The sequence below is a fragment of the Herpailurus yagouaroundi genome, unplaced genomic scaffold (genome assembly GCF_014898765.1).
Source record: "Herpailurus yagouaroundi ecotype Mexico unplaced genomic scaffold, PumYag 545, whole genome shotgun sequence".
In the NCBI taxonomy this organism is placed as follows: Eukaryota; Metazoa; Chordata; class Mammalia; order Carnivora; family Felidae; genus Herpailurus; species Herpailurus yagouaroundi.
In genome coordinates, this window is record NW_024412762.1 from 385,765 (window position 1) to 525,118 (window position 139,354).

Sequence of the window (139,354 nt, forward strand, 5' to 3'; positions counted from 1 at the left end):
TTTCCTATCACTGTTGTAACAATTTTTCACAAGCTTGGTGCTTTAAAATAGTACAAATACATTATCTTACGTTTCTGTAGGTTAGAAGTGTACACAGGCCCCACTGGGCCAGGGGTCAGCTGCATTCCTTTCTGAAAGAAAATCCATTCCCTTGCCTTTTCCAGCTTTTAGAGGCTGCGTTGGCCCCTGTCTCATTCCCTCATCTTCCAAGCAGGGGATAGTGGTTCACTTCCTTCTGACAATTGCATCACTCTGACTTCCTCTGCCCCCTCTTCCACTTTTAAGGGTCCTTGTAATTACACTGGATTCTCCCGAATACTCCAGGATACTCTCCTTACCTCAAGGTCCTAAACTTAATCACATTTGCAAAGTCTTTCTTTGCCATGTGAAAAAACTACATTCACAGTTTCTGGGGATTAGGTTGTAGACATCTTTGAGGGGACCATTATTCTTCCTACCCCAGGGAGGAGAAAAATATTTGAAGAAATAATGGTTTTGCTTTTTAAAAACTTAATGGAAGACATACATTTACAGATTCACCAAGGTCAGCATCCCCCAAACAAGGTAAAAACAAAGAAAGCACGGTTAGGAGCATCATGGTCAAACTGAAAGCTGAAAATGAAGAAAAAACATTAAAAATAGCCGGAGAAACATGGCACATTATATACAGGTGAAGGACATGAACGTTAGCTGACTTTTCATCAGAAATGATCGAAAGACAAAAGACAAAAATGGAATAGCCTCTTTAATGTGCTGAGTATGGAGAATAGACTCATACATCCAGAATTCTATTTCCAGCAAAAAACATCCTTCAAGAGTGGAGTGAAATAAAGATATTTTTAAACAAAAACTAAGGTTATTTGTTACTTGCACACCTGCACAGCAAGAAGTATAAAGGAAATTCTTCAGGCTGAAGGGAAATGATAGGAGATGGAAACTCAGATCTCCACGAAGAAAAGGAGAACATCAGAAATACTAAATATGTGGGTAAGTATAAAAGACTATCTTTTTTCTTCTTATCTTAAAATGATGACTGGGGCACCTGGGTGGCTCAGATGGGCATCTGATTTCAGTTCAGGTCATGATCTCATTTGTGGGTTTGAGCCCCACATTGGGCTCTGAGCTGACAGCACGGAGCCTGCCTCAGATCCTCTGTCCCCCTTTCTCTCTGCCCCTCCCTAGCTTGCACTCTTTCTCTGTCTCTAAAAATAAATAAACACTTAAAAAATAATGTTTATAAAACAAATATTGTAATTTTTACCTTTCAACTTTCATGTTTATAAATATAATGATATCTCAAAAAACAGAGGGTGTGGCAGCAAACAGAACCATGCAATCTCAATGACATTTTACATGACATAGTACAATATTAACTGCAATTAGACTGTGAAAAGTTAAGATGACATATTGGAAGTCCTATAGGTACCAGTAAAGAGGGCAAAGTGGTATAGCTGAAAAGCTAATAAAAAATGGACTTCGAAAATGTGCAAACATGAGTTAAGAAGAGAGAAGGCAGGAAAGGAGGAATACAGTACTAAAAAACAAGGTGGGGGGGGGGGACAGAAAACAGCAAATAGCAAAACAGCAAACAGACTTAGATTCAGCTACAGTAACAATTACATTAAATTTAAACAAAACAAACATTCCAACGAAAAGGAAGACATTGTCAGACTCTGAATTCTTAAAAAAAAAAAAAAATTAAGATTTAAGTGCATGCTGCCTACAAGAGATGCACTTCAAGTGTAGACACTGATGGACTAAAAGTAAAATCATGGGAAAAAAGACATACCACAAAAACACTAATCTTAAGAAAACTGGAGCAACCAGGGGCGCCTGGATGGCTCAGTCGGTTGAGCATCAGACTTTGGTTCAGGTCATGAGCTCACAGTTTGTGAGTTCAAACCCCACGTGGTGTTTGCTGTTAGCGCAGAGCCTGCTTCAGATCCTCTGTCCCTCTCTCTATGCCCCTCCCCTGCTTGCACTGTCTCAAAAATAAATAAAAAAACATTAAAAAAAAAAAAGCTGGAGCAACTATATTTCCATCAGAAAAAGTACACTTCAAAGGGTGCCTGGGTGGCTCAGTCATTTAAGCTTCCGACTTCGGCTCAGGTCATGATTTCACAGTTGGTGATTTGAGCCCTGCGTTGGGCTCTGTGCTGACAGCTCGGAGCCTGGAGCCTGCTTCAAGTTCTTCTCTGCCCCTCCCTTGCTCACACTCTGTCTCTGTCTTTCTCTCTCAAAAATAAACATTAAAAAAAGAAAAAGAAAAAGTATACTTCAAGACAAAGACTATTTATTATGAGACATAAAAGGATATATTTCATGATGATAAAAGGGTTATTAATCAGGAAAATCTACAATCCTAAATGTGTGTCTAATAACTGATTTTTAGAAAACATTAAGCCAGAAGTGATGGAATTAGTGATATAAATAGACAAATTAATAAGCATTCTTGGAGTTCCAACTAGAATAAATCAGTAAGGTCATTAGTAATCTGAGCACCACCACCAAACTCCTGACCTAATTGACATTGATGGAACATTCTACCTAACAATGGAAGAACATATTCTTTCCAAGTACATGTGGTACAGTCATAAAGACAGATCATATGCTGGGCCATAAAACAAGTCTCAATAAATCTAAAAAGATTGAAATTAAAAAAAATTTTTTTTCAACGTTTATTTATTTTTGGGACAGAGAGAGACAGAGCATGAATGGGGGAGGGGCAGAGAGAGAGGGAGACACAGAATCGGAAACAGGCTCCAGGCTCTGAGCCATCAGCCCAGAGCCTGACGCGGGGCTCGAACTCCCGGACCGCGAGATCCTGACCTGGCTGAAGTCGGACGCTCAACCGACTGCGCCACCCAGGCACCCCAAGATTGAAATTTTATAGAATGTTGTCTACCCAACAATGGAATTAAGTTAGAAATAGATAAAACCAAAAAATATGCAGAAAACCTCTAGATATTTGGATGCTAAACAACATACTTTTAAATAATTTATGTGTCAAAAAAGAAATCAAAAGAAAAAGGAGCTATTTCAAATTTAGTGATAAAAATACAATGTATCAAAATTTGTAGTATGCAACTGAAGTAATGTTAAAGTGGAAATTTATGGCTTTAAAAGAAGCTATAGGGACTCAGTTGGGCTCAGTGAGGGCTCAGTCGGTTGAACATCTGACTTTTTTTTTTAATTTTTTTTTTCAACGTTTATTTATTTTTGGGGCAGAGAGAGAGCATCAACGGGCGAGGGGCAGAGAGAGAGGGAGACACAGAATCGGAAACAGGCTCCAGGCTCTGAGCCATCAGCCCAGAGCCCGACACGGGGCTCGAACTCACGGACCGCGAGATCGTGACCTGGCTGAAGTCGGACGCTTAACCGACTGCGCCACCCAGGAGCCCCAACATCTGACTCTTGATCTCAGGGTCGTGAGTTCAAGCCCCACCTTGGGCTCCACACCTACTTAAAAATAAATAAAAATAAAAGAAGCTATAGAAATGCTTTAGAAAAGGAAACATAAACCAATGACATAAAGTTCTGGATTAAGTACAAGTAAAACAAGATTTAAAAAATAAAGTAGAAGGGCACCTGGGTGGCTCAATTGGTTGAGTGACTGACTCTTGATTTTGGCTCAGGTCATGGTACCAGGGTCATGGGATTGAGCCCCGTGTCGGGCTCCTTCCTGAGTGTGGAGCCTGCTTAAGACTCTCTCTCTCTCTCTCTCTCTCTCTCTCTCTCTCACTGTCTCTCCCCTTTCTTCTGCCCCTCTCCCCTATTTGCACGCACTCTCTTTCTCTAAAATAAAAAAATAATAAAGTAGAAAGAAGAAAATAACAAAGAGTAGTATCCAATAATATATAAAATAGGCAAACAAGAGAAAATTAAAGCCAATACATGTTTTTTTTAAAAAAAGATCAGCAAAACAAACTATACTCAACAAGCAAAAATGAACACAGATTACCCACATCAGAGATGAAAAGGGGGACATTACTGCAGACTCTGCAGACATTAAAAGGAAAATAAGGAGGGGTGCCTTGGTGGCACAGTTGGTTGAGTGTGAGATTCTTGATTTAGGCTCAGGTCATAATCTCACGGTTTGTGAGTCTGAGCCCTGTGCTGGGCTTTGCTCTGGAAGTGCAGAGCCTGCTTGGGATTCTCTCTCTCATTCCCTCTCTCTCTGCCCTTCTCCCAAGCTCTCTCTGTCTCTCTCTGTCGTGTGTGTGTGCACATTCTCTCTCTCTCAAAGTAATAAACTTAGAAAAAGGAACTATTATGAACTTTAATAATAACCTAGAATTAACTACAGTTAATATTCTATTTTATGATAAAATGTTGGACAATTTTTTTCCCTTAGATCAGGAATAAGAATAAGGATGTCCACACTCACTACTTCTATTCAACATTGTCTTAGAAGTCCTAGCCAGTGCAATCAAGGAAGAAAAAGACATAAAAGCTATGAAGATGAAAAAGGGAAAGGTAACACTGTCTCTATTTGCAGATGACATAATACTTATGGTAGGAATGTAAAAAAAGAACAACTACTATAGAAAATAGTACGGCAGTTTCTTATGGAGTTAAGGATGCACCCATTCCACTCCTAGCAATTTATCCAAAAGAAGCGAAAATGCAGACTTGTGTTTGAATGTTAATAGCAGCTTCAAGCAAGAAATAACCCAATGTCCCACAGATTGATAAATGAATAGAATTAAATACAATGAAATACTACTCAGAAAAGAAAACTATTGATATAAGCACAACATAGACAAATCTCATAATCATTCTGAGTGAAAGATACTGGTCCCCTTCCCCCCTAAAATAATACATACCATATGTATCTTAAAAGTCTATAAAATGAGAACTAGGAATTTTGGAAGTGATGGTTTCATGGCTGTATACATATGACAAAACTCACCAAACTATACATTTTAAATGTATGTGGTTTATAGTAGTTGGTGCCTTAGTAAAATTGTCTCAGTAAAATCATTAAAAAAAAAAAAAGCTGTTTGCTAATTCCAAAATCTAGATCATCTTGGGGCTGGGCTTCATTGATTGGCTTTCCTCTTACACATGGGTCATTATTTTCTGTATCTTTGTATGTCTGATAATTTTGGATTGTATCCTGGACATTGTGTATGATCTATTGTAAAGATTATAGTTTCTGTTATGTTCCTCTGAAGAACACTGATTTCTTGTTTTAGCAGACAGTTAATTTGGCTGAATGAAAACTGTAAAATTTGTCACCCTGGTAGTGTAAGGCAGCGGAACTCTTTGTCCCATTATTTTAGCCTCAGCTGGGGTACTCGAAATCTGCTCTGTACATGCATAGTTCAGGCATTACCCAGAGATTTGGGCAGAATTTATATACAGAGTTTGGGGCTCTCCCTCTTTGGCTCTCTCTTTGTGACATTACTTCCCTCACTTTTCAGCTGCTATGGTTCTGAAGTCAGCCTCAAATTGAATGCCTCTCAGAAACAGTATTATCTTCCAGGCTCTGGTCATATTCTAGTCACTCTTACTGGGGACTTTCTGCTAATGGAAAACTCATGTTTTCTTCCATGTGTTGACTCCCTATCCAACACTATGCCTGCTCACTATCCAATGTCTTCAGATTTTAAAAAATATATTGTCCAGAGTTTATCATTATTATCCATAGGAGGATTGGTCCAAACCTAGTAGCTCCATGTTTACCAGAAGTGGAACTCTTCTCACTCATTTTAAATATTTTTTGAAGCTTATCTAAGTTGCTAAATACTATTCTTTAAGCCATCACTATAGATCCTGTAGTCTAAGCCTCCTTGACTATTATTCTATCTGGCAATCAATAGAATAATTTCCACTTTGCTCCTAGCAGTTAATTCAGCACCTGGCACCTGCTACTCTAGGATCCTGTCATCTCCTTTCCTACTAGGAAGCCAGTTCTGTAATGGCATCTTCCACATCACCCATGGAGGACAGCATTGGCTTCTCACAAGTGCACTCCTTTGTGCACTTCAGGCCCTCCTGAAGATCTGGGGGAGCTCACAGGCAGCTTGTAACTTTTCTAATCATAAACCCAATTCAACATGCCCCTTTTCTGAGTCTTCTGACTTCTTCCTTTGCATTTTTTCATGGCTGTTCTAGCATCTCTCTTTTGTTTGTTGTAGACCATGACTTTTCCCAAGGGCCATCCAGGCAGCATATAGGAATAATTGTTTCTTGGGGTTCCTGCCAGAGTCTCCTATGTCACAGGAGAGTACCCATATGTTGACCAGCTCTTCCTTATCCATTTTTGTGTCCTACTCCCTTGATCCATTGCCTTCAGGATCCATATCAAGGCATCCTCTTCTGGTTCTTGCCAGCTCTGCTCAGACAAACCTATAGCTCCCTTGCATACCATCTGTGCCCTCTCAGTGGTCCCAACATTTCAGTTAGTCTATGCTGAGATATGATCCTAGTTTGGGGTGTGGTGGCCTACAGGGGAGGTGGGGGTAGACCCAGAGACAAATGTTATCTGATAAGGTGTCTGCCTCTTCTGAGGTGTGTGCGGAGTTCTCATGTAAGGTGGGGCCATTTTATTCACCAGAGGTTTCAGGGGAGTCTGGAGTTCAAAGTGCTCAAGTGCATCCACCCAGATATCCTCACTCCATGTTAGGGTTCCATTTCTTTACCATCAGGGCCCTAACTTCGATGCAAAGAGGCTTGTCTAGGTTGAGCTACCTACTCTGCAGTGCCTCATGTTCATCTTCCTCAGGCTGCAGTCTCTTGATATGTGCCAGGTGGCCTCTGACTCTTACTGTTGATTAATATCTTTGAACTTTCCATGCTCTTTCCTCAAGAAGTCAATAATACTTTGTGACAGCCACTTAGCCCCTTAGCTTTTGTAGTTACCATTTCCTCCTTACCTCTCTAGTGCCGGAGAACTGCACCAGCTACTGCCTCCCTTTCCACTTGTCTCCCATCCCAATTCTCCCAGATGACAGTTTTCACCATCACACTGCTATTCAAGCCAAGGGCTATTAATTCTACACATGCCATGAGTGATGGTCTCTCACTGCCACCCAGCTGGTTAGTGATGCAATTTCAGAGTGCCATTGTTAGAGTCAGTTTCCTGGGACCACCCACTTCTGGTACCAACTGTTTTAGGCCAAGTTCCCTAGGAGCAAAGCCTGACATAGAGATTCTTATCCAAATGACTTATTTTTGAGGGTGTGCTCTTAGAAGGAGTGAAGAAATCTGTATTAGTTTTCTAGATCTTCCTTAACCAAGTCCCACAATCTTTGTGGCTTAAAACAACAGACATTCTCCCACAGTTCTAGAGGCCAAATGTCCAAAATCAAGGTGTCAACAGGGCTGTGCTCTAGGTGAGACTCTGTTCCGTGGCTTTTTCTTAGCTTCTAGTGTTTCTGGCAATCCTTGGTGCCCCTTGGCCTGCAGATGCATTGCTCCAATCTATGTCTATCATTACACCATGTTCTCCCTGTGTGTCTGTATCTTCATGTGGCTTTCCCCTCTCTGTGTGTCTGCCTCTGTCTCTTCTCACTTCTTGTAAGCATGTCAGTCATACTGGATCAAGGGCCCACCATGACCTCATTTCATTTACATCTTAATTACATCTTCACAGACCCTACTTTCGGATAAGTTCACATTCCATGGATACCAGGGCTTAGAACTTCAACATCTCTTTTTTGGGGGACACAACAGAAGCCTAGGGTAACCATTCTGGTTTGTGCATTGAAATTTGCCTCCTGGCAAACTCTTTAGTGTCAGGAAACTGAGATGGTTGGTCACCCTGAAAGCAGGACAGGGCAGGGTAAGGAGTGGAGAGTGCTAAACAAGATAGTGGTCTTGGTTAGGGTCAGTTTCCTGTAATCCAGTAAGGAAGCACTGGGGGCTTCACAGATCTGAATTGCCTTGAGGCAAAGCAAGGGTCAGCCTTTTATACCCTATGCCAGTCAGTCTTTGGCTGAGCTCTGTCCCCAGCTACTGTGTGGGAGGCTCCATCACCAAGGGTAGTGTTCCAAGATGGAGGCAGCTGTGCTCCATTAGCTGCCAATACTCAAAATGGCCGGACAAGTGGGCTGACCACCAAAGGGATCTGGACAGAGCCCCAGCTGCCTCCAGGATGCCACCCACAGGCGCACACACATCCACTTGTACCCTTGGTAGATGGTCCACCTTTCTACTTACCCACCTGGATAAATGCACATCTAGACACCCGTTCACCTTGGTAAATGCACACCTGTCCATTCAGGTTAAGTGGCCCAACCATCCACTTGTGCACCTTGTTAAATGTTCACCTACCACAGAGCCATCCAATCCTCAAAGTGCGTGAGCCTGCGCAGAGGCAGCAGTGATCTCTACAAACACAAATCCAATCATAGTGCTCCCTGGCTTCAAATCTCAGGATAAGAGGATCCTGATGATTAGTCCCCTGGTCTCTGTGGTCTTTCAGCCCCTGGACTCTGCCACTTCTGTCCATCTGCCCCATTGGCCTCTCCCTGCTCTCCTGCTGCCCAGGCTCCAGGTCAGCTCCTCCAACAAGCCGAGCACACAGCCAGCTTGGCCTCTCTCAGCCCCACCCTGGGGCTCAGAGGGGTCCTTCCTGCTCACCCCACCTGCAACACTGGAGACCTCAGGTCCCCTTCCCCTGCACATGCTCCATCAACAATCCTAGACGACACTGGATGCTCTCACTTCTGTTTTCCACACTGAAGAGCAGACCCGGCTGCTTCCAGGACTGGTCAAAGCTGGTCAGTGCAAAAAGAGAAGGGCAGTTGGGGGAGCAGGGCCTTTGGGGGATCGGGAGGTGTTGAAGGAGTATCAGGGGCCATGGGAGGAATAGATCTGCAGATGAGCTGTGAGAGATCATTGGCCTTGGACAGTCAGAGACTGGAGTGCAAACAGGCCTAGCAAGGTCCAGGGTGGGCTTGGGAGTTAGGTTTCAGCAAGTGCAAAGATGGTGTGGTGTCAGAGGGGAGGGAGTATGCGGTGGCTCAGCATCCAGCAGAGATGGCAGTCAGGGTGGAAGCAGGGAGGGGGTCCTCAGCACAGCTCAGGGCTGGGGAAGGCAGACTCAGAATGGAGGTCAGGAGTCTGGCTCCTTGAGGCAGCACCCCTCTCTCTTTCTCCAGCCTTTCCTCCTACCACCCCTCCCCTTCCAGGACCCCCTTTCTTGCCTCCCTCTCAGGCCAGGCAGACAAGGCCATCAGGATTCCCCTGATTGCTTTCTTTCATCCCGGTGCCTTTCTCTGCAGCAAACGCCACTAATGCCTCCTTTATCACGGAATTAGGGGATTTAGGGCCGATCGCACAAAGAGGCCCTCGATAGCGGCCGTAATCAAACGCCAATCGGCCTGATCTTGAGCGGGATGGGGAAGAAAGCGAGCGCCGGGGATTAGCGCGGGACCGAGGCCGGGCCGGTTAAGATAGTATCGGCGCGGCCACGGGGCTGAAGCCGCCGGGAGGGCCTGGCCGTGGCCGAGGAGAAAGGCCGGCTTAGCTGCTCCGCGCCAGGGATTCTGAAGCCATTAGCGGGGATTAGCGCCTGGGTTAATCTGCTTTGGCAGCTCAATTGTCAGCAGGGAGCGCGAGAGTGGTGGAGGACACCTTTGGCTGGAGTGGCCACGGGACCTCTGCAGTCCAGGCCCAGAGGCTGGTCTTAGTTTCCCCAGCTGACTGAGCTAAGCTTGGTTCTGAGGACCAGAGGGAAAGATGCACACCCCATCAGGACAAAGGGCTGATGCATGGACCTGGCTCACTTGGTGTAAGTGGAGCCAGGCTTTTGGCTCCAGCCTTCGCCTTTTCCAGGCCTCTTGGGAAACCAGGGGACACAGTCCCTGACCATCCTTTCCTCCCTGGCCACCCTTCCCTTCTGTCCTTCCCATCTTGTTTGCTGCCTCCGCCATCCCTCAACCTCTGGCCTTGATCACCCCTTGGGAGCTCTGGGTGACAGCTTCCCCACTGAGTTTGGGTTCCTTAGAAAAGCACCCTCCCCATCATGCATGGCCAGGAAGCAGGTCAGACTGTGCTGATGGAGATAGGTGAGGAGCCACTGCTTGCAGACCTTCCATCTTTCCTTTAGGGGCCCCTTCTCAAGGTATGGATCCCTGAGGGGCTTATTTGCTGATTTAGTCATGACTGATGTGATGCCACCTGCTGCCTCCCCACAGCTTATCTCCAGCCCCTTCTCACTAGCTGAGGCAGGGTGGGACTGTGTAGGCGTGGGCCTCCATAGATCAGTCCTTTGTCTCTGCTGGGGTTTTCCCCTCTGAGAAACAGGGCTGACTGAGAAGAGGAAAGGTCTGGCTAGGAGGCATCACTGTACAGTTGTGCAGCCTGTACTCACAGGTTCCTTCTGTGAGGGGACCCCCCCCCCCCCCGTCCCCATGCCCCTTCCTGGGTTGCTAATGAACAGGCCCCTGGAGTGGGAGACTCAGAGGGGTGTCTCTGACCATAGGCCTCCTCCTCCTCCATGGGGATGCGGCAAGGACGCTGTCTTATAGGAGTCCATGGCTGGCAACAGATAGCTGGTCTGAAGCTGGCCAGGCAGGCAGGATGGGGAGGGAGGTAGCACTGGAGAGGCTGGTGGAGCCCTCTTGGTCCCATCCCCTGACCCTATCCCCTTTCTCATGGCTGAGAATGGGGCATTGAAGTAAAAAGATGCAGAGGGAGAAAAACACACAGTCGAAAGTCCTTTCTTCCTTCACTTGGCAGACATCTCACCAGCTCAGGCTGTGTGGAGTGGACACGGGTGAGCCACATGGGACTTCCTCACGCGCTACTATGTAGCAGCCCTCGGCAGCGTCCAGCGTGGGCAGTCGGTGGTGGCCGGGTCTGGCGCTTCAGTGACTCGGGAGTGGACGACGGTGGTTGGGCTATTCTTACGCCTAGTGTTGGGGGGCTGCAGGAGAGGTTAGGGCGATGGCAGTGAAATACAAGGGCCAGGGACTGGTGGCAGTGACCTCGATCCGCCTCCCGACACCCTGGCGGCTCAGACAGCACAGCCGACAGAAGCCGCTGGCACGTGCCGCGCCCCCCGGGGAACGCGTGCGCGAGCCTACGCCAGCCGGGAGCGCGCCCGTGACGCCATCAGTAAGAGCCGCACTGACTTCCGGACGCGGGTGTTCCCGGCCTCCCGCAGCCTCGGCTCCACTTTGGGCGCGTGCGGCGTACCCTGCTCTCACTGCCTATCCTCGGGAAACCTCCTGGGTACTTTTTGCGCCCAGAGGCCCCTGTTCCCGGACCTCCCAATGAGGAGTGCTGAGAGAGGCCCTGATGGGTCTGCGGCCTTTAGCAGCCTGCCCGGGACGCAAACGAGTGACCATGAGTGTGGACCTTCCTCTCGGTCCTGGCAAGCACAGCCACTTTCCCGTGACCTGGTCTGACCGGCCAGATAAGCCTCCGAGTCACAACTGCGGGCAGTTTATTTACCTTGACCCCATCACAGCCCTGGGGCGGGGCGGGGGGGGGGGGGAGGTCCTCGCCAGGTCATCGGCGGCGTGGGTGGGAAAGGCGCTGCGGGCTTCGGTCAGCCTGTGTAAGGGTGCCCAGGGGCGGACAGACAGACTGGCCAGAGAGCTTCGGCGACCCCAACCCGATCAGCGTGGGAAAACTGCCCAAAGCCCCAGTGTCTTCAGTGCTTTTCAGCCAGGGGTTGGGTGGCAGGCTACATTTGAGCACCGCTTAGGAGCAGAGGGGGTGGGATGGTTTATCCCTTGAAGTCATTTCAAGAAGACACCCCTGTGGCCAAGCCTCCCAGGTCAGGCCTACTTAGTGTAGGATTAAGTGGGAGGTGGGTGTGGCCTGCCGGGAGACAAAAGTGACAGCGGTTGGGGAGGGTCAGGGCCTGACCCAATCTGAGCCGGGAAGGCAGGGCGGGGAGTTTGCCCTCAGGGATATTTGCCAGATAGGAGGGGAGATACAAGACCACACCAGGGGCCACCAAGTTTTCCTTGGGTCACGCACATTGTTGGTCTAGGTCGAATTCATTTACAGTCCTGAGTGTCGTCTGTGGCCCTCCCATTGTTCTTTCAGGCATTTCTTCATTGTGCATGCATCCCTGTCCTTGTCCCTGGGGTGTTCAGTCCCTGTTCCCAGATTTTGATGTGGCAGGAGCTTCTTAGACCCCCTGATTCTGTGCCCCTTACCAAAGACCCTCGTCCAAGGAATCTGCAAATATGTAGGAAGTAAAAGGACAAGAAAATACTCTGGCATCCTCAACTGAGATTGTGTTTGCTATAAAGGCTAAGGGCACACCCCGAAAAAACAGAATTCTCTTTGTTGGGTAAAAGGAGACAGACCTATTTGTCAGTAGTGACTGGCTTTTTTGTGTACTAAACTCTGATTGCCATTCATCACCTACACAAGGACATGGAAAAATCCAGGGGATGCCTGTGCAGTAGTGGCAGGGGTGGCCGGTGGGTTCAAGGAAGCAGGGAGCAGGGAAGACAGCTGCTTGAGGGCCTCTGACTAAAGGGTGCAGAACACTCATCTTCAGTCTCACAGTGGTGAGGACAGTGCTGGAGGTTGGCCAAACCTTGCCCCAGGAGTAGCCACCACCTCAACCTCTGCTCCCTTGCCTGGTCTCTGAGGCCATTGTCCCTCCTGGACACATTACATTATGATCCCAGGCTTGAGGCCATTGTAGATGGTGAAGGCTGCCTGTGGCTTCCAGCCAGGCACAGAGGCTCTGGCTGTGGATGGGATATGGAGGAGTCTCCACACTCCTCAGCTTACCTCTCTGATATGCAGACCCAGCCACCTCCTGGGGTTCCCTCCCCCCCCTCCCCAGCCCCCTCCCCCACACCGCTGGTCTGTGCGTCTCTGTTTGTGGAGGGCCAGGCTGGAAGTTGAGTCTGTTCTACCTCCCAGTTACTTGGAAGATCTGTACACATCTCTGCCCCTTTACCCCCATTACCACAAGGGCAAGGGGCAGCTGCCATCAGCCTCCTCTCTGCAACTTATGAGGTCTTGGTTAAATGCAGCTGGGCTCCTTCCAGGTCCCTGCCTGCCTATTCAGCTGCTCTCTGCCTGCTCACTTCCCTCCAGCCTTGCTGGCCTTCTCTCAGCCTGGACACCACAAGCACTTTCCTGCACACAGGATACCCCTCCCCTCCTGTTCCCCTTCCCTCAGGTCTTTGCTCCAAGAACTGAGGCTGCCTACTAATTCAGGTGATAAATGAAGGGGGTGGGGTTGCCTCCACCAGGGTGGGTGGCTCTTTTGTAATCACAGCCCCTGGGGACTCAGATCCAGTTTAGTCTTTTCTGGCTGGGCTACCTGCTGTCCATGTAGTGCTGTGTGACACAGGAGAGGAGACCTGGACGATTGTTCATGGGTGGGAGTCCACATGCCCTACTGTCAGTGCAGCCTCAGCCCTATCCTCTCCGTGAAGGGTGAAGGGGACAGGCCTCTGGGATGCTGGTGTGCAGTCAGTGAATGGATACCATTCCTGGAGGTCACTATTGAGATCACTGAGTCCCCTCAGGGCTCAGCTGCTGGGCTTGGCCTGCTCTAGAAACTCCTGGAGCTTCTGCAAATAACTTCCTGTAACCCCAAGAAAAAAAAGCTACATGTTCAAGGGTTTACGGTGTTAGACATTGTTCTAAGCACCTTATGGGGATAGGGTGGGTTCTTCTGTCAACCCAGTTCATATTAGGAAACTGAGGTTAGGTGACTTGCCCAAAGTCGCATAGTGACGAAATGAGAAGCCAGGGGTCTTTCTGTTCCCTACCACTGCCCAAAGATGCTACCTGCTGTGTATCTTCCTAGCCTTGGTGGCCTGTGCCACAGGCCAGCACTACCCATCACAACAGCAAAGTTCCTGAGGCCCAGAGCCAGTGGCTTATGGCTGAGCTTGCATGCCCTGTGTGTGGGGGAGACAGCCTGTGGCCCCCGTGGGCAGGCAAGCTTTGCTGTGGGGCCCTTTCTCCTCAGTGGTGGCCAAGATTGGTTTCTCCTGAGAGCATTAAATGTGCACAGCCAGTCCTTCAAAACTGTTTCCCTTGTGCCCCCTAAGCCCACAACTGGCCCTCAATCTGTCCCAGATCTCCTGTATCCCTAGAGTCCAGGGATCTGGGTGTTGTGTAGATTGTGGGGGTGGGACACTCTCCCCTTAAAGGAGCAGCTCTAGAGACCAGACCTGCTTACTGACAGTCTCTGTTGGCAAGTTATTTCCCAGTCTGAGCCAAACCCTTGAATGACTCTTACCCATGGATCATTTGGACAGGAAAGTGCCTTCTGCCCCCACACAGCCAGGGGCCCTGGTTTATCCCATCCTACTGTAGGGTCAGCCAGGGTAAAGGAGTGAGGAAAGGCCCCCTGCTCAGAGACTCAGGGGACCAGAAATTGGATGCCCCAAGCACTTCCCCAGAAACAGACCACTTCACAGAGAAACCATGGCGGGGTGTGGGGGGGGGGGGGCGTGCCCCGGGCGTGGCGCGCCCAGCAGCACTCTCTCCCAGACTCAAACCCTGGTGTGGGGCAGTTCACTCTGCCCACTCAGTGCTGCCTTCCAGGTGACCCTGAGGGCATGCCCACCTGCTGACCCTGCAGGACCTAGCTCACAGGCCACAAACATGGCCTGGACAGAGTCTAAATGTTTCTTGGTTTGATGGTGCCAGGTCTCTTGGGGGCTAACACTGGCCATAGCTGGCTTACCCACTGGCCTGCCTGCTGCCCTGCTTCCTTGTCAGTGTCCTCAGGTGAGGGGGTATGCCTGCTCTTTGCAGAGGCAAGGCCGTCATTATTCACCTGTGCACAGATGGGCCCACACAGGGACAGGAAGCTACAACAGGATCCGGTTTATTCGGCCTTGGGAGGGTGGTCCTGAGAGTGGCGGGTGCCACCCTGTCCCGGGCAGAGGGAGGGCCCAAGGGCCAGTTAAGGCCAGTGGCGGGAGAAGCAGGGGGCACATAGCCCCTGGAATGCGGCGAGGCCAGGCTGAGGCCCGGAGGCAGCTGTGGTAGGCCGGGACAGGTGCCCCTGCTGCCCAGGGTGGAAGGCACCGGGCTGGGACCGGGCCATGGCTACAGGGCCGTGGACCCAAGCCACATGGGCACCCCGGGGAAGCGGGGCACAGGGTCACATGACACAGAACATGAAACACAGGCACACGGCTCATGAGTAAGCACATGGACAAGTGGGCACAGATTCACAGGCCAGAGGGTCACCCAGCCTTGGCCAGACACATGGACTCAATGGTGGTGTCATACACACCACAGGGGACACACGGCACTAAGGGACATGTGGACTCAATGGCTACAGGGTACAGACCCAGGCCACGGAGTGCAAGGAATAGGGAAAAGGGGCCTTTTGGCACGACTGCACTGGAATCGTGAGACGAGGGCAGTGGGGACTGGTCTGGAGGTGCCTGGGGGCAACCCCCATGCAGACCCCCTAAGGGACTCAGTCTGTCTTCCACACTTTGTTGAGAAGCTTCACCACTTCATCATAGATGACAAACACGATGGCCACATCCAGGCAGACCCGGCCCAGGCGGGGGATGGTGCCCTTGTAGAATCTGGGGTTGGGGGGAGGTAGGAGGTGAGGAGGCAGAGGAAGTACAGCGTGCCTGGGCAGTGAGGGTGGGTCCTGACATTGGAGGGACAAGGGCAGGTGCCTAAAGGTAAGGAGCCCTAGGGGATAGCCTGGGGCTGGCAGCAGGAATGGGGTGAGGCCTGCTTAGAAGGCCAGGGAGGGTCTGGGGTGGGGACCACAGCCCTGCCCCTCCCCCACTCACGCCTTGAGCCCCTCATTCCTCAGGATCTGCAAGCCACAGTCCCATGTGTTCCGGTATTTGTGTGCCTCCAGGCCCTGCAGGACAGCAGCACAGCACAGGGCTCAGTGGCTAGCCCAGCCCCTCGTAGCAAACCCTCCACCCCCTTCGTGGTCCCACCCCCACCTGCATCCGGGTCTTGATCACATCCAGAGGAGTGTTCCCGAAGACACTGGCTGCGCCAGCAACAGCTCCAAACACTCCGGTGATCAGTGGGTTCATGGGCTTGTTGGGGTTGTCCCCTGGATGTGGGTGGGGGTTGCAATCAGAAAATGATGGGAGGGCAAAAGGGAGGGTTCTTCAGGGCTAGGAGGAGCATGGACCAGAGCCAATGAACATGGGCGCCCCAGGAGGCAGGGTCCTGGCAGAGAGGACTGAAGAGGAAGAGCCTAATTCAGAGTGGTTGGAGGTGGAGTCTTGGGGCAGCGGACCCGACAGATACATACCTCTGTACCAGTTGCGCAGGGAGGTCATGACGAAGAAGCGGATGGCCTGGTTAGACCCCTGCTTCAGCACGGTGGCTGTGAGGCCCTGGTAGGTCCCCTTCAGCCCTAGGGGCAGGTAGGCATGGGAGTCACACTGGGGCCTTCGTGGGGGAGTGGCACACCAGAGCACCAAAGCAGGAAGGGGAAGTGCAGGCCGGCCTGGCCAAGGTACCTGACCCTACCTGAGGAGGAAGACATTACAGCTCACCTTGTTCCCGAATAATCTCCCTGACCCCATGGAAGAATCCTCTGTACTTAGGGTTTGGGGAGGTCTGGTCGTGGATGAACTTCACCTGTGAGAGGGAAGCAAAGGCAGTGGCTTCCAGGACGCCACTGAAGGGCATACCTGGCCCATTGGCTTGCGGGCCCAGGGCCCACAGAGATCAGACCAGGGCTGGCGATGCAGCTCTTCACCTGGAAAGAGCCACCCAAAGCCACCGAGGGACACAAGGCCCCAGGAAACAAGAGGGTTGGCCTTACTAAAGAGTCTCTGCAGTTATGTTTGCTGGTATTTGCCACAGCTTAGGCAGTAAACATGTGTTATCTTATGCTTTCTGTTTATAAAAGCTTTTTAAAAACCCTAACGTCAGTTGTCCCATTGCCTTCAGGACAGAGTCCAGTCTCCACAGGAGGCCCTTCCTGCACACTCTGCCCAGCTTCTGCAGGGCACTCTCTACCTCGATGGTCTTCATGGAGCACTAGGGCAGGATGGTGCCCGCCACCCCATCACCCCTCTGCACACCTTATCACCTGCTGAGACCCTCCCCACCTTGATGGTCTCCATAGGGCACACGACCACCACGGCTTCAGCCACACCGGCACCCAGGCCGCACAGCAGCCCCCGTGTGCTGTCCAGGCGTCCCTGGGGATCTCGCATGTGGTTGCTGAGGAACTCAAACATCCCGAACCTGGGAATGGGAGGCAGTGGGATGAGAAGGGCCGCAGTCGCCGGGATGCCCTCCCTCGGCCACCGGAGACCACCTCACCTGACGGCCGCTTTGGGGATGGAGCCGTAGAGCAGGGAGCTGAGGCCTCGGTACAGGCCCAGGACGCCATGGCTGCGGACCGTCTGCCGCACGCAGTCCCCTGGAGGAGGGGGCGTTCAGCGACCCTCTACCGCCCTAGAGACCACCTTTCGTACCTCCCCACAGCCCGCCTCGTTTGTCCCCCGAGCGCAGGGCCTGGCCGTGCCCTCCGGGTGCCAGCCCCCTCGGTGCCGTCCCCTGCCAGCAGCCCTCTACTCACCGATGCCCCGGTACCGCGGCGGGTGCGAGCGCTCGTCCAGCTGCAGCTGTGTCTTTACATATTCGGTGGGGAAGGTGATGCAAATCTCGATGCCGCCCGCCAGGCCGCCTGCGGAGACCAGAGACCCGGACCCTGAGACCACCGTCTGGCCGTCGGACTGCCCCGCCCACCGCCGCTGGCGCCTCGGCCCCTCCCCCGCCCCGGACTTTGTCCGGCTCCTCTGGTGTAGGGGAGGCCCGGCAGCCTCCCCCACCCCACCCACGTTGTCCTGGCTAGGCTCGGCGGGACGACCCGCAGGCTGAGTCCCCACGCTCTGGCTGAGGACCGGGGCCGCGCCCCCCGCCCGACCCGGAAGTGAGGCGGGGCCTCGGCGTCCCGGGCCCACCCGGAAGCGCGGCGGGGCCGATGGAGTGGGCAAGCCGGGGGTCCGCGTCCCGGAGGGGCCCACCTGCCAAGATCGCCTTCCCTGGGTGCGTCAGCTTGGCTTTCCCAGACGCGGGCGCGGCGGCCGCCAGAGCGCGGGGCGCGGCCATGGCAGGCGGGGAGGCGGGGCGCCCGGCGTCGGCTTCGGGTCCGAGCCTCCGGCTCTCGGCGTTCGGTCGGCGGCAGCGGCGGCGGCGGCGGCGGCGACAAACGGTTAGGGCCCGGGGGGCGGGGCGGTCGCGTCAGCTCCCGGGCTCCGCCTCGCGTGGTCCGAGCCGGGCCCCGCCTCCAGCCCGCCCCGTTTTGCCGGCCGGGAAACTGAGGCCGGGGCGGGGCAAGCGAGGCAGGCGCCTGGGCGGGGTCGACAGCCCAGCCAATAGCGGAGCCCAGGGTCCTTGGGAGGCGGTGCTGTGCCGGGCCTGGAGCTGTGGGTCAAGGTGCAGTTTCTAAAACCCGCCCCGGCATCAGGCAGAATCCGGCACGAGAAGGAGCAGGTCTCATTGCATCTGCCTGAACGACCGGATCCCCGGTTGGGGGTGGAGAGAAGGGCCGACCCACCCCCGGGGACACAAGGAGCTAGCCCCATCCCTGAAGTTTGGCATTCCCACACCCGACGGTCTGTGAGGCTACCACTCCCGCTACGGGATTTGGAGCTCCGTGCAGAGCTCGCAGGAAAAGACCCCCAATATACCCTGGCTATCTCCCCCTGGGCAGACGCAGGTTCTCATCCCCAAAGAGGCCCAGCCAATCTTTTGTCCCCTGCTACCCACACCAGCACCAAGCAGGGAAGCTTTGCCTTGATAAACCGACTTTAATATTCATGATCAGTAGGAGGCTCAGAGCTAGTTAGAAGGTTCGTTCAGTTGGGTCTGCAGAGTGGCCTGGAGGGGGCAATTCTGCCAGTGCTGAGTGAAGACCAGGTGTCCCTCCCACCAAGGGCAAGAAATCCTCGGGGAGAACGCCCCAGGAATGCCTGGCTCCAGCCAGAGGACCTGGAGGCAGAAGTCCACCCAAGTTGGTCTTCTTGGGCAGTGTCTCCCCTGGCCTCCTCAGGGTATTCCGGATGGCTCAGAGGCGGCCATCCCTGGGCCTCAGCAAAAATAAATAACTTCCAGGTGTCCCTGCCTCCCATCAGGGTCCTCTGTGCTTCTGCAGTGACATGCTCCTTGAGGTTAATAACCCCATAGAGGCATGTTGCCGCTGAGTGCCCACTACACGCTGAAGCCGTACACAGGAGGCTGGGCGAAGGCAGGTGCAGCAGCATATCCATAGGGGAAGCCAGCAGGGGCAGGGCCTGCAGCAGGGCCTGCTGTCAGCATCAGCTGCTGGCCTGCAGAGGGAGAAGCAGAGGGTGAGCAGAGCTCCTGCTGCCCTGGAGAGGACAGGGGCCCAAGGAGCAGCATGGCAGACCAGCCCTGACCACCCAAGGTTCAGGCACTGGAGAACAGGTGCCTGGGGGCAAGGACAGTGGGAGTTGCTGTTGTGGGGCCAGCCACAGAGGCTGGCCAGGCTAGAGGGTAAGCTAGTCCCAAAACGGGACACTTACTTAGCTCAACTGGCTGGGTCTCAATCATGCCCATCAAAATCTAAAAAAACCAGATTGACATTAATGGTGGTGGTGATAGGGGCACAATGACCCTGAAGAAGACACAGTTGGCAGGAGACTTGAGACCAGGCTCACATGCTGCGTGCTCACCACACCCTCAGGCCTTTGTTAGTCCTGCAATGCACTCCAGAACCCAAAGCGCCTTGGTGCAGTGGACACCAACCAATTTGTCTGCTCAACAGCCAGGCCATCCAGGCAGGCTCTCAAGTCAAAGCCACCAGCAGCCTTGCTGCCTGGGACCAGGCAGAGCAGCACACAGCAGCGGCTCAGAGTTGGGCAGTTGCTAGGCACAAGGAACAGGCAAGGGCACCCTCACAGAAGGCAGGTGCCCTCAGGAAATGGAGGACAATGGCCATGCTTCTTCAACATTCCTGGATACACTGACCTTCCCCACACCCAGCAGCCATGTGGTCTTTCTGTCCCCCACCCTGTCCATCCCCTCTCATCAGAGACTGAAGCCCAGTCAGGGAATCACTTTCCCTACTCTTCCCTCCCTAGGAACAGGGGACTAGGGGCAATGGGGTGCTACCTACCAAACAAGAGAGGGGTGGGCTCCACCACATGTTCCTCTTGCTTACGTAGGCTCTCCGAGGCATCCAGTCTGTCTACCTGCAAAGAGGCAAGAGCACTCGAGTGCCTGCCTGACAGGCTGCCTGCAGTCTGGGCTAGGAGGTGAATGTGGGGCCAGGAGGCAAATACACAGCCTCCAGGAAAGTCAGAGCTGAGGGTGGTTACAGGGCAGATGCTATATCTGCAGTGACCCCTGATCCACAAGGTGAGGCCTCTGTAACTGGGTAGACATGGAGTGCCCACTGGGGCCCTGGTGACCCCTAACTGCTATTCCAGCCCAGTGCTTTCCAAGTGGGCACCTGGCTGCTTGGTGCACGAGAGCAATGGCCAGTGACTGCAGGCTGCACATGCAGCACAGCTCACAGGGCTAGGTTCTCCTCTGGATACAGGGGCACTGCCAAGACAATGTAGCACTTCTTACATCCAGCTAGTCCAGGCTGCCCACCCCTTCAGAGGAGACCAGTCACCTGATATCTGGGACATCCCACCTGGCAGGGAGGATGTGTCACCTTAGAGGTGGGGGCAGGGACAGCCATCAGAGGTCAGGCTGCCTCCCTGCTCTTCCTCAAGGCTTCACAAGGGGCTGTCCTACGTGGTACCCACAGGCTGCAGTAGACACATGGATGGAGAGGGAACAGAGCAAAGTGGTGCCAGGGACCTGAGGAGCAAACAGCACTATGCGAGTGGGGGCAACAGCAACTGTGTGTCTGGGACCCCCCTAAACAAGCACTCAAGTCAGAAAGAAGAAAAAATTATGTGCCCTGTGTACACTCAGGCCTGGGAGAGATCAGGCTAGGCACCAGAACCCTAACAGAACAGCCCTGTCACTGGCCCTGTGCGCTCCCTTTCCCTCCCTTTCCCTCCTTGGGACCAGAGCTGAGGTGAGGAAGGAACAAGACAGTGCAATGGACTTGCAATCTATACTCTCTGCCTTCAGTTGGCTGACACTCAGGCTGAGGTCTAAGCTAGGCCTGTACCCTCCACTGGGAGAGCCAGGGGGTTTGGGCATGTGAGTTTTTCTCAGACGGATGGCCGTCAAGCTTCCCAAATGAATCAAGAGGCCCTGGATGAAATTCTCCAGTCAGGAAGGGGTGTGGTCTTCTTGTCTGGGCCCTTCCACCTCCGAGCAGTCTAGTCTGTCGGGCCCCAGCCCAGATCCCAGAGCTGCCTAAGAAACCCATATTGAGCCCATCCTATCCCCAACATGATAGGCACCAAGCCTGGTGCTAGTCGAGAGGCATGTGGGGCAGCAGTGAGACCAAGCGCCACAGTAGCTCTTGCCTTCTTCAAGGACTAGGGGATATGTCTGGGGACCCTGGGCCAGGGAGCAGGTCCTTCCAGCAGGAAGGCAGCTTTAGACCAAATACACTGTCCCATTCTGAATTAGCTATGCAGTCACAGTGTTGACCAAGGTGACACGGTTGCCAGGATGACCTCCATCACTACAGAGAGGGAGTGTGTTCCCCCCAAGTCCTTGGGGCTCCCTGGAGGTCCCAACCCCTGCAGCAATGAAGGTCTGAGTGGCACGAGTTCCTCTTATGTTAACTCATGGGCCTTGACTCTAGGAAGAGACTCAAGCCATATGCATCCTTCTTTATTCTGGAGCACAGCAGACAAACTGCTTCCAGGTTAAGACAACTTCTGGATGGGAAAAGCAGAAACCATGCAGCACTTTCTGAAAACAAGCTCCAACACAGCACAGACACTTCCTTTAAGGAGCTGCCATCCACTGTAGTTGAGGAACGAGGGACTCTTGTAAATCCAACCAGTCTGTGTCCCCTAGTAGCCTGAAGATGGTCAGCACATGGTCAGCACTATCTCTCCCCATCCCCTGAAGAGTCCTGGGAGACCTCCCACTCAGATGTGCTGTGTAAATGGGACTAGGACACACTCTGGCATTCCCTCCTCCAGCAGCAGGGAGATGGCCTTGCACCCCTTGACAGGGGCTGGGCAGCTCCCAGGAGGCTCTGCAGGTGGCAGACAGAGTAAGCCCTTATAGGCCAAAGCTGGCAGCCAGACCCCACCACCACCCCACACCTGTGCTTCTTGTTTCTTCCATAAACCCCACACTAACTCCTAGAGGCCACACCCCTCCCTCACACTACTGAAAGAGGCCCTAGCCTAGTGGCTTCTTGGCATCGTGGGGTGTCCTTGTGGCTAGAAGAAGGATAGGTGTATGGCTGGATGGGCCAGTAGGTGCTGCTGAGTGTCAGCTTTTCTGCAGCCTTAGAAACAAACCAGATTAGGTGACAAGGGTCTCTGGACAGTGCCTCAGCTAGGTCCCAGACAAGGACCTAGGGCTTCAACACACAGGGAGAGTTAAAATCAGATACTCTCATCTTGTTAAACAGCTCATCAACCTGCAAAGAAAGCCAGAGTGGGCCACCAAGGCCACCAACTGACATCTAGAGTGGCAGAAGCAACAAAGTAAGACATGAATATGGCCTCAGGACCAGGGAGACGTGGGTATGAGCCCATGTCTTCATCTATCAGCTTTGGATCCGAACCCACATCTGCAGTCATAGAGGGGATGACTACCTACCTGTCAAGGTGTTAACATTCTTACTAAGTGCTTGGCAAAAGGGGGGTTACCACGACAGGTCTGCCAATGAATGCACCCCAAACTCCACTGGAGGCGTGCTGAGAGGTAAAGAGACCACACAGAGCCCATGGACCGTGTGCTGGAGCTCTGCCAGCTGGTGCCTCACTGTTCTCACCCCACAGAGCCCTGGTCTGTGGGCGAACACACCCACTGTGTGCCCTGGCAGTGTGCGGGAGACCTGATGCAAGTCCCCTGTGGGGAGGGGCTCAGTTCTACCCAGAGCCCCCAAGGTGATTTTCTAGAAGAGGTTAATATTAGGCACAAAACACTCAACTGTGAAGGCACGAGGCATCTCTCAAAGGTGGACAGGGCTGGTTGGACAACCTGGACTGGTCCCCCAGAGGCCATGGGCCATCAGAGGACCTCTACAGACCTGAGCTAGAGTCATAGCTGTGCCACATGGTGGCAAGGGAGCCACAGCAGAGCCCACACTTACTTTGCTAAGGTACTCTCTCATCACCTGGATGAAGTAGGGCATGGCCAGGTCAACGAGGTTGTGTCTCCAGGCCAGCTCCAGCACCACATCCGGAGGAAGCAGGTCGTAGCAGGTGAAGAGAGAGGCCGCGAAGCACTCCCGCTTGCCCTCTTCCAGGAACCACTGCAGCAACTTCTCGGCCAGCTCGGCATCTCTAGACTCTGCAGCATGCTGCATGGCATCCTGCAACCAAGGCAGACGCACAGCTCAGGTCCACTCTGCCTTGTGCTACCTGAGGCACTTTCTGAGTTGGTAGGACACGGAATGGTGCCAGGCCCCACAAAGGACATCCTCGCCTGCAGAGGGGTCCCTGTGCCTCGGCTGCCCTCTGGTAGGCTGGAGTACCAGCTCCAGGAGAGCCATGGAGGACACCAAGTGTACTCCTGGCAGCAGACTCTCACAGACCTGCCGAAATACCAAGAGGGAGGTAGCACACACGGGTGCAGGTGCCCTGGGAGACAGGCTCTGGCCTTGCAGCCCTACTGGCATGCAGAGGGGGTGCATGGGGTTGCCCATTGAAAGGGGATGGTAACAGAGCTAGCAAGGCTTCCAGTAAAGGCCGGGGTTATTATGCTTGGGTCAACAACCAGCGCTACCCTTCTGGACTCAACATGCAGCAGCTACAAGGGATAAAGCCAGTGCTCAAGAAATAGCAATTTTCCCTTTCTTCCTGACATAAAAAAAGTACCTTCAAAAGTCCCTAATCGCTTTCACATTTGCAGATTTGTCTAAAACATAAAGAATCATACCGCCTAGTGATAGCCATCAGTAAATTAGTAATTTCTATTTTCTAGCCACAATGGTGAGAAATCAATGACCTAAACTGTGCCAGTGTACGCGTTAGCTCTCTACCTCATCCCCATCCCTCAACCTCCTTCCCAAACCACTGGCAGCACTTGCCAGGGCTCTGCTCCAGGTCCTTGCCCTGCCCTTCACTATCCCTAGCCTGTGACTATACCTCTGCAGAGTGTTCTTCACTCATGGGCATGAGGGCCCCCTAACCCTCACTTTCCCATGTCCTGACATGTTCCCTCATGCCCCTCTAGTCTTGTGGCTCCTCAACAGTCCCAGCCTCCCACATGCAGTTACTCTGCCAGCTCCTCAGGTAGAGTGCACACTCTCCAAGGTGGCTGCCCTGATGGCTGAGTGACCACTGGGCTTTTACACCCAACCTCTGCAATCTGGAAAGCATGCTTATTATCTTACAGCTGTCCTAGAAGCCAGCACCGGCCACTCACTAACCCCCCAGGTGGCACACTGTGAACCACCCATCCTCCCAGGACTTCCATGCAGGGTGGGCTCTGCTGCCAAGGCATGGCTGACACTTGTGTGTAGGGTCAGGGCCTGTGCATCATAGGCTCTGTAGCACCACCTTGGCCTCCACCTACTAGATGTAGTACCACACCCTCACATGTGACAACCAATCCCCTGGGGGTCAGAGTCACCCTTGCTGAGAACAAGGGTATTGGAATGTATGCCAACATTTTTCTGCCTGTGGCTTTGTCCTTGTGGATTCTCTTCGTGGCACACGTTGCTCCGAGTGGGACTGGTTTGGAAGAGGACAAATGCCCTTTTGGCAGTTCTCACACACTGCTCACTTGCTCATTGTCCAATTGATAGGGGTCATGCACTCAAGATGCTGGCGTGCACACTGGCAGGTTGGGGCAGCTGGGACCCCCTAGCTGGGGGCAGCTTCCCTCTGGTGTGTTGGAGCCCTGCTGCCACCTCCCAGAGTCAGCGTCTGAGTACCCTGATGAGCTGTCTGTGAGCTCCCTCTGCAGGGTCCTGTAAGCACCCCACGAAGGACCACGAGCACTGTCACGAAAAGTGAAGAGATGTTACCTAACAGTCCCAAACTGGAGGTAACAACTTGGGATGAAGCCTGACATGCCCCTGATGTCCAGAGTTCTCTGGCCTCAGCCCATGTGCTATGAGAGAGAGATGCATGCCCACATCCTAGGAAGGTACTCAGGGATGCCAAGGACAGTTCTGGGATTAACACCTTTAGGTGAAGCTCATGGCCTTGAGAAAAGGCTTCCCAGGGGAAACAGCACATGGAACCCTTGGAAATCAGCTTAGCCGCACAGCACATTACAACAATGGCCCTCTTGTGCAACTGCACTTTACCCCACTGGGGAGATGTTGAGGTCAGGTGGAACGAAGGTAATGCCTTCAAGGGCCTGGGATCTCTCCAAGCAGCCCACCCTGGCTTTCAGATGCCCAGATCCAGATCCAGACCTGAGGATGGTACTTAGCCACTGCTTAAGGGCAGACACAAGTATTTTGAATTTGATTTTCACTTTGGTGTTTTTATTCCCCACATATGGATTGATCAAAAACAAAATAGGTGCCAAGTGAATGCTGCCACACTGTTTGGGACAGAGAAACTCACAAACAACTGCCAGGAAAGATTCAACTCCATGGGAGCTATTCTTTTGATCCAAATACCATTTTAAAAAAATGTTATTTATTTTTAGAGACAGTGAGCAAGAGAGAGCACATGTGCATCCGTATACACAAGCAGTGGAGGGGTACAGAGAGAGGGATGAGAGAATTCCAAGCAGGCTCTGCGCTGACACGGGGCTTGAACTCAAGAACCATGAAATCATGACCTGAGCCAAAACCAAGAGATGGAAGCTTAACCAGTGGAGCCACCTGGGCGCTCCTTAATCCAAATAACTTTAAAGAAGCTCTATATTAATGACAGATAAGGATCCTTAGTCTGTGTTCTAAAAACACTTCCTCCTTAACATAATCCTCCCTGTCGCCCCACAAATGTCTCCTGGTAGGGGGCTGTGACCATATCACACCCCCCAAAACATCAGGAAGCACACAGGGTGGGGAGGTCATTGGGACACCAACCTTGTAGAGATGGTCCTTCTTGCAGAGCTCCACGCTCTGGGCCCACCGGTTGTTGCCCTTGTATAGATAAGCTGCAATGCGCCTGAACTCAATCAGCTGGTGCTTCTCCAACCTCTGTGCCAGGGCAATGTTGTCAAAGTTGTCGTAGGCATCGATAGATGCCCTCAAACCCTAGAAAGATGTGGCCTTTCCGTGGGTGAGGGACATAGTGGAACAGGCAACCAGGAATTACTCACTGGCCTCAGCAAGGCCCCTCCCCATCCATCCGTGGGGCCTATGGGGCCCACAACCCTTCCTCTGCAAGGTCAGCCCTCTGAGAAGAGGGCTGGTACAGAGAAGGGCTCTCTAGTCCCCGAGTGCCCAACACTAGCTGCATGGGTCCCTGAGGCACAGGAGGAGCTGCAACTTCCCTCTGATAGAACACACACCCCACACCCACCTGGTAATCCTCCTCTTCTGTCAGTAGGTGGTTGAGGGCCTCATTCACACTCTTGTTGTTGTGGCTCTGGACTGACCGCAGGTAAGGCTTCACTAGGGGCAACTGGCCTGCCTGACGAGTCAGGAGAATGGTTAGGGCACTTGGGTAAGTCATCAGGGCACTAAGCTTGGGGCCCCAAGGCACACTGATGGGCCAGTGTGTACAGCCCAGTTCCAGGTCTCCGGGACACCTACAACTGGCATGCTCTACACACACTAACACATGAAGAGCTGCCTGGGTTACTGAATAAATGTCAATTTCATTTATGAACATTTTGGCTGAAATACAAAGCTACATCTGAAACCTAAAAGCAGTTTGATACATTTAATATTTACATTTGCTGGGGACTGATTTAAAAAATTGATTATTAAGGTACTATCATTCACATGACCTTGGCCCAACACACCCTTCTCTGGCCCTGGAATGCTGGCTGACTCACCTTTGAAAAGAAGCCAACAGTCCGGGTATGGTCCAGCCGGGGTGCAAGCACAAGCAACAGGTCATTTATGAGCAGAGGTTTGTAATCCAAACAGAACTGCAGGGCTTTATAGTAGAGCTCCACATTAGCAACCTGCAGGTCAGGGAAGAGCTGAGGGTCAGCCCATGTCAATCCCCAGGTTGCCCCACTCACCTAAGATGCCGTACAATCCACCAGAACTTCTGGTTTTTGCCCAGGTGCACTTTATTAGTGAGGCTGGACTGCCCCTTTTAAGACCAAATGTGCCCCTTTTCCCATCTCTGTGACATTTTTCTCCTCAGCACTTGCATCTCAATGACCTAAGAGGCTGGCCTTTGTTTCCTGATTCATTGCAGTATCTGACGTGGGGTTGATGCTCAGCTAGTATCTGATGAGTGAATGCATGAGGGGTAACAAGCCAGGATAAACCCAAACACCAAAACATGGTTTTATCCAAGCAAGATTCCCCCAGTCCTCCCTGGGAAGCTCAGGCTGAGCAGCAGCAAATCCTGTTATGTTTCCACTGCTCTCAGACAAGACACCACGATGTTCAGACCAGGTACCCTGGTAGGCAGAGGAGGGCTGAGTCTCTCCAGGCTGACCCTGTGCCCCCAGGAAGGCTACCCTCCCAGGCTTGCTGACTGTAGGGCCTTGTGTTCAGAGGAGAGCAAGGTGACTCCTGCCTCCAGAAGGACTGTGCCAGGTTAGTGGTGATGAGCATGTCCAAAGGAAGATACAAAGGTGCAGGGGTACACACAGGGCATGGCAACACTAGAGCCATACTGGGTGGAGGGGGTGGGCGCATGGGAGCTCTCTAGCAATACCAGGTCCAGGTGAGCTAGCAGCAATGTGGGCCCGTGACATCTGCAGACCAAATGGTGGAGGAAGATGACTGTCCATAGCTCTGCCCATTACTGGTACTCTTGCTGGTTACTGACTTTACCCTCCTCTCCCCTCCCTAACTTAGATGTGCCCCTCGGAGCAGAGCAGTCACTGTCACCACAGATTCTGACCTAGAATGGCCTCAGGGTCCCTGGTGCTGCCCTTGTGGGTGCAAAGGAGAGCAGTGCCCCCCACCCCCTCCCCTGGGCATACTGCATCAGAGCTCTCGAACTGCTAATCTTCCGGCCAGGCTCTTTTACTCAGTGGTATCTGGACCCGATCAATGGTCGCCAGCCAGACTAAATGTCTAATAAGCAGAAAGGACCGTGGGGACATAAGGTGGGGTGGATGGGCAAGGGCACACTGGATAACTTTCCTTGACTTTTGATCAAGTCCTTGCAGCCTTCATTAAAGCATGACCAGAGTGTCCCATATCGTTCTGGTTGGATGGCTTAAGACAGAGCACAATTGGCCATGCTCTTCCCCCACTGCAGTGACTGTGAAGCTGGACAAGAGCCGGCCCCACCACTCTGGGTGTGGATCAATGGACATGTGTTGTGTTGGACCGAGCTGGTGATCTGGAGGCATCTGGCACCCTCTAAAGAATCCACTGCTCCCATCTAGGGCACTGGCATCTGCACGGCACCCTCCTGTGGAGCCATGTACCAGGATGAGAGCACCAACACAGCCATACCCACTTGTGCAGTTGGTAAGGATGGCTACTACTACCCAAGGCCTAGGGACAGGGCATTATTCCTATTTTGAAGAAAAGAAAACTGAGGCTCAAGGGTGACCAGCTAGGGTGCGCTGGTTCCTGACACTGCGCTACCTGTGAGAGGCACCTGCTGTTGGCTGGGCACTTGCCACTGAACACTTGGCAGGCAGGAAACATGTCCATTTTACGGATGGAGTCACTGAGGTTGATAGTGATGACACCAGCTCAAAGTGACAGAGATAGCAAATGGCTGAGCCAGGATGTAACCCTGGTCTATGTCACCCCTGCTTGGCCCTCCACCACTCAGTCCTGTGGCCAGGCTATTCTAAAGCTCTCCTGTTGTGTACCCACAGTACCAACAATGTCCTCTCTGGCAGCCCACCATGCCTGCTGGTGTCCTCCACCTCCTTTCTCTCCTCCACATGTTGAGCTCATAGGAGTCTCCCACATGGCAGACAGGCAGAGGCACTGGTGTTGTACTAAGAACAGAACTCAGCTGTCACCTGCATGAACACTGTTTTCCCACAAGACACAGTCTCGTCCATGAGCATGTGACCTGGGACCCAAGACGCCATGCTGACCTCCATCTCTCTTTAGGAATCTGCTGATCCTGACCACCATCAGGGTAGATTGCACTTGGGTCATGGGCCACATCAGCTGCCTGGACAACTCCAACGCTCCAGACACCACTAAGAAACAAAAAGCACTGCCACCTCAACCATGGCACATCATCAACTTTAAAATGCACCCTGATAGCATTCAAGTTAATGTGAGAAAAGCACACCTAGAACTGATCAGGTATGTGTTTTCCAGCATGTTATTCATGTGTGCTAGGACCTTCTCTTCTATTAGCCTGCCCTTCCATTAGCAACCTGCAGACCCTGTACAGGGTAGGATGTGTGTCAAATGGCCAGTGATCTCACTGATTATGCTGAATAGCACTGATGTGTGTGACCTCAGATGCTAAGACCTGGGTAGGTACCCCACCTGTCACCCACACCTCCACTCAGCAGTCATATGTGGAACAGAAGACAGATGGCCCTCTGATCCAGATGTAAGGAGCCGTGCCCCCACCTTGGGAGCAACACGACAGAGACATGGTCAGAATGCTATCTTTCACTGACAGCAAACGGGAGACCTGTGGGCAAGTTATTCATGAAAAGCCACTGGAACAAAATGAGAACACTCAAAGCAAAAGACCCAGAGACTGATGACAGAAAGCTTCACCTCCTAGGCTTCTAATATACACACAGAGCTCACAAAGAAGGAGAGGCTTGGAGGCAAGGCCCACTCTGATCCCAGAAACAAAACAGCAGAGGCCCGCTTGGTACATGTCCCCAGACCTGACCTCTTCCAACAGTATCTGGCAGCTAGTGAAATAGCTTGGCAAGCACCCTGGTTTAGCATGACTAGACTATGGGAGGATAGAGGCTCCTAGGAAGAGTGGGGACCCAGAGGCCAGTAGATCTGGGCTCATGACTCCACCTCTGTCAGGAGCCTGTGTTCTCTGGAGCTGGAAGTTTTGGAGGGGGAGATATAAAGAAAAAATATGCCATAAGGTAGAAAATATGAAACAATATGATAGGAAATGATATAGACCGGGTCTGGAGGTGGGAGTCCCTCCAGAGGGCAGAAGGAAGAGCAAACGCCAGGGTCTGGCTGTCCAGGACCCTGTGTGAGAGCAGGGTGGGGAGAATGGTCCTGGACCTCACCCCCTGCCTGTTGCCTAGCTGTGGGGCCCTAGGCCAGTCACTACCCACCCTAAGCATCTGTTCCCTGTTCCCTTTGTGCAGATGGAATCACCACCACCTGCACAGAGGGCAGTGAGACTCTGACAAGATGATGGCAACATGCCCTGAGGCACACACACTGGCATTTGGCCCACCTGCCCCCAGGACAGGCTGGGCAACAGCAGGCAGGAGATGATGCTTGGGCACTCTCTTACCTTGGCAATCACATCCTTGAATTGCCCTTCCCTCCAGGCATCAGTAGGGTGATTGATCATGGTAAGGACGGCATTATCATACTCTTCGTACTTGTCATAGAGGAACACCAGCTCTGCCCAGAGGTGCGCCTGCTCTGCAGCTCTCAGCACCTGCAGGGACAGCCATGGGTTGGGCTTGTGCCACACATGCACATGGCAGCTAGAACCCCGAGGATGGCTAGATTACCTTTGGGATGTTGACTCGGGACCAGAAGAGCTCCAGGTGCTCTGGCATCTTCTGAGGCTTGAATTTGGAGTAGAGGATGGCCAGTTCTGTGAACATGCCCATGTGGGCCCGCTCCAGGCCCAGGGCTGCCTCCAGCAGGGAGATCAGTTCCTCAAAGTAGCCCCGATCCTGACAGACCAACAGATATGCTTGGGGTAGGGGTAAATGCACCTGGGGTGGCCAGCCTTGCTCCCTCTCAGTTATACACTCTGGTTCCAGCCTGCCAACATGCCTGAGCTCAGTCTGACTGGTTCCCATCACATTAATGCCGGAAAACCTCAAGGGTCATCCCCAGAGGGCTATTTCACACCCTCCTCACTCCCTGTCTTCACTCTGTCTTCACTTCACTGAGAAATGGAAGCCATCAGAAGCAAAAGCCTATGTTGACCCTATTAGCATCTGCACCTGTTTGTGTTCCTGCTTAGGATCCAGCCAGCCTGGAACCCAGGCCCCAGCTCCTGCCACCTACTGGGGCTGCTGGGCCAGCAATGGTCTTCTTTTCTCTTGGCATCAGCTTCTCCCTCCACAGCTTGCCTTTAGCAAACATCCTGCTAATTCTCCCATCCAGAAATAATCTTTTTTAACCCCATGGTCCCTACCAGTGCCATCCCATTTTTCTACTCCCTTTTGTAGCAAGTTCCTCAGCAGGACCCTGTCTGGCTAACTGTCCCTCCCTCCTGTGCACAGCTACTCAGATGCCTTGTTCTCTGGAGCTTCTTCTTACTTTATCCCAACCCATGCTGGAGGGCCCTGGACTCGCTTTCTGCTCTTCTTTATCTGCTATCACCCCTCATGACCTCACTTAGTTGGGTGTCTTTATGTCCCATCTGTGTGTCCTATTTCATTTCTCTAGCTGGGTTTCTTCTCTAAATACCAGGCCCTGTTTCCATCTCCCACCTCTGGCACCTCTATATGAACATCCAATTGGCAGTTCAAACTTGGTATGTCCAAAACTTAATCCCTGTCCTTCCCTTCCACCAGCCTCTGCCTTTAGTCTTCCCCATGTCCACTGGTGAGAACTCTATCTCTAGTTGTTCAGGCCCGAAATAAATGGAGTCATCCTGGACTTTTCTCTCTCACCCACACACAATCCACTAACATATCAATTTGGCTGCACACTTAAAACACCCCCCAAACCTGATCGCCTGAGCACTTCTAACCCCACATCACCTGCCCCAGTGTTCTCCCGGCTGCCACCTGCCCCCTCCCCCTTTCTCCCTGCCCCAGGAAAAGTCTATTCTCAACATGCAAGCCAGAATGGCCCCTTACCTTCAGGTCCTATGTCCTGCTGTGAGTCCTTCATGATGATCTGTGTCCCCCAGGGCCCTTCCTCAAATACCTGGCACATTCCTGCCTCTGGACTCTGCCCTGGCTGCTGACCCTTCCACTCAAATATCCCCATGACCAGACCCCTCAATTTCTCCAGGTCTCTGTTCAGTTTTGGCCTCTCAGTTAGTATGACCTTGACGGCCCCTTCATGAAGCTCTACCCAGGCACTCCACTGTCGCTGTTACTCATCACTTCCAAACATGACGTTTGTTGCCTGTCAACCTCACTGAATGTAAATTCAACTGAATGTGGGTTTTTCTGTTATGTACACTGATACCATTATCTAGAATAATGCCCAGCACATGGCAGGTACTCCACCATTTGCTGAACAAATGAAGTATTCTGTAAGCCACCAAACTGCTTTATTACTTTCTCTGTTTATAGTTTTACTTCTCTAACTTCTGTGGAATAGGAAAGCATATGTCACTAAGAAGTCATCAAGCTTAGCTTGGCATTTTATTTTATTTTATTTCTTATTTTTTTTAAGTTTATTTATTTTTGAGACAGAGAGAGACAGAGCATGAATGGGGGAGGGGCAGAGAGAGTGGGGGACACAGAATCGGAAGCAGGCTCCAGGCTCCGAGCCATCAGCCCAGAGCCCGACGCGGGGCTCGAACTCACGGACTGCGAGATCGTGACCTGAGCTGAAGTCGGACGCTTAACCGACTGAGCCACCCAGGCGCCCCTAGCTTGGCATTTTAGACTCCAGTGGTACCCACGCTCATAAGCTCACAGGCCCCTTGAACCCTGTGACTCACTAAGTTCCCTCCAGTCCTTATTGTCCACTCAGTGAGAGAGGCTGGGGCTTGAGTTCCATGGGAACAGTACTGCTGAGCAAAATCAAACCTTTAGTCTGCTATGCTGACCCCACCAGGTATGACCACACAGTTCCAGGACTCCCATAAGCAGAGGCCCAGGCCCCAAACACACTGATGTGTGTCAACCACTTGACAGTGAAACTTAACTATGACACTGACACGGACAGCTTCCACCCTTCAAAGTTCTCCTGGGGTTCCCTCCCCTGGACTGTCACATGTCCTCTGTCACTATGGCACCTGATAATCATACCCTCTGTGGGCCACACACTCTGGGTGACTGGGGTATAGGTTGTGGCTCTGCCATGACTGGGTCACAGTGTTCCCAGCAAGTTACCCAATGGTTTTCCACATGTGCAAGCCACTGTCTAGGCTTCTGAAGGTCCAAGGACACAAGAGAAGGGGGCGTACTCCTTTTGTGTTAAAACTCCATTTGTGTTAAAAACACAAATACCAGCCAGCAGTGAGGTCCAAGAGATCTAACATACCAATGTGATTTATGGACAGCATATGGATTTATGTCTAGCACATGAAAAGGCTTTCCCATAGAGACAGTGCTTCGTATGCCTACCCATGGATGTGATAAGGGAATGAGTGTCTCTTTATTTGGAGCATTTAAGTCTCACTAATCATCTCCACTGCCAGTAGAGATCACTTCTGGCCAGAGACTAATTACCTGGTAATAGCGTATCAGCTCCTCCAGCTCATCTGCGTGAATGACAATGTGAAGACCACACAGTTGTGCAAGGCGGAACTCCTGCCCATCCACGCATGCAAAGCATACCTATAGGAAGGAAGGCCAGACAGCATGAGTGTTCCCAAGACAGGGCACAGTGCCACAACAGCTGGCTTCCAGGGATGCAACTACAATGAAGAAATAGCAGCAAACAGGGTTTTTAAAGTTAGATTCTGAGTAAGTAAATAACTGAAAGGTGAGCTGTGTGAGACTGGGAGGAACAATAATGACATTTCTAATCTGCAGGCCAAGGGGGTGTTTGAGACCAGAGAGAAGAGGGATCATGAATTACTTCTATACCCTGAGATGTGGAGGTCTCTCTGGGTGACAGGGAAGCAAAGCTGGAATTTCAGGTTTGGGACTTGAAAACAGTTTTACAAAGCTCAAGAATAACTGTCAATGGAGCACAGTAGATCTGAGTACTGTTTATACAGGAGGAGCTTTCATAAATATTTTTTAAACTGAACTTTTGTTTTAGGCATTCTGCAGTATGGGCACTTAATGACAACAAGCTCTGAGAAGTGGAAGAACCTCTTGGGCTTCTGCTCAAAAGGACTCAGAAAGGGCCGTTAAGCTGCTCTTCTTTCAAGGCCTAAAGAGAGACCTCATACCTATAGGCAGAGCTGGCAGAAACCCAGAAAAAAAAAAAACAAACACATAACCCAGCGAAAACTGGTCATTACCCTGAGACACAATTGTTACTCACTATTTTTCTTGTTATATAGCAACCACCAGATCTCTCTCTCACATACTCACAGAATGGAATTACACTTGACATTCTACTTATTACACATTTCTCACAGAATACTTGAAACCTCTTCTTCTGTAACCTCCTGTTCATTTTGGTAGCATTGCAATATGTACACTATTTAGCCATGCCCTTGATATTGGACATTTAGGTGGGTTTTAATCTTTTATTAAATAATACTTCAGAGATTAATTGAAGCTAAATCTTTTGCACTTCTCTTTACAAACATTTTTCTACTCTCAGAGGATTCTGATATCATCAGAGAGCTCGCTATAAGACAACATGCCCTACCAATTTACTACAAGAGACCAAAATGCCAACTTACATTGATTATACCACTAATAAGGTCATACGATTTTAAAAAATATTTTAAATTATGATATGACTTCTCATACTGATAATTCCATGCTATTAAGACAACTTCTGGGAGATGATTGGTCGAACACAGGGTTCTCTAGGGCCTTTGCCTCAACCACAAATGCTAGCTTATGAGGGTCTCTGAGCCTTCCTGAAGACTCAGAATCCTGCCTGGACAAGACAGGCATCCAGACACATCCCAGCTGGCACAAGGGTGTGGAGGAAGGAAGGATAAGGCAGGAAGGCCTGGGAGACTAGTGGTCTCCTGGAGACTTCCTATGCTTACCTCCTTCCACGTCCGGGTGCTGTTGGCTTTGCGGCTGCTGTCCACGGCTGCCTGATACTCTCCAAGGTGGACCAGGGTGGAAGCCAGGCGGGCAAAGTTAGAAACACTGCTGTAGAGCAGCTTGGCAGCCTCATACATTCCCTCCTCATAACAGCGGTCTCCAACCTATGAACAACCGAGTAGCTTTCTGAGCCCTTCTTAAATGGTAAGATTCTCTAGAGTTGGTTTAAAGTTTCTAAGTGACAGGGGTGTTCTCAAAGAACACGGGTGTTCTGTTTTCAAAGATGATGAGTATCTTTCTGATTACACAGCAGCCTGGGCCACCACAGAACTTCTGAAGAAGGAAGTGTGCCACTGAGCCTGTGGTCTCCACCTACCTGCTCCTGTGTATACTGGCTGTCATCTCCCACATCTGTACCCCAGTAGGCCTGGCCTCAGAGCTGTGCTCCTTGCTGCTTCAAGGCCAGTCCCCTCCTCCCCACTAACAGCTGCCCACCAGAGAATAGCCTGCCAGGGATCACACACCAGCCCTTGTTCTTGCTGTCATCCACAGATCTCCCTCATTTCGAGACAGCTTTAGCTTTCTTTGACTACCTCTGCTCTGAGGACCTGTGTTCCTCATGGCAACAGGGGGTTACTATCAGGTGCCACCCCTGGGAAGCCTAGCACAAGAACCCATTCTCTGCCTGCCACCTCCCTTCCTTTCCAGCTTACCGCCTCCAGCACCCCACCACTCCCATCTATACCCTGCCAACTCTCCTCCCAGCTTGCCAGCTGTTGGCAAGCCATGTGACTCTCCCCTCACTCCCTTGGTTATACTTGGCTTTGCTCACTCAGTCAAACCCCAGTCCTATTCAGAGTGGTTCTCTGTCAACTCCACACCTGGGACTGCAGAGCTAAATTCAAACAACTGAACCCCAAAGTGCTGCCCAGGCTCTCTTCAATTTATGACAGTGATCCCAGAGGAGCTCCCAACACTAGCAATTCTCAACCCAGGTACTTACTCCTTGTACACCATTTCCTATCTCCCCTCCCCAAATCCAGCAGCTCAAGCTGAGTGCCTGGCTTCCCAGCCCGTGAGGAGACAGACACAATCAGAAGAACCCTTCCATAAGCACTAGGACTGAGCCTTTCCCCTAGCTGCACCTGTGGCCCTCACCTGGCCACCAAATCCAACTCCATTGTGCACATGACCCCAGACCCTCTCCTCTGTAAGCCCTGGCAGAGATTTCTCCCTCTGTACTAAATCACTCCTACAAGCTTAAGGAATCACTGTTGTTTTCCCCAGCTCCAAACCAAACCAACCAATCTTCACTGAGATCTGAGTCCAGCTATCAGCTACCATTCTGCTTCTACTCTTTCCTTCTGAGCCACATTTCTTAGAAGAGATGTTTCTTAAGAGTTGTTCCCAGTTTCATTCTGTCCTCTTGGGCTTCTGCAATTAGGCTCTTGCCGACTCCCTAACAGGGTCACCGCTGCTGCATCTCCAGCTCAGGATGCACAGCATCTGGCTTACCCATCACTCTCCCTGACAGACCCCTACTTGCTTCCCTGTACAACCCCTTGCTTTTGTGTCCCCACTCCCAGCCACTTTCCAGCTCAATTTTTCCCTGTTGGGGTGCCTGGTCTCAGGCCTCAGCCTCTCCCCACTGCACAGTGTCAACTGCACACTTAAGGCTGCTACATTTATAGCTCTTGTCCCAAATTCTCCTTGGAAATTGTACTCCTGTACCCAGTTGGACAGATGCCCATGGAAGCCGAGATCGAACTTGTCTGCATGAGTCCTGACTGCCCCCAAGGCAGGCTCCTACATGGCCCCCACCTCAGTAGGCACAAGTCCATCTGTCCAGGACTGTCTTATGCCCCACATGGCATAGTTGCCTCACTCCCCCTTCTCACTCACACTCCACCAGCAACCCAAGCTTACCACCAGCTCTCTGTCACTCACCTTAATTCATTTCTCTGAGTGGCCATTGATTCTGGCCTGGGCTACTGAACAGCCTCTTATCTCTCTCACTGCTTTTGCCTCTGTGCTTCAGTCTGTTTTCAGGACAGCAACCAGAGGAGTTCTATTAACCCTTAAGACCAGATCATGGTCTCCTCTGCTCAGAGTCCTCTGGTCTCACCCAGAGTGGAATCCAGAATCCTGCTGGTGGCCCACAAGTCCCGACGCGCCGTGCCAAAAAAACCACCTCTCCCCTCTTTGGCTTGAACTGTGAGCCCGTGCTTGACTGTACTGCCTCAGTCACCTGGACTACTTCTGCTCCTGCAACACACGCAAACATGCCTCAAGGCACCCCTGCACAGGCCGTTCTCTCTGCACTCAGGCCTCCTCCCCCAGAGGGATGCAGACTCAAGAATTCACCTGCAGGACACCTTCCTAGCCACCTGTCTAGAAGGGCACCGCCCACCTTACCACATCACCTGTTCTACACTGCCCCACCTCCCTGCTGCACTTTTCTTCTAAACACATACCATTTAACACATCACAAATTTCTCAAATGGATCTTAAGATCCACAAAGGGAGAAATCTGACTACTATTGTCACACCTGCATCCACAGTCCCTACCCTGGCATATGGCAGATGCTCAAGAAAAGTTTGTTGAATGGATGGATTAATGAAGTATTGTGTCAAAGTTTACGATCCTTTAAGACTGTTGTTACTACCAATTTATAGACAATCCAGGGAAAATGAGTTAATTGACATCATGGGAATGTAGTCAGCAGAAGCCAGACTGTGGGAAACATAAAAACAGGTGGTGGGCTGGATCTGGCTGAAGTGTACTGAGCCCACCTTGGAGGACTGTGGAAGGCAGGGAACAGGGCCTTAGGGCCGCCATGTACAGAGGCGAAGAACAAAAAAAGCCATCTGGGCTTCCCAGTCTGGCCAGCTTCCAGTGGGAAATACCTTCTGTGTGACCCAGGGCAGCATCTCTGGCTATGATATATAATGGGCTCACTAGCCAGGAGAATTCTATTATGAATTCAGAGGGAGATTCTGGACAAGGTTTCATTTTTCCTTTTTTTTTATGAATATAATTTATTGTCAAATTGGCTTCCATACAACACCCAGTGCTCATCCCAACAAGTGCCCTCCTCAATGCCCATCAGCCATTTTCCCTCTCCCCAAATCCCTCATCCACCCATCCACACCACTCTCTGTATTTAATAGTCTCCTGTGGTTTGCCTCCCTCCCTTTCTGTTTGTATTTATTTTTTTCCCCTTCCATTCCCCCATGGTTTTCTGTTCAGTTTCTCAAGATCCACATATCAGTGAAAACATATGATATCTATCCTTCTCTGACTGACTTATTTCACTCAGCATAATACCTTCCAGTTCCATCCATGTTGCTGGGGACAAGGTATCATTTTCTAATACCTTTATTAATTTTCTGATCATAAAGGTAATTATAAAAGTTATGGTCACTGATTAAAACAAGACTTGGCAAACACAGGCAAGTGAAAGGAAATGGAATAGTACTGCCCAATCCGTAACCCTGAGTTCTTCACTATCACCACCTGGGACATTTTTCTAGGCAGGTAGATACGTTCATCATATTGTACATGCAGGATTTCACTCAGCTGGAACTTACTTTGAAAGGTTTTTCTATCACAAACAAGGCTCTAAATACTTGTAATGGCTGTATTACATTCCATTGGTGGATGTTGTTTACTTATTTTCTTTTTTCGGACACTGGCTTTTAATTGTTAATAGTATAAATCATGCTGCAATAATTAAGTATTTATATGTAAGGCTCTGTGGGCCTTTTCTTCTTTCTTCGGATTTATTTTTACATCTAGACCTATGAGGCCCATGATTAGGAATATACATATATTTAAAACTTTTATGCATTAGATGAACTGATACTTTCCTTTGTGCTTTCTTTCACTGCTTATATTCTTTTTTTTTTTAATTTTTTTTTTAACATTTATTTATTTTTGAGACAGCATGAACGGGGGAGGGGCAGAGAGAGAGGGAGACACAGAATCGGAAGCAGGCTCCAGGCTCTGGGCCATCAGCCCAGAGCCTGACGCGGGGCTCGAACTCACGGACCGCAAGATTGTGACCTGAGCTGAAGTCGGACGCTCAACCGACTGAGCCACCCAGGTGCCCCCCACTGCTTATATTCTTAAAAATTCCTTCCTTACACAAAGATTCAAATAAATATTTAAAATTTTTTTTAAGGAAGAACTTCTCAACTTTTTTTTTTTAACATTTTTATTTATTTTTGAGACAGAGAGACAGAGCGTGAGTCAGGGAGGGACAGAGAGAGAGAGAGGGAGAGGGAGACACAGAATCCAAAGCAGGCTCCAGGCTCTGAGCTGTCAGCACAGACCTTGATGTGGAGCTCGAACCCACAAACCGTGAGATCATGACCTGAGCTGAAGTTGGATGCCTAACCGACTGAGCCACCCAGGTGCCCCAAAACTTCTCAACTTTTACCTTTCATCTGGAATTTTAATTATAAAATTACATGATGAACTTTTAAGCCCTTTTAAAACCCCAACCTAGGGGCGCCTGGGTGGCTCAGTCGGTTAAGCGGCCGACTTCGGCTCAGGTCATGATCTCACGGTCCGTGAGTTCGAGCCTCGCGTCGGGCTCTGTGCTAATAGCTCAAAGCCTGAAGCCTGTTTCAGATTCTGTGTCTCCCTCTCTCTGACCCTCCCCCGTTCATGCTCTGTCTCTGTCTCAAAAATAAATAAACGTTAAAAAAAAATTTTTTTTAAAATAAAACCCCAACCTAATTTCCAGTTAATTGGTTCTTACTCTGAATTAAAGAATCAAAAGTCCACTTTTGTGTTATTTCAGTAAAGTGTGTGTTTTCTTTTAAGAGGGGTTAGAATACATTCCATTATCCCTTCATCTCTATCACTTTTTCTAGGGGTAACAGTTTACCTGAGGAAATAGCAGACTTTACAGTTCTTCAGATCTTTTTTTTTATTTAACATTTTTCCTTAAGTTTAGTTTAAACATTTTTGTGTTATTCATTTTTTTTTTAAAGTTTATTTATTTTGAAAGAGAGACAGAAAGGGAGAGAGAAAGGACGAGTAGGGAAGGGGCAGAGACAGAAGGAGAGAGAATCCCAAACAGGTTCTCTGCTGCTCTCACAAACCATGAAATCGTGACCTGAGCTGAAATCAAGAGTCAGATGCTTAACCGACTGAGCCACCCAGGCTCCCTGATGTTACTCCTACTTTAAAAAATATTTTTGGGGTGCCTGGGGGGTTGCTTAGTCAGTTAAGCATCGGACTTCAGCTCAGGTCATGATTTCAAGGTTTGTGGGTTTGAGCCCCGTCGGGCTCTGTGCTGACACCTCAGCAGTCTTGACACTGCTTTGGATCCTGCATCTCCCTCTCTCTCTGTCCCTCCCTTGCTCATGCTCTATCTCAAAAAAATAAACATTAAAAAAAATTTAAAAAAAAAATTTTTTTTTAAGTTTATTTAGTTTTGAGACAGAGAGAGACAGAGCATGAACAGGGGAGGGTCAGAGAGAGAGGGAGACACAGAATCGGAAGCAGGCTCCAGGCTCTGAGCCATCAGCCCAGAGCCCGACGCGGGGCTTGAACCCACGGACCGCGAGATCGTGACCTGAGCCGAAGTCGGACGCTTAACCGACTGAACCACCCAGGCGCCCCTAAAAAATTTTTTAAAAATATCTTTGGGGTGCCTGCGTGGCTCAGTTGGTTAAATGGCCAACTTTCGTTCAGGTCATGATCTCACGGTTTGTGAATTCGACCCCCACATCAGGCTCTGCACTGTCAGTGCCTGATTGGGATTCTCCCTCTCTGCCCCTCCCTGACTTGTGCTCTCTCTCTCTCTTAAAATAAATAGACTTTAAAAAATATTTTTCCCATTATGTTATTTGATAATTGCTGACATATGGAAAAGCTATTAATTTCCAACATATCTGTTTTACCTGGCCAATTGCTCAGTTCAATTTGCTCTCCAGCAATAATAGCTAGAACACTGGCACATAGTCCTGACACTTTCTTCTCTAGGAGAATCATTCTGATGTGCACAGCCAGTGGCCTTAACTCCCATACCAGTGACAGTAATAAAGGACTTAATTCACTGTGTGGCATATTTGAGCCACTCTAGGGAGAAATGCCTGAACCTATGTGCAGCAGTTCATGGTCCCCAGGGCATGACCTACCTGTTGGATGTGGGCATTGTTGGGTCCATTAATACAATCTTCTAACTCAGACAGGCGACCAGTTTTAGCCAGGGCAAAAATAAGTTCAGTCTCTATATAGGATTCACGGCCCTTTTTCCTGGCCATCTGTAGGAATTTCACCAGATCTTCCCAATTGTCTAAAGACAGAAAACAAAAATAGGTTAATTCAGAGCTGCTAAATTTAAACAGGAGGCTCAATTCATCCCATTCTGTCCTCAGCTAAGACGTGTAAACATCTTTGTTTGCCTGATAAGTAGAACTCCATCCCAGGTGGGAGAAACAGAAAGGGCAGAACCACATGGGGGCTGACCCTGAGGATGGGAACTTCCATTTCACCAAGTAAAGACCTCACCAGGAAACAGGATGCTTATTCCAGCCCCTGGAGAAGTGAGCACCACAGTCAACTGGAAAGGCCAGAAGAAGCTCTGGGTCTAAGTTTCTGACCTTAAGATTACCACGATAATGCTATCCATTGTGCTTAAACTGTCTAGTCAACCAAAGAGCTAGTATCTAGTTAACATTCAACTGAAGAGCCAGTGTCATTAACAGAATTTAACAGTTATTTCAGGTTCTTTCGAAAAATTTTCATTCAGCAGTGTCTCCAGTATCTCTAGATGTATAATATGTGCAGATTCCTGGGAGGGTGACATCCTTGTCTTGCCAGGCTTCACACCAGTGAGAAGCAGAGCCTTGGGGAGAGGTTAACTTACTGCTCCTACTGGCTGCCTGAACGACTTCCAAGTAAGAGGAAGGGTCGTCAGCTCTGATGTAGGAGTCGATGGCTTCCTTCACCAAGTCTTTCTGGAGCTGGGCGCAGGCCAGTTGACTCCACACAGCAGGTTCATTGCATCTCTCCGCAAACTCGTATGCTCGGTCTAGGTTTCCAATGTGCTCAATCAGGACCTAGGGGTTACACAAGAGGGTTCTCGTTCTCCACAACACACAGTCAGCTCCATGGAGTAGATGGATTTTTGTTCAGTTCTACATTTTGCCTAAAGCTGCATGACCATTTCAATTCAGTCCAAAGCAACTGGGCATTAAGTATTTCTTAGATGATGAATGGAGGGAAAGGACAAGATCTATTATATAGGAGGAATATGCCATGCAGAGAAGAGACACTCCAACGAAAAGGCATGAAGAAATGGACAGCCAAGCTAAGCTTTTTGGGCCAGGAAGAGGACATGGAAGTTGCCTCCTGATCCTGGTAAGATAGTACAATGGGGCATATAGGGTGGAAAAAGGCTCAAAGAGCTACTATAGGGAGTGAGATAGCTCATCAGGCAGAAAACAGGCTTCAAAAATGAACTATTGGGACCTCATTAAGATAAAAATCTTCAGCAGAGCAAAGGAAACAATCAACAAAACTAAAAGGCAACTGGCCCAATGGGAGAAGATATTTGCAAATGACATATCAGATAAAGGGGTAGTATCCAAAATCTATAAATAACTTATCAAACTCAACACCCAAAAAACAATTCAGTGAAGAAACGGGTAAAAGATATGAATAGATACCTTTCCAAAGAAGATATCCAGATGGCTAACAGACATGTGAAAAGATGCTCAACATCACTCATCAACAGAGAAATAGAAATCAAAACCACGATGAGAGACCACTTCACACCGTCAGAATGGCTAAAATTAACAACTCAGGCAATGACAGATGTTGGCAAGGATGCAGAGAAAGAGATAACCTTTTGTACTGCTGGTGGGAATGCAAACTGGTGCAGTCACCCTGGAGAAAAGTACGGAAGTCCTCAAAATATTAAAAATAGAACTACCCTACAACCCACCAACTGCACCACTAGGTATTTATCCAAGGGATACAGGTATGCTGTTTCAAAGGGGCACATGCACCCCAATGTTTATAGCAGCACTACTGACAATAGCCAAAGTAGGGAAAGAGACCAAATGTCCATTGACTGATGAATGGATAAAGAAGTTGTGGTATACACATACATACAATGGAATATTACTTGGTGATCAAAAAAAATGAAATCTTGCCATTTGCAACAGCGTGTGTAAAGCTAGAGTATATTATGCTAAGTGAAATAAGTCAGAGAAAGACAAATATCATATGATTTTACTCATATGGAATTTAAGATACAAAACAGATGAACAAAAGCGAAGGGAAGCAAAAATAATATAAAAACAGAGAGGGAGACAGACTGTAAGATTCTTAAATACAGAAAACAAACTGAGGGTTGCTGGTAGGGTGTTGGGTGGGCACAAGGCTAAAGGGGTGAGGGGCATTAAGAAGGACACTTGTTGGGATGAACATGGGTTGTTACATGTAAGTGATGAACCACTAAATTCTATTCCTGAAATTATTATTACACTATATGTTAACTAACTTGCACTTAAATGAAAAAACAAACAAACAAACAAGAGAACACAGGCTTGAAGGACAGTCTGGAGGGCTGGGGTACAGCAGTTGCCCCTCCCCACCCCATATAGTTTTGATCTCACAGCAAGGCCACAGACCATGTATGAACCAAAAAGGGGGGCTTATAGATCTGAGATTTCATAAGGAGATACAGAAAAATGGTAAGGGAAGAGGCAAGGACATAGAGAATTTTGGTAAGACAGCAACTAAAGTGATCTGTCCTGGTTTACAATCCATTTGGAAATAAAACCAGAAAAGGCCAACAGACTGGGAGGAAAGGGAGGAGGGTTAAGGGAAGGGCTCTTGGTGGGGTTGAAAACGGGCAGGAGGGCTGGCAGGACTGCTCTAGGGAGTTGAGGCAGCAGAGGGTGAAGGACTGCAGCAGTCACGTGTGAGGGCCCCTGACAATCAGAACACCTCAGTCACCAGGGCTGACCACACAACCTTGCATCAGGTACCCAAGTCTAGGGGAATGACCAGGAAGCGGGGATAACTGCCAGACAGCAGGAGCACCTAACAGAGAAGAAGCCAATAGGCTGGGAAGATGGGTTACTGTTGAGGAGCAGAAAAGAGCACAAGAATCTGAGAGACATATTGGACAACCAGAAGGCCCTAGGGTTTAACATGAAAGCACTCAGCAGCTCACCTGGATTGCTGATGCATTCACATCAAACTTGCGAAAGATGGTGAAGGCCTCCTCATACAGTGCGCTACTAACGGCGATGTTCGCAATGTCTGGGGCATCGTAGTTGTCCAGGCGGCTGATGTATTCCATGACCCGCGTGCGGTCTGCCTTGATGGCAGTCAGGATCAGCAAATTCTGGAGATTCCTGAGAAGGGGTGGTCAGCACAGTATCACAGGAATGAAAGCTGTACACAACACTCTTTCGAAGGTTGACCAGCCCAAGACCTCCAATTTAAAAATATTTAAGGGGTGTCTGTGTGGCTCAGTTGGTTAAGTGTCCGACTTCAGCTCAGGTCATGATCTTGCAATTTGTGAGTTTGAGCCTCGTGTCAGGCTCTGGACAGCTCAGAGCCTGGAGCCTCCTTCGAATTCTGTGTCTCCCTCTCTCTCTGCTCCTCCCCCATTCACACTCTGTCTCTGTTTCTCAAAAATGAATACATGTTAAAAATAAATTTAAAAAAATATTTAAAATACACACACATTATTGGTGAATAGATACAATAGAATATTTATGAAGTATATGTGGTCCAAAGTCTTGAGAAAGCACCAGCTAGGAGAAATCAGAGCACCCCAATCACTGGAGGGCGGCTGTGGGTTCTCTAGGAGCTGCCTCTGCTCCCACTTCACAGATGCCTATTTTCCTGAACTGTGCCTCTATTAGTTCTTTGTGGTTCTTTATAGTTCTACCATATAAATTGTGTATATAAACAATATAGGTGGTTTTTCATGTTTTTGAACTTTAATCATACTAAATACATTCTTATAAAACTTGTTTTCTTTTGCCTTATTAAAAAATGTGGGAAAAAATGAATGTAATGCATATTAAGAATCATAAAAATAAAAATAGCATGATAATCATTAATTGATTCAGAAAAAGCATGTGACAAAATCCAACACCCAGTAATGATAAAGACTCTCAGCAAACTAGAAATATAAGGAAACTTCTTCAATCTGATGAAGGCCATCTACAAAATATCCACAGCTCTCAATAGTGAGAGACCAAATGCTTCCCCCTAGGATCAGGAAGAAGACAAGGATATCCACTCTCCCCTCTTTTATTCAACATTCTACTGGAGGCTCTAGTCAAGGCAGTTTGGCAAGCAAAATAAATAAAAAGCATCTAGATTAGAAAGGAAGAAATACAACTGTCCCTATTTGCAGGCAACATGATTGATAGAAAATTCCAAGGAATCTATAAAGAAAAAGAATTCTAGGACAAATAAGTAAGCTTAGCAACATATCAGGATACAAGGTTAACCATTAAATTAATTGGGGTTCTATATACCAGCAATGTACAACTGTAAACAAAAAAAAAACCCTGTACCTATTTACAATAGCTCCCAAAGCATGAAATATTTAGGTATAAATCTAATAAAACATGTACATGATCTAGATACTAAAAAATATAAAATGCTGATGAGAAAAGTTAAAGATCTAATGGAGAGACATACTGTATTCACACTAAACAGTAAAAATAGCAACTGTCCATCCCCAAACTGTTCTACAGATCTCATGCAATTCCAATAAAAATTCCAGGTTTCCCTGTCAATAACAGACAAGGCTAATTCTGAATTTTGAACAAGAATAAAGTTGGGTCTTTGACAAAGCAGGAAAGAATATCCAACGGAAAAAAGACAGTCTTTTCAACAAACGGTGTTGGGAAAACTGGATGGCAACATGCAGAAGAATGAAACCGGACCACGTTCTTATGCTGTAGATAAAAACAAATTCAAAATGGATGAAAGACCTAAATGTGAGACAGGAAACCATCAAAATCTTAGAGGAGAATACAGGCAGCAACCTCTTTGACCTCGGCTAGAGCAACTTATTACTAGACACATCACTGAAGGCAAGGGAAACAAAAGCAAACATGAACTATTGGGACTTTATCAAGTTAAAAAGCTTCTGCACAGTGAAGGAAACAATCAACAAAACTAAAAGGCAGCCTACAAAATGGGAGGAGATATCAGGAAGTGACATATCTGATAAAAGGTTAGTATTCAAAATCTATAAAGAATTCATCAAACTCAACACCCAAAAAACAAATAACCCAGTTAAAAAAATGGGCAGAAGACATGAATAGACACCTTTCTAAAGAAGACATCCAGATGGCTAACAGACACATGAAAAGATGCTCAACATCACTCATCAACAGGGAAACACAAATTAAAACCACAATGAGACACTACTTTACACCTGTCAGAATGGCTAAAATTAACAACACAAGAAACAACGGGTGTTGGCAAGGATGTAGAAAAAGGGGAACCCTCTTGCACTGTTGGTGAGAATGCAAACTGGTGCAGGCACTCTGGAGAATAGCATAGAGGTTCTTCAAGAAACTAAAAATATAATTACATTATGATCTAGCAATTATACCAGTTGGTAAGTACCCAAAGGATACAAAAATACACATTCAAAAGGGGTACATGCACCCCAATGTTTATAGCAGTATTATCAACAATAGCCAAACTAGCAGATGTGGAGTGATGGGCATTGAGGAGGGGCACCTGTTGGGAGGAGCCCTGGGTGTTGTATGGAAACCAATTTGACAATAAAATTGATAAAAAAACAAAACAAAACAAAACAAGAGCCAAACTAGGAAGAGAGCCCAAATGTCCACTGACGAATGGATAAAGAAGATGTACTATGTGTGTGTGTGTGTGTGTGTGTGTGTGTGTGTGTGTGTGTATGCGTATATCTTTTATATACACATGCGTGTGTGCGTGTGTGCACACACACACACACACACACACAGGAATATTACTCAGACATCAAAAAGAATGAAATCTTGCTACTTGCAATGATATGGATGGAGCTAGAATGTATTATGCTAAGTGAAATAAGTGAATCAGAGAAAGACAAATACCATATGATTTCACTCATATGTGGAATCAAAGAAACAAAACAGATGAACGTATGGCAAGTGGGGGGAAAAGAGAAGAGAGGGAAACAAACCACAAGAGACTCTTAATGATAGAGAACAAACTATGGGTTGATGGAGGGAGGTTGGTGGGAGATAGGCTAGAAGGGTGATGGGTACTAAGGAGGGCACCTGTTGTGAGGAGCACTGGGTTTTATATGTAAGTGATGAATCACTGAATTATACTCCTGAAACCAATACTGCACTGTATGTTAACTAAAATTTAAATTAAAAAAAAGAATAAAGTTGGAGGAATCACACTACACGGCCAAGTGATTTTTGGCAAAGATGCAAAAGGAATTCAATGCAGAAAGGACCCAACAAACAATGCTGGAATGACTGGATATCCACATGTAAAAAAATGAACCTCAAGCTTAACTTCATACATTGTTGGATGCCGGACCATAGATTTAAAGGTAAAATGTAAAACTATAAAACTTTTAGAAGGAATCCAGAAAGAATCTTTGACCTATGATTAGGCACAGAGTTCTAAACACCAAAACACAATCCATAAGAGAAAAGTTTATGATGTGGACTTGATCAAAATGCAAACTTTTAATCTGCAAATGGTGCTATTAGGAGAATAAAAAGACAAGCTCCACACTGGGAAAATATACTTGCAAATCCCATATAAAACCAAGGGGTTGAATTCAGACTGTTTAAAGAACAAAACTTGGGCACCTGGGTGGCTCAGTCGGTTAAGCAGCCGACTTCAGCTCAGGTCACGATCTTGTGGTCCGTGAGTTCGAGCCCCAGGTCAGGCTCTGTGCTGACAGCTCAGAGCCTGAGCCTGCTTTGGATTCTGTTTCCCTCTCTCTCCCTGCCCCTTCCCTGCTTACACTCTGTCTCTCTCGAAAATAAATAAACATTAAAAAAAATAAAGAACAAAACTTAACACTGAAAAACCAAATAACCCAGATAAAAAAGAGGTGAAAGATTTAGAGACTCTTCACCAAAGAGGATAGCAGGATAGCATCCATAGGATGCATCCATAGGATGGCAGGTAAGCACAAGAAAAGTTGTTTAACATCATTACCCATCAGGGAAATGCAAATTAAAACCACAATGACATCCTGCTATACACTTATTAGAATGGCTAAAATTAAAAATACCATTAATACCAAGTGCTAGTGAAGATGTAGAGCAACTAGGATTCTCTCACACTGCTGGTAGGAATGCAAAATGGTACAGCCACTCTGGAAAACAAAGTTTAGCAGCTTCTTAAACAGTTAAACATACATATAACAAATGGTTCAGCAACTGCTAGGTATGTTCAAACAAAAATCTGGTCACAAACGTTTATAGCAGCTATATTCATAGGCACCCCAAACTGAAAGCAATCCAAATGTCCTTTGATCTGCATATCCAAGCAGATATGCAAACTGTTGTACACTCATACAACAGAGCACTATTCAGCAATAAAAGAGAACAAACTATTGATGCACACAACTTGGATAAATCTCAAAGGTGTGAAAGAAGCCAGGTCTTAAAAGATTACACAGTATGTGATACCTTTTACATGACATTCTTGGAAAGGCAAAACTAGAATGATAGTGATAAATGACAGATGGTGACTGTCAGGAGTACAGGAGCTACAAATGTAAAGGGCAGCTTGCACAAGTCAGTTTCACAGAGTCAGGGAACTGTTCTGTACCCCAACTATGGTGGTTACTTACATGAATCTAGGCATGTGTGAAATTCCTAGTACTGTACATCCTCACAAAAGGCCAATTTTACTGTATAATAATTAAAAAGAAGGGGGGAAGAAGGGAAAAAAAGTATTAAAAATTAGGTCCAAGATTCACCCATGCTGTTGGATAAGCATTAATTTCCACTGTGACAAGGTACTCCACTGTACGACAGTACCACAGCCCTTTTACTGATGGGTGTCTGGACTGCTCTGAGATCTTTGCTACTGGAAACTGCTGTTTTGTGCATTCTTGCATGTCTCCTGATACATGTGAGCTGAGTTTCTTCAGGGTTCAGAACCAGGAGTGGAAACACCTTCTAACACGTACTGCTTTCCAAGAGGAACAAAACATTCCCAACAGGGCATATAAGAGGCCCAGCTGCTCGACATTCTCATCAAGGCTGATTAGGAGAGCTAGATCCCCACTGCTCTGCAGGAGGAAAGGGGCAGTACACAGCGGCCAGACTGTGCTTCCTTGATGATTGATGAGGCTGCAGTCCTGCCTTAGACTCATGGGGCTATCTCTCCTCTTGCTGAAGGACCATTCAAGTGCTTTGCTGAGTTTTCTATCAGGTTATTATCAGGAGTTTTTCTTTTATTGTATGTTCTGTTTCTGTTTGTATGCTAGTTTCTGTTGGTTCTGTATGTTGCAAATGTCATCTCTGCTTGTAGCTTCCCTTTTTCTCATCTTAGTATGATAAAGTTCTTAAGTTTAACATAGTCCTATTTTGCAAGTTTTTCACAAATGGTCTATATATTTTTGCAACTGACTTAAGCATTCACAAATATATTCTTTTAAATGTAAACTCTAAAAACATTATAGTTTTAACTTTTATATTTAAATCTTTACAGAGTATAGGATAGGGGTCCAATTTTAACTTTCACCCACATGGGTAATCAATTGTCCCAACATTATTTACTGAAAGGTCTATTACTTCCATCTGCACAGCCAGATGTTACAAGTTAAGTTTTTTACATATGTGTGGGCATATTTTAGGGTTCTTTGCTCTACTGTTATGGTCCGTTTTTCTATTCCTTGCACAAACCACCATGTCTTAATTTAATTTTATAATTATTCTAGATCAGAGTAAGTACCTTGTCATCCCAAAACCTACTCTCACATCTTGGGTGATCTATTATTTGTGTTAGCAGCATCTTCACTATTCTTGGCCTTTTATCTTTTTGATTTAAAATTTATTCTTTTTGAAAAATTTTAAATGTTATTTATTTAATTTTGAGAGGGAGAGTGAGAGACACAGAGAGAGAGAGAGAGAGAGAGGAAGGGGCAGAGAGAGAAGGAGATAGAGAATTCCAAGCAGGCTCCGCACTGTCAACACAGAGCCTGATACAGGGCTCAAACTCAGGAAACGCGAGGTCATGAACTGAGCTGAAACCAAGAGTTGGATGCTTAACTGACTGAGCCATCCAGGCACCCCTGATTTAAAATTTAAAATCTTCCTGTCAAGTTTCATAAGTAAACAAATAGAGTGTTTTAGGGTATTGCAATGAATTTGAGTGATGTGGGTAAAACTAATGTCTTTCAAGATGATGTGATCATTCATGAATTTACATCAAGTTGTTTATAATGGTTGAGTGGACAGATTGTAGAAGTTTGCTCTTTCATTTATTTGTCTTCTGATTTTCTTTAGTAACCATGTCTACTTGTTGAATATATGTAAATTCATTCCAGTAAGCTTATAATTCATATTTTTATTTTATTTTTAATTTTTAATTTTTTGATTTTTTAAAAAATCTTTTTTTAATGTTTATTTATTTTTGAGAGACAGAGACAGAGCACAAGCAGGGGAGGGGCAGAGAGAGAGGGAGACACAGAGCTCAGGCTCCAGGCTCTGAGCTGTCAGCGCAGAGCCTGACATGGGGCTCGAACCCATGAACCATGAGATCATGACCTAAGCCAAAGTCAGACGCTTAACCCACTGAGCCACCCAGGCGCTCCAATAATTCACATTTAGAAAAAAAGTTTACTTATTTGAGAGAGAGAACGAGCAGGGGAGGGACAGAGAGAGAGGGGGACAGAGGATACAAAGCAGCTTCTATGCTAACAGCAGAAAGCCCAATGCATGGCTCAAACTCGAGCCATGTGAGATTATGACCTGGGCAAAAATTAGATGCTTTAACCAACTGAGTCACCCAGGTGCCCCAAGCTTATAATTCACATTAACTGTCACTAGTTATATTGTTTTTATTTACTTTAAGAAATATATTTAGTATTGTCTTTATACTTTTTAAAAAACAATTTTTTTAACGTTTATTTATTATTGAGAGACAGAGAAAGAGCACGAGTGGGGGAGGGGCAGAGAAAGAGGGAGACACAGAATCTGAAGCAGGCTCCAGGCTCTGAGCTGTCGGCACAGAGCCTGACACGGGGCTCGGACTCACAAACTGCGAGATCATGACCTGAGCTGAAGTTGGACGCTTAACCGACTGAGCCACCCGGGTGCCCCTATACTTTTTAATACACTCATTTTTTATATATACTTAAAAAAACCTTTTTTCAAGTTCATTTATTTTGAAAGAGAGACCAAGCAGGGTAGAGATAGAGAGAAAGATGGGAGAGAGAATCCCAAGCAGGCTCCACACTGCCAGAGCAGAGCCCTGACCTGAGCCGAAATCAAGAGTTGGATGATTAACCAACTGAGCCACCCAGGAACCCCTTATGTATACTTCTTAATATACTCATTTTTTAAAAAAGCTTGGCCCCTCAACACAGGGCCCAAACTCACAATCCTGAGATCAAGACCTGAGCTGAGATCAAGAGTCAGATGCTTAACGACTGAGCTATCCAGGCACCCCTCGTATATTCATTTTTTAAGCTAATTGTTCTATTAATTACCTGGAGAGGTATGTTAAGATCTCCCCATATGGTGAATTTGCCTGGGTCTTCTTGCAGATTTGTCACTTTTTGCCTGACATATTTTGAAGCTCTATTATTAGGTATATACAAGTTCAGAATTATCTTTCTGGTGAACTGAGTATTTCATCATTCTATACAGTAGTCCCCCACATCTGTGGGTACTACATTCTAAGATCCCCCCGTAGGGGTTTGAAACCACAAACAGTACCAAATCCTATTTTTTGTTATTTTTTCCTGCACATACATACCTATGATAAACTTTATTTTTTTTTCATTAAAAAAAATTTTTTTAATGTTTATTTATTATTGAGAAACACAGAGATGAGCAGGGGAGGGGGCAGAGAAAGGGGGAGACACAGAATCCGAAGCAGGCTCCAGGCTCTGAGCTGTCAGCACAGAGCACAACGCAGGGCTCGAACCCACAAACTGTGAGATCATGACCTGAACCGAAGTCGGTCACCTAATCAACTGAGCTACCCAGGTGCCCCTGATAAACTTTATTTTATAAACCCCAGGCACACTAAGAGATTAACAACAATAACTAATAATAACATAGAACAATTATATCATAAATGAAAGTTAGTGAATGCGGTTTCTCGCTCTCAAAATATCTTATTGTACTGGACTCAGCCTTCATCTTGTGATGAAGTAAGATGATAAAATGCCTAGGTGATGAGATGAAGTGAGGTGAATGATGTAGGCATTGTGACACAGTGTTAAGCTACTACTCTATTTCTGACACACTGTCTGCTTTCAGACGGACCATGGTTAACCATGATCACTGAAACCATAGGACGTGACATCACAGGTAAGTGGGGGACTACTGTACTGGCTCTTTTTACTTCAACAATGGTTTTTACCTTAAAGTCTATTTTGTATGATACAAATAAAGACCTTATAGTATATACATATAAACATAAAATGTCATAGTATATTAACATACAATGTCAGTATAATACCAGAATTTTTAGGTTTGCATTTGCCTACCTTTATTTTTTTATCTCCAACTTCTCATTAACCTTATGTTATACACCCTGAGCCATATCATCCCATATCCTTTGGCTTCTACTGAAGCTGCTCAGAAGTCTGCTAATTCATATTTCTTTATAGGTAATCTATCTTCTCTCTGGGTGCTTAAAAAAGTTTTTGTTCTTGTTTTTGTTTTTTGATGTCCCACAGTTTTGCTATAATGTGTGTAACGGTGGTTTTAAAAAATTAATCCTCCTAGGGTGCCTGGGTGGCTCAGTTGGTCGAGCTTCCGGCTCTTGGTTTCAGCTCAGGTCAAGATCTTGCAGTTCATGGATTTGAGCCACACACTAGGCTCTGTGCTGACAGCATGGAGCCTGCTTGGGATTCTCTCTCTCCCTACCTCTCTGCCCCTACCCTGCTCACACACTCTCTCTCAAAACAATAACTTTAAAAAAAAACCCTTAAAAAAATTAATCCTCCTTGGGATTTGCTGGTCTCCTGAATTTGAGAACTAAACTATCAGTTCTGTTAAAATCTCCATCATTTTCCCTCCAAACAGTGTCTCATTCCCTGTTCTCTCTGAGGCTCTGATTAGGTCTTCCTTGAACCTGTGCACCTCTTAAACTCTCACATTTTCCATCTGTGTGTCTTGGCTACATTCTTACAATTTCTTCACATCTATCTTTCCATTCGTTTATTCTCTAATGCCACTAAACCCATTTAGAGTTTACTTCAAATCCAACTATGTAAATTTATTTTTATTTATCAAAGTTATCTGGCATTTTAAAAAATCTTCTTGATATTGTTTTTGGTACTTAAACACATTACATTCAATGTTATATTCTGTGCCTGATAATTCCAATACCCATAGTCCCTTTAGGCAGATCTGAGTCTACCCTGTTTTATTGCTAGTTCTTACTAATAGAACCTTGTTTCCTTATGCATTTTGTCAATATTTTTACTATTAGCTCATTATTTCTTGGAATGTTATCTCAGAATTCTCTGAAGCCTTGCTACAAGGCAGGCTCTTCTTCCTCCTTTTTTTTTTTTTTTAATGTTTACTTATTTTTGAGAGAGAGAGAGAGAGAGCATGAGCAGAGGAGGGACAGAGAAAGAGGGAGACACAGAATCCAAAGCAGGCTCCAGGCTCTGAGCCGTCAGCACAGAGCCCTACGCAGGGCTTGAACTCACGAACTGTGAGATCATGACCTGAGCCGAACTTGGACGCTTAACCAACTGAGCCGTCCAGACACCCCTGATAATGAATTTTAAAGTGGAGATAAGTGCTGGATGTGACCATACTGAAGCACATTTTATTACTTCCAAGGTGTCTGTCCTTGCTGTTGTTTCTGCCTAGAATGTTCTTCCTACCCAAGCTCCTACTCATCATACTTCTACATTACATCTCCAGCAAATCTTCCCTAATACATGCCCAGATTTAATTTTCTTGACATTTGCTTTCAAACTTTTGTTCATGATTTCAAGAGTGTAACATACTTGGGACATAGTAGCCCCTAATGAATATTAGTTCCCTTTCTTAGCAGTGAGGTTAAAGAACAATGCAGGCCAGAGCAGCAAGAGGAAGGACAGTGTCCTGGAAAAAGCAGGATTTAGGTTGGGTTAGAAGATACAGGTAGGTCTGAAGATACAGAACACAGTGAGAAGACTGGCTACATGTCTGAGGAGCAGCCAATAAGGCTGGGCAGATAAGGTGAGACAAAACTGTAATGAAAAGTGAACATCAGGCAGGTGCTTGAATCTGACTGAGTTAGCAGCTACCCTCAGCATACCCTCACCTGTGCTCACTAAAGACTGAGTTATCCAGAACAATCTTCTCCAGCAGCTCAATCAGTTCATTAGGCAGATCAGCTGTCATGAAGGCCTTGACAGTGACTGAGACCTCTTCAGGATCCTGTGTTTCTGACAATGCTGTCTGTACCACCTGGTTTTAAAAATAATTTGAAAGAACTTGGTTAGTTAAGTCAATTCAAGACTATCCTTGAAGTTAAACAGAAGAGAAGGATACCTCCATGGTAGTCTGAAACAGACATAGGAGAACATAGGAGATTTCTCAAGGCAAAAAGAGAAGGTTGTCTAAAGGCATTAGTTTCAGGGATTCTGTTTGCTTTATTTTGACAATTAGTTTTTCTCTAATTGGGGTTAGACTCATCTCTGCCCCAATGACCATACTGTAAATTTACTCCAAAGCCAGTAAGAGTGCACTAAATAGGTAGCTGAAATGCATGTTTGCTTTCATCTTTGTTTGTTTGTTTGTTTGTTTGTTTTTTTGGTCACTGTTCATAGCAAAATGGCTTCCATTTCTGTAATGAAGACACCACTCTTTTTTTTTAAATGTACTTTTTTTTTCTTTTTTAAATGTTTGTTTATTTTTGAGAGGGAGAGAGTGCAAACGAGGGAGGGGCAGAGAGAGGGGGACAGAGAGCCAGAAGCAGACTCTGCACTGACAGCAGTGAGCCCTACGAAGGGCTTGAATTGCCAAACCACAGGATCATAACCTCCTAAGTCTGATGCTCAACTGACTGAGCCATGAGCCACCCAGGCACCCGTGAAGACACCATTCTAATGAAGGTCTTGCTAGCCTAGAGCACCACACTGCTGAGGTCCAGCCCACTTCCAGGCATGAAGTAGAATGTACCCTGCACTACAGAGCCCTCAGAAACACGCCCTTAGAGAAAGACTGACAAAAGCCTGGCCATACACCCCTCATCCAATTATGGGTGTCTCACCTACAAGAAAACTCACAACTGGGGGAAAAGACGTTTCTTTCTTTCCTTTTTTCCTTTTAATGTTTATTTATTTATTTTGAGGGAGAGAGAGCATGAGCAGGGGAAGGGCAGAGAGAGGGGGTGAAAGAATCCTAAGCAGGCTCCGCGCTCTTAGCACAGAGCCCGATGTGGGGCTCCAACTCATGAACGATGAGATCATGACCTGAGCTGAAATCTAGTCAGACGCTTAAATGACTGAGCCACCAAGGTGCCCTGAAAAGACATTTTTCTAAAAAGTACACTTCCCAAATAACAGCAGGCTAGATGGCCAGCTTGTTCTCCTTGTGTTTTGTGCCAGGGGCCTTTGGTGACTTCGGGATCAGTTTTGCCAAGTTTCTGGTGTTCATCAGGGGTAGGGAATAGCAATGCATTAATGAGAGAGAACAGACAGCTCAGAGAAGGTATGACATAGCTAATATGACATCTCTGGCCACAAACTTTCACCCTGCAAACAGGAGGGCTGCAATGGAACCAGAATCAAAGTCAGCCCAGTTCACCTTGCAAGTGGCCACTGTATACTAAATGGCACCATAAAATACAAAAGTTCTTCTGAGGAGTTTATAACAATCCTAACAGTTATGCAGAGGAGTTTGAGAAAAGGGGCTATCAGAGAGATAATTAAAAGGGTATACTTGAGGGAAAGGAGAAGTGTGACAGCACACAGAATTCATCCAAAGTAGGAAGTACCATTTCCTGCCATCATGGTATCTGCCCATTCTTAAAAACCTTAAGAGTACTTTAAATACACACTGGTTGTTTTAAGGGCAAAAATATATTTCTACCACCTATTTGAGTCAACAGGATGCCTAACCTAAGTTACCTCAGGAAGTTGCTTTTTCTAAGTAAACTTTCCATAATAAGCTTCTACTACAGACCAAAAAGCAGTCTGCCACTGGCATCATGTGGTCCCTCTAATTAGAGAGGCACAGTAGGTGAATGCCTCCAGGAGGCGGCTGTGAATATTCAGTCACAGCAGATATAATGAGAGCACCAGCAGCTTCACAGACACAGGGAGACCAAAAGGTACCTGCTGGCTTCAGTTCAGTGCAGTGTTAAAGCTGCTCATCCCTGTGCCAATACAACATGACCTACAAGACATGCCAGGTCAACACCTGGAGAAACACCTGTTGTCTGTGAATTTGTAGATCTCTAGCAGAATCTAAGCCTACTCTGTCCCAGGCCCTTTGCTGCTCAATGTCTTTGTCAAGTCTCAATGAATCTGAGAGATGGTTAAGTCCAAAGTTGATATAATAAGATCCAAAAGAACACAGGCTTATATCCATCTAAAAGTGTTCCAAAATAAAGTTGATTAAGAAAAGGATAATGGCACAGACATGAGGAACAGTGGACAGAAAACAAGAAGGTGAATTCAGTGGAGATACAGGTGAAGCCCAACAAGTGCACCTAGTGGTTGGTAATGCATACAAAGGAGTTGGGCCACTTTAGCTGATCCACTCAGGACTGGAGCCCACTTGTTGGGGCCAGGATATTGTTCCTACTTTGATCTTAGCCCACTTCCAAATAGTGTGCCCAGCAGACGGTGAGGATGGTGAAGTACCATCTGCTACCCGAAGCTTCAGGAAGCCCAGTGAAGCCTGCCAGGCTGCACCCAGGAAGAGCCCTGGCCTTGGCATTGTGCCCCAGCTCCGAGAAGGTGCTGGATGGTCACAAGGGTGCAGGGGTTCCTCAACAAAGGCAGATCTAGCTGAGACAACCTTGAGAGCCACTTACCTTGTGTCAATGGGGACTGAGCTAAAAAAATACTAAGGATCCAGCATGCAGTCATGCCATTAGATATTCCTTTTACTGGGGTAGCACATTCCCACTTTGGAGATCAGGGCCAACTCTACTCTAATCAATGAACAACTCCAGAGAAGATTCACAAGATTGTCTGGTCATGCATCTAAAGATGTTTCAGACATAAAGTCACAACTAGTCACTTTGGCCACATGATAATGAGAAGGCAAAACACATGCATGCATATATACACTCCCATTTCCATTCCTCACCTGGTCAATCAGCTGTCGCCTGGAAGGGTTGGTCTCCTCAAGGACATGAGCCCAGAGCTCTGGATCTTTCCTGCGCACCAGGTAACGGGCCTCACTTTTGAACAGAGAATTCTCATTGCAAACCTGAAATGAGCATACTAGTGTGTGTAATGCAAACAGCCAACCAATGGACAATTATGTGGGGGACCCACTCCAGTCAGTTCCCTCTGTCCCTGACACTTGTTTGGTGTCAGTTGGAACCCAAGCGAGTAATAGGACTTTGACACAGGATGAGCAGCATCCCAAAGGGGTGACAATGAACTCCTCAGAGCAATATGTTACCTCAAAACATGAGTTTCTCAGTTTACAACAACTTAAGAGTGGGTATGGGTGTGTGGCAGCTCCTCTCAACATCAACCTGTTGCCCTAAAGTGGTGCTGCCCAGAACTTTCTGAGACAATAAAAATGTTCTAGGTCTATGCTACGGAATGCAGTGTAGGAAAGAGAAACTAAGTTTTTAATTTTTAGCTAATTTAAATTTAAATAGTCACCATCTCTAAAGTGTTATCAGAATAGCCCAGAACTGGTATAAAACAGCATATATGCTACAGTATTTCAAGGCCTATAAACTTTCTTTTTTTATTTTTAGAGGGAGAGGGAGAGGGGGAGAGAGAGAGTGCACACATGCACAAGTTGGGGAGAGGGGTAGAGGGAGAGAGAGAATCCTAAGCAGACTCCACACTTAGCACAGAGCCTGACATGGGGCTTCATCTCACAACCCTGGGATCATGACCTGAGCCAAAATCATGAGTTGGATACTTCACCGACTGAGCCACTCAGGCATCCCAAGGTCTATAAACTTTAAAATATGCTTTCATTGATCGAACTTGAGACCCTTTTTTTAGTGCTCTAATACATCTCCAAGAAACCAAACACCCACTTGGACATTTTTTTTTTTTAATTTTTTTTCAACGTTTTTATTTATTTTTGGGATAGAGAGAGACAGAGCATGAACGGGGAAGGGGCAGAGAGAGAGGGAGACACAGAATCGGAAACAGGCTCCAGGCTCTGAGCCATCAGCCCAGAGCCTGAGGCGGGGCTCGAACTCATGGACCGCGAGATCGTGACCTGGCTGAAGTCGGACGCTTAACTGACTGCGCCACCCAGGCGCCCCCCCACTTGGACATTTCAATGTGTGAGACACTTGCTAAGGCCTGGTGGGAATCAGACTGGCTGGGTACCAGATGCCAGGCACAAGGCTGAGTACTGCGTGTGTGTCCACGGGCTGTTCACACATGCATGGCATGAGACCAAGAGCAGGCCTACTCTGGCCTGCACTAAAATCTTACTTCTCCTTCTGACACATCAGACCTTAATGAACATTTTTTTTCTTGTCTGAATTCTGCCTTACTAAAAGGCAATGTCTACTGTGTATCACCAGATAGGACAGATGGGTGCAAAGATCCCTGAGAGGTCACTGAACTGAGCTTTAATAAAAAGGTGGTAAATTCAGCCAAAATGTGGCTTATGGTATCAAACTAAAGTCCCAACTTCACACAAACCTGCTCCCTCGAGGCAGGTGCTATGTCAACCCAGCCTGCCACTTGCATGGCCAGTGTCAAAAGCCAGAGCAGGATGAGAAACTGTTGCACTGCTCTTGAGTTTTGGCTCTGTATGCTTGACTCTCCTTCCCTGGTTGCTGAGTTTCTACCCTCTTGTCAGATATTCTGAGATGCTCAGGGCAAACAGACCAACTGCCTATGGATCTTACAGTCAAACAAACATTGGGTACACCTACATGAGATTTCTGGAGTTTTAGGTCACTATTTGATACTTAACTAACTGAATACATGTAGATGCAAGCCAGGACTGAGGAAAGTAGACCTGGGGGGTTGTTCCAAAGAGGGGCCAGAAAGAGCTCTGAGGTTGGGAAGAGTTGGTGAGGGCACGTGTAAGAAGCTGCCCTAAAAAGAAGAGCAGGTAGTGCAAGGGCAAATGGGACAGAGGCATCCAGGATAGAAAGGCAAGAGGGGAGGCAGTCAGACTGGCGAGGACAGGGTTGCAGTTCACAGAGGACCTCCTGAGTCAGGCTAACAGGTTGAATTCTGCCCTCAGGACATTAGGTAACAAGGAGGACTGCAGCAGAAGGCTGACAGGTCAGACTCAGGGCCAGCCACACCTATAAGTACAATATACAAACAGGGCATAAGCAGGTAGCAAACAAGGCATCTGAATTAAAAAGAAACCAAGTTGTTCATGGAAATGTAACAAATGACCTGCAGTTGTGGGGCTCAGAGGAAGCCCTCATGAGCCCCCACAGAGCCTGCATTTGAAGCCAGAGCAAAACCTGGCAGTTAAGTCTATCTGCTGCCTACCTTGATGAGCTCAAGGTCACACTGCCCCCGCTCATAGGCAACGCAGGCCAGATGTGGGTCCCGCTTCTCACAGTAGCGGCCCACCACGCGGCTGTCATAGTAAGCATTTTCTCTCAGGAAGCGCTCGGGGCTGTTGTTGCTGTCGATGTAGATCTTGGCAAGAGCATTGTGAGTGGCAGGCTCTTCACAGCCTTCGTGACTCCGGGACTCCAGCCAGGGAAGAAGCAGCTTTAGCCTTTGAAAGAAGGAAGAACACCTTAAGCGTCTCAAAACTAACATTCAAAACCTCCAGGGCAGACCCTGAACTGTGAAGGTTGCTTCTAGAAACAAACAAAAATCTCATTCCATTAACCTCAGGTTGTTCTAGGGACCAAAACAGACTTGAGTTCCAAACTGATTTCAATTGTTAAGTTTTTCCCAAAGATCTGCAATACCAATAGCAAGTAACTCACTACTGGATCTAAGATTTGTTACAAGAAAGACCAGCTACAGAGACAGTCAGTCTTGGGGCCTGGAGGCTAACTGAAAAGGGCTCTCAGGAAATTAGTCATAGGCTTAACCACAAACACTAGAACCCAGGGGCAAGAGAAGATACCGAGCTAGGATCCCTTACCTGTTTCTTTTTTCTACTTCAGCCACCAGCTCATCAGTGGAGAACTGTCCTCTCACCACCATGATTAAGTTTTTAATTACTTCCTCAGAACAATCCACATCAAGCAGCCCTCCAACCACAGCAGGGATCCGGCTAGGGTTGACCTAGAATGGTCAAGGTGGTGACTTCAGTGCTGCAGGCACAGGTCACTGATACAAGTCCCCAAAGATTTGGACAATGTGGCTGTCTGAAAGGGCTCCTGTGGTAGATGGAATGCAAACTGTGAAGCTCTAGTCCCTAATGTGACTGTATTGGAAGAATGGCCTGGAAGGAGATAATTATGGTTCAGTAAGGTCAAAACGGTAGGGCCCTAATCAGAGAAAAGGCCATATAAAAAACACAGTGAGAAGCTGGCCATTTGTAAGCCAAGGAGAGTGGTCTTAGGAAGAACCAACCCAAGGTGGTAGGGTCAGCACCTTGATCTTGGATGTCTATATTCTAGAATTGTTAGCAATAAATATCTATTGCTTAAGCCACCCAGTCTGTGGTATTCTGCTATGGCAGCCCAAGCTTAGATACCACCAGTCTCAGATACATTCAGGGGTCAGAGGCAGTCTCTCAGGTATAGACTATTACCAGCAACCAAGGCACAAAGGCAGCCGGGTGTCACCTGGGAGCCGGCAGTGATGGTCTCAGCAGTACCTTCTGAATGTAGATTTCGATGTACTTCTGCAGGTTGTTGCGGTATAAGTACAGGACGAGGTCATGTACAAAGTCAAACCGATCACACACGATGATGAGAGGAAGCTGGTCTGTGAGCTTGGCCTCCTGTGTAATGGAAAGCACAGAACAAGGCAGGCAGTGAAGACCCCACAGAGCTAGATTGCAGGGACCATGAATCAGCACAGAGATGGCACTGCTTCTGTTAGCAGAGTGGCCCCAAGGAGACTCAAGGGTGAGACTTTGTTCTAGACATGCTGTTGTTTTAAGGTACATGTATTTGCTTTTGGGGATAAGGTGTTTGTCTTGGGAAACAAGTAACAGAAAGACAGTACTATTTGGTTAAAGAAGAAAAGAGCTCTGCTAAATTTGGCAATAACATTCCAAATTAGTCCAAAAGCCATTATCTTTTGGGTTAAGACAAGCAGCTCACTCATTATGTATAAATCTGACCCAGACCAGGCACCAGAAAGGGGACCACTTTTGAGAACACTTGCCGGTAGGGCTGCCTTTCTGGACAAGCTGCCATACTCTATGGAACATCGGCTGCCTGTGCAGGGCGCTGCTGCCTACCCTGCAGTCCACCACAATAATGCCTCCCCTCATTTGGCCATACCTACATGACACTTCTCAGGTTCTCTTGCACCCTTGCAGTTCTGGGAGTGGCCATGTGTTTCCTCCAGTGGAATGAGAATTGAAATGGCACATGCCACCTGCAGCCTCACCCATAAAAACCACCTATGCCAGGGGCGCCTGGGTGGCTCACTCAGTTGAGCATCGGACTTCGGCTCAGGTCATGATCTCACGGTCTGTGAGTTCAAGCCCCGCGTCTGGCTGTGCTGACAGCTCCGAGCCTGGAGCCTGCTTTGGATTCTGTGTTTCCCTCTCTCTCTGACCCTCCCCCATTCGTGCTCTGTCTCTCTCTGTCTCAAAAATAAACATTAAAAACATTTTTTAAAAAACCACCTATACCAGCTTCTCTGAATTTTCCTTCCTTCCAGTTGACTAAGAGGGCAACACTCAAGGTGGTAGGCTGAAGATGGCAAAATAGCCATCAGCCTAGTCCTTGAAAGATGGTGGGAAAGCCACCCACTTACCTCTACATCCACCCTAATCTGTGCATCAGGAAGAAATACACTTCTTGCTTTTTATGCCACTAGCACTGAGTAGCTTATTTGTTTCTGTAGACCTTCCCAACCTAATTAACAGGGGCACAGTTGGGATGTTGCTGAAACATAATGCATCGATAAACTAACTCCCTCTATTCACACAACAGATAATTAAGAGTACAGCCTCAAGGGCTGTAAAATGAGCAGTGGACTCCTATAAGAATTTTAGGCCAAAGTAGAGCTCTGCACTAAGGATCCAGGGAACACTGGTAGAGACAAAGCCAGCTTTCCAACTCTTGGGCAGCTGGCTGATGGTTTGCTCAAGGAAGGAGGCGATGCCAGGACACACTCACCTTCAGAAAATTCTTCACCCGCTCTGCGTTGTAGCAATTACTCTCCCGGCATATCCTCTCCACCTCCTTGATCTGTCCCGTCTTACAGGCAGCCTGAATGTATTTCAAGTGCACATCTGGATCTTGGCTGAAGTTCACAATTGAGCCCAGGAAGTAGAAGAGGCCTACAAAGAGAGACTGTTCCATCTTATGCCCTCATAATATCCACCTGCTTTCTCCACAGTCACAGGCCACTTGCCCTTGGCAGCCCAGCCCACAACAACAGTGCTTCAGTCTCCCAGCACCCATTACCCACTCACAACTTACAAAATCTATGTGAAGTTCTTTTGCTTTGGCATCTCCTCCAAATAGCTGGTCAGATTTCCATCAAATTTGGGAGGAATGTTCTTGTGTGAAATACTGTGTGCATATGGAATCCATCTGGGGGGGGGCGCCAGGCATACCCTAGGTGGTTATCTTTAAGAATAATTCAAATAGGCAACTTAAGAGGGCTGTGTGACTGCTGCTCTAAAAATAAATGCCAGGGACAGGAAAGCAGAGGCTTCCAATGGGAGCCTCCAAACAGAGTCTGCTCCCTGACATTGAGCTGATGGCACACATGGAGCCACTGCAGACTGGGGTGCATGGTGAGTCACAGAGCAACACTGTTCATCAGAAGCTAACCATCTCCTAACTGTCACAGGAGCTGGCCAGGAGGTACTGGTGACAACAGCAGGACAAGATACACCAGAGAAGACCACTTTCCCTGAGGAGGAGGTCATCGGTTATAACCTGAGGAAGGAACCAGAACCCTGAAGGCAGACAGTTCCCACTAACCTTACTCTATTGCCATCTCCCCGCCCAGGGCAACCTAATTCCTGCTGCAGCCTTTCCTGCAATGGTGTCTTGTGACAAGGGCAGCTCCCTGAAGGCAGCTCTTGCCTTCACTCCTCTAACATCCCAACCTCACTGGGCACCGGGCAGTGGCTTAACACCTCACTGGACAAATGCTCTGCTTCTGTCGCTGCCCCAGCCTGTCCCCAACAGACCCTCATCTGGGAAAGCCATCCTCCTACCAGCAAATTCTTGGTGTGATGCCTACAAGAGGGCAGGAAGCCAACCACAATCAGGCCAGCCAGCCTAGCAGCCACACATTGCTCAGCCACCATGGGACTGTTACTCAGGGGAAGCCAAAGGGGCCACCCCTCAGAACCATGCATTCTAGTGCCACTGGCTCAGGCTTATTGGTGAACTCTACAGCAGACTGTGTGACAGATGCTCAGTTCTACAGAGGCTCCAGGGACACATGGGGGATTCTAAGTGTCCCCACCCCAATGCCAACCAACTAAATGCTTCCTTTGCAAATGCCAAAAAAGCTACCTAAGCTGGGTAACACACTAGACAGCAGAAATCTTCTGCCATTGACCAACACATTGGCTTGGCTTGAAGGAAGTCTGTGAGGTTGGGCAGGCAGACACCAACACCTGAGCAGAAGGTGCAGTCGGCTGGAGGGTGTGAAGTTTACCTTCGTAACTCTTTTTTTTTTTTAATTTTTTTTTCAACGTTTATTTATTTTTGGGACAGAGAGAGACAGAGCATGAATGGGGGAGGGGCAGAGAGAGAGGGAGACACAGAATCGGAAACAGGCTCCAGGCTCTGAGCCATCAGCCCAGAGCCTGACGCGGGGCTCGAACCCACGGACCGCGAGATCGTGACCTGGCTGAAGTCGGACGCTTAACCGACTGCGCCACCCAGGCGCCCCTTACCTTCGTAACTCTTGAAGGATTCAAAGAGCTCCACCAGGGACTGTGTGCCCAGCTGTTCATGGTACTTGGAGGCTACCTGCACACACAGCTGAAGGTTCTGTCTGATGCTGGCAGACAGCAAAGCATGAAGACACGCCAAAGAATCCTCCACTGACAAGGAGCCAAAGAAGCTGACGAGCCACTAGGAAGCAAGGAAGAGTTAATCTACAACTAAGTACCATCTTAGATGTTTCCAACACTGGCAAAATAACTGGATCAATTTTTCCCACTGAATGTCAAAAATACAAAGAATTTTCACTTAAAAGGACTGTGATAAAAAAGTAAGAGCTGGGAGTAAACTCAGGATAACTAACCTTAATAGTCATCAAGCTGTCACACACCCTGCAAAACCCCACAGGTGATACTAAAACTTATTCTGTAAATGTAAATGTAATACCTATTAGCTTCTGCTAATAGTTTCAGACAATCCTGCTAGAGCTGTCAATGTTAATAGGTTTTCTCTGTTAGGCTAAGTCAAAGGTAGAAAATGGAAGGAAAGAGGTAACGTGGGTCCAGATGCATGGGTGAGCAAGTGAAGCTTGTGTGTGGGTTGAATGAAAACTGTGTATAGTAGTGATGAGGCTCATGCACAGGGAATACACATGCCATAGTCCCACAACCACGGACACAAGAAATTTCAGGAGCATGTGACCCTAATGACAGATGTGTGCCAATCACAACAGGAGTGCCCCAAGGGTGCACCATACCTCGGGATTGAGGAGGTGAGTGTGGACCACAGCCCTCTTGATGTCATACAGGTCAGTGTAGTGCTCCAGCGCACGCTGCAGGAGGCCTGCCTTTTCACAGAGCTGGGCGATGTGGGCCCGATCATAATGGGTAAACATCTGATTTCCAAGAATGGCATCTGCAACCTATGAAATGGTGACGTCAGGAAGAAAAACTGAACAGTGGCAATAACTTTTTAAGAACAGCTGCTCAACACCCCCATGACACAGCTCCAGAACAGTGTTCATGAAACAGAAGGGCTTCAAAAGGTCTAGATCCTTGCCCACCTCTGAGCAGAGCCCTAGCCATCCTTCCAAGTCACCTGGGCCTCTTCGAACAAGGCTCTGTCCTCCTAGGTGCAGAGTCAGATGTGTATAATAAGGCTGAGGCCTTGCCCTAAAGCATGTTACTGGGATCAGTCCAGGCTATTGTTCCGACTTTTCAGCCATCACATTTGTACAGTTTTCTGTGGCAAGGTCATGGTCAATGTGAGGGCGTGAGTCTACGAAGGCCTCCTTCTTTAATGAGCTCAATCCTTGGACTAGCAACAGTCACGATTAGACCTGGAAGTAATAAATCCTACTGGTGTTCACAAAATTTCTCCACTTGGTTAAAGGCAGAATTAGGTGTGAGTGGGGATGTCTGAAAAACAACTAACCCTCCTGGAAAGAATTTTGATGAGGCTTAATATCATCTTTAAATAAGCAACCTCTGGACTAAGAATGAGTGGGTCAACAACCAAACTTGACTCTCAGTATCTAATAAGTAGCTAGTCTTGATGAGACACACACTCTTTCCCATTTCTTCCAGGATATGGAGCACAAACCAAGTACATGGTGACCACAGACCTAGCCTAATACCATGTTGTTCCAGGATAATGTACATTCTGGGCTCTCTGCAGAGGAAATCCACACCAAGTGCTGAGAGCAGGGTTTTGTAATATCTGATGCTTATCTGATGTCCCCACCCTTTGTTTCCTTAAGACTTGTCCTTACTATCCTCTTTTCTAAAAAAGGTTCCCCCTTATTATAGTAATAGTGCAGTTTAGAGAACTCAAAAAACACAGAAGGGCCAAGAAAGAAAATATCATCCAGCCTCTGAGATCCAGAGAGAACTGCCCCAATGTTTTGGGCATTGTGCCCATTTAGCCTACCCCGCTTTAGGGTTTGGGCTCTTCTTAGGGTCTATCTGCTCAGTTCCTGAATGGTGCTTAGTTTCTGTTTCAAAGCTTGCTAATTAATAATTAATTAAAGTTTATTTATCTTGAGAGAAGGGAGAGAGGGAATCCCAAGCAAGCTTTGTGCTCCAGCAGAGAGCCCAATGGGGGGGCTCGAACTCACCATGAGATCATAACCTGAGCTGAAATCAAGAGTCAGACAGTTGGGGTGCCTGGGTGGCTCAGTCGGTTAAGCATCTGACTTCGGCTCAAGTCATGATCTCACAGTTTGTGAGTTTGAGCCCCACATTGGGCTCTGTGCTGACAGCTTAGAGCCTAGAGTCTGCTTGAAATTCTATGTCTCCCTCTTTCTCTGCTCCTCCCCCGCTCATGCTCTGTCTCTCTCTCCTTCAAAAATAAATAAAAACATTAAAAAAAAAAGAGTCAGACACTTAACCAACTGAGCCACCCAGGCACCCCTTTCCAAGCTCATTTATTAAAAACTATCATCACACATAATCATCTGGTCATAAGAGTTCAACAGGACAGCAAACAGCAAATTAATAACACTTTTGTTTCCTAGAGGTGGGATATGACCCACACAACAGCAGCTAACTTGTGGATTTGAATAACCTGAAATCACAGAACAATATAATTAACAATTATTGTTTCCTAATCAAAAAACAATATATGATTATACACAAAAAGAAATCGGAAGACAAGTGAGTAAAGAACAAAGTGAATGACAATCCTGTCCACTCAGACAACTGTGGTTAACAGCTTGATGTGAATTTTTCAAACTCCTTTCCTGCATACATATCCAAAATTAACCAAAAAAAGAAAAGGCATATACATGTGATTTAAATCACAGCCCTCCTGCCAATTTTCAGGTCAAGAAATGCACTGCCACAATGAGATACCACTTCACACTCATTTAGGAGAGCTATTTTTTTCCAACTTATTTATTTTTGAGAGAGAGAAAGAGCTAGACTGGAGGAGGGGCAGAGGGAGGGGGACAGATGATCTGAAGCTGGCTCTGCGCTGACAACAGAGAGCCTGATGTGGGGCTTGAACTCTCAAGCCACGAGATCATGACCTGAGCCAAAGTTACATGCTTAACTGACTGAGCCACCCAGGTGCCCCATATAGCTATTATTATTATTTTTTTAATGTTTATTTATTTTTGAGAGAGAGAGACAGAGCATGAGCAGGGAAGGGGCAGAAAGGGAGACACAGAATCTAAAGCAGGCTTCAGGCTCTGAGCTGTCAGCAGAGAGCCCAACATGGGGCTCAAACCCATGAACCATGAGATAATGATCTGAGCTGAAGTCAGATGCTAAACCTACTGAGCCACCTAGGTGCCCCTAGATATTATTATTTTTTAAACATACACAGAAAATAACAAGTGTTGGCAAGGATATGAAGGAATTGGAATACTCATATATTGTGGTGGGAATATAAAATGGTGTAATGCTTGAAATATAGTATGGTGGTACTGCAACAAGTTACATACAGAATTACCATATAATTTGGCAATTCCACTTCTGGATGTATGCCCCAAAGAGCTGAACACAGGAACTCAAACTGATACCTGTACACCAATACTCCTAGCAGCTCTATCTGCAACAGTTACAGGGTGAAAGCAACCCAGTGTCATCAACAAATAAACAGGTACAGAAAATGTGGCATACACATATGATGGAATATTATTCAGACATAAAAAGGAATGAAATTCTGATGTATGTCACAACATGGATGAATCCTGAAGACAATATACTAAGTGAACAAGCCAGAAAAAAGGACAAATATCATATGATTCTGCTTATATGAAGTATCTAAAATAGGCAAATTCATAGAAACAGTAAGTGAAACAGGAGTTACCAAGGGCTGAGGGAGGGAATGGGGAGTTACTGTTTAATGGATACAGATTTTCTGTTCATGATTATAAAAAGTTCTGGAAATATACAGTGGTAATGGTTGCACAATATTGTGAATGTACTTAAGGCCACTAAATCATGCACTTAAAAATGGTTAAAATGGTAGGGATCCCTGGGTGGCTCAGTTGGTTAAGCATCTGACTCTTGATTTTGGCTCAGGTCATGATCTCACAGTTAGTGGGATCAAGTCCCATGTTGGGCTCTGAGCTGATAGCATGGAATCTGCTTGGGATTCTCTCTCCTGCTCACGTTCTCACTCTGTCACTCTCTCAAAATAAATAAACATTTTTAAAAAACTTCAAAAAAATGGCTAAAATGGTAAATTTTGTTATGTGCACTTTACCACAATGAAGAAAAGAAAAATGAAAAGAAAAGATGTCCCAGGTGCAAAAGTCTCTATGAAAGTTTTGCACCATGGATTCTAGAACTTTCTTGCAGGAAAGTCTTAGAGAGTGCCCCCTGAGGCATGAGCACATCCCAGCCCAAAGCCACTGTGTTCAGGTGTGCAAGTCCCACAGAGAAATAAAACAGGCGCTCTGTCCTATGGTTAGAGCCTAGAAATGTCACTTGCCTGGGGTGCGTGAATCAGGTTCATCTCCAACAGGCGCGTCTGGAGGTGCCCCTCAGCTGGGCGATTATTTTTCAAGGCATCCAACAAGAAGGAGGTACACTGCTGAATTAAACTGTTTTCCATGAAAACGTCTACAATCTGAAACAGATTGAAAGCCACATATTTACCCAAAGGAAACTATTTTATTTTCCTATTCAGATAGCTCCTGAAATTGAATCTCATTTAGAAATTCAACCATTAGTTCCTTCCTTTGCATTTTCTCTTTTTTTTTTTTTAGTTTTTATTTTAGTTTTTTAGTAATCTCTACACCCAATGTGGGGCTCAAACTCACAACCCCGAGATCAGGAGTCGCATGCTCTGCTGACTGAGCCAGCCAGTTGTCCTGCATTTTCTCATATTATCAAAATTCAAGTATTCATAGCCATTACTTTTTAGGTAATTTTGTGAAATTATTATCACCCATATCATCCTCACCAACAGGGCATTTTTACTCAAGTAAATCAAAGGAAGTACTTTGAAGGGATTCAAGCAATCTTAACAATCTGTTACTTAATCAAATCCTAGAGGCAGTCAATACCTGGTGTCTAGCCCTTATACTCTCATTATTCAGGCACAGTTAGGAAATTGCAAACACTAACTTAGACATCGATCATTAAAGTTAAATAGAAGTTAAAGAATAAGACTTAGTAAGAAGTGATATATAGGTAATGAAGTTACTGATTGTGTAACTGTTTCCATATTTAAAGTACAGGAGAAAGTTTTTATTAAAAATACTTTAGAAATATGAAATATAAACCAGATGTAATCTGGAGTCTTCTTTCCCCTTGGTATCTATGTAAATTTGGCTCAAACCCTTTCAACATGATCTCCAAACTACCTGCAAATTCCACTATGTATCAACCCAGTATGAATGCACTTATATCTATACAAGCTGTCGGTTTTGCCTTGCTTCAAACTTTGTTACATATCTCTCTGTATTACCCAGAGCCCATTGTACCCAGTTTACTGAAGGTAACTTGACATGTGTTTATGTCTACACACTAAGTGGGAAATGCTGAAATAATGGTCTCATGTTCACCTAACTCCAGGTGAGCCGAACACCCACAGGATGAAAGTCTACAGACCGGAGAGCACTTACCGTAACCAGTACACAGAGAGAGTTCAGGTGGCCTTAGTCAGCAGAGGATAATGAAGTGGGGCTACCGTTTTAAAATGACATCCTTGCTCCCCGCCACCAACCACCACACAAAAGAAATAACATTCTCACAACCTGACAGATGAATCCTCTAAAATACTTCAAAACAGAGGTAAGCGACAGTATTCAAATAATAAAAGAATAGAAGACAAAATACATCAGATTTTTTAGACTGGAAGACACTGGTAAGAGAAAAACAAATAAAAAGGCATCTTCTTGACAATTATACAAAGCCATAAAAAGCTATCCCAAACAACTCATGCTCACCTGGTCAATATTGGCCAATGGCTCCTCATCTCGCACTAGCATTTGAGAAAACTGCAGGCCCTGGTCTGGACTGATTCTCATCACATTCCTCAGTAAAAAGATCCAGTCTGGGGTATAGCCAACCTAGAGGCAAGGGAACACCCATCAAAAAAATAAACAAAACACCTTGAGTATTTAAGAAAAAAAGCTCCCATCCTTTGTTTTAAACCTGTGTTTACAAAGAAATGAGGAGCAATATTAGCATGCGTATGTGCAGGATCTCTGCCAAATACAACATCCACTTCAAGGCGCTGCCATGTATGCAGAGACACAATCAACTACACAAACAGCCTGGACCATAAAGAAGTCATCCAAACCAGTGTGCAAGCTCTGACTAAACCCAGCACGTCGTCCAGTGAGCTTTGGGCACAAGCTGCAGTGGAAGCCTGCCAAAACATGGATTTAACACACAGACGGTGCTGAGGGGCACGAGGGAGAAGGGAGAAAAAGAAAAAAATTACAGGAAAATCCCCAAGTGGAAGGGAACTGGAAGGACTGTAAAAATAAGACAGGAAAATAAAAAACTGAAGAGAATAGAATCATTATCACTGAATGACAGATGCTAGCAGCAACACCAACAACTCACACCAAAGCACTTCCAGAGAAGGAAGGGTATTTTATAAACTTCAGAATCAGCAACCACCTACCACAAATTAATTATCTGTGAAATGCTAATGGTTAGGCATGTATTACCTTTTTGGCATAGAGGACAATTTTCTGGAATTGGCCTGTTTCTGCAAAACACTGGATAACCTTGCTCGGCACATTTGCCCGAAGATACACACTCAGAGCAAGTGTAGGGTCAGCAGTTTTGACCAAATCTCCAAGTTCTTCTGAACACTCCAGCTGTGGTGTGCCAAAGAGAGAGGGCAAGATTAGGACCAGAGGAACCTGTGATCTAGTTTAATAACTGTGCTGAGGGCTGTGATTTCATAAGTGTTTGTACCTTATCTTCTTTCAGCCACTTTTCTAAGAGTTGCTTGCGACCCTGCTGAAGCACTGGACGGCAAAGTTCTAAGGATTCAAGTTTATTGAGCTGACCCTGGTCAAGGAGGATTCCAAAGTACTGGAGCAAAGGAGAGGCCTGCCCAGGCTGGGCGGGAATACTTTGGAACTTTCGAACTGTGTCACTGGTACGAAGGACTCCCTATGACAAATAGAAATGTAGGTTGTTATGCTGTACTCAAAGGCTGTCCCTTTACTTAACTCCCTTGTATTAAAAAAAAAAATTGCTGGGGTGCCTGGGTGGCTCAGTTGGTTCAGCAGCCAACTTCACAGTTTGTGGGTTTGAGCCCCATGTCAGGCTCTGTGCTGACAGCTTGGAGCCTGGAGCCTGCTTCGGATTCTGTGTCTCCCTCTCTTTCTGCCCCTCCCCAACTCACCCACAGTCTCTCACTCTCTCTCTCAAAAATAAATAAATATTAAAAAAAAATTTGCCGATGGAAATTACACACAGAATTGTCAGGGACAGAAAGTCCTCTACCAAGGCAATGGCTTCCACCTTCAGCAAAAACCACAAGCACAGCGAGTCTCAGTCTCACAGGTGATTTCTAGGAAGAAACTTCCTCCCTAGCATGCTGCAGTGAGAATTAGGCTTTTAAATCAGCCTGGCAATAGTGAAGTTCTACCATTATTATGTTCTAATTCAAAATACTCAAAAGTCATGCGTGAAGACTAGAAATGGTTTGTTCATAAGTATCCCTTGAAAGAAGAAATCGTTTCAACGAAAAGCAACTCAAAACCCTTTATTTACTTAGGAGCAGATCTAGGCCTGGACAATTTATCCTAATGAAATAAACAGAAAAAAATGCCCTCAGCAGTACTGTTACACTCTAGATGAGCAGAGAAAGTCGAGAGCAGAACATGACTAAATAAAACAGGGTACAACTACTTGATGTATAATACAGCTCTGTATTTCCTAAGCTAAGAAGCTGCATGAGAAATATGTATGTATGTACGTAGATGAGAACTAGAAGAGAATAAAAAAATGTTGTTGCAGCAGGATTGTGCTTTTTGTTGATTTCTCATTGTTGTCATGCCATTGGCACAAATTTTAAAGCTAAAACAACTAACAAAACAGCAAGACACTCCAACATCAGTAGTGGAATGCTTTTATAATTTATTTCACACTCAGATTGGTACACAGTGTTGTAGGGCCATTACCTTTGGTGCAGATGCTGCTACTTTGGCGGCTTCAGCATAGCTCCCCTGTGCAAAGAGGGTAGTGAATTTTCTCACGAATAACTCCTCCGCCCCAGCCAAGTTACTACGAATGGCCAAGCGCAGACCAAGGTCTGGATTTTGAAGCACACTGGTTGCATAATTCACAATGTTATCTTCCTCGACACAAACTGACAGCACCTATAAAGACCCAACAAGTGAGACTGGCCTAGCCTAGAAAAGTGCTCCATATACACATACTACTACATCCTGCTCTCAGGTACTGCAGTATCAGCAAAATTCTAAAGCTCAGGCTGAGTATGCCTAGAATGTTGGCTCTAACAGTGACAGAATGTACAGGAGCAAAACACCTAATGGCAACACAACAGAATATCATGGTAGAGACACAGCATGGGATTCCATGTAGTTATTTTAACAGACTATAAAAATACCAAGTGAGAAAAAAAAAAAAGTTGCATGGACATTGGCCAGTGATGTGTTCAAGATGATCACTCTGCCAAAATGACCTATTTGGGGGTGTGGAACCGACAGTTTTTCTTCTTAAATGTTCTTTTTTTTAAAGCACAGATTTTCAGGGCGTCTGGGTGGCTTGGTCGGTTGAGCGTTTGACTTTGGCTCAGGTCATGATCTCGCGGTTTGTGAGTTTGAGCCCCGCATCCGGCTCTGTGCTGACAGCTCAGAGTCTGGAGCCTGCTTCAGATTCTGTGTCTCCCTCTCTCTCTGCCCCTCCCCTGCTCACACTCTGTCTCTCTCCCTCAAATAAACACTAAAAATAAAAAAAAAAAATAAAAAAAAAAGCACAGATTTTCTTCTATTAACTGTTTTTTTAAACTTTAGTTGAGAGGGGTGCCTGGGTGGCTCAGTCAGTTGAGCATCCAACCTCGGCTCAGGTCATGATCTCGCGGTCTGTGAATGCAAGCCCCATGTTGGACTCTGCTGACAGCTTGGAGCCTGGAGCCTGTTTCAGATTCTGTATCTCCCTCTCTCTCTGCCCCTCCCCCACTCATGCTCTGTCTCTCTCTCTCTCTCTCTCTCTGTCAAAAATAAAACAAACATTAAAAAAAATTTAACTTTAGTTGAGAGAGGTAATTTAGGTAGCATAGTACTTGCTTTTCAACCCTCCCCAATCAGTATGTGTCTGGCCTGGTGTGTATCAGAACTGCTGCTTCACTGAGAGAAGCTTCATGCAGTAAGGGAGCTACTCTCTTCTCAGAATCGATCCTGTGTTAGGAGTGATATAAAGTAATGGCAAGAAGTAGAAGGGAGACATGGGTATAAGTTGAATAACAGGAGGTAACTATACTTGACCACTGTCTTGGAGGAGTAAAAGTTAAGCTCTAGTCCCTAGTGAATGGAAAAGGTGGGAGATGAACCCTCCAAGTTCCATACCTGTCCCTTTTTGTTGACACCAATAATTCCAGAAGTAGATTCATGTGGAGCAGTGACAAATATCGTGTCAGCACTGATACGGTTCATGTAGATGCACACGCCAGACTCTAGGTCATACATGTGAAGATAGCCATATTTCGTGATCAAGTAAATAACACCATGTTTAGCTCCAATCTATAGGAAGATACAGAACAGATAGAAAGAAGCCAAATAGGGCAAAAGAGCTCACAAATGATGAAAGATCTTGAGTTATTAAGCCCAAGAGATCACTTACTATTGGTGGGGAGCATTATGCTGCTGAGATGTAGATCCCAAGTTGATTCCAGTCAAGTCCTACCCACTTGAGAATAGTTTTATCTTTTTTATTTTATTTTTTTAATATGAAATTTATTGTCAAATTGGTTTTCATACAACATCCAGTGCTCATCCCAACAGGTGCCCTCCTCAATGCCCGTCACCCACTTTTCCCTCCCTCCCACCCCCCATCAACCCTCAGTTTATTCACTTGAGAATAGTTTTAAAGCCAATACTTTGGCCAACTCTTCTCAAATAAAGGTCCAATAAATTAGGCTATTCATTTATCCTTCAGGTATAACTATCCTCTCCTTACTTCCTTACCAAATCCTTTTAGAAGAAGCTGCAAGTTCATAAAATCAGGGGAAAGTTCTGGAAAAAGACCTCATACACTGTGTTCACATTTCAGCTTGCCCTCCACCACCACTTAGTAACCTTTGACCTTTGCCAAGTTGTATTAACTCCTACAGAAGATTTAACACATGAGAAATTCTGAAGGGGTGGGAGAAAGACTGATTAACTTGCCAAATTAAATTATTGTATGGGGCGCCTGGCTGGCTCAGTTGGAAAAACATGTGACTCTTGATCTCAGGGCTCTAGTTCATGAGTTCAAGCCCCACGTGGGGTATAGAGATTACTAAAAACAAAATAAACTTTAAAAAGTTATTATAAGGGGGCTGCCTGTGTGGCCAGTTGGTTAGGCATCCAACTTCAGCTCATGATCTCACAGCTCGTGAGTTCAAGCCCCATATTGGGCTCTGTGCTGACAGCTCAGAGCCTGGAGCCTGCTAAGGATTCTGTGTCTCCCTCTCTCTCTGCCCCTCCCCCACTTGCACGCTTGCTCACTCGCTCTCTCTCTCCCCAAAATAAGTAAATGTTAACAAAAAAGTTATTATAGGGGTGCCTGGGTGGTTCAGTTGGTTAAGCATCTGACTCTTGATTCTTGCAGTCGGTAGATCAAGTGCCCCACTGGGCTCCACACTGAGTGTGACCCCTGCTTGGGATTCTCTTTCTCTCTTTCTTTCTCTTTCTCTCTCCCTCTTGCTCCCTCCCTCTGCCCCTCTGCTCCCCCTTGCTCCTCTGATTGTGCTATCGTTCTCTCTCTCTCTCTCTCTCTCTAAAAAAAAAAAAATTATTATGAAACCTACAGTAATTTTATTTGTTTGTTTATTTTAAAAATTAAAAGATCTCGGGGCACCTGAGTGGCTCAATTGGTTAAGCATCCAACTTCAGCTCAGGTCATGATCTTGTGGTTCATGAGTTCGAGCTCCATGTTGGGCTCTGTGCTGACAGCTCAGAGCCTGGAGCCTGCTTCAGATTCTGTGTCTTCCTCTCTCTCTCTACCACTTGCTGCTCACACTCTGTCTCTCTCTCTCAAAAATAAATAAACATCAAAAAAAATTTTTTTTAATTTAAAGATCTCCACTGCAAGATCAAGAGTCACAGCCAGCAACTGAGCCAGCCAGGCGCCCAAAACCTATCATTATGTTACTTTATTTTATTATTTTACCCTATTATTTTTTTTAATGTTTATTCACTTTTGAGAGAGAGAGACAGAGAGTGAGAGGGAGAAGGGCAGAGAGAGGGAGACACAGAATCTGAAGCTGGCTCCAGGCTCTGAGCTGTCAGCACAGAGCCTGACATAGGCCTGAACCCACAAACCATGAGATCATGACCTGAGATGAAGTTGGAGGCTTAGCCAACCAAGCCATCCAGGCACCCCTCAAAATTATAGTAATTTTAAAAGTATGGTAGGGGTGCCTGGGTGGCTCAGTCAGTTGAGCGTCCAACTTCAGCTCAGGTCATGATCTCGCAGTTTGTGAGTTCGAGCCCCACGTTGGGCTGTGTGCTGACAGCTCAGAACCTGGAGCCTGCTTTGGATTCTGTGTCTCCTACTCTCTCTGCCCCTCCCATGCTCATGTAGTGTCTCTCTGTGTCTCTCAATAATAAATAAACATTAAAAAAATTTAAAAAATCAAAGTATGGTAGTAAAAAATAAAGTGGGGTACTAGCATAGGAAGAAATAAAAACAAACAGAACTGAGAATCTTGAAGTAGAATCAAACATATAAGAATTTAACATGAATGAGTAGGTATTTCATATCACCATGTTAATATAACCAGCTGGCTATATGGGGATACAGGATGAGGGTAAAGAATTGGCTCTCCATCCTGTTCTTTATCAATGTAAATCCCAGATGAGTCAAAGATTTTTACATAACAAGCAAATAAAACTGGGGTTCCTGGGTAGCTCAGTCGGTTAAGCATCCAACTTTGGCTCAGGTCATGATCTGGCAGTCTGTGAGTTTGAACCCCATGTTGGGCTCTGTGCTTACAGCTCAGAGCCTGGAGCCTGCTCCGGATTCTGTGTCTCCATCACTATCTGCTCCAACCCCACTCACACTCTGTCTCTGTCTCTCAAAAATAAACATTAAAAATAATTTTTTAAAAAGCAAATAAAACTAAGAAAGTAATAGAAGAAAATATGGTGAATATTTTCTTCACCTTGGGGTGTAGAATTCTTTTTAAAACATGACACCAAAGCCACATAAAAATGCAAAACTTCTAAAGGTGGAACACACTCAAATAAACTTCTGTTATGACTATGAAAAAATATTTATTTGAAATACATCAGGCATTAGTATCCAAAAACTACAGAGTTCTTACAAGTAAGATAAAGACCCCCCAAGAGAAAAACTGCCAAGATCAGGAAGAGGTAATTAACAAGATGCATATGAGTGGTAAACTCATTCCACCTCGACATTAACCACAGGAAGGACATGAAGCTCATTGGACACTGTCCAGCTATCAGGGAGGTGGTGGCAGGAGTAGGAACTGGCCAGTGTGGTTGTACACATGCCCCTGACGCAGCAATTTCACATGTGGCAGTTTATCCTTGGACTGATGCACAAAGATATATGGACAATAATGCTCCTAGAAGCATTCACTATAAATACCCAATGGGGGATTGTCTAAATCAATTAGGGCACATCTACAGAAAAGATAATATAGACATTAAAATATTATATGCATTTTATTGGAGTGGTGTTGGTCTGCAACATAGTGAGAAAAGGTCATAAAGCCCAAGGCCAGTGCCAAGCCATTTCATAAGACTCTATTTGCATATATGTTTGTAAATGTATGCATACAAAGATACTTCCAAAGGGGGCAGTCACAGTTATCAGTGGGGTAGGATTTCAGTGGATATTTAATTCTACTATTATGTTTATTGATATTATTGGAAATTAATGGACAATATGTATTTTTGTAAGATAGAGAAAAGGTCAATTTCACTTTGTGGAAAAAAAAACTGCATTTGATCACATACTATTTCTAGAAATCTAGCTTAAAAATATTAACAAATTAAAAAAGAAAGCATCATTAAGTATTGTCAAATATTTGAGAACAGAAAAAAGCAAATAACTAAACTATCCTACAATTATACTACATCCCTAAAAATAAATGTTTACTTCCCAAGATATTAACAAAGAATGGCATACCTTATAGAAATGTCTATGATGTACTGAGCAAAAATGGGGGGGGGTGTAGACTGTATGATCTTACATATATAATGTGATTCCAATTTTGTTCAGAAAAGATGTATCTAACTTTTTAAATATAGTAAATAGTGAAATCTTTGATATATTTTACAGCCAATTGGTTCAGCTAGAGAAGACTGTTTTCTTCTTTATATTTTTGTACTACAGTGAACATTTAATCTTTCATAATAAAAAGGGAAAGGTCTGGGACTTCGGTATGTGTCAGACAAAGTCCTGTTTGTAGAAAAGAGTGCTCTTTCCAGACTGTTGTTAAGGCAGCATGAGTTAAAACATGAACACTGACATTATCTTCTCTGTGTTCTAATGTATCTATTTGGGATTCTTCTGAAGCACAGGAACCTATTATCTGCTGTTCCCCTCCACCCAAGATCTGTGATTTGTTCTAACTCACGTAGCAGGCAGCACATTCATACCTGCATAGCCACTGGGAAATCAGTCTGAGCCTCTGGAGGGAAAAACACATCCACAGCTTTCTTTACAAAAGGCTGGTTTCCTGCTGCAGGCTGTCCGACTTCGATTATGTGCAACTAGATAAGAGATTTAGGTCAATCCAAGGAAACATATTGGTGGCAGACTAATGCTAACTAATGTACAGTTAAGTACAGCCATAGTCCATGCTCTGTAAGACTAATGATAAAAGTTACATTCAAACAAGACAAGAAAATCTCTTGGTTGGAGTGCTCATGCTATTCACTAACCTACTGCCCGCTACCAAGGACAATAGGAAAAACCAATGCCAGGAAACCTGAGCAAAGTTTAGTTCTAGCATGTTGGCTGAGTCACTTGCCCCCTCTCTGGCCATTAGTGTGAATGCCCATGAAACAAGGGGCTCTCCTGGACATGAGCTCAGGCTAACACACATCAACTGACAAGATCATGTAACTGAATGCCAAACTCACAAGACAGTTGATCGTGCCAAAGGCCTGAGAGTTTTTTTAAGGTTATTCTGGGGGGCATAAAAATCCTTGGAGAATCGGAAAGAATGACAGTGGACAAGGAGTTCTGTCCCTGCTTTTATCAGAACAGCTTCAAGTTCCTCTCATCTAATAAAAAGGTACCACAGCTAGAAACAAGTCTGGGGAAAAAATCATGAGTGGAGGTGGATCAGAGACGTGAAACAATGAGGGTTGGAGGGGGTGCCCATTAGAGGAAACTTATGAGTATACACTTAGTTTGGATTTGGCCTAGCAGAGAGGGAGAAGGGAAACACCAAAGAGGCTTGAGGCAAGCAGAGAGATGGGCTAGAAGGGGAGGGCTGATGTAGCAAGTGAGCAGGGGCCACTGTGAGTTAAGATGCAGGGAGACTGAAACTCCTAGCATACAGGCACTTTAAGAGAAATGGTAGTTTGGGGAAATGCTTTTTGATGGGTGGAGTGGGTCTGAGGACCTATTCTCTAACCCAAATATGGGTAACAAGAGACTCATGTGCTACAGATGTGAGACTTGCTAGAGGCTGGACAGTGGCAACACAAACAGAATGGAGCTTGAGAACTCTGCTTTCTTGCTTAAGAGTTGGGAAGGATGGTGGCACTGCCAACAGAAGTGGGGGCCTGGGTAAAGAAGCCAGGCTTCTTTGGGAGGTGGTGAGAGAAGGGCGAGACTATGGACAAGTGGTAACTGCCTGTGAGAAAGGAACAAGTAACTGGAGTGCAGACAAAACTGGGATCCATATGAGACAAGAGAGCCATAAGTGCAGCTGGGCTGGATTAGAAGGAAGGCCTGTGCAAAGGGCACAGGCTGAGGAAATCACTGAAGGGACCCCCACCTGCCACTAGGGCAGGGGAGGAGAGATTCAACCACAGAATATAGGTGGCTCTTGGGACAGCTGCTGTGGGGGTCTCTGCCATGAAGACTGCCCTGAGGGGACCAGCCTGCCTGACAGCTGAGTGCAGGAGATAAGCAGGCACACCTGTCTTACAGGGGTGCTTGTTCTGTGCTCTTCTTCACAGGCAGCTCGGCCAGGAAGGGTTCTGTTCTTTCAAGGGTGACTGTGGCTGCCCGGCTGTCTGTGACGAGGTAGAACGCCTCAGTCTAAGGTGACAGAATAGGCTGATATTTTTGCCTGACTCCTATTTTTCTATTGGTTCTCAATTAAGGAGGGCATGATATTTATTACATGAGAGACAATTAGCCATATTCAAGATGAGGAAGTCTAGGAAGCCACATACTGATCCAGTGCTCTTCTTTGGGGAATACTTCAGGGCTAGTGACCAACCCAAAATAATGAGTTCAGGAAGTATGATAAGAGTATACTGAGATAAGGACCATGTTTTCAGGCCACTTTCCAAGTGAGTGATGCAACCCTGGAATCGCAGGTCTCACTGACATCATGAACTCTTAGACCTCACAGCTCTGCCCATGGCACTCCTGCCAAACGGATGCTAGCCATGCGCTCGAGCCGAATAAAACTCAACTTGCTCCCAGAGCATGGCCTTCTCCTTGCAGCTCCCACCCCAACCCCAGCACCTAGGGAGAACCACATAGGACCTGTGCCTTTCGTTAGGATGGCATACAGTGGTTCTTTCACAGCTGTCGCCTCCATGAGACTGCTGTGTGAGAGCAGAAACCATGTGTGCCTAGCCCGTGCTCAGTAGACTTTGTCAAAGAGGATTTTTAGGGCAAAGGGACCAATTAATTGGTAGGTGACTTCACGTCACTGACTTTACAAAGATTGGCTGTGAAACCACCAACACGTACAATAGATGAGTTGTTCTAAATACTGTAAAAGCCTTCATTTATACGAAGCACCTGCAGACTATTCCCCACTCCCAATTATAAACTGGTTTTGGATCGCTGGCTAAGTGACTACCAATTTACACTGTACAGACTCTTAACAGTGACTCAGGACACTTTTCTAAGGGAGAAAAGAAAGTGGAGATCTTACCTTGCCCCCTGTGGGACTACGTACAGCAAAGCAGAAAAGGGTGGCAGGCTTGGCATTCCCTTCGCTCTTGAACTCTGCAAAAGCAGCAGCATGGCCTTCTATGGGTTGTGAAACTTTCCTATCCACAGAGTAGAGTTGCATTGCCCCAACTACACGGTTTTGCTAAGAAAAGACATTTTGCAATGAAAGAGAGAGAAAAGAGAAGATATAAATTGTTAAATGTTCCTAAAATGAAAGTTTCACATGTTGACCTAGTTTCTCTAATAAAAAATAAGCCTATTAGATATTAAAAGACATGATAGAACTCTAAATTTGATGTGTAAAGACGGCTGCAAACACCAGGGAAAAATTATGACTTCAAAACACTAAGATAGATGGTCCCAATTTGTTAAATGCAAAATGTGTGTATACACACAGGTATGCATATATGTATGTTTGTGTATATTTGAGTGCACGTACAAGGTTTGTATATGTAAATAAATACATAAATATATAAATACACACACACACACACACACACACATTCTACACACACACATGTAAATATTCATTTAAAGTAAGTCTTGGGAGGGGCGCCTGGGTGGCTTAGTCGGTTGAGCATCCGACTTCGGCTCAGGTCATGGTCTTGCGGTCTGTGAGTTTGAGCCCCGCGTCGGGCTCTGTGCTGCCAGGTCAGAGCCTGGAGTCTGCTTCGGATTCTGTGTCTCCCTCTCTCTCTCTCTGCCCCTCCCCTGCTCATGCTTTGTCTTTCTGTCAAAAATAAATAAAACATTAAAAAAATTAAAAAAAAAAATAAAGTAAGTCTTGGGAGGGGCACCTGGGTGGCTCAGTCAGTTGAGCCTCCCACTTTGGCTCAGGTCATGATCTCGCAGTTCATGGGTTCGAGCCCCACGTTGGGCTCTGTGCTGACAGGTCAGAGCCTGGGGCCTGTGTCTTCCTCTCTCTGCCCCTCCCCCCATTTGCACCCTGCCTCTCTCTCTCTCTCTCTCTCTCTCAAAAAAAAAAAAAAAATTAAAGTAAGTCTTGGGAGGACAAACTCTAAAGTATAAAGAGTAATTAAATCAGGAGATTATTGGCTAATTTTGAAAATTGGGTTTTCTGAAATTTATAAATAGCAAAAATAGTATTTAATAAAACCCAATAAAGCTAGTATCTTTCATAAAACTTAGAACTTGCATTTTCTAGCAAAGAATTTCAATACATTTGTACCCAATGTCAAGTGCTCAAAAAGCTAAGTAAATGAGACATGACAGCACCACAGCTCAAGCTCTTAGACCTCAACATTCAAATAACCACCCCAGCCAAATGAGCCCTATGCAATCTGGGTAAAATTCAGATCCTTAGTGTATCTGCCACCTACCCCCATGCCTTAAAAAGGGAAACAAAGGCAAAAAGGTGGGGGGGGGGGGGATAAAGGCTTCAACTTTTTTCTTTTTAAAGATCCTTTCCTTTGTACTTTTTTTTGTTTTTTAATTTTTTTTTAACGTTTATTTATTTATTTATTTATTTTTAAAAAAAAATTTTTTTTTTTCAACATTTATTTATTTTGGGGACAGAGAGAGACAGAGCATGAACAGGGGAGGGGCAGAGAGAGAGGGAGACACAGAATCGGGAACAGGCTCCAGGCTCTGAGCCATCAGCCCAGAGCCTGACGCGGGGCTCGAACTCACGGACCGCGAGATCGTGACCTGGCTGAAGTCGGACGCTTAACCGACTGCGCCACCCAGGCGCCCCAACGTTTATTTATTTTTGAGACAGAGAGAGACAGAGCATGAACAGGGGAGGGGGAGAGACAGGGAAACACAGAATCTGAAACAGGCTCCAGACTCTGAGCCATCAGCACAGAGCCTGACGCGGGGCTTGAACTCAGGAACCGCAAGATCGCGACCTGAGCCGAAGTCGGACACTTAACCGACTGAGCCACCCAGACGCCCCTCCTTTGTACTTTTCTACTGGAAGACTTGTGTGAAAGTACTACACAAAATACCAATTCATGCTACAACATGGATAAACCTTGAAAACATGCAAAGTGAAAGAAGCCACTCACAAAGGCCACATATCATGATTTCCATATATGAAATATCCAGAGACAGAGTGGACCAGTGGTTGCCAAGGGCTGGGAAGAGGGAGAAGTAGGCGAGCAACTTGTAGATAAATACAAATGTGTACACTCTAACAACAGAATGAACAAGAAAAATTTTAAATGAGAGTAAGTATAGGATAAGACTTCCCCTGGGAGGGTGGGAAGATTGGAGATATAGAGATAATGCCTTTGAGTCCCAATGCTAGAGAAGACTAAACTAAAGCGAAGAAGAAAAGAAGCAGCAGAGAGAACACCTCAGATCCAGACAGACCTGGATTCTTTCACTGCCTGTCCTCATGGACCCACTCAGAGGCGACAGGTGTAGCCTTGGGTCTGTGACCTGCTTCTGAGCCTTAGGCTCCTGCCTGGTAAAGTCTACCTCATGGGGGTGCTGAGTATTATGTGTGCTTTGGGAAAAGGCATGTTGAGGATCGTAGCTGACAAAGATTGAATGCAAAAATGCTTTCTTTTGTGCCAGGCACCATGTGAAGGGCTAAGGATAAGAAAGTGAATATGGGTGCCTGGGTGGCTCAGTTGGTTAAGTGTTGGACTTTGGCTCAGGTCATGATCTCATGGTTTGTGTGTTCAGGCCCTACATTGGGCTCTGTGCTGATAGCTCAGAGCCTGGAGCCTGCTTTAGATTCTGTGTCTCCCTCTCTCTCTCTGCTCCTTCCCAGCTTGTACACTCTCCCTCTCTCTCTCTCTCTCTCAAAAATAAACATTAAAAAGTTAAAAAAAGGAAAAAAAAAAGAAGAAAAAAAAAGGAAAGTATGACCCAGACCCTTCCCTTAAGGACACATAAGAGTTTCTAGCAAGGAAGCAAGAAATACAGGGTGCTGACTGCTATGAGCCAGGATAGAGTGAAATGCTGTGACCTCACACAGTCTGTTGAGTCAGGGAAGGCTTCCTAGTGACACCTAGGCTGGAGTAAGAGGTCACAAGGTGAAGAGAAAAGCTCTAACAAAGGGAAGTATTTGCAAATGCTTAGACAGGGGTAGGCAAACAATGGCATGTGGGCCAAAATCCACCCTCCTATCTCCTTACTATTGAGATTAAATTCACATAACATAAAATTACCCATTTTAAAGAGTTCAATTCAGAGACACTTAGTACATTCACAATATTGTGCAACCACCACCTCTATATGGGTTCAAAACATTTCCACTATTCAAAAAATCCCTGTGTATATTAAAAGTTAGGGACCATCTCCCCTCCCCCCAGCCCCTGACAACCACTAATCTTTTGTCTTGTAGATACCTAAATATTTCATATAAATGGAATTATAAAATATGTGACCTTTTGTGTCTGACTTATTTCACTTCAGTGAGGTTTTCAAGGTTTATCCATGTTGTAGCCTGTATCAGTACTTCATTCCTTTTTAGGGTTGAGTGGTATTCCATTTCTGTATAGATTTTGGTTTATCCATTCATCCCATGGTGAACTTTTGGGTTGTTTTCATCTTTTAGCTATTAAAAATAATGCTGCTATGAATATCTGTGTATGGACATGTTTTTGTATGGACATGTTTTCATTATTTTTCCTGGGTACATGCCTAGGTGTGGAATTGCTAGGTCAAAAGGTAACTTTATGTTAAATTTTTTGAGGAACCATCAATCTGTATTCCACAGGAGCTGAATCATTTTACATTTTCACTACTGATGTACAAGGATTCCAATACTCCACATCCTTGCCAATACTTGTTATTTCCCATTAAAAAAATTACAACCATCCCAATGGGTGGTACCTCACTGTGGTCTTGATTTGCAATTCCCTAGTGACTATTGATGTTGAACATCTTTTCGTGTGCTTGTCAGCTATTTGTATATCTCTGGATAAATGTCTGTTGAACTCTTTTTGCCCATTTTAATATTGGGACATCTTATTGTTGAGTTACAAATGTTCTCTATATTTTCCAGATACTACACTCTTCTCAGATATATGATTTACAAATATTTTCTTCCATTCTGTACGTTTGTCTTTTCACTTTGTTGACAATTTTGATTAAGTCCAATTTACCTATTTTTTCTTTTGTTGATTATGCTTTTGGTGGTATACCTAAGAATCCATTGTCAAATACAAAGTCATGAACATTTCCCATGTCTTCTTCTCAAGGGTTTACAGTTTTGCCTTTTATATTAGATCTTTGATCCATGTTGAATTTTTATATATGGTATTTGGTAGGAGTCCAACTCCATTCTTTTGCATGTGAATATCCTGGTATCCTAGCACCATTTATTGAAGAGGACAGTCTTTCCCCACTGACTGGTCTTGCCACCTCTGTCAAAAATCAATTGGCCATAAATGTATGGGTTTATTCCTGGACTCTCAGTTCTATTCCAGTGGTCTATATGTCAATCCTTGTGCCCACAGGTTTGTTGTTGTTGTTGAATGCTTGTGTGAGTAGTAGTATAAGAAATACATATTTAGTCCTTGTCCCTGGCTCCTGACACAACTCCTAAAACCCTTGTAATTTCCTAAGTGATATGAGTGATAGGTGGATCTTTGTTAGAAAAAAAGCTTCTAAGAACCTTGGAATCTCCGGAGTGATTAGAAGTGTTTTTTGTAGGCTAATGAGAATGACTGGTGGCTGGGGGGTCTTAGATAGCTTCAGGATGGGGTCTCGTCACCAGAAGGACCAAGGCATACTTAACAGTTTCTTCAGCCTCACCCCACCCTGACCTCCAGGAAAGGGAATGGGTCTGGAGACAGAGTTAATCACCAATGAGCAATGAAAATCTCCATAAAAACCCCTAAATTTTACAGTTCAGAGAGCTCCTTTTTAATATACATCCTTTTTAATGAACCACTAATAGTAAAGTAACTTCCTGGGCTATATGAGCCATTCTAGCAAATTAGGAACCCCTGATTTACAGCTTGTTGGTCAGAGGTACTGGTGGCCTGGGCTTGAGGCTGGCATCTGAAGACATGGGGGCAGTATTATGAGATTGAACCCTTAAACTGTGGAGTCTGTACTAATTCTTGGACCTCTAGCTGATGTCCACAGAGAATTAGAGAATTAGAGAACTGTTTGGTGTAGAAAAGCTAGCATCTTTGGTGTCAGAAGTATAGTGAGAGTAGCAGCTTGGATTTTTTTATTTGTTGGTTTTTATTTTTGTCAGTAAAACACAAATAAGTAACATTGTGATTTATAATCTTTTATTTATTTATTTTTAAATGTTTATTTTGAGGGAGATACAGAGCATGAGTAGGGGAGAGGCAGAGAGAGAGGGAGAATCCCAAGCAGGGTCTGCACTGCCAGTGCAGAACCCCATATGGGGTTTGATCTCACAAACTGAGAGATCATGACCTGAGCCAAAATCAAGAGTCAGACGATTAACTGACTAGGCCACCCAGGTGCCCCACAATCTTTTCTTTTAAAATATTTCTCAAACATGATGATCTCCTTATAAATAAGTATGATTCCTAAAGGTATTTTTAACAACTTTATTGAGATATAATTCATATATCACATAATTCATTCATTTGAAGCATACTATCCAATGTTTTTCAGTTTATTTACAAGATTGTACAACCATCGCTAAAATGTAATTTGTAGTATTTTCATCCCTTAACAGAAACCTCATTTAGCAGTCAATCCCCATTCCTACCTCCCACATTCCACCCCCAGTTAAGGCAACTACCTACCCATTTTTGATCTCCGTAAATATTCTGAATGTCTCATAAAATGGAATCATACAATATGTGTTTTTTTGTGCTGGTATCTTTCACTTAGCTTAATATTTCCAAGGTTAAACATGGTATAGCACATATTAGTAGAGTTGACACTTGAGCAATGTGAGGGTTAGGGTCATGGACCCCTGACACAGTCAAAAACCTGTAACTTTTGACTCTCCAAAAACTTAACTACTAATAACTGTTGACTAGAAGCCTTAGCAACAACATAGTCAAAGAGCATACATTTTGTATGTTATATGTATTATATACTGCATTCATTACAATAAAGTAAGCTAGAGAAAAGAAAATGTTAAGAAAATCATAAGAGAAAATACATTTACAGTACTATATTGTATTTACTAAAAAAGATCCATGTATAGGTGGACCCTTGTAGTTCAAACCCATGTTGTTCAACAGTCAACTGTACTTCATTTCTTTTTATTGTTAAATAAATATCACACTGTATGGAATATACATTTTATTTATGCATTTATCAGTTGATGAACATCTGGGCTGTTTCCACCTTTTGGCTAAAATAAATAATGTTGTAACTGATGGCTACCAGAGGGGAGGTGGGAGGGTGGTGGGAGAGTAAAATGGGTGATGGGGATTAAGGAGTGCACTTGCTATGGGCACCAAGTGTTGTACTGCAAGTACCCCTGAAACTAATATAACACTGTATGTTAACTGGAATTTAAATATAAACTTAATAAAATAAATAATGTTGCTATGAACAAATATTTGTATATTAGATTTTAGTAACAATTTTTATCTTAAAGTCTATTTTATCTGATATTAAGATAGCCATTCAGCTTCTTTTGGGCACAATTTACATGGTGTATCTTTCCCATTCTTCTTTCAACCCATTGTATCTTTGAATTTAAACTGTGTCTCTTGTAGACAGCATAAATAGTTGGATCATGGGTTATTGTTTTATTAATTTTTTTAATATTCTGCCAATCTCTGGGGAGCCTGGGCGGTTCAGTCAGTTAGGCGTCTGATTTGTGGTTTTGGCCCAGTTCATGATCTCACAGCTTGTAAGTTTAAGCCCTGCATCAGGCTCTGCACTGACAGTGCAGAACCTGCTTGGGATTCTCTCTCTCTCTCTCTCTCTCTGTCTCTGTCTCTCTCTCTCTCTCTCTCTGTCCCTCCCCTGCTTGCATGCTCTGTCTCTTTCTCCCTCTCAAAATAAATAAATAAACTTAAAAAAAACCATTAAATATTCTGCCAATCTCTGCCCTGTAAGTGTTGAATCCATTTAATGCAATTACTGATAAGATAAGATTTACTTCTGACAGTGTGCTATTTGTTTTCTGTCTTAGGTCTTCTTTGTTTCTCTATTACTTTATTACTACCTTCTTCTGTGTTAAATAGAGATTTTCTAGTGGGTCATTTTGATTATCTCATTATTTCTTTTACAATTTTTATAGGTCACTTTCTTAGTGGTTGCCTCAGGATTATAATTAACCTCTTAATTTATAACAATCTAATTTGGATTAATATCAATATAATATCTATAGTATACAAAAACTTTGCATCTTTATAGCTCCGTTCCTCCTTAGTTTTGTCATACAAAGTACATTATTCATATATTTTATCTACCTACTAACACAGATTTATAATCATTGCTTTAGTAGTCTTTTTTTTTTTTTAATTTTTTTTTTCAACGTTTATTTATTTTTGGGACAGAGAGAGACAGAGTGTGAACGGGGGAGGGGCAGAGAGAGAGGGAGACACAGAATCGGAAACAGGCTCCAGGCTCTGAGCCATCAGCCCAGAGCCCGACGCGGGGCTCGAACTCACGGACCGCGAGATCGTGACCTGACTGAAGTCGGACGCTTAACCGACTGCGCCACCCAGGCGCCCCAATCATTGCTTTAGTAGTCTTTTAACTCACAAGAAAAAAAAAGTCAAAATCAAAAACTATACTTATGCAATCTTTTATATTTTCCTATATAGTTATTCATACCAGTGCTCTTTATTTATTCATAGGTTTGCATTACTGACTTGGATCCTTTCACTTCGACCTGAAAGATTCTCTTTAGTATTTTTTATAGGACAGATCTATTAGAGACAAATTCTCTCAGTTTTTGTTTACTTGGAAATGCCTTAATTTCCCCTCCATTATTTGAAGAATAATTTTGCTAGATATAGAATCCTTGGTGGACAATCTTTCATTGTTTTTTTTAAAGCACTTTGATTATATCATACCACTGGCTTCTGGCCTGGATAGTTTCTGATGAGAAATCAGTTGTTAATCTTATTGAGAGTCCATTGTACAAGATTAGTTTACTTCTTTATAACTGCTGTCAAGATTCTTTCTCTTTTGATAGTTTAGTTATGATATATCTGGGTGTGGATCTCTCTGAGCTTCCTCAATGCATAGATTAATGGTTTTCATCAAATTTGCTAAGTATGGGGCCATTATTTCTTCAAATACTCTTTCTTCCCCTTTCTTTCTCTCCTTGTGGGACTCCCAGTATGTTTATGTTATCCTACTCAGTGGTATTCCACAAATCTATGTGCCTTTTTTTTTTTTAAAGCAGGCTTTATGTCCTACATGGGGCTTGAACTCACAAATCTGAGATCAAGAGTTGTATGCTTTACTGACTGAGTCAGCCAGGCAACCTCTAGGCTGTTTTTTTTTTTTTATTATATAATATTTTTTGTAATTTTATTTTAGAGAGAGAGCACGCAAAAGCTCACATATTCATTTTAGATTCATTCTTATTTAAAATTTTTGATGCAACTGTAAAGCTCACTTTTTTTGAATACAGTGTTATTGATGAATACACAATAATGAATATACAATGTGGATACACAATGTTACATTACTTTCAGGTGTACAACATAGTAACCGAACAAGTCTGTATGCTATGTGTTTTTCCTAGTTATTTATTGTTATGATTTATGTGGGGAGACACTGTTCTCACATTTTCCTTTAGTTCTTTGGGTATGCTTTCCATTAGTTCTCTGAACATATTTAAAACAGCTGGCATAAAGTCTTTTTGAAAGTAACTCCAAGCTGGGCTTCCTCAAAACAGTCTCTATTGACTACTTTGAGTATGGGTTATACTTTGTTTCTTTGCACATTTCATTTTTGTTGTTGTTGTTACAAGCCAGGTATTTTTTTTTTAATTTTTTTTAAATGTTTATTTTTATTTTTGACAGAGAGAGAAAGACAGAGCATGAGCAGGGGAGGGGCAGAGAGAGAGGGAGACACAGAATCCGAAGCAGGCTCTAGGCTCTGAGCTGTCAGCACAGAGCCTCACGTGGGGCTCAAACTCACACTGTGAGATCATGACCTGAGCTGAAGTCGGATGCCCAACCGACCGAGCCACCCAGGCGCCCTGCAAGCTGGGTATTTTAAATAACATAAAGTAACAATTCTGGAAATCAGATATTCCCCCTTTCCTGGGCTTACTGTAGTTGTGTGCTCAGCACATTTTCTGAACTGATTCTGTAAAGCTTGTATTCTTTGTCATATGTGGTCACTGCGGTGTCTACTCAGTTTACTGGTCAGTTAATAATTTGAAAGAGATTCCTTAAATAAATGCCTTGAGTCTCAGCCTTTGCTGAGATTGTGTGTGTGGGTTGAGACATGTCTTCAATATTCTGACAGGCAGCTTACAATATTACTTTAGCCTTTACATCCTGCCTGTACAGAGCCTCGGGATCAACCAGAGGTGAGAACTTAGGCCCTTGTCAATTCTTTCTTGGGAAGGTGCACAGCCCTGTGCATGTACGGTCTTCCAGATTCCCAAGAATATATGCTGCAGCTTTTGAAAGCCCCCTATAAACACCTCATTCCACAGCCTTCTTTCTTTTTAATTTTTTAGTCAGCTTCTTATTTGCCTCAACTACTATCATTCCCACAGGCAGCTGGATGTTAAACAATTGCTACTGATGGTGTATGGTAAGTGTCCCAGGAGATAAGGCTGTTTGCACGGAGTAAGAAATAAAAGACAAGGTCTGTGAATGGAGATTTCCAAGAAATTGCTAGACATGTCAAATAAGGACATTTACCTGGGAAAGGTGCTTTTGGGGGAGCTCTAAACCATTCTTGCCTCCTTTAGAAGCTATTGCTGTATTTCACCAATTTGTGGAGCTATTGGTTCTCAAGGCTATCAACAGAAAGCTGTACGAAGGGGAATGGGAATAGCACAAGATAAAATGTCACTACACTTGCTGTTCTGAGATACAGCAAATGTTCTGAAATAAAAGTTCTCTGGATTTTTGTTAAGCCTGTGGTTAACTTCCAGAACTCTGAAAAAGTTGACTTGAGAATTTTTGCCAATGTTCTCACTGCTTTTATGGAGCAGATTTTCAAAGGTCCTTTCTCCACCAATCCTGATGTTCTGTGTATAATACTTTGTGTGGATGTATATCTCATTTCTCTTGGGTATATAACTAGGAGTGGAATTCCTAGGTCACATGTTAACTCTACATTTAACTTTTTGAGGAACTGCCAAACTATGCTGTGCATTTTACACTTACATTAGTAATGTTATGAGGGTTTTGATTTCTCTACATCCTTGGAAACATTTGTTATTGTCGATCTTTTTTATTATAGCCATCCTAGTAGGTATGAAGTGATACCACATTTTATGTTTGTTTTGCTTTTTAAAGTAAGCTCTACCCCCAATGTGGAGCTTGAAATCATGACCCTGAGATCAAGAGTTGCATGTTCTAGTGACTGGGCCAGCCAGGCGCCCCTCACATTGTGGTTTTGATTTGTATTTCCACAATGACTAATGATGTTGAACATCTCTTCATGTGTTACTGGCCATGTAGATAGCATGTTGGAGAAATACCTGTTCAAAGCATTTATCCATTTGTAAAACGAATTATCTGCCTTTTTATTATTGAGTTGTAAGAGTTCTTTATATATTCTGGATACAAGTCCCTTGTTAGATATCTGATTTTGAAATATTTTCTCCAAATGGTTATTTTTTCACTTTATTGATGGTATCATTTGTAGCACAAAAGATTTTATCTGTTTTTCTTTTGCTGCTTATGCTTTTGATGTTGTATCTACAAAGGTTCTGCTTAAATCAAGGTCACTAAGATTGGCTCCTATGTTTTCTTCTAAGAGTTTTATAGCTTCAGCTCTTACATTTGGGTCTGATCCACTCTCAGTTAGAGGTAGGAGTTCAATTTCATGCTTTTGTACATACAGATATCCAGAGTTGCCAAACCATTTGTTGAACAGACTATTCTTTCCTTCACTGAATTGTCTTGGCATCCTTACCAAAACAATCAACTGACCATAAATGTAAAGGTATGTTTCTGGACTCTCAATTCTATCTCACTGATCTAATATATCTATTATTATCTTTGTACTGTACTATCTTGATTACTGTGTGTAGCAAGCCTTGAAATTGAGAAGTATGCCTCCTCTTACTTTGTTTTGTTTTCATCAAGACTGTTTTTGGCTGTTCTGAGTTCCTTGCAATTCCATATGAATTTTAGGGTCAGCTTATATCAATTTCTACAAAGAAGTTAGCTGGTATTCTGATAGGGATTACACTGAACCTTCAGATCAATTTGGGGTGTATTAACTACTATGATCATGAACATGAGATGTTTTCCCATTTATTTAGATCTTCTTTAATTACTTTCAACAGTGTTTTATAATTTTAATATAAGTTATACATATCTTTTGTTAAACTTATTCCTAAGTATTTTATTCTTTTTGATGCTATTATAAATGGAATTTCATTTTTTAATGGCTCATTGCAAGTGTATAAAAACACAATTGATTTCTGTATATTGATCTCGCTTTCTGTAACCTTACTGTACTTGTTACTTCTAGAGTTTTTTTATTGGATACCTTGGGATTTTCAACATACAAAATCATGTCATCTGCAAACAGAGATAGTTTCAATTATTCCTTTCAAATCATAATGCCTTTTATTTTTTTTCTAATTGCTCTGGCTACTTCCTAGTCCAATGTTGAATAGAAGTGGCAAAAGTGGACATCTCTGTCTTGTTCTGATCTTAGGGGAAAACTTTCAGTCTTTCACTATTAAGTAAGATGTTAGCTGTGTGCTTTTCTCAGATGCCCTTTATCAGGTTAAGGAAGTTCCTTTTTATTCCTAGTTTGTTGAACATTTTTATCAAGAAAGGTGTTAGATTTTATCATATGCCTTTTCTGTGTCTGCTGAGATGACCATATGGTTTTTGTCTTTTATTCTATTAATATTATGCATTATTTTAATTGATTTTTGGATATTAAACCTTACCTTGTGTTCTTAGACAAATCCCACTTGGTCATGACATATAATTCTTTTTATATGTTGCTGGATTCAGTTTATTAGTATATTGTTGAAGATTTTTACATCTATATTCAAAGGAGATAACAGTCTGCAGTTTTCTTTCCTTGTGATGTCTTTGTTTTTTTATCTGGGTACTACTGGCCTCACAGGATGAATTGAGAGGTGTTCCCTCTTCTTCTACATTTTGGAAAACTTTGTGAAGGATTAGTACTAATTTTTCTTTGAATATTTGGTAGAATTAACCAGTGAAACCATCTGGGTCAGAGTTGTTCTTTGTGGGTAGTTTTTTCATTACTAGTTGACTGTCTTAACTTGTTGCATAGGCTTATTCAGATTTTCTATTTCTTCCTGAGTCAATGTCAGTAATCTATGTCTTCCTGGAATTAGTCCTTTCATCTAAGTTATCAAATTTATTTGTATACAATATTCTTAGTATTCCTCACTAATCCTTTTTTTTTCCTCACTAATCCTTTTTATTTCTGTATGGTTTGTTCCACCTGTTTTTGTAAATAAAATTGTACTGGCATGAAGTCATGCTCATTTACATACTGTCTATGGCTGCCTGTACTAAAACTTCACAGTTGAACAGCTGTGACAAAGATGGTATTTTTTTGGCCCCAAAAGCAAAACACATTTACTATCTGGGCCTTTATAGAAAAAAATATGCTGACCTCTGGCTAAAAGAAAAAAGTAACACTTGAAGTACTCTGGTCAAACTGGAGCAAAAGGCTTTTGAGAAAGTATTAGAGGCAGGTATAAAGTGTGGAATGAACGAACTGTGATCTAGTTTTATAAGTCTTAGCTCAAAGCTTCATTCCAACCCCTCAGACATCATCATTTCTGGGGAAACAAACACATTTCTAGATCAGATTCAGTACAAAGATTGAGCTTCATGGAATAAAAAGGAAATTCAAAAACAAAAAGTATTTTGGGCAACTAGGGGAAGAGTAACAAAGGCTATACTGTGAATAATTTTGTTTCTGGTTGAGGTCCTATAATTCTAGGGTACTCTTTCTGAAAGCAACATAAAGGTTCAAAATGCGTAACTTTCCCCCTGACTCTTGAATAGCATGAAAGGCTATCGAAGAGAGATCTTCCAGCTCCCCTCCTGTCTTCACAAAGGGAGAGTAAATCAATTCTTTCTTTCTCTTTCTTTTCTTTCTCTTCTCTTCTCTTCTCTTCTCTTCTCTTCTCTTCTCTTCTCTTCTCTTCTCTTCTCTTCTCTTCTCTTCTTTTCTCTCTTCTTTTCAAGGGTGAGGAGGGGCAGGAGGAGAGGAAGGGAGAGAATTCCAACCAGGCTCTACACCCAGCATGGAGCCCAAAGCGGGGCTTGATCCCATGGCATGAAATCATGATCTGAGCCAAAATCAAGAGGCAGATGCTTAACTGACTGAGCCACCAAGGTACCCCTAATTCTTTTTTTTTAATTTTATTTTTTAAAAGTTATATCCAAATTAGTTAGCATATAGTGAAACAATGATTTCAGGAGTAGGTTCCTTAATGCCCCTTACCCATTTAGCCCATCCCCCCTCCCACAACCCTCAGTTTGTTCTCCATGTTTACGAGTCTCTTCTGTTTTGTCCCCCTCTCTGTTTTTATATTCTTTTTGTTTCCCTTCCCTTATGTTCATCTGTTTTGTCTCTTAAAGTCCTCATATGAGTGAAGTCATATGATTTTTGTCTTTCTCTGACTAATTTCACTTAGCATAATACCCTCCAGTTCCATCCATGTAATTGCAAATGGCAAGATTTCACTCTTTTTGATTACCAAGTAATACTCCATTGTGTGTGTGTGTATATATATATATACACCACATTTTCTGTATCCATTCATCCACTGATGGACATTTGGGCTCTTTCCATACTTTGGCTATTGTTGATAGTGCTGCTGTAAACATGGGGTGCATGTGTCCCTTTGAAACAGCATACCTGTATCCCATGGATAAATGCCTAGTAGTGCAATTGCTGGGTCATAGGGTAGTTCTATTTTCAGTTTTTTGAGGAACCTCCATACTGTTTTCCAGAGTGGCTGCACCAGCTTGCACTGCCACCAACAATGCAAAAGAGATCCTCTTTCTCCGCATCCTCGTCAACATCTGTTGTTGCCTGAGTTGTTAATGTTAGCCATTCTGACAGGTGTGAGGTGGTATCTCATTGTGGTTTTGATTTGTATTTCCCTGATGATGAGTGATGTGGAGCATTTTTTCATGTGTTGGTTGGCCATCTGGATGTCTTCCTTGGAGAAGTGTCTATTCATGTCTCTTGCCCATTTCTTCACTGGATTATTTGCTTTTTGGGTGTGGAGTTTGATAAGTTCTTTATAGATTTTAGATACTAACCCTTTATATGATATGTCATTTGAAAATATCTTCTCCCATTCTGTCAGTTGCCTTTTAGTTTTGCTGATTGTTTCCTTCGCTGTGCAGAAGCTTTTTATTTTGATGAGGTCCCAGTAGTTCATTTTTGCTTTTGTTTCCCTTGCCTCTGGAGACATGTTGAGTAAGAAGTTGTGGCCAAGATCAAAGAGGTTTTTGCCTGCTTTCTCCTCGAGGATTTTGATGGCTTCCTGTCTTACACTGAGGTCTTTCATCCATTTTGAGTTTATTTTTGTGTATGGTGTAAGAAAGTGGTCCAGGTTCATTCTTCTGTATCTCGTTGTCCAGTTTTCCCAGCACCACTTGCTGAAGAGACTGTCTTTATTCCATTGGATATTCTTTCCTGCTTTGTCAAAGATTAGTTGGCCATACATTTGTGGGTCCATTTCTGGGTTCTCCATTCTGTTCCATTGATCTGAGTGTCTGTTCTTGTGCCAGTACCATACTGTTTTGATGATTACAGCTTTGTAGTATAGCTTCAAGTCTGGGATTGTGATGCCTCCTGCTTTGGTTTTCTTTTTCAAGATTGCTTTGGCTATTCAGGGTCTTTTCTGGTTCCATACAAATTTTAGGATTATTTGTTCTAGCTCTGTGAAGAATGCTGGTGTTACTTTGATAGGGATTGCATTGAATATGTAGACTGCCAATTCTTTCTTTTCATGCCAATACCATCTTGGAAATTTACCATGACAGCATGTGTCATATAGGTTTTACCTGTCTGTGACTCTCTCACAATTCATCTCAGCATCTGCAGGCTCTGTGTAAGGTACACTCCTCACCCCTCACATCACAAACATTAGCAACACCTGAGCTGTCTGCAACCTCTGCCCACCATAAGGGTCAGCAACATCCAAATCCTTTCAGTAGAAAGCCAAAGGAAGAGTTTCCAGAAAGGAGAAAAACTCCATAAACAGCATCTAATCTAGGGTTAGTAAAATTCCCAAGAGGCAATAATTCCAGCTAATAGATGATACACCACAGAAAATGGCCTACGTGTAAAATTACTCCTTTTATGGAATCTGGGCAATTAGACCCAAACAAACTGTTATGGGTGAACTATTATAATGTTATGTCACATGTAGAAGCAATGGGAATATCTATTATTCCAGATGTGATGTGACGTTTCCTACCAATAATATTGTCATTCCAGCTTAACTCTCAGCCCTGACAACCAGAAGTAACTGGGGCTGAATGGAAGCCATGGGCCTATCACGGAAAGGCTCTGTGGCTAAGCAAGTCCCTTAAATTACACCAAAGAACCCCCAGATCATCTGAGGAGACAAACCTGTCAGTGTAATACAAAGATGAAGGGTTAGAGCAGAGGTTCAACTCTCCCTCATCTATGCCTCATTCTGAGACAAATGCTAGGCCATCATCCAACTCTCCTCTCTCCCTGAGAGGCATCTCATGCACCTCCAGGTTCTAGCCATTTTATCCCTAAAATCTCAAGCTTTGCCTCAGGGTACCTGGCTGGCTCAGTCAATTAGAGCATGCAACTCTTGATCTCAGGGTTGTGAGTTCAAGCCCAACGTTGGGCATAGAGGTTACTTAGCAAAATAATAAACAAACAAATGAAAATAAAATCTCAGCCCTTGCATCTCCAGTTCATCTCTAGGCTCACTTCTTCTGGGCGTTGCAGAGTGGAGGAGACTTCCAAAGTGGAGAGAAGTACTCCTTCCAGCTTTGCTCACTCTTCACCCTTCTCATACATGTCTTTACTCCAGAATACACTATATGGCTTTATTCCTGTATCTGCCTGTCAACTAGCTTCCCAGCCTCCAGTCTTCATGGTGGTCCCTCCTCAATATCACTGACAGCATTGTTTCTATCCCAACACGCTGCAGAGAAGGAAAATAAATCATATCACTCTCACTTTAAAACCCGTTGCACAATTCCCACTGCCAGCAGCATGTACCTCAGTCTTGCCCCCACCCATCTCTCAGCATTGCCCCTCTAGCTGTCTCTTATGCATCCCATAGGTATCAGCCAAGGTGGATGACCCCGGACTCACAGAAAGAGCCATTCTCTTCCACTTCCATGCCTTTGCACACACTTTCCTTCTCAAGTGCACTTTTATAGCCGCCAAAATGCAGCTTAGAGGCCCCCTCTGTTATGAGCGCTTTCTGACTTAAGGTATTCTCTTACAGCTCCCACAGCACTTTCTTCGAATGTCTGACAGTTCTCTAAGTGCTAGAATTCCACATTTATACTTTCCCCACTAGGCTAAGGAAGACCATTCAATGGCTAGAATTAGCTAATAAAGATCTAAGACCAACATCCAAGTATCTGGTAACTGAATTAGCCCCCAGGAATGAAAAAAGGAAGTACAGCAGAAAGTTACTGCTTTCATTATAAAAGTATACGAATTAGTAACATTCCATTAAAGCCCTAAAAAAGCCCCAAAACTACTTCCCATAAATCTATAAATTCCAAGTGCCTCTACAAAATTCCTCAACAATTCACTTCTCAAAACTGTGCCAGAAATAGTTTATGGAATGAATATCAGTAACCCAATGGAATACAGTATAGTTAATGGGCCAAAGTTAAATTACAATTCTTATATGACCCAAAGTTTGGATTTCTTGTCAATTTCTAATTCTTTTAGGCTGGGACCTATTTCCTCTGCCTCACACCTATACCAATTTTAATATTACACCTTTACACTCCATCAGACCAGTCCCTGAAGGCAGCCAAAAGCTTACCTGAGCTGAGATGCCAACGAGGAGCAGCCACTTCTGATACTCATCAGTCCGGTAGTGGATCATCTGGCACCCTGCCAGACTGGCATGTCTATCAAACATCTTCACAGGCTGAGAGTCACCTTCCATGCTCCAGTGGTAGACTGTTGTCTCAGTCACAAGGGCAACAGTATTCACAGAGACCCATTTCCAGAAAATCACCTCTTCTGCCATGGTATGAGACTTCATTTTACTCTTCATTTCAATATTAAAGATTTGAAGTGTCTTTCCAGCTAGTATTTGATGTGATGGAGATTAGAGAAAGATAAATTGAAAATCTGAAAGACAAATTCTTACACTCTTATTTACTTATTCATTTATTTTTATTTAAAGTTTATTTTACTTATTTTGAGAGAGAGAGAGAGAGAGAGAGAGCACAGGAGGGGCAGAGAGAGAAGGAGGGAAAGCAAACCCCAAGCACTATAAGCATGGAGCCAGATATGGGGCTCAAACCCACGAACAGTGAGATCATGACCTGAGCTGAAACCAAGAGTTGGATGCTGAACCAACTGAGCCACCCAGGAGCCCCCATATTCTTATACTCTTAATTCTGAATCCTTTTAATATTATTTTAAGTTGTAAAACTTACAGCTAATCTGATTAAGAGGGGAAAGAAATTTGCCTGAGTAGTAATTAACCACACCTTGATGTCTCAATATTGAGAAGAGCCTCCTTCAGAAGAATGTAAAAGTGTGTAAATGTAGAATATATGAATAACAATCATAAATCAGTGCTTTTGTTTTTTATTTTTAATATTTATTTATATCTGAGAGAGAGAGAGGCAGAGCGCAAGTGGAGACGGGGCAGAGAGAGAGGGAGACAGACTCTGAAGCAGGCTCCAGGCTCTGAGCTGTCAGCACACAGCCCAATGCAAGGCTTAAACTCAAAAGCCATGAGATCATAACCTGAACCAAAGTCAGACACTTAACTCACTGAGCCACCCAAGGTGCCCCAGAAATTAGTTCTTTTGAAGCAACTATCAAGTGAATCAGTTTTAAATTGATTTTTTCTAGTTTTAAAATATTTTTTCAGGATAAGGCAACAACAATAAGACAATCTTTCTTTGGCATCTCCAACTTTCAGGAAAGAATACTATCATCCCTTCAAATTAAACAACTTGTCTACATAACAGGGTCATTTAATCTTAAATTCTAGATCAGTGCTGTTAAATAGAATTTTCTACAATGTTGGAAATGTTCTGTACCAGCACTACCCAGTACAGAAGACACTAGCTACATGTGGCTATTAGGCATTTGAAATGTGTCTGGTAAGACACATTTAAGGAAAATGAATTTTTACTTTCATTTAACTTTAATTAATTTAAATTTAAACAACCTCATGTGGGTAGCACCCAACAGGGCAACTAGGTTCTAGACAATAGGCTTTAGTATCCATCCTCTAGTAAGAGATTCATATTGTTTCCACCTCTGATAAAAAGCGGAGTTTTGATCTTTGTATCTATGCAAAACTTAGAACTAACATGAAATACTCTTTCCCCCCAAATTAGGACCAATGCAAGGATTATTTGACCACTTTTTTTTTGGTACTGTACAGGATATCCTAGCTAATGCAATAAGGCAAGAAAAGTAGAAGGCATAAAAACAAAACAAAAAAAAAGAAGTAAAACTGCCTTCATTCACAGACAACATAACTGTTTACAAAGGAAGTCCTAAGGAATCTACCAAACTACAAAGCATTATCAGCACTAATAGGTGAATATAACAATACTGCAGGATATGAGGTCAATATACAAAAATACCAACAGAATTTCTGGATGCCAGCAGCAAACAATTTGGAAATAAAATTTTATTTATTTATTTTTTTTAAAAAAAAATTTTTTTTTTCAACGTTTATTTATTTTTGGGACAGAGAGAGACAGAGCATGAACGGGGGAGGGGCAGAGAGAGAGGGAGACACAGAATCGGAAACAGGCTCCAGGCTCTGAGCCATCAGCCCAGAGCCCGACGCGGGGCTCGAACCCACGGACCGCGAGATCGTGACCTGGCTGAAGTCGGACGCTCAACCGACTGCACCACCCAGGCGCCCCTGGAAATAAAATTTTAAACAGATCTGTAGTATCACTAAAAAGGAAAAAAAAAATCCCTCTCAATCAAGAATCCTATATCCAGAAAAACTGTCCTTCAAATATGAGGAAGAAATTAAAACATTCCAAGATAAACAAAAGCTAAGGGAGTCAGGTACCACTAGCACTCTTATAAGAAACGCTAAAGGGATTCCTGCAGGTTAAAAGGACATTAGATAGTAACTCAAAGCCATCTGAAGAAATAAAGATCTCAATAAAGATAAATACATGGGTAATTATAAAAGCTAGTATTATTGTAACTTTGGTTTGTAACTTCATCTTTTGTTTTCAACATGATTTAATAGACTCCAATATTAAAAAATCAATGAGTAGTCTAAAAACTAGTATTATTGTAACTAGTCTGTAACTATACTTTTTGTTTTCTACATAACTCAAGAGATGAATGCATAGAAAATAATAATTAGTTTATGTTTTTGGATACACAATGTATAAAGATGTAATTCTGCGACAATAAAAGAAGTGGGAATGGAGATGTAAACGAACAGAGTTTCTGTATGTTATCAATAGATACAAACAGAGAGGGAGGGAGGCAAACCATAAGAGACTCTTGAACACAGAGAACAAACTGAGGGTAGATGGGGGGTGGAGGAGAGGGGAAAAGGGTGATGGGTATTGAGGAGGGCACTTGTTGGGAGGAGCACTGGGTGTTGTATGTAAGTGATGAACCATGAGAATCTACCCCAAAGATCAAGAGCACACTTTACACACTGTAGGTCAGCCTATTTGACAATACGTTATATTAAAAAGATAAAAAATAAAAATTTTGCATAAAAAATGTTAAGCCAGTATAATTTCAAATTAGATTGTTATAACTTCAGAATGTTAAATATAGTCTCCATAGAAAACACAAAGAAAATAGCTGTAGAATATACACAAAAGAAACAAGAAAGGAGTTTAAATGTTTTCACACAAAACAAAAACAAAAACAAAAAACACCAAGTAAACATAAGGAAAAGATAGTAATGTAAGAAATGAAGGACAAAAAAGCCATAGAGTATGTAGAAAACATATAGTAAAATGACAGAAGTCCTTCATCAGCACACATTAAATGTAAATGGATTAAACTCTCCAATCAAAAGACATAGACTGACAAAACAGATACAAAAACGTGATCCAACTATATGCTATCTAGCAAGACTCATTTTAGATCCAAAGACACAAAGAGGTCAAAAGTGAAAGGATGAAAAAAGATACTCCATGCAAATTGAAAGAGAGCAGAATGGTTAATTTCAGACAAAATAAACTTTAAATAAAAAAAATTGCAAAGAAACACATCATGCTAAGTGAAATAACCCAGTCAAAAAAAGACAAATATTGTATGATTCTACATATATTAGGTATCTAGAGTAGTCAAAATTGTAGAGACAGAAAATATAATGGTATATGCCAGGGACTGAGAGAGGAAGTTTCTCATTCGTTCCTCTCCTAGTTATTGTTTAATGGGTCCAGAGTTTCAGTTTTACAAAAGGAAAATAGTTCTGAAGGGGGATGGTAGTGATGGGTATACAACAATATGAATGTGCTTACACTAAAAAATGGTTAATATAATAAATTTCATTATATGTATTTAGCCACAATTTTTAAATATTGAAAAAAAAGTTGGAGATTTCAATACCCCACTCTCAATAATTAGACAACTAAACAGAAAAACATATTTGAATACTGCTGTCCAATTCAACCTGACATCTTTAGAACACATCACCCAACAAGAAAATATGTTCTTTCCAAGTATACCTGGAACATATTTGAGGACAGATCATATGCTGGCTATAAAAAAGTCTTAAGAAATTTTAAAATTTGAAATCACATAAAATAAATTATCTGATTATAATAGAATTATTAGAAATCAATAATAAAAAAAGTGGGATATTTCCAAATTTTGGAAATTCAACAACACACATGTAAATAACCCTTAGGGCAAATATACTGTTTTAAATGTCAAGATCTTAAAAGAAGATCTCAGCGGCTCCTGGCTAGCTCAGCATGCAACTCTTAATCTCAGGGTTGTGAGTTTGAGCTTCATGTTGGGTGTACAGATTACTTAAATAAATACTTTTTAAAAATGTACTTACAAAAGAAGATCTCAAATCAAGTAAGTTTCCACCTTAATAAACTACAGAAAGAGCCAACAAAACCCAAAGGAACAAAAATACAGAGATTAAGAGTAGAGCAAAACTCAAGGAAAAATAACAGGAAAGTAATACAGAAAAATCGATAAAACAAAAAATTGGCTTTTCACAACAATCAAGAAAACTGACAAACCTTAGACTGATCAAGAAAAAAAGACAAACCCAAATTACCAAAATCAGGAATAAAATAGAGGACACCATTGGTGATCTTGAAGAAATTAAAAGGATTACAAGAAGAGTATGAACAATTTTATGCCAACACATTAGAAGACTTAGATGACTTGTATATAAATTCCTAGTAAGATAAATTACCGAAACTGACACAAGGAAGAAAATCTGAACAGATTTACAACAAGTGAAGAAGTTGAGTTCTTAGTTTAAAATTATCTCATAAAGAAAAACACAAACTCAGAAGGCTTTAACTGTTAAAGTTTATCAAATATTCAAAGACAATAGAAATATGAAGTCTCTCACAAACTCAGAAAGCAGAAGAGGGACCACTTCCCACGTCATTCTGTAAGGGAATACTAACCAAAGACAAAGTCATCACGAGAAAAGAAACCACAGACACTTATCACAAAAATGGAAGAGTCCTTAAAAAATGAGTGAACCAAATCTAGCTATACATAAAAACAATTATACCCTATTACCAAGAGGGATTCATTCAACCAATGCAAGGTTGGTTTGTCAATTCACATAATATATTACACTCTAAGGGCCCAAAACCATATGATCATCTCAACAGATGCATCAAATGCATTTGAAAAAGTCAACCCCTTCTCATGATAGAAGCTCTAAACAAAATAAAAATATAAGGGAACTTCTTCAACTTAATAAAGGGTTCATCTATCCAAAACCTACTGCTAACATCATATTCAATGATGAAAGACTAAATTATTTCCCCAATTTCAGAAATAAGTCAAGGATGTCTGTTCTTGCCACTTCTTTTTTAATTTTTGTTTTGACAGAGAGAAAGAGAGAAAGAGAGAGACAGAGAGAGACAGAGAGAGACGGAGGGAGGGAGGGAGGACAAGAATGCACACACGCAGGGTAGGGGCAGAGAGAGAGGGAAAGAGAAAATCCCAAGCAGACTCCTTGCTGTCAGCACAGAGCACAACGTGGGGCTTGATCTCACCACCACAAGATCATGACCTGAGCCCATATCAAGAGTCGGACACTCAACCTCTGAGCCACCCAGACACTCATGTTCTTGCCACTTCTATTCTGCCAATGCAATGTTGAAATAAACTGAATAGAATCCAGATGAGAAAGGAAGATGTAAAACTGTCTATATGCAGATAACCATGATGTGGTAGATCAAAAATTTGAAGAAACGCACTAAAAACTCTAAGAATAAAGAAGTTTAGCAATTGTACAGAATACAGATGTGTATATAAAAATCAGTTATAAAAATGGGTGAAGGGGAGTAGAAGATACAGATTTCCAGCTATGGAAGATACAAGTCCCAGGGATAAAAGGTACAGCATAGGGAATACAGTCAATGATATAATAGCACTATATGGTAACAGGTGGTAGCTATACTTGTGGTGAGCAAAACATAATATACAGACTTATGGAATCACACTAAGTTATACACTTGAAACTAATGTAATGTGTATCAACTATGTGTATCATACTATATCAGGATTTGTACACTAACAGTGTAAAACAGGAACATCTGGGTGGCTCAGTCAGTTAAGTGTTCAAGTCTTGATTTTGGCTCAAGTCATGATCTCAGAATTGTGAGATAGAGCACCATGGCTGAGCATGGAGCCTGCTTAGGATTCTCTCTCTCTCCTCTCTCTCTCTCTCTGCCCCTCCCCTGTGTCCTCTCTCACTCTCTCTCTAAAATAAAATAAAAATTCGGGGCACCTGGGTGGCTCAGTCAGTTGGGTGTCCGACTTCAGCCCAGGTCATGATCTCATAGTTCATGAGTTTGAGCTCCACATCGGGCTCCGTGCTGGCAGAGCCTGGAGCCTGCTTCGGATTCTGTGTGTCTGTCTCTCTGTCTCTCTGTCTCTCTCTCTCTCCCCCCCTACCCCTGCTCATGCTCTGTCTCTTTCTCTCTCAAAAATAAGTAAATGTTAAAAAAATGTTTTTAAATAAAATAAAAAATTTTAAAAAAGGAAGTGTAAAACATCATTGAAAAAATTGAATATCTAAATAAACAGATATTCCATGTTGAATGACTAGAAAACTCAATATTGTCAGATGGCAATTCTTGCCAAATTGATTAATAAATTCAATGCAATCCCTATCGAAATCCTATCAGGCTATTTGTAGAAACTGATCCTAAAACTTAAGTGGAAATTAAAAGGACCTAGTTTCATAGTTTCAAAAACTATTTTGAAAAATATGAAGTTGGAATACCAACACTGTCTCATTTCAAACTTACTACAAAGCCATAGGGGCACCTGGGTGGCTCAGTTGAGCATCCGGACTTTGGCTAGGCTCATGATTTCGCGGTTCATGAGTTCAAACCCCACAATGGGCTTGCTGCTGTCAGCACAGAGCCAGCTTCAGATCCTCTGTCCCCCTCTCCCTCTGCCCCTTCCCTGCTTGTGCTCTCTCTCAAAGGTAAATAAACATTAAAAAAAAAACTTACTATAAAACCATAGTAATCAAGTATTTGGCACAAGGTTGGGCATATGGATCAATGAAATAGAACGGAGTCCAGAAACAGGTCTATTTATATGGTTAACTGATTTTTACCAAAGTTGCCTAGATAATTCAATGGGGAAGAAGAGTCTTTTCAACAAATGGTGCTGGGACAACTGAATGCCCTTACCCCACCGAAAAAAGAAAAAGAAAAGGAAAAAAGAAAAAGAAAGAAGAAAGAAGAGGAGGAAATGAAGAAAAACCTAACATTCTTATCTCATGCCATACACAAAAAGTAACTTAAATCAGACTATGGACCTACATGTAAGCGTTAAAACCATAAAACCATTAGAAGAAAATACAGAAAATCATCATGACCTTGCACTCCTAGGCTAAGCATTCCTAGGTAAGACTCCAAAATCAAGATCCATTAAAGAAAAAAAGTGGTAATCCGGACTTTATCAAAAACAGAAAAATGTTTTCTTCAAAAGATATATTAGGAAAATAAAAAGAAGAGCTACAAATTAGGAGAAAATATATGCAGATCACACAGTTGATAAATGATTTATAACCAGAATATACAAAGCACTCTTAAAATTCAATAATAAGACAAATAAGCCTATTAAGAAATGGGCAGGGCCACCTGGGTGGCTTAGCCAGTTTAAACATTCCACTCTTGATTTGGGTGAGCCCAATAAGTGAGTCATGATCTCACAGTTGGTGAGAATGAGTCCCGAGTTGGTCTCTGTGCTGACAGAGCAGAACCTTCTTGGAATTCTCTCTCTCCCTCTCTTTCTCTCTGCCCCTCCCTCGCTTGTGCTCACATTGTCTCTCTAAATACGTAAACTTTAAAAAAAAAAACCTTTAAAAACTGGGCAAAAGATTTGAAGACATTTCTCTAACAAGATACACGAATGGCAAAAAAAAAAAAAAAAAAAAAAAGACATATAAATGACAAATAACAACATGAAAAGAAAAGACACTTAACATCCTTAGGCATTACAAAAATGCAAATTAAAACCACCATGAGGTATCCATAGGTAGCCTCTGGAATTACTTTAATAAAAAAGACAATATCAAGTGTTGCATACATGTTACAAAAACTAGACTTCTTATACACTGTTGGCAGAAATGTAAAATGGTACAGTCACTCTAGAAAACAGTTTGGTAGTGCCTTAAAGAACTAAAAAAATTTACTGTATGATCCAGCAATTCTACTCCTAGGTATTTACCCAAGAAAAATGGAAATACACATCTACAAAGACTTGTAGGAAAGTGTTCACAGCAGCGATATTCTTAATGGCCAAAAACTAGCACCAATGCAAATGTCCATAAGCGGATAAATGAATAAACAAAATGCGATATATCCATGGAATAATAAAGTTGGAATTTTACTCAACCATAAAAAGGAACTAACTACTGATACAAGTTACAATGTAGATGAACCTGAAACATACTATGCTAATTGAAGGAAGCCAGATGTAAAAGATTGTATATTGTATGATTCCTTTATTTGTAATGTCCAGAAATGGCAACTCTACAGAGTCAGAAAACAGATCAGTAGCTGCCTAGGGCTAAGGATAGAAGTGAAGAATGACTGCAGACAGGAACAAAGGAACTTTCTGGGATAGCAGAAATTTTCTAAAACCAGAGCATGGTGATAGTTCCACAACTCAATAAATTTTTTAACACTGACTTTTATTTTTTATTTATTTTTAATTTTTATTTATTTATTTGAGAGAGAGAGAACGTGTGCAGGCACTTGGGGGAAAGGCAGAGAGAGACGGAGAGAGAGAATCTTAAACAGGCTCCATGCTCAGTGCAGAGCCCAACTCAGGGCTTGATCTCACAACCATGAGATTTTGACCTGAGCTGAAATCAAAAGTCAGGCGCTTAACCAATTGAGCTGCCCAGGCACCCTGACAACTCAATAAGTCTACTAAAAGTCACTGAACTGTACACTTATAATAAATGAATTTCCTGGCATGTAAATTATACCTGAAAAAAATGGTTAAGAAAGAAAAAAGTGACTGGATTAGAAGTTCAACTATAGGATAGAGGTACCTTTTAGTTTCAAATAGCCTGGGATCATATAAGAAATTTCCTCTAATTCAAAAACTTGTCAAGTTGTCACTAGACTAGTTAAAAAGGACTTGTTTTACATGAGGTACAAAATATTTAGTGACACAAAAAGAATTAAAAAAAAAAATAAAAGAGACCAACCTCCTTTGGGAATCAATCCTCTGTCAGATTCCAATTGTCAGGGTGAAGGATGTGCTACCACAAGGGGGTACCATCCCACCACCTCTCCCCTCCCCACCTGGGTCAAGTGCTAACTGCTAGGCTGGCACTGTATAGCCTATACTCAATCTACCTCTAAAAATTAAGAGGAAAGGTAGAGTTTGTAAAAAGAAACACAAATGACTACTCAAAGTGCTATGTTTCATAATAACAGTAAGAAATATACTCGGGCCAATAATGCAAGTAGTAAGGAAACTTTTTCTTTATAGGGGCATACAAGATCTCTGTCACATATTTGTCTGTTTTTACAACTTTTTAAAAATATATAAACCATTCTTAGCTTGGGGCTGTACAAAAACAACAGGTTACCTATCCCTCACTTAGAGTATTAATGTTTCATTAAGATGATGAGCAACAGATGAGGAATTCTACCCCCATTTCCTGTCAAGGGTAAAAATGTATCTCTGGTTTTAAAATATTCACTACAAAAGCATCAGTAGAGACAGTCTGAAGAAAGTGTGGTAAGTGAATCTGCTCCAGGCTTCTCCAGAAGGATGGGCAGTGGCATGGGCTGAGGACCTCAGGAGCTCTCAGCCAGATAAAAGGACAGACTGCAAGGCAGACCTTTTTAAAAAAAGAGGTACATCTCATGAAGAGCCCTTTTCCCATCACAAGACTTCACCAGCCAAAATGGGTAGTCTGTGAGATTTAAGACCAGGACCCTTGACTTCACTTTCATGCTTTCACACTGGCACCTATGGAACTAAGTCATGTGAAACAATAAAATTATAATTAAATCATCTCTGTAATTTAGCCACTGTACAAATATCTTTTTTTTTTTTTAAGACACTTTTGCTTATTTTGGTCTAGGGTCTTTGAAACACACCACCACCACTTGCCAAAAAATTGTACTACAAGGGTCCAAGGTTATCCTAACAGCCACAAGATTGTAATAAAAACAGAATACTTAAAATTATATAACTTTGGTTCCACAGCTCACACTTCCTCATGCAAAAGAAAATAGCAGTCAACTGCCATAGATGAAGCAATTCATATGAACACTGAGAATGGAAAAAAAAAAAAAAAGAGCAGCGCCTGCCATCAGGAAGCTGGCCAGACCTCACAGTCAAACCATACTGCTCTCCTAGTGGACATAAACCATCTCAGAGGACACCAACCTCAGACAAGTCCCTCTGAGACCATGATAAAGTGAGACAAAGCAAGTCTGCTTCAGAATCTTATCTAAGTACAGACAAAAACAAGGTAACTGGGAAACCCACAAAATACCAAAAAGCCATTCTCTTGGCTGAAATGCATGACTGCTACTTCTTTAACCAATTCCAGCTTTATCCTCACTCTAGTCTGCCCTTCCCCTATAGGTAAGATTTACTGAGACACCTAATCATAAAATTACCCCCACTTTCTAACAGCATCCAATCTTTCTTTTTTAATGTTTGTTTATTTTTGAGAGAGAGAGAGAGACAGAATGGGGGAGGGGCAGAGAGAGGGAGACACAGAATCTGAAGCAGGCTTCAGGCTCTGAGTTACCAGCACAGAGCCCAATTCGGGACTCAAACTCACGAACCATGAGATCATGACCTGAGCTGAAGTCAGACATTTAACTGACTGAGCCACCTAGGTGACCCTAACAACATCCAATCTATAGCAAACTCCTGTTTCCTTAGACCATCCCCCAAATCACCCAACTGAAGCCCAAATCCTACAAAAGTTTTTTTCTAACACTCTCTATTAATACTGTGACACCTCCCAGCTCCCCATGGTGTGATTTCTCTCTCACTTAAACAAGTAGTAAACCCAACTTGTTCAACTTCGGGTGTGTTGCCACTTTGGTTGGAGGGATTGAGAGCATGTAAATACCGAGTTCTCTCCACTCTCCTACCACACTCCAACAACTCCCTCTAGGAGATCTACAGTGCACACCGGTATAGAGAATCATATTAGAGGACCAGGAAGACTAAATTGCTGGTTGTCTCTCAGACCCGCTTAGAATACCAAACAGCAAACACCACAACAGATAAGGTCTCTCAAAAGTGTTGCAAAATAGGGGTACCTGGCTGGCTCATTTGGTAGAACATGTGACTCTCAATCTCAAGAGTCATGAGTTCAAGCCTGACATTAGGCATGGAGCCTACTTTTAAAAAATTAATTAACTAAAAAAAAAAAAAAAAAAAAGTACTGCAAACAGAAAATGCAGAAGAACCAAAACAATCATGAAGAATCCATAGGGGTGCCTGCGTAGCTCAATCTGTGAAGCATCCGACTCCTGATTTTGACTCAGGTCATGATGCCACAGTTCAGGGATCAAGCCCCACATTGGGCTCTGCTTCGAATTCTTTCTCTCCGTCTCTCTCTGTCCCTCCACCAGGGGCACTCTTGCTCTCTCTCTCCAAATAAATAAACTTTTTAAAAATAAATAAATAAATAAATCCATAAAAGTTAGCGATTTCTTCAATTAAAATTAGTTTACATCGTTTACACTACATGTTCAAAAAATACTTTGGTAAGAAATAGAGTTCACAGAAAAAAAGTCATTTGAATAAAAAAATTTAGCTATTTTTTTTTAAATAGAAAGGTTATAACTCCCATATGTCCATTTACCTACTGAAAGGACAAAGTAGACCCTATTTCTGTAACAAAACAGAAGCACAGGCAAAGCTAATATTTGGCATTCACAAATTTTAGCTCCAGAAAGAGTTTTCACTTTTCAAGGTAAGTGATAATACATTTTGCATTAAATATTAGCAAGTCCACTATATACATAATCCTTTCAATTTCCCAAATCATAGATTCTATATTCTCAAAGTAACTAGAAGATTTCAAGCATCCAACATCCCCCTGAGTTCAGGGGAAGTAAAATTCTATTAATCAACAACTATACTGTCCTCAATGTGTTTCACAAGAGAAGCAGTACCTTGGCATACTCTAGGATCCCTGGAGCGCCACTGTAAAGCAGCCCATTATGAGCTCAAGGGCACCACATAGCCCAACTGGTAAACATGTGCAGAGTAGTATTGGCCTTTCCAGATGTAGCAGCCATGAGGATGAGACACTGGGCATGCACTCCCTCACGTATGTAGCAGTATGCATGATGGCACAAAAAGCCCAGGTGCTCATGGGCCTCTCATTAAATAAGGTATGCAAAACAGCCTTGGCTAAAACTTTTGTAATTAAGTTTAGTATTATTGATGACACTTGGCTGTAAATTTATTGACAGCTGTCTGATATGTAAGGTAACAAATCAGGTAAAGTGAGGTAAAATTCCTTTCTGAAAATACTAACAGGCTTACCTTTCAAAGCTATCACCTTAGAGGCTGGATTCATGATGGCACTTTCTGCAGAGATGGGCCGTCTGATTGGTGCCATTGGATCACTCATGTCAACAATCACTACCTGTGCCTGCTCACCAACCTTTTCTCGGACACATATAAACTTATCAGATTCCATGGTCAGTGTGCTGAATCCAATGTTGGCTGGATTAATTCCCAGGTTTTGGAGCTAAAGAGAAAAAGAGAACATTTGATTAAAATTAAGTTTTTCCTCTCTGAAACACAGTATGTCTAGTCCATTATTTAGCAAAGTCTAACAGAAGGAAGAAAAGTAAAACAAGAGTTTAGAAAACCTTGGGGGCACCTGGGTGGCTCAGTCGGTTGAGTGTCCAATTCTTGGTTTCCACTCAGATCATGATCTCATGGTTCATGAGTTCGAGCTCTGTGTTAGGTTCTGCGCTGACACCACAGAGTCTGCTTGGGATTTTCTCTCTCCCTCTCTTTCTCTGCCCCTCCCTTGTGCTCACTCTCTCTCTTTCTCTCTCAAAATAAATAAACTTTAAGGAAAAGGAGTTTAGAAAAAACTTGGCATTAAATAACTGAGGCAAACATTGACTTGTGTTTCTATACCTTTAATAGGTACAGGCAATGCATCAACAGTAGGCTGTGAGTCAAATCTCAAGGGGCTTATAACCATACAGACTGATGAAAACACACAAGAATAAGGAAATGCCAGGAAGAGGGAAAGATGCCTTGAGCAATACAGACAGGTAGACATCAGCTGGGAGGGGGTGGAGGAGCCCACAAAGAATAACTCACAGATAAACCCACAGTTGAGGAGAGCCTCAGCAAGAAGGTGGTCTTGGAGAGGTGAAGGCAGGGGAAAAGAGAGGAAAGGAAGAAAACAAAAGCCAGTTTCTCCAAAAGCAAACAGTAACAAAGATCTAGCCAAGAGTTTTTCTTTTCCTTAAAGCAACCCCACATATCATATTTGATTTAATTTCTCAGTCAGTTTAAATATTTCTTGGCATGTCCAAGGAAAAGTCAACAGGTCTGGTACATCTTTGGAGGTAGATGGATTGCTTGACCTTGTGTAAAACTTAAATCAGGAACCTTTCTTCAAAGGTCACTTTTATACATAGTGCTTGGTTTAAATAAGAACCAAGTTTATTAATGAGATAAACTTCAATGAAAAACCCTGGGAAAACACACACTCAAGAGAACCATGCTTATATCTATAAAATTCCCCTGCCCCAATTTACCTTACAAGGCACCTTTGTTTCTAAACATTTTTCTGCTCAACCCAAACCTTACTGCTATTGACTAGACTCTTTAGTTACCCTGTGTGATCTTGTATAAAAGTTTACGCTAACAACAAAGATTGGGAACCACTTGTTAAAAATAATGATCAGTCTTTAGAAGAAGCACAGATGAGGCTATTCATACTGCCAGTATAATTTTTTATTCTATCATTTTATTCCCCAACAAACTCCTTAAAAGCAAGGATTATATCTTGTCTCTTGTGGTACAGATTCTAGCACATATTTAATATTCCAGCTGCTGAGCAGGCTGCAGGACAACAGGTCACCTTATCTGACCTTTCTGCTAACCCAGGAGGGAAGTATGCTATGCACAACTTACACTAGTACAACACAAGACTTTTAGGTTAAGAAATCTTCCCAAAGCCACAATGCTGATTAATGATGGAGACAGGTGTGAATAAAGCTTGTATTCTAAACCACAATACTGTCTTGTTTGAAATTCCCATTTTATTTTCACACATCTGAAGCAGGAGCTTAATGTAGTAAATGCAGTAGTATAGTGAATCAAAGTTGAGACTTTCTCACAGCAAGTAATTTTCATACATTAATTTCATGAGTACTGAACACATGCTACCTGCTAATCACTAACTCTGAAAACAGTAAGATATATAAGATACAGTCACACCATCCAGAGCACACAGACCATGGAGACTAACAATTATCAGTAGGTTGAACTATATGAAGTTGCTAATAGGGAGACAATGAAAAGTTCCTTTGGGGGCAGAGAGAGGGAGAGAAACAACAGCGTGAAAGAATGTTCCCAGGAGACCTACCTAGTCTTCCTTTTTTTTTTTTTTAATTAAATAAGCATTATACTATATAAGCATATAGTAACATTTGGAGAGCCCCCTAACACTCAAGCACCCAACACTGTTAAATCTTTACATTTCAAAAAAAAAAAAAAATCTTTACATTTCAGAGCCATACACTTAAGTGGGCCTACATTTTCTAAATTTTCACTTTATTCTTAGTTTGGGGATGTTGGGTTAATATGGCAATATTCTGATTTCAACTCCAAATATCATCAAGAATTTGTACCCAATCTCTTGAGTACAGTAAGTTCTTAAATATTAATGATTATGTCCAGTTCCTTACACAAAAGCATATACACACATTCAAGGTACTTGGAAAAGGTAAAAGTACCTCACAAAGGAAGACGCTGTTTTAACAGCTGAGAACAGTGTACCCAAAAATAAGTCAGAGACTATTAGAACTAGAAGGAAGAAGGTGGTTCTCAACCAGGGGTAGTATCCTGCAGTCTCTGGAAACAATCAGGGGCAATCTGAATTGTACAATGACTATAGAACACTACTAGTATTTAGTGGGCTGGGGCCAGGCATGCCAAACACAGGACAATCCCACAAAAAAGAACTTTTAGATATAAAATAGCAAATACCACTGAGTTTTACTCTATATGCAGAAACAGAGTCCCAGAGAAGTGGTGTGCCCAAAGTCATGTTTTCTCATTAGTTAATAGCTACAACTAAGGACTCCTGATTCCTATAATAATTATTCTGAAAGGCAACACAGCTACACATTTAAAACAACGTATATACAAGTTAAGCAAAAGTACACAAGATATTATTTAATCATCTTTTTCAGTTCTTAAGACCTGCAATTAAATGAATCCAAATTCAAATCTGACACTGGGGAAAACATAAAAAGAAATTACTCATCCGACAACTCTGTGGTTTCTATATTTAAGGGGCTTAGGGACAGCAGTATGACTGGGAAGGCTGCAGCTGTGTTTATACAGGGCTGTTGGTGAAAACACCAACTGACCATACCAAAGAGCCAGAATGTTCAGTTGCAATAATATCCCAGGTTTTCATGTCTCTTGTCTCTGAAGATGCTAGTCCTTTCTCCTTCTGTATATGTCTCCTCAGGCTCATTCACTGCCTTATCACAGTGCCCATCAGGTGGACATTCAATAATTAATTAGTAAAGAAGTTACTAGTTTTAGGCAGTCAAGAAAATAATTTAATTTTTAAAAATAGATTTTGTATGTCAAACTTACCACAAGCTTTCTCTTAGCTTAAAGAGGGAGCCTTGTAAATGAGGACCTATGAAGAATGAGGACCTATGAAGAATGACACAGAGGTCTTTCCTAGAACTATCCTAAAATTCTAAGACTAGATTAGTTCAGAACAGTTTAAAAACTACATCTGTGTAGTGCTTTACAGAACCTCTCTCAAATTACACCAATGTAGGTTTTCTGTATTTTAAAACCAACACATAAGACCCTATATTTATACGTGTTAAATGTCAACTAGTTGGATGCCTGCCTGTCAAGATCTCCTTGAATACTAATTTTGTCACTGAACTTTGCTAGCCCAGCTCTGCGGCATCCTTCTTCAGCCAGCCAAGAGTTATGGTAATCTCTCCCTGGCATGGAGGCCACCAGCAGGCCTTAAGCAAGAGAAGCAAAAGAAGAAAATATGGAATAGACTGAAAGCAACAGATTCAACAAAGAAAGCAATGAAATACTTACAGGATGGGGGGGGGGGGGGGGGGGGACAGGGTGTCAACAACTACTGCCCCAGAAGAATATCAGTAAGCAATACTGTCAAATATATGATGCAATCTTTATATAATCTTAAAAGAAAGATCTTCAAATTCTGTTAAGTTACAAAAGTAAAAGGGAATTTCATAGCAGGATTGAAAGAGATATGGTTTCCTTAATAGTGGTTTCTTCTGGGAAAAGGGACCCAAAGTTTGAACAGAAAGGTTTAATTTTCATTTATACTATTCTTCCTATGTGTATGTATTACTTTAAAACTTGTTCCAAGCAGACTTTGCCCCAGCTACAGAATGTTTAAGAAACTGGTGGAGAGGGACCTTGACTAAGATCTTAGTACATAGTAACTCTTTTAATCCAATAAACTCAAAAAGTACTGAGAATTTTGTGCAGTTCAAGGATTCTGAACATTTAAATATGTCCTATGATCATAATTTATTCTTCCAAAGAGGACTTGCCCAAATTCATTTTATTCATTCATTCATATATAAAATACATATATGTGTGTGTGTGTATATACACATACACACACACACACATACATACATACATACATACATACATACAAACAGGGAGAGACAGAGAGACAGCACACGAGCAGGGAGAGGAGCAGAGGAAAACACTCTTAAGCAGGCTCTATGCTCAGCATGGAGCTCAACGCAGGGCTTGATCCCATGTCCCTGGGATCATGACCTGAGCTAAAAGCAAGAGTCAGACGCTCAACTGACTGAGCCACCCAGGCACCCCTTGCCCAAATTCGTTTAATATTTGCTCACTTACCATACCACTGTTGTGGACAATCTCACAAAGGCTGACCCTTCCACACACCCTGGGTGACCACTTTGTAAATAAGAAAGTCAGAAGGTAAATGATTGGCCTAGTATCTACTTCCAATACAAGGATCATCAGTCTACCAACAGGCAAAATTTAATAGCTTACACAAGACCTTAAAAACATTTATATGGGTGCACAACAATTTCAGTACACAAAGAGCCTACTGTTGTTTGCCTTAGTGTACCAAAAACCGTTTCACAAAATGGCAACCTAAACCAAACATGTAGTAGGCTGTGAGTACACTGTCACCTTTCAGAGTGACTCCCCAGGGTCTCTCCAGCAGACGCAGGTGCTCATGAACTGTTTTCAGTTCAAGCTCAATCTACTCTTTAGAGTGCTGCCTTTCCTACTCACAAGTAAAAGGCTTCAAACAACAAACTCTTTCTTTAATTACGAATGACTAAAAGATTGATTCAATCCAGCTGCGTGTGAGACTCATCTGGAAAGAAAGGCCAAAGTCCTCACTTCTCAGAGATTCTGATTTAGTGTTTAAGGTAGGCACCTACAGAGATAGGCTGGGAAGCACTGATTAAGACTAGTGACCACCTTGCTCCTATAAGTAAATTATATGTAAAATAGACCACCTCGGCAGACTCTGTATCTGTTTTTTGTTTTTTTATTTTATTTAGACTCTGTATCGTTAAGAATATCACCTCAGAGATATGCTACATAATTGAAACCTTGAGGGAACATGTTTATATGTTCTCTGTTTATTGAGCTGTGCCACATTTCAAAACTCTTACAGCCATTCCTCTTCTGAATCAAGGTGTCATTAGTTCCTAGTCCTGTCTCTATTTTCAGCACAAACAGCAACAACCTTCAAACTTAGATATCCGAATATAAAAAAAGTTCAAACAGTACAGGGGCGCCTGGGTGGCTCAGTCAGTTGAGCAGCCCACTTCAGCTTAGGTCATGATCTCACCGTTTGTGGGTTTGAGCCCTGCATCGGGCTCTGTGCTGACAGCTCAGAGCCTAGAGCCTGCTTCAGATTCTATGTCTCCCCTCTCTCTCTGCTCCTCCCTTGTTTGTGCTCTGTCTCTCTCTGTCTCTCTCAAAAATAAATAAACATAAAAAAAAAGTTCAAACAGTACATATAATACAAGAAAAATATTTCTGCAGAACTAGTCTTCCTCTCAAAACCAGGGTGACAGGATAAATAAAGCTAAATAAATTGCTGCAATCTTAAGCTGAAGTGGAAGGAATGCTTTATTACAATGCATTAGATATAAAAGTACAGCTTCTGCTTTGGGCACACTCCTGAAAAATTGACTGTAGAATAAAAGTTCCTATACACTGATTTCTACTTTCCCACTGACCATTAGAAAACTATTGTTTTTCCTCTGGGGAAAATCTGGCCCAAGAATTTTCTTTAACTATAGTTTTACAAACAAAACACAAAAATAATTCTTTTATGAGGGGCACCTAAGTACCTCAGTCAGTTAAGTGTCCGACTCTTGATTTCAGCTCAGTTCATGATCTTGCAGTTTGTGAGATGGAGCCCCATGTCAGGCTCTATGCTGACAGCATGGAACCTGCATGGGATTTTCTCTCTCCCTCACTCACTGCCCCACTTCCACTATCTCTCTCTCAAAAATAAATAAACTTAAAAAAAAAAAAGAAAAGGATTTCCAGGGGCTCCTGGGTAGCTCAGTCAGTTAAGCATCTGACTTTGGCTCAGGTCACGACTCACAGTTTGTGGGTTTGAGCCCCACGTTGGGCTCTGTGCTGACACCTCAGAGCCTGGAGCCTGCTTCAGATTCTGTGTCTTCCCCTCTCTCTGTTCCTCCTCTGCTTGCTCTCGCTCTCTTTATCTCTCAGAAATAAACGTTAAAAAAATTTTTTTAAAGAATTTTCATATGAAACAAACCAAAATTAAAAACAGGAAAAAACCCAATTAGAGTCACAAATATTAAGTGATGTGATAGACAGAAACCATATTACTTAATGGGGCAGAAACAAAACGTCAGTGTGACAGGCAGGAGTACTCTCAACAAAGTAGACTTACAGTAAATTGTCACAGGTGAGCCATACAGAGTGTCTAGAAAGGCCTACCAACTTTGTCATTAGACAATCTACATTTTAACTAATCAGTCATCAGCTATACAAACATTTTAGTATGAAATTGACTTCATTCCTTCAAAGATCTCAGGGCCTATTATGTACTAGGCAGTGACAATACAACTGCAGATAGAAGGAGATCCTGAGCCTGCAGTCCAGTAAGGAAAGTGACCACTTATACACCATACAGTTACCTCCATCATGAAGGAAGCCTCAAAGCCATGGGGGCACACAGGAAGGGCTCCTAATTCTGACAAATCAGGGACAGCTTTCTGTCATTCAAGCAGATAGATACCAGAGGGCTAAGTAGGACTTGGCTGGGTAATGTCTGAGGGGAAGAATGTTCTGGAAAGAGGCAACAGCATGTGCAAAAGCCCACAGGTAAGAATACTGGGCTCCAGAGAAGGCCCTGGAGGACAAGATGGGGGAGCAGCAAGAGAGCTGAGCAGGTGCTGGATTAGGCAGGGCTTTACAGGACATTTGGGAGTCTGGCATTTTCATCCTGGAAGAAGGAAGCGTTCATTGATGAACTTTAAGCAGATGTTTAACCTCTGCGATCTCTTTCCCTGTGTGCTAGAAAACAGAGGGCAAGACTTGAGGTAGGTGACCAGAGACAAAGTTAGTGCAGTCATCTAGGTGAGGAATGTTGGCATAGTCCGGGGTCATATCAGTTATGATGAGAATGGCAGAATGATGCCCAAAATAAATAGAAAGAAGAACCAAAAGGTTAGGAAGAAGTCATGGCTGTCTCCTAGGTTCATGGCTGGACACTGGAGAAGATACATGTTTGGTGAGAAAGAAGAACCCTATTTTGGAACATGTTATGTTTGAAGAACCTACGGATCATGCAATGGCCTTATCTAACAGACAGTTGTCATAATGCCAATAACTGACAAGAACAGAACATTTTATTATGTACTGACACTGTCCCACACCTTATTTTATTACATTTATTAACTCAAAACCTCACAATAACTCTATGAGGTAAAAACTATACCTTTTATCTCTATATTACAATTACAGAGATGGAGGCACAAAATGGTTACAAAATTTCCCTAATTCACTTGACCAGTAAGGGCCTGAGTCCAGATTCAAATCCTTACATTTGGCTTCAGCCTGTGCTTTTCACCAAAGGCTGCTATTGTCTCTCCCACATGCATCTCTGAGGCTTAGCAAAAAATATGCAGCCTGCATGGAAACACTGAGCATATGGGAATACATACAAATCACCAGTAGAGCATACAGAATGAAAAGATAAAGGGGCTCAAGAAAGACCCCAGGCATATGCCTAAGAAGAGCCCACAAAGGAAACTGGGGAGTGGGCACAGAGGTAGGAGAAACCTTTGGGACACTGTGGTATAACCAAAAGCAATACAGAAAGGGACATGAGGAGGCAGTAAAGCACAGTGTCAAATGCATCAGATGTCTGTGATGCTGGGGTTGGAGTTTATTATTTTTTGTAGCAGGGATTGGCAAACTACAGACTGTTTTTGCATGGCCCAACTAAAAATGGGTTTTACATTTTTTAGATGGTTTAAAAAAAGAGGAAGGGGGTGCCTGGGTGGCTCAGTCAGTTAAGTGTCTAACTTTGGCTTGGGTCATGATCTCACAGTTCATGGGTTCGAGCCCTGCATCGGGCTCTGGGCTGGCAGTGCACAGCCTGCTTGGGATTCTCTCTCCTTCCCTCTATTTCTGCTCCTCCCCAACTCATGCTTTCTCTCTCTCTCAAATAAATAAATTTAAAAAAATGTTTATTTTTAAAAAAGGGAAAAATATGTGACAAGAGACAATATGTGGCCCTCAAAGGCCCAACATACCTACTATCTGGTCCTTTACAAAAAAGTTTGCATGACGACTTGTGACCTTGGCAAGAACAGGTGCAGGGGAACAGTGGAGGCAAAAATCAGACTGCAGGTTACTGAGGAATATAAGGGAAGTGATAGAAGGATAAAGTAATTCTTCCATGATGTCTAGCTGTGAGGTAAGAGCGTCAAGGAGATAGGAGAGAGGGAGAAGTTTGTTTGCCGTAAAGATGGAGGCGATACCAGGGAAGAAGCCACCACAAGGGAATGGATGAAAACATAGGAAAGAGAAGATGCTACTGAGCAAGGCCCTCCTAAAAGGGGAAGGATGTAGGATCTACAACACAGAAAAGAGGAGGAACCCCACTTTTGAGATAAAAGGAAGGCAGAAAAGAGTGACTGCAGACAAGTTTGTAAGGCTGCAGGCATGAAGGTGAGGAATATCTCAGTTTATGACTTTTGTTTCTCCAATCATCTGCTGCCAGCAAGGGGGAGTAACAGGATCAGGGATTTAAGGAACAAGCGGAAATCTTGAAATGTCTGCAGCTACAGAGTGTACAGTCTAGAAAAACAAGGAATGCAGAGCAACCTCAACACCCGGGTAATGCTGGAGACCACAAGCCACATTTACATGACCTGTATGCTGCAAGCCACAACTATTTTCCAGATAACAAAATGTATCGCTTCAAGAAATGAACTTCGATAGGAATTTAAATGCCTTGCAGCTTACTTGCCTTTCGAAGAGAACATATTTATGTGGCTAAAGCACAGGCTTTGGAATCAGAGATCAGGGTTAGAACCCAAACTGTCACTTATTAGTTGTGTAATTTTACTTGAATTACTTAACCTCTCTGTGTCTCAGTTATGAGAAAGATTAAATGAGATTTATAAAATACATTAATATAGTGATTTACAAAAGAAATGGCTCAATAAATGATCATATTATTATATCATTATAATGAGCAACAATGATAGTATTTTGATATTTCACATTACTGTCAGGAGATGGGTATTCAGGAGACTTCTACCTCCACACAACTGCAGCTATATCACTAACCAAGTGACCGCAGCAAGATACTCTGGTTATCAAGTTTCCAATCTGCATAATAAGAGGATCTGACTGTCACTATCAGGGCCTTTCCCATTTGGATAGAGTTAGAAGTGCTCTGTGCTGTGAAAACATGACCTTCCAATCCACCCCATTCCTTGGAATATCACTGTGTAGTACAAAGACCTGAGTCTGAATCCCTCTCTTGTTTGCTGAATGACTGGACCACTTATTTGACATCTTTGTGCCTTGATTTCCTCACCTAGAAAATAAAATAAATCATATGGATCTTATGGGATTGTGATGATTTAACAAAAAGCATAGAGACAATGGAAACTATTCATCTAGCCCCCACCTCCTCATCTATAAAATGAGAATCATATCAGCCTTCACAGGTGTGACATGTGCGTGTGATGTGAGTGAAACTGTACACTGTGCCAGTACAGAACCCTTGGTCAAACACAGGCAGCCGATCTATTTTCGTGAGGCACAACTCTATTAGGAGAACTTAAGATACAACAAACTGAGACCTCATTAAAAAGCTAAACTTGGGGAGGGGGTATCGCATTAAAAGGTGTTATGAAAACACACCATGCTCCCTTTTCCTCTTTGGTCACACGATTTAACCATCCTTCCCCACGAGACCACCCCAGTGGCTGGGGTAGTCAACAGAGGCAAACTCAGGTGTAAGGGTCGAGAGATGCAAAAACGGGGAAATTAGGCTCAGACACAGATTTTAGTGGTATAAAGCTTGCGACTAGAATCCGTGTGCACCGCTCGTCAGTCTGGTTAAAGCTCCCATAGGCACTGAAAGGGGACATTTCGGCAGATCTTCGGTTCCCATCACCCGGCGCTCTCAGCCTGCATGCCATCGAGGTCGGAGCCGCCCAGAATGGACTATCGTCGCTACCGGATAACGGGTTTCTGCGTCCAGCACACCTGGCGGGGCCGCACGTGTGGGCCACCGCGCCCTCCCACTGCACCGGCCGGCGCGCCTCGACACCGGCCAGCACTCCCGCCCCACCACCCGCCCCCCCCCCCCCCCCCAGCCCGCCCCAGTCTGGGCGCTGCGTCGCCTCCACCCGAGTAGGGGTCGAGGGCCAGGGGCTGGAGGTCTGGGCAGCCGGCCAGTCAGCGGCTCCTGCCGGGTCCCTAGAGAGGTAGGGTGGCGGGGGGCGCGGCTGACATACGGAGCGCTCGACCCGCAATGGAGTCTGCCCGGCCTCGGTGTCAAGAGCCCAGGCCTCACCTGGAAGTGCTCCTGGAAGCGGATGGGGAGGATCTGCGCCATGGCGGGCGCGGTGCCGAAGCGGCAGCGGAGACAGAAGCGACGGTGGCGGTGGCTGCGGTGGCGGCAGCTCCCCTCACGCTCTCAGACGAGCGGCGGCGGCAGCGGCCGCGCAGGCGCATTACCCCGGCCCGCGTCCGGCACGCGCTCCCTACCGCATAGCCCCTGCGCGGAATCACTCCGCCCGCCGCCTGAGGGTCCGCGAAAAGTAGTTCCGCGCGTAGCCGCACTTCCGGCACCTGGGAGTAAGACCGGGTATGCCCTTCCCTAGGGTGGTGGTCACGGCTGGTGTGCGCGGGAGAGTGGAGGGGTAGTAAACTAACGCCTGGCCGATGGCCTGGGCAGGTGTGCGCGGGAAAGTGGAGGGGTTCCGGGCTAACCCCTGGCTAGTGCCCAGGAGGGTGTGCGCGGGAAGATCGACTAAGTCTCTGGCTGCCGCAAGCCAGTGCTCAGGGCAGGTGTGCGCGGACGGGGACTAGGCGTGGGATGCCCTCAGCAAATTTCCTGTGGGATAGGGTTTTCAAACAGGTAAACCAAGACTCGGGACTGCCCTTGCCTAGAGCCTTCCATATATAGGGGGTGGCGGGCAATGGGGGAAGTTCTACCTCAAACTCTGGACAGTTAAGAGACACCCTTTTATTCAGGCACAGATGTCCCAAAACCACCGCGAAAGGAATCTCAGAAGTATGTGTACCCCGCTCCTGTAGGGAATCTTTCCTGGCTCATGCAGTTTCTAGACAGTGCTATATGAGAATATCAGTGCGGAGAGCCTGCAAAGATCACATCTAGCAGCAGATGACCGACCCAAGGCCACTGAGGGTCACCTGGATTGTCTGTGGTCACGCAATAGTAGTAGCAGTTCCGGAACTAGAGTCCACACCTGCTTTGCCCAGCGGTCAGTTGCTTTCTGAGGCACCATTTGACGATGTGTTTTGCATGCAGATGGCTCAGCTGCAAAAAAGAGGTTTGTCAGGGAAGGGAAACCTTTGGTATTCCGTGTACGCATTCCCACAGTGTAATGGATACCCTGTATGCTTCATGTTGCTCACTGGTAATTTTAAGAAATTAATAGTCAACCGTGGATGACACAGTGGTTGTGCAATTATTTGCTTTATAATCTAGTATCATCCAAAAATGTGTTAAAGAAGAAAACAGACTGCTTACTTTCAAATTAAATCTCTTTTCCAGTGTCAGCCAAAACCTTTGCAGACTGCCCTTTCAACATCTGTGTAGCCTCATCATCTAACAATAGAGCTGAATTTTGCCATGGGTAGTACTACTCAAATCTCTCCATGTTGGCAGTAATGCCTATGACCCCAAGTACTCTGTACACCAAATGCTTTAATATTAATAGTATCATTCCCTAAACTACCATCTTCCCCCCAGGGAGAGTGAGGCTTAGGGTCAAAACTAAAAACTTACATCCTAGAAGAATTTCAAGAAAATTGTGGTTAAGCAAAATGAAAGGATTGTTAATAAGTCTGGACCTCACTGTGTGTCTATACTTCTAAAGGAACTAAACATTCTGATTTAAGGATTCTAGTACTCTCACTGCTGGTGAGTGACTTACATATTATATACTTACATATATAACTGTATATACATATCTATATACATATATATATATATGCATATAAATTGTTCATCAGCAGGTCAAAAACTTGGATAATGCTGTGATGGAAGTGTATGACGAGGGCAATTTTGTGATATTTATGCATGTACACTTTAGTGTCCTACCAAGTGTATCTATTTTACAGTTACTCTTGCAGACCTTCATCCTACAAATAAAATTCCAAGGAAAATTAGCAGTTCATGGTAAAGATAGATAGATAGACAGACAGACAGTCCCAGACACATAACCACTCAGGGAAACAAGCCACTACAACAAAGAACCAGGAAGACCAAGAAGCAGATACAGACTCACAAAAGTTGAGAAAATGAAATTATCACAAACAACTTTTTCATTATTATATTCAATATATTACAAGAGCTAAGCAACCGCTTAAAAATACTTATAGGGAAAAAATACATGCAGGAAACCTGAAACTAAAGAATGACCAAGCAGACTTGAAAAAGAACCAAATAGAAATTCTAGAAATGGAAAATGTAATAGAGGACAGTAAAGCCTTGGTACAATATTGTAAGTGGGCCCCAAATTCTCTAATTGTATTGTGAGGTAAAATGAGAATAGAGGAAGGACAAGGATGTGAACCGTATCAGTCAAAATCCAGTTAGGAGACAGAAACCACACTAGTTATTTGAACAGAGGGAATTGAATATAAATAAGAGTTAACACGAAATGAAATTATTAATTAAATAACTGCAAGGGTAAAATAAGAGCGCCAAGTTATCATGGAGTTACAAGTGTAGGAATTAGCTACCACTCCTAGAGCTCAAGGATGAATAGAAAGAACCTGGAAATATTCCAACTTAGAGGAAGTCCTCTGCAGAGCTGGAACTCAGGCCTTTGGGGAGAGGGGCCAGCGTTTCTAAGCCTAGAGGAAGGGTTTCTATAAGACTTGTACATACACTGCTAGTGAGGGGCAGTGGAGCCAAGACCCAGACCTCTGAGAAAGAGATGCCCTGAGGCTGGTTCTGTAAGTCTTGGAAAAACTTCAGACTGGATTCAGCCTCTTCTGTGAGAATAATCTGTTCTGTCTTGTTGAAGAAGTGTAGCTGAGGTGATGCTCATGGAAACATCCTGTAGTCACTCTTCAGTGTCCTGATGGGCAAAGTCTAATGGAATATCGGCCAGCACAGACATACAGTTTCCAGAGTCTCAGCCCCAGCACCACAAGGCAGTTTATATAAGCAGGGGGAAGGGGGGGGCAGAAGGAAAGAGAGCTGAAAGACAAAACTTAATAACTGGCACAGGAAACAACATGTTGTATGCCAATTAAGATTCTCATTGGACTTTCAGATAAGTGAAATAAAAAAGCCCATAAAGGACTTCTGTTTCCAGAAAGCATCAGAGAACTAACGAGGGAATGAATAATTATGAAGCCAATATCCAAGAAAAAAAAGGAAATGAGAGAGGTTGGCCTGGCCTTTGGGATGCTTTTTCCTGAGGAGAATCTGCCAAGCCCAGTGGAATGACTGAGAAGCTAGGACTCTGAGCAGCATTTTTATCACACTTATAACCATAGGGGGACAAAGTTTAAGTCTGGGAACCATCAAGGAGGTACCCTCATGTATGGTTTGGGGACCACAAATTGTTTGGGATGCCATTCAAATCATGTTAGTCTTTGCCAGCAGCAAACATAAATTCTCTTGGGAGACAGATTACCTCATGATAGGCCTCACATTGTTTCTGCCATTATTCATATGCAGTGATCATGCTCAATCAGAAATAAGTAGATATCCAAGGAGGTAAGACAAATGATTATAAAACAAGAGAAATAACAGAAAAACAAATCTATAGAGGTCTAGATAACAATGTTTTCCCAAAGACTTTTTAAGGGCTGTACTTAATTTTATCAGACCTGTGAACTATAAAGATACCCAAATGGGGGCACCTGGATGGCTCAGTTGGTTAGGTGTCTGACTTTGGCTTAGGTCATGATCTCACGGTTTGTGGCTTCCAGCCCCGTGTCGGGTTCTGTGCTGACAGTTCAGAGCCTGGAGTCTGCTTCGGATTCTGTGTCTCCCTCTCTCTCTGCCCCTCCCCCACTCACCCTCTGTCCCTCATAAATAAACATTAACAAATTAAAAGAAAAACCAAATGGAAATTCTATAACTGAAAAATATAACTGAAATTAAAAATTCAGTGGATGGTGCTTGTTAGCAAGTTATACGTAGCTGGAAAGAGAAAACTAATGAAGTTAGAGTTAGGTCAGAGTATATATCCAAATCAAAGCACAGAGAGAATAGGATAGGAAATACAGAATATAGATGAATAGAGAGGATACAGTAAGAAGATCTAACATACATGTAAGTGGAGTCCTTGAAGTGGAGAGGATGAGGCAGAAGCAATGTCTGAAAGAATAATGGCTTGGAGTTTTTTTAAATTGATGAAATAGATCAAGCCTCAAGTTCCAGAATCATTACATATTTCAATCAGAATTCATCCAGAAAAAGCAGATCACACTTAGGCATATCATAGTAAACTTGCTGAAAGCTTTTAAAAAATCTTAAAAACAGCCAGAGTGAAAAAACAGATTACTTTCTAAGGAGCAGTAATTAAGCTGAGAACTGACTTCTCAAACAATAGAAGCCAGAACACAGAAGAACCATATCTTCAAAATGTGAAGAAAAAGTTAACCTAGATTTTATATATGAAAAAAAAAAATCCTTTAGGAATGAACAGGAAATGGTATTTGCAGACAAATGAGATCTGGGGAAGTTAATTACCAGTAGACCTGAACCAAAAAAAAACAAAAAACAAAAAACAAAAAAAAAAACACTACTAGATTTTCTTCAGGCAAAAATAAAATGACCTCAAATGGAGAATCTGAGATAAAGGAAGAATAAAATTCAGTAAGAAGAATGTGTTGGTAAATCTAAATGAAAGATGACTGTATAGCATAAAATAATAATAACAATGCCTCTGGGATGAAAAAAATATCACAATTAAAATTAGAATGTATGAAATCATAGTATGTATCTCAGGAGTGGAATAAGCTGATATAAAGTATTCTCATATCAAAATCCAAGCATCATCTAAGAAAAGGGTATGGAGAATTTAGATTTGTAGTAGATTGAATGACTGGTCCCATGTCTTAATTCTCTGTAGTAGGATTCATCCGTACTCTTGCCATGGTTTTGTCATGAACTAAAGTGCCTCTTCACACCTTGGTTTCAGGTGTAGCCCTGTGACTGTCTTTGGCTGATTGAATGCTGGCAGGCATGATTGAAACAGAGGTTTAAATGCCCTCTATTGTTTGGCTTGCACTCTTGAACTTCTGCTGTATCCATTAGTACATGTCCCCAGTAGCCCCAGCTTTTCAGCTTGAAGCTCAGAATGGAGCATGTGGAGAAGAGCCAACCCCAATCTGAAGCCTGGATGCAAGATTAGTCAAGATCATCCAAACCCCAACCAACCCACAGACCTAGAATGAGATTAAAAAAAAAAAAAAAAGTACATGTGGTTATAAGCATAAGCCATAGAGAGGTTGAGGCTGTTACATTATTGTGGCAATGTGATAATTGCATTATTGTGGTATTATTAACAGATACAGAAACTGGTACCTGGAAGTGATGTACTTACATATCAAAACCCAGAAATAGGGGCGCCTGGGTGGCGCAGTCGGTTAAGCGTCCGACTTCAGCAGGTCACGATCTCGCAGTCCGTGAGTTCGAGCCGGGCATCAGGCTCTGGGCTGATGGCTCGGAGCCTGGAGTCTGTTTCCGATTCTGTGTCTCCCTCTCTCTCTGCCCCTCCCCCATTCATGCTCTGTCTCTCTCTGTCCCAAAAATAAATAAAAAACGTTGAAAAAAAAATTAAAAAAAAAAAACCAGAAATATATGGCATTTCTTTGGGACCAGGTGGTGTGATAGTAAGAAGCTGTTTAACAAAACTGAAAAAATGGAGATCTGTATTACTAACTGACAAAATTGACTCTGGTATATGTTACAGGTTAAATTATGCTCCTCTGAAATTCATATGTTGAAGTCCTAACCACCAGAATTTCAGAATGTGACTGTGTTTGAACATAGGGTCTTTAAAAAGGTAATTAAGTTAAAATGATGTCATATGGGTGGACCTAATCCAATCTGACTGGTCTTTATGAAAAGAGGGGATTAGGACACACACACAGAGAAATGACCATGTGAGGACACAGGGAAATGAAGGCCATCTACAACCCAAGGAGAGAGACCTCAGGAGAAACACCCTGTTGACAGTTTTGTTTTTGTTTTTGTTTTGAACTTCCAGAATTGTGAGAAAATAAATTTCTGATGTTTAAGCCTCCCAGTCTTTGGTACTTTGTTATGCCAGCCCTAGTAGACTGACTGAGTATCTTGTGAAAAAGCAAATGTATCTAATGAACTTTTATCATTGGGTGAAAAGAATAAGGCAAATATTGAAAACAGGGGCTGCTTCTAGCTTCACTCAATAAGGTACTACCACATACACACAAAAATGCCCTCAGAAAATGACCAATTTGCAAGCTGAATTTAAAAGCAATGGTGAGAGTGCCAAAGTTGCAGCGATGGAAAATGAGACTTTCTGAATCAATCAAATGTGAACCACGCAACCTCAGGAAGAAGTCCATATCTAAAACTTGGCCAGTAAGACATTGGCCCAGGGTAAATATCAATTGAAGGTGTAGCTGTGACATACTTTGTTAGGGTGGCACCTGGTAGAGTCTTTCAGCTGGATAAGAGCACTCCTATAAAGATTATGTTTCTGTAGAAGCCTAATGTGCTCAAAGTAAATTCAGAGACGTTTTGAAAAGAATTTTGGGAATGGTTTTTGGCACGTAGAGTTCACTCATGACTTTGGCACATGGAATCAAATACATGGAAAGCCCACTGTAATGTATGAATGTTTGTGTCCTCTCCAGATTCATATGTTGAAATCCTAATTCCAAGATGATGGTAGTAGGAGGTAGGTCTTTGGGGTGATTAGGTCATGAGGGTGGAATCTTCATGAATAGTAAGATTAGTGCTCTTAAAAAAGAGGCCTGAGAAAATTCCCTTGACTTTTTTACCCTGCAAGGACTCTGAGAAGTTGGCAGTCTGCAACTTGAAAGAGGGCCATCACCAGAACCCAACCATACTGGCACCTCATCTTAGACTTCCATCCTCCAGAACTGTGAGAATAAATTTTTGTCCTTTATAAATCACCCAGTCTGTGGCATTTTGCTATAGCAGCCCGAAGACTAAGACACCCACAAAGGTTTTGGAGTGGTATTGGTAAAAGCACTGCCACACTAGACTAAAAAGACAGTGATGCTGTTTGAGATGAAAAAAGATGTCTGGGCCCTGAACTTTCTGCAGGCTGAGTATGCTAAGAAAGCTATCAACCACTATAAGAGCATTTTCTTTGATGTCTTCTTAAGAAGTGGCCAAGGAGAATGATGGAAAATCAATGATCTCCCAGAGGGTGGAGCCAAGAAGAGTGGACAATGGTGAACTGGGGAACTGTTCACAAGGACTATTTCCTACTCATAGGGTAGGGATGCCTGGCAACTTATTCCCAGAGATATTTTGTAATTTTTAAGGGCCAGTGACCATTTTGCCTCTCATTCTTCCACTTTGCCACTCTCATTCTTTGCCACTGGGAGTATTTATTGCAGTACTCCTGTCCCTTTTCCACCAGTGTATGTTGGGTGGTTGGGACAGGGAGAGGGGGCAAGTAACTTGTGTAAAATTTTAGTGTGTACATCTATGCACAGCTGATGTAGATCTTGAAATCCTGGACTTCAAGGGTCATGCTGTGATTAATGGAGATTTTGAGGTCTCAGGATGGGATGAGCATATTTTTCATGCTGAATTAAAATGAATATTTGTGAACAAAAGTGTGGGTTGAGATAGTTTGGATTATTATTCAAGTAATAGTTACTTTCTACCCAATCTCACTATTGAGGTGAAGTACAACTTTCCCATGGCAATTTTAGGCTTAGCCATATGACTTATTTGGGCCAATGGAATGTAGATGGAAATGACATGGCATGAGTTCTATAACTGGTCCTTTCAAGACATCAGTTACTCTTCTGAGAGCTTCCTGCTCCATCATGAGCAAAACATGCCCCAGGTAGACAATGTGTCTGAACCCCCAAAAGAAGTGCATGGAAAAAGACAAAACACAGATCCTGCCCAAGGTTAGGAATATAATAGCATAAAAGCAGGATGCCAGATATTGCCCTCAGGGTCAGGATGACTCATCAGCAATCCAGCTCCACCCTGAGAGGACATCAAGAAAGCTGCCTGGGTGGTTTAACAGGGCAAGGTGGGGAGGACAGAGCTCTCTCTAAGAAGTTGTAACGATAAGCCAGGCCTTCTATACACTGACAGGCCAAATCTGTATCTTTTAATTTGTCCATAAAACCCCAAGCCATGACTTTAGTTTGTGGTGCTCCTAGACTGGTAGTGCCACCTAGGGGCCTGGTTAAAGCAATTCTAGTGACCTTCAGAGAGGCATCTTCATCCTACACCTCAAAACTGTCTCACTGATAATATTCCAAGGAGATTAGTAGCTCACAGTCAACTAATCACCCAAGGAAATAAAGTACAATAGGATAGAACAAGAAGAAATAAAGACAGCAGAAACAGATCCACAAATAATTCAGGGGTTGGAATGATCATTCAGATGGAAAAAAAAAAAAAAAAAAAAAAAAGAGGAGGCAAATTCTCTCTTGCTCTGCCTTTTGTTCTATTCAGGCCTTCTGTGGATTGGACCAGGCCTGTCCACACTGGGGAAGGAATTCTGCTTTACTCAGTCTATCAATTCAAATGATAATCTCATCCAGAAACACCCTCACAGACACACCCAGAATAATGTTTAATCAGAGATCTGGCCATCTTGTAACCCAGGCTAGTTGACACATAAAATTAACCATCACAAAAATCAAGGAATTTGTGAACATAATTTTAGAACCACTACAACATGTATGTATGTGTGTATGTATGTATCTTCATATATATGTATACAATATTTCATTACAAATTGTTGTAGTAAAAGAGTCTAGAAAATATCTGCATGGAACAGTAAGCCAAAAGAAACAACCCAACAAGTTTGTTTTTTTTTTTTACAGCTTTACTGAAATATCTCAAACTAGACATATTTAAAGTACAATTTGGTAAGTTTCAGACATATAAATATACCCCCATGAAACCCGCAGCATAGTCAAGATGATGAATCTCTCCCTCACCCACAGAAGTTTCCTTGTGACCCTTTTTTTCACTTTTTTTAATGTTTATTTTTTAGAGAAAGAGTGTACACATGCATGTGTGAGCGGGGCGGGGGGGCAGAGAGAGAGACAGAGGATCTGAAGCAGGCTCTGTGCTGACAGCAGAGAGCACCATGAGGGGCTTGAACCCACAAACCATATCATGACCTGAGCCAAAGTCGGATGCCCAACTGACTGAGGTGCTCCAAGGATTTTATATAAATGGAAGCATATACCATATACTATTTTTGGTCTGGCTTCTTTCATTCAGCATCATTATTTTGAGATTCACCCATTTTGATGCATGTATCAATCTTGTATTGTTTTTATTGCTGAATAACTTTCTGTTATATAGATAGGCCACAGTGTGTTTATCCACTCATCTGTTGATGGACATTGTGGTTGTTTCCGAGTTTTTGACTACTACCAGTGAAACTACTATGGAACATTTCTGTGCAGGCGTTTGGATGTTATGCTTTTATCTCTCTTGGGTAAAAACCTAGAAGTGGAACAGATGGGTCATACAGTAGTTATACCTTCTACATTTTAAGAAACTTCCAAGCCCAACCTGTTTTCCAAAGGGGTTTTATCATTTACATCTGCCAGCAGCATGTAAGAGTTGTTTTCCCTACATGCTCATCAACACTTGATATGGTCACTCTTTTTAATTTTAAACATTCTAGGAGATGTGTGAAGGTATCTTATTTTAATAATTTGCATTTCCATAATAATGATGCTGAACATCTTCTCAGATACTTATTTACTACCTGTGTATGTTCTTTGGTGAAATATCTGCTCAACTTATTTGCCCACTTTTAAGTTTTTTTAATGTTTATTTATTTTTTAAGGAGAGAGAGACAGAGTGTGAGTGGGGGAGGGGCAGAGAGCGAGGGAGACACAGAACCCAAAATGGGCTCCAGGCTCTGAATTGCCAGCACAGAGCCCAACGTGGGGCGCAAACTCACGAACGGGGAGATTATGACCTGAGCTGGATTTGGTCACTTAACCGACTGAGCCACCCAGGTGCCCCATATTTGCCCACTTTTAATTGGCTCATCTTACTGAATAGTAAAATATCTTTGGGGAGGCTGGGTAGCTCAGTCAAGTGTCCGACTTTTGAGATGTTCAGGACATAATCTCACGATCCGATCCGTGAGATCCAGCACTATGTGGGGCCCTGTGCTGACAGCTCAGAGCCTGTTTGGGATTATCTCTCTCCCTCAAACTGTGAGAGCACGACCTGAGCGAAAATCAAGAATCAGACGCTTGGGGCACCTGGGTGGTTCAGTCCGCTGAGCGTCAGACTTTGGTTCAGGTCATGGCTGAGTGTAGGACTTTGGCTCAGGTCATGATCTCCCCGTTAGCGAGTTTGAGCCTTGTGCGGGGTTCTGTGCTGATAGCTTGGAGCCTGGAACCTGCTTCAGATTCTGTGTCTCATTCTCTGTTCCCCTTCCCCACTTGTGCTCTCTCTCTCTCTCAAAAACAAATAAACATTAAAAAAAAAAAAAAAAAAAAAGGCAGGGGCGCCTGGGTGGCTCAGTCGGTTAAACGTCTGACTTTGGCTCAGGTCATGATCTAGCGGTCTGCGAGTTCGAGCCCCACATCGGGCTCTATGCTCAGAGCCTGGAGCCCGCTTCTAGTTCTGCGTCTCCTTCTGGCCCTGACCCTCCCCTACTCACGCTCTGTCTCTGTCTCTGTCTCTCTCTCTCTCTCTCTCAAAAATAAACATTAAAAAAAAAAAAGTCAGATGCTTAACCAACTGAGCCACCCAGCTCCCCACCCCCCCAAATTTTTTTAAATAGTAAAATCTCTTTTTTTTTTAAGATTTATTTATTTTTGAGAGAAAGCACGCAAGTAGATAAGGGGTAGAGAGAGTGGGGGACAGAAGATCCAAGGCAGGCTCTGTGCTCACAGCAGTGAGCCTGATGCAGGGCTCAAACTCATGAGCTAGCTGTGAGATCATGCTCTGAGCCGAAGTCCGATGCTCAGCTGACTGAGCCACCCAGGTGCCCCAATAGTAAAATATCTTTTAATATTCTAGATATAAGCCTTGTATTGATTATACATTTTACAAGTATATTCTCCCAAACTGGGGCTTGCCTTTTGTTTTCTTTACAATGTTGTGAAGAACAAAATGTCTTCATTTCTTTTGTAGTAAAACATACATAGCTTAATATTTATCATTTAACCATTTATAAGTATTTAATTCAATGGCATTAAATGTATTCACAATGTTGTGTATCAGATTGACTATGTATACCCAAGATTTTTTCATCATTCCCAACATAAACTCTGAACCCATTAAAAAATAACTCCATATTCTCTCCTTCTCAGCCCCAGAAACCACTATTTTATTTTTTGCTTTTATGAATTTGCCAATTCTAGGTACCTCATACACATGGAATAGTATAATATTTGCCCTTCAGTGTCTGACTTTTTTCATTTAGCATAGTATTTTGAAGGTCCTTCCATGTTGTAGCATATTTCAAAGTTTCATTCCTTTCATGGTTGAATAATATTATATTGTATCCAAATTAGAAAGAAAGAAATAAAATTATCTCTGTAGGTAACATGATCTTATATGTAGAAAACCCTAAAGATTGGGAAAAAACTATTATAACTAATAAATTCGGCAAAGTAGCAGGATACAAAAATCACTAAACAAATTAATTGCATTTCTACTCACTAACAGTGAACAATCTGAAAAAGAAATTAAGAAAACAATTCTGGTTACAATAATATCAACAAGAAAAAAAAAACACTGAGGAATTAAGTTAACCAAGGAGGTAAAAGACTTGTAAATTGAATACTATAAAAACATTGCTGAAGGAAATTAGAGAACACATAAGTAATGGGAAAAAACAACTCATGTTCATGGATCAAAAGACAATATTGTTAAGATGTCAATACTAGTTAAGTGTAAATCACTAGTTAAGTGATTTACAGATGCAACACATTTTTTGTTTTTCAGTGTACAAGTTTTCTACTTCTTTGATTAGATTTATTCCTAAATATTAATTTGGGGGAATGCTATTAGAAAATCAAAACCATGATGAGATAACACCTCACAAAGAAGACATCTAGATAGCTAACAGAAGATATCCAGATGGCTAACAGAAACATGAAAAGATGCTCAACATCACTCATCAGAAGCAAAATACAAATCAAAACCATAATGAGATACCACCTCACACATGTTAAAATGACTACAATTAACAACACAAGAAACAACAAATGGTGGTGAGGATTCAGAGAATGAGAACACTCTTGTATTGTTGGTGGGAATGCAAATTGGTGCAGCCACTATGGAAAACAGTATGGAGGTTCCTAAAAAGTTAAAAATAGAACTTCCTTATGACCTAGCAATTGCACTACTAGGTATTTGGGTACATACCTATAAAAATGCAGATTAAGGGTTACACGCACCCTGATGTTCATAACATCATTGTCAACAATAGACAAACTATGGAAATATATATATATATATATATATATATATATATATATATATATTATTGCTCAGTCATCAAAAGGAGTGAAATCTTGCCATTGACAACAATGTGGATGAAGCTAGAGTGTATTATGCTAAGCAAAATAAGGCAGGCAGAGAAAGACAAATACCATGATTTCACTCATATATGGAATTTAAGAAACAAAACAGATGAACATAAGGGAAAAGGAAAAAAAGAGAGAAGGATACAAACCATAAGAGACTCTAAAAGGTAGAGAACAAACTGAGGGTTGATGGAGGGATGTGGGTGGGGGATAGGCTAAATGGGTGATGGGTATTAAGGAGAGTGCTTTCTTGCTGAGCACTGGCTATTACGTGTAAGTGATGAATCACTAGATTCTACTCCTGAAAACAATACTACACTATATGTTAACTAACCAGAGTTTAAATAAAAAATTTGAACAAACAAGAAGCAAATTAAAACAAAAACCAGAATCTCTTAATTTTCTTTTTGGATTATTGCTGGTGTACCATAAAACACAACAGGTTTTTGAGAATTAGTCTCATACCCTGTAGCTTTATTAGATTTGTGCATTCACTTTAGTAGCTTTCTTGTGGATCACTTGGCATTTTCTATATATAGGATCATGTCATCAGCAAATATAGTTTTACCCTGTTCTTTCAATCTGGATGCTTTTTATTTATTTTTATTGTTTAACAGCACTGGCTAGGACTTCCTCTACAATGTGAACAATAGTGGTGGAAGTACACATCTTGAGCTTGTTTCTTTTTTTTTTAATTTTTTTTTTCAACGTTTATTTATTTTTGGGACAGAGAGAGACAGAGCATGAACGGGGGAGGGGCAGAGAGAGAGGGAGACACAGAATCGGAAACAGGCTCCAGGCTCCGAGCCATCAGCCCAGAGCCTGACGCGGGGCTCGAACTCACGGACCGCGAGATCGTGACCTGGCTGAAGTCGGACGCTTAACTGACTGCGCCACCCAGGCGCCCCGAGCTTGTTTGTTTCTGATCTTAGGAGGCAAAGTTTTCATTTTCAGCCACTGAGTATGACATTAGCTGTGGACTTTTTAATGGATACCCTATATCATATTGGGTCATTTTACTTCTGTTTTTAGTTTTCTGAGAGTTTTTATTATGAAAGGGTTCTGGATTTTGTCAAATGCCTTTCCCATACCAATTGGGATTTTTTTCCCCATCTTTCTGTTAGGGTATGTATTACATTGATTTTCTTATCTTGACTCACTCTTGCATTCCTTGGATAAATTCCACTTGATCATGCTGTTGGATTTGATTTGGTAATATTTTTTTGAAGGTTCTTGCATCTGTATGCATAAAGAATATTGATCTTTAATTTTCTTTTCTTGTGATGTATTTATCTGGGTTTGGTTTAAAGATAAGGCTGGCCTCATAGAGTGAGTTAGGAAGAGGTCACTGCTTCTTTAATTTATTTGGAAAATTTTGAGAAGGATTTTTGTTAATTCTTCTTTAAATGTTTGGTAGAATTCACTAGTAAAGCCATATGGCCCAGTATTTGTCTTTGTTGGGAAGTTTTAAATTATTTTTTTAGGTTTTTGTTTTCAATTCCAATTATTTAAGAGTGTAATATTAGTTTCAGGTGTACAATTTATTGATTCAGCACCTATATACAACACCTGGTGCTCATTGCAAATGTACTCCTTAATTCCCACCACCTATTTAACCCATCCTCTCATCCATCTCCCTTCTGGTAGCCATCAGTTTGTTCCCTATAGCTAAGAGTGCGTTTCTTGGTTTGCCTGTCTCCTTTTTCCCCCTATGATGTTGGTGAAGATGCAGAGAAAGGGCAATCCTCTTACACTGTTGGTGGGAATACAAACTGATACAGCCACTCTGTACCAATCCTCAAAAAGTCCTTAAAAATGAAGGTCCTCAAAAGTTAAAAATAGAACTACCCTATGATCCAGCAATTGCACTACTAGGTATTTATGCAAAGGATACAAAAATACTGATTTGAAGGGATATACCTGCACCCTGATGTTTATAGAAGCATTATCAACAATAGCCAAATTATGGAAAGAGCCCAAATGTCCATCTACTGATTAATGGGTAAGAAGATAGGGTGTGTGTGTGTGTGTGTGTGTGTGTGTGTGTGTGTGTGTGTGTATAGAGCTATCTCTCTCTCTCTCTATCTCTCTCTCTATCTATAGAATGGAATATTACTCAGTCATAAAAAAGAATGAAATCTTGTCACATGCAACAACATGGATGGAGCTGGAGAGTATTACGCTAAGTGAAATAAGTCAGTCAGAGAAGGACAAATACCATATGGTTTTACTCATATGTGGAATTTAAGAAATAAAACAAATGAACATGGGCAGGGAGGAAGAGAGAGGCAAACCATAAAACACTCTTAACTATAAGAGAACAAAATGATAATCCTGGGAGGGAAGGTGAGTGAGGGGATGGGTTAAATGAGTGATGGGGATTAGGGAGGGCATATGTGATGAGCACTGGGTGTTGTATGTAAGTGCTGAATCACTAAATTCTACACCTGAAACTAAAAAAAAGAAAAGAAAGGAAAGAAAAGAAAATCTGGAGGCATCACAATTCTAGACTTCAAGTTATATTACAAAGCTGTAGTGACCAAGACGGTATGGTACTAGCACAAAAGTAGACACAGAGATCAATGGAAGAGACTAGAAAACACAGCAATGAACCCACAACTACATGGTCAATTAATCTTCAACAAAGCAGAAGAGAATGTTCAAAGGAAAAAAGACAGTCTCTTCAACAAATAGTATTGGTAAAACTGGACAGCAACATTCCAAAGAATGAAACTAGACCACTTTCTTATACCATACAGAAAAATATATTCAAAATGGCCTAAAGATTTAATTGTGAGACAGGAAACCATCAAAATCCTAGAGGAGAATACAGACAGTAACTTCTTTGACATCAGCCATAGCAACTTTTTACCAGATAGGTCTCCTGAGACAAGGGAAACAAAAGCAAAAATATTGGAACTTTATCACAATAAAAAGTTTCTTCATAGTGAAGGAAACAATCAACAAAACTAAAAGACAACCCACGGAATAGGAGAAGATAGTTGCAAATGACATATCTGATAAAGGGTTAGTATCCTAAATATATGTTTAAAAAACTTATAAAACTCAACAACCAAAAATCAAATAACTCAATTAAAAAGTTGAGTGGGCAGAAGACACGAATAGACATTTTTCCAAAGAGGATATCCATACGTCCAACAGACCCATGAAAAGATGCTCAACATTACTCATCACCAGGGAAATACAAATTAAAACTACAATCAGGGGCACCTGGGTGGCTCAGTCATTAAGTGACTGATCATTGATTTCTGCTCAGGTCATGATCTCATGGTTTGTGGGATCAAGTCCCGCATCTGTGCTGTCAGCACAGAGCCTGCTTGGGATTCTCTTTCTCTCTCTCTCTCTCTTTCGCTCTCTCTCTCTCTCTCTCTCTCTCTCTCTCACCTTCCTCTACTCATGCTCCCCCACTCTCAAAATAAAATAAACATTAGAAAATAAAACTACAATGAGATATCATCCTACACTTGTCAGAATAGCTACAGTTAACACAAAAAACAACAGGTGTTGGGAGTATGTGCAAAAAGGGGAACCCTCTTGGGGCGCCTGGGTGGCGCAGTCGGTTAAGCATCCGACTTCAGCCAGGTCACGATCTCGCGGTCCGTGAGTTCGAGCCCCGCGTCGGGCTCTGGGCTGATGGCTCGGAGCCTGGAGCCTGTTTCCGATTCTGTGTCTCCCTCTCTCTCTGCCCCTCCCCCGTTCATGCTCTGTCTCTCTCTGTCCCAAAAATAAATAAACGTTGAAAAAAAAATTAAAAAAAAAGGGGAACCCTCTTATACTGTTGGTGGGAATGCAAACTAGTGCAGCCACTCTGGAAAACAGTATGGAAGTTCCTCAAAATGTTAAAAATAGAACTACCCTATGATCCATTAATTGTACTACTCGATACTTACCCAAAGAATACAAAAATACTAATTCAAAGGGATATGTGCACCCTGATGTTCATAGCAGCGTTATCTACAATAACCAAACTATGGAAATAGCCCAAGTGTCCATGGACCGATGAATGGATAAAGAAGATGTAGAATATATATACAAAGAAATAATACTCAGCCATAAAAAAGAATGAAATCTTGCCATTTGCAACGGCATGGATGGAGCTAGAGAGTATAATGCTAAGCAAAAAAATCAGAGAAAGACAAACACCATACGATTTCACTCATTGTGAAATTTGGGAGGTTTTAAATTATTAATTAAACCTCTTTACTTATAATAGGTCTTTTGGGATTTTCTTTGAGTCAGGATAGCTAACTGTGTGTTTCAAGGAATTTGTCCATTTATTCTGAATTATATAATCTGTTGACATACAATTTTTTACAGATACATACTTATATATTTTTTTATCTCTGTAAGATTGGTAGTAATGTCCCCAGTTTAATATTTTTAGTTTTTTGCCTCTTTCTTCTCACTCTAAAGCTGTCAGTTTTGCTGATCTTTTCAAAGAACTAACTTTTGGTTTCATCGTTTTTCTCTATTATTTTCCTATTCTCTATTTTAAACTCATTCTAATCTTAATTATGTCACTATTAGCTTCTATTAGTTTTGGATTTAGTTTGCTCCTCTTTTTCTAGTTCCTTGATTTGGAGAAGTTAGGTTATCAATTTGAGATCTTTCTTCCTTTTTTTTTTTTTTTTGAGAGAGAGAGCACAAGTGAACAAAGGGCAGAGAGAGATAGGAAAAGAGAGGAAGATAATCCCACTAGTGGCAGAAAGAGAGAGAGAGATGGAGAGGGAGAGAGAGAGAAGTGGGGCTCATGCTCATTTGAAGCAGGGCTCGAACTCATGAACCATAAAATCATAACCTGAGGTGCAGTCAGATGCTTAACCGACTGAGTTACCCAGGCATCCGATCTTTCTTCCTTTTTAATGTAGGTATTCACAACTGTAAATTTCCCTTGAGAACTGCTTTTGTGGTATCCCATAAGTTTGGATATGTTGTGTTTTCTTTTTTATTTGACTCAAGTACTTGTTATTCCCTCATGATTTTCTCACCTATTTGTTGTTGAAGAGTGTGTTGTTTAATCTCCACATGTATGTGAATTTTTCTCTTTTCCTTCTGTCATTGATTTCTAACTTCATCTTCTTTTTTTTTTATTTCTTTTCAGTGTCTATTTATTTTTGAGAGAGAGAGAGACAGAGACAGAGTATGAGCGGGGAGGGGCAGAGAGAGAGGGAGACACAGAATCCGAAGCAGGCTCCCGGCTCTGAGCTGTCAGCACAGAGCCGGATGCAGGGCTTGAACCCACAAACTGCGAGATCATGACCTGAGCCGAAGTCGGACTCTTAACCAACTGAGCCACCCAGGTACCCCTCATCTTCTTATTGTAAGCAAAAATACATTATATGATATCTATTTTAAAAGATCAATTAGGCAGATGCCTGGGTGGCTCAGTTGATTGAGCTTCTGACTTTGGCTCAGGTCAGGATCTCATAGTTCGTGGGTTTGAGCCTTATGTCAGGCTGTGTTGATACTGTGGAGCCTGCATGGGATCCTCTGTTCCTCTCTCTCTCTCTCTGCCCCTCCCCTGCTCGTGCTCTCTCTCTTTCTCAAAATGAGTAAACATTAAAAAAATTTTTTAAAGAATCTATCAGGACTTGTTTGTGACCTAATTTATTTAGGAATTTTCCAAGTGCTCTTCAGAAGAATGTATATTCTGCTGTTTTGGGTGGAGTGTTAGTTTATGTCTGTTAGGTCTAGTTAGTTTCTTGTGTTGTTCAATTGCTTTACTTCCTTATTATCAGCTGTCTGGTTGTTCTATCTCTTTTTATTTTATTAAAAAAATTTTTTTTTCAACGTTTATTTATTTTTGGGACAGAGAGAGACAGAGCACGAACAGGGGGAGGGGCAGAGAGAGAGGGAGACACAGAATCGGAAACAGGCTCCAGGTTCTGAGCCATCAGCCCAGAGCCTGACGCGGGGCTCGAACTCACGGACCGCG

General features: G+C 43.6%; 2 protein-coding genes across 4 annotated transcripts; both read right to left on the minus strand.

Annotated features, from left to right (window-relative positions):
- Nucleotides 1–14,758: 14,758 nt before the first annotated feature.
- Nucleotides 14,759–16,944, minus strand: SLC25A1 (solute carrier family 25 member 1). Its single transcript, XM_040465118.1, has 6 exons — nucleotides 16,915–16,944; nucleotides 16,446–16,530; nucleotides 16,199–16,303; nucleotides 15,879–15,994; nucleotides 15,717–15,790; nucleotides 14,759–15,497 (listed from the first exon to the last, which is right to left on the minus strand). The coding sequence occupies exons 1-6, from the start codon at nucleotides 16,927–16,929 to the stop codon at nucleotides 15,383–15,385; spliced, it is 510 nt and encodes a 169-aa protein (XP_040321052.1). The 5' UTR covers nucleotides 16,930–16,944; the 3' UTR covers nucleotides 14,759–15,382.
- A 69-nt stretch (nucleotides 16,945–17,013) lies between these two features.
- Nucleotides 17,014–121,169, minus strand: CLTCL1 (clathrin heavy chain like 1). 3 transcript variants are annotated; one of them, XM_040465115.1, is made up of 35 exons: nucleotides 120,974–121,153; nucleotides 110,164–110,371; nucleotides 97,748–98,016; nucleotides 80,636–80,797; nucleotides 78,165–78,278; nucleotides 73,899–74,072; nucleotides 72,492–72,689; nucleotides 71,275–71,475; nucleotides 71,022–71,174; nucleotides 70,290–70,412; nucleotides 68,828–68,965; nucleotides 65,145–65,309; nucleotides 64,399–64,579; nucleotides 62,654–62,817; nucleotides 61,174–61,299; nucleotides 60,493–60,635; nucleotides 59,880–60,114; nucleotides 57,526–57,648; nucleotides 54,527–54,672; nucleotides 44,238–44,421; nucleotides 41,919–42,111; nucleotides 41,188–41,345; nucleotides 35,034–35,198; nucleotides 33,583–33,690; nucleotides 30,724–30,891; nucleotides 30,498–30,647; nucleotides 26,938–27,069; nucleotides 26,460–26,570; nucleotides 26,021–26,191; nucleotides 23,120–23,341; nucleotides 20,045–20,120; nucleotides 17,931–18,330; nucleotides 17,483–17,590; nucleotides 17,224–17,323; nucleotides 17,014–17,145 (listed from the first exon to the last, which is right to left on the minus strand). In XM_040465115.1, the coding sequence occupies exons 1-35, from the start codon at nucleotides 121,013–121,015 to the stop codon at nucleotides 17,131–17,133; spliced, it is 5,526 nt and encodes a 1,841-aa protein (XP_040321049.1). In that variant the 5' UTR covers nucleotides 121,016–121,153; the 3' UTR covers nucleotides 17,014–17,130. The 3 variants fall into 3 exon arrangements, with proteins under 3 accessions (XP_040321049.1, XP_040321050.1, XP_040321051.1); XM_040465117.1 differs by lacking the exons at nucleotides 17,014–17,145; nucleotides 17,224–17,323; nucleotides 17,483–17,590; nucleotides 17,931–18,330 and adding exons at nucleotides 19,121–19,235; nucleotides 19,452–19,491 and having other exon boundaries at nucleotides 120,974–121,168; XM_040465116.1 differs by lacking the exons at nucleotides 17,014–17,145; nucleotides 17,224–17,323; nucleotides 17,483–17,590; nucleotides 17,931–18,330 and adding an exon at nucleotides 18,697–19,235 and having other exon boundaries at nucleotides 120,974–121,169.
- Nucleotides 121,170–139,354: the final 18,185 nt, after the last annotated feature.

What these genes read in the sequence shown, in the direction of transcription:
- SLC25A1 (XM_040465118.1), bottom strand. An exon ending in CCTGCGCAACTGGTACAGAG is followed by an intron (nt 15,995 to 16,198) that starts GTATGTATCTGT and finishes ACCCACATCCAG; the next exon opens with GGGACAACCCCAACAAGCCC. An exon ending in AGGAATGAGGGGCTCAAGGC is followed by an intron (nt 15,498 to 15,716) that starts GTGAGTGGGGGA and finishes CCCCAACCCCAG; the next exon opens with ATTCTACAAGGGCACCATCC.
- CLTCL1 (XM_040465115.1), bottom strand. Translation starts at nt 121,015, where the DNA reads ATGGCGCAGATCCTCCCCATCCGCTTCCAGGAGCACTTCCAG. An exon ending in GCTTCCAGGAGCACTTCCAG is followed by an intron (nt 110,372 to 120,973) that starts GTGAGGCCTGGG and finishes TTTTCTCTTTAG; the next exon opens with CTCCAAAACCTGGGAATTAA. An exon ending in GGGTGAAGAATTTTCTGAAG is followed by an intron (nt 61,300 to 62,653) that starts GTGAGTGTGTCC and finishes TCCATTACACAG; the next exon opens with GAGGCCAAGCTCACAGACCA.